At 32.8% G+C, this 144179-nt stretch overlaps 1 protein-coding gene across 3 annotated transcripts; it reads right to left on the bottom strand.

The window, feature by feature from the left end:
- Window positions 1-29800: 29800 nt before the first annotated feature.
- On the bottom strand, window positions 29801-123352 carry LOC100935020 (zinc finger protein 608). Of its 3 annotated transcripts, XM_031968594.1 has the most exons (9): window positions 121766-123351; window positions 118299-118554; window positions 40214-40301; window positions 37386-39834; window positions 35266-35683; window positions 34524-34696; window positions 33149-33302; window positions 30447-30528; window positions 29801-29900 (listed from the first exon to the last, which is right to left on the bottom strand). In XM_031968594.1, exons 4-9 carry the CDS (start codon window positions 39801-39803, stop codon window positions 29894-29896), a joined length of 3252 nt encoding a protein of 1083 aa, XP_031824454.1. In that variant the 5' UTR covers window positions 39804-39834; window positions 40214-40301; window positions 118299-118554; window positions 121766-123351; the 3' UTR covers window positions 29801-29893. The 3 variants fall into 3 exon arrangements, with proteins under 3 accessions (XP_031824454.1, XP_031824457.1, XP_031824459.1); XM_031968597.1 differs by lacking the exon at window positions 29801-29900 and having other exon boundaries at window positions 30443-30528; XM_031968599.1 differs by lacking the exons at window positions 29801-29900; window positions 30447-30528; window positions 34524-34696 and having other exon boundaries at window positions 33155-33302; window positions 121766-123352.
- Window positions 123353-144179: the final 20827 nt, after the last annotated feature.

Raw genomic sequence — 144179 nt, 5'->3', positions numbered from 1 at the left:
CTTTACTGATGGGCATCCACTCAGTTTCCAGTTCTTTACCACTACAAAAGGGCTGCTAGAAATATCATTGTACATGTGGGCAAGAAGAAATAGAATAAGAGAAAAGAAAAACAGAAAAGTAATACAAAACAAAATGAAACAAAACAAGATTGTCACATGCCCAGCAGAATATCAGGGAGGATTCAAAATACATAACAACAAATACCAATTTAAGAAAGCATAAATGAAAATATATATATGTTGAAGAAATTATATTCATGAATGTCCATCTTTTCTTTTCTTCCTTGTGATAGAATCAGAAAGTAAAATAACCATTGAAAGAATTCACTGAACACCTCTTAAAAGAGACCACAAAATTAAAACTCCAAGGAATATCATGGCTAAATTTCAGAACTATCAGACCAAAGAAAAAATATTACAAGCAGCCAGAAAAAAAATACAGTTCAAATACTGAGGAACCACCATAAGGATTATTCAAGACCCAGCAGCTTCCATCTTAAAAGGATCTAAGGGCCTAGAATCTGATATTCCGAAAAGCAAAGAAGCTTAGAATGCAGGCAAGAATAAATTACCCCTGCTAAACTGAGCATTTTCTTTCAGGGAAGAAAATGGACATTCAATGAAACAGGTGAATTCCATATATTTCTGATAAAAAGACCCAAGTTAAACAAAAAATTTGACCTTCAAATGTAAGAACTCAAGAGAAATATAAAAAGGTAAAAATAAAAGAACTCTTGAGAACTGTATTTCTGTTATGGTTATGCATAAAGAGTCCATGAATAATTTGATTTTACAGATATAACATAAAAAAGAAAATAGAGATGGAAAGGGGACTGTACCAGAAATGGGGGAGGCAAAATGAGGGAAATTACATCTCATGGAAAGACAAAACAAACTTATTATAATTGACAGAAAGAAGGGAGGGGAGTGAACATTGTGTGAATCTTACTTTCATAATATTTGGCTCAAAGAAAGAATATTAGAAATAATTGGTTTTACAGAGAAAATTCTCTGACCTTATAGAAAAGTAGAAAAGGAAACGGGGAAAGGGAAGGAATAGGTTAAATAAAAGGGAAAACAGAAATACTAAAGGAAAGTTATAAGAAGGGAAAAGGGACTCTAAAGCAGAAGGGATGCTTGAAGCAAGTGGTGCTCATAAATAAAATACTGGGAAGGAGGGAAAGGCTTAAAAGAAAGATGAAAGTTTAATGTAGAGCAAATAAGATGGCAGGAAATACAGAATTATAGTTTTAACATAAATGTGAATGGGGTGAACTCTCCCATAAAGTAGAGGTGGATAACAGACTGGATTAAAAGCCAGAATCCTACAAAATGTTGTTTACAAGAAACACATTTAAAGCAGAGTGATACATATAGAGTAAAGGTAAAAGGCTGGAGCAGAATCTATTATACTTCAAGTGAATTAAAAACAGCAGAGGTAGCCACCCTGATCTCAGATCAGGCAAAGGCAAAATTTGATTAAATTAAAAGAGATAAAGAAGGAAACTATACCTTGCTAAAGGGTATCATGGATAATAAAGCAATATCAATACTAAACATATATGCACCAAGTTATGTAGCATGGAAATCCCTAAAGGAAAAGTTAAAAGAGCTGTAAGAAGAAATAGACAGCAAAACTATAATAGTGAGAGATCTCAACCTTGCTCCCTCAGAAGTAGATAAATTGAACCACAAAATAAATAAAAAAGAAGTTAAAGAGGTAAGTAGAGTACTAGAAAAGTTAGCTATGATAGATCTTTGGAGAAATTTGAATGGAGACAGAAAGGTGTACAGTTTCTTCTCAGCAATTCATGGACCCTATACAAATATTGAGCACATATTAGGACATAAAGACCTCAAAATCAAATAAAACAAGGCAGAAATAGTAAGTGGATTTTTTTTCAGATCACAATGTAATAAAAATTACATTCAGTAAAAGGCCAGGGGAAAACAGCCCCAAAAGTAATTGGAAACTAAATAATCTCATCCTAAAGAATGAATGAGTGAAATAGCAAATCATAGACACAATTAATGATTTCATCCAAGATAATGACAATAATGTGACAACATACCAAAATTTGTGGGATGTGGCCAAAGAGGTAAGAAGGGGAAATTTTATATCTCTAGATGCTTACTTGCATAAAATAGAGAAAAGGAAGATCAACGAATTAGGCTTGCAACTAAACAAGTTAGAAAAAGAATAAATTAAAAACCCCCAATCAAACATCAAACTTGAAATTCTAAAAATTATAAAGGGCTGAAACTATGAACAGGTGTACCTGAATCACAACCAAGCACTTAAGGCTAATTACCTATTGGATATAAGACACTGACTCTATTAGCATATGTTTGGAAAAATGGCTCTTCTCACCATTGGTGCTTATTCAATGTTTGGTGTATACAGATAATCATAGGCAAGGATTAGAGGGTGGAGTGAGATAAACCAGACTCACTTGGCTGCAGGACAAGGAGAAAGATAGAGATTCTGGACTCCAGAATCAAGAAGAGATCTTTGGCAAAACTCCTGGAAATTTGCCTTCTTCTTTAACTTTTCCCCCTAAAGACCAAGGACCTTTACAAATCCTCACTCTGGCTGATCCTGAGACCTCCAGGGATCTAGTTTGGATCTAACGAAAAATAAAAAATAAAATGATTAATAAAATTGAAAGTAAAAAAACCTATTGAATTAAGAAATGAAACTAAGAGTTGGTTTTATGAAAAAAAACAAATAAAATAGATAAAACTTTAATTAATTTGATTGAAAAAAGTAAAGAGGAAAATCAAATTGTTAGTCTCAAAAATGAAAAGGGAGGAATTTCCAAAAATGAAATTAGAGCAATAATTAGGAGTTATTTTGTCCAATTGTATGACAATAAATTTGATAACCTAAGTGAAATGGAGGAATACCTACAAAAATGTAGATTGCCCAGATTAACAGAAGAGGAAATAAATTACTTAAATAATCCTATTTTAGAAAAATAAATAGAAAAAGCTATTAATCAACTCCCCAAGAAAAAGTCTCCATGGTCAGATGGATTTACATGTGAATTCTGCCAAACGTTTAAAGAATAATTAACTCCAAAATACTATATAAACTATTTGAAAAAATAGGGAAAAAAGACTCTGACCAAATCCTTTTTATCACACAGACATGCTACTGATATTTAAACCAGGTAGGCTGAAAACAGAAAAAGAAAATTATAGACAAATTTCCCTAATGAATATTGATGCAAAAATCTTAAAATATTAGCAAAGAGATTACAGAAACTCATCCCCTGGATAATGAGCCATGACCAAGTAGAATTTAGACCAGGAATGCAAGGCTTCTTCAATATTAGGAAAAGTATTGGCATAACTGACTATCTCTATAACCAAATTAAATACCCAAAAAACATGATTATCTCAATAGATGCAAAAGAAAAAGCATTTGATAAAATCCAACATCCATTCCTATTTAAAATAGTAGAGAGAATAGGAATAAATGGACTTTTTCTTAAAATAGTCAGTAGCATCTATTTAAAACCATCAGTAAGCATCATATGTAATGGGGATAAAATGGAACCATTCACAATAAGATCAGGGGTGAAACAAGGTTGCCCACTATCACCATTACTATTCAGTATCATATTAGAAATGCTAGTTTGGGCAATAAGAGTTGAAAAAGCTATTAAAGGAATTAGAGTAGGCAATGAGGAAACCAAATTGTCACACTTTGCACATGATATGATGGTATACTTAGAGAACCCCAGAGAATCTACCAAAAAGCTATATGAAGTAATCCACAACTTTAGCAAAGTTGCAGAATACAAAATAAATCCATATAAGTCATCAGCATTTTTATACATCACTAACAAATTCCAACAGCAAGAGATACAAAGAGAAATTCCATTAAAAAAACTATATAAAATATTTCGGAATCTATCTATCAAGGGAAAGTCAGGAACTATATGAGCAAAACAACAAAACACTTTCCACACAAATAAAGTCAGATCTAAACAATTGGAAAAATATCATGAACTCTTGCATAGGTCAAGAGATTAAATAAAGATAACAATACTACCTAAACTAATCTATTTAGTGCTATCCCAATCAAACTACCAAGAAACTATTTTACTGACCTAGAAAAAATAATAACAAAATTCATCTGGAAGAACAAAAGGTCAAGAATTTCAAGGGAATTTTAAAAAAAGCAAATGAAAGTGACTAGCTGTACCAGATCTAAAACTATATTATAAAGCAGCGGTCATCAAAACCATTTTGTACTGGCTAAGAAATAGACTAGTTGATCAGTAGAATAGGTTAGGTTCACAGGACAAAATAGTCAATAATTATTGCAATCTAGTGTTTGACAAACCCAAAGACCCCAGCTTTGGGGATAAGAATTCACTATTCAACAAAAACTGCTGATAAAATTGGAAATTAGTATGGCAGAAATTAGGCATTGACCCACACCTATCATTATATACCATGATGAGGTCAAAATGGGTTCATGATCTAGACATAAAGAATTATATTACAAAAGAATTAGAAAAACATAGGATAGTTCAACTCTCAGATTTATGGTCATTATTGATTGCAAAATAGATAATTTTGATTATATTAAATTAAAAAGGTTTTATACAAACAAAACTAATGCAAACAAGATTAGAAGGGAAGCAATAAACTGGGAAAATATTTTTACAGTCAAAGGTTCAGTATGATTGATATAATCCTACAACAAATAATGATTTCCTAGTGATATAATGATTGGTTTATACTCAATGTAGAGCATATAAGCTGGGAGCCTTAGCCAGGATTCATTCGGGGAGATTCAGAAACCAGAGAAGGCAGGTGGGAGCTTAAGCTCTCAGAACCAGGGAGGAAGATAGGCCTCTAAGAAAGCTAACCAGTCCCCAGGAAAGGAGACAAAACTTGGAAAGAGATAATAAAGGATTTGGACTTTAACCCCTGGCTACCTGTGTGGTGATTACTCTCCTGAAAAGAAGGCTGCTCCCTGATTCCCCAAGAAACCTGAACCAGAGAACACTACGGATCTGGAAAGATTTACATGAACTGATGCTGAGAGAAACAAGCAGAAACAGGAATGCATTGTATACAATAACAGGAAGAATGAGCAATGATCAACTATGAGAGGCTTTGTTTTTCTCAGCAGTTCAGTGATCCCAAGAAATCTCAATAGACTTTGCACATCTGCATCCAGAAAGAGGTCTAAGGAGACTGAATGTAAATCAACATATGCTATGTTCATTTATTTTTTCTGTTTTTTTTTTTTAATCTCTCCCATGGTTTTTCCCTTTTGCTCTACTTTATCTCTCTCAACATGATTCATAAAACAATGTGTATTAAAAATAAATAAACTCACTAAAATAAAAAATTATCTTTACAATTTCATTGTACATTATAATTTTATTTTCTGCACTCTTCAATCAAGGCCATTTTGGTCTTCTCTCTGATCCACATGTTCCATTTTCCTGTTTATACTGTCTAGGTGGTGCAGCATTTAGAGCACTCAACTTGGAATCAGCAATTCTCTTCTTTATGAATTCAAACCTGGCCTCAGTTACTAATTATCTGTGTGACCCTAGTCACTTGACCCTATTTTCCTCAGTTTCTCTTCTGTGAAATGAGCTGAAAAAGAAAATGACAAACCCCTCCAGGATCTTTGCCAAGAAAACCCTAAATGAGGTTAAGATGAAACAACTGTATAATAATTGATTGTCCCCCTTAATTCATTTATATTTCTTTTGTATATATATTTATATGCTGTTTATATATGTAGATATATTTGTATACATATACACACAGAAATATTTTTTATATCTGCATTCAGAATGAAAACTTCCTATAAGTAGAGATTATTTGGGGTTTTTTGTATTTTTCTCTAGTATCTACAAAAGTTTCTGGCACATAGTAGATATTTAATAAATATGCTTGTTTATTGATTGGTTGTATTTTCCCTTCATAATATCCTTCTGGAAAACATCAATTTTCCCAAATATTTAAAACCACTCAGTCAGACATGCCAGTATCAGATCTTCCATGAAGCTTTCCCTAATCCTTTGTTTGGATTTTTCTTATAAATTTACCATAAATACTCCATTTGTTTTGTAGTGTTTTATCTATTATCTCTATATACATACATATCTATTTACTATCTATCTATCTATCTATCTAATGATCAATCTTTCTATCAATTGATCTATCTATCTCTTCTCTACTCTAATAGAAAGCTCTATGAGCATAGGATTGTTCTACTTATCATTGCATTTTGTGTTTCTAGAAAACACAATGATTTACACATTCACAACTGTATTGAGGATTTCATTTGGCTATGAAATTCCTGAATTTCATACCACCTTTTTCTGTCCACAGCATCTCAAAAAGACTCTATAAAAATACAGATGAGATAGTTCAATCTAAATCAGTAGTGAGTGTGATCATTCTGATAATCAGGGGTTTTTAAAATGTTTCTAAAAAAAATTCCTCTATCAGAAAATCAGTATCCTGAAAAAAAAACATGAAATGAATTTTGAAAACAACTATCAGAGATTATAAGATTTTTTTTAAATAGGGGGGTGTATGGAATCTTATTGGCTAACCCTGAATATAGGTACGGTTTCTGATGGATATTCACAAATGGTGCTTAGGTTCAACTAGGAAGGATAAAAGGTCCTTCCAGGTAGTATGGTGACCTCATTTGAGCATTAGATTATTCACTTTCTCAACTAATCAATAATTGCTATAATTAAAATTGATAGCTGCAAATAACATGATAGAATACTGCTGCCAGAATACTGATTGTGTCTTTGGCTTGGAAAGATAGGCAGCAGTGTGGAACACTTATTTTCCAATTTGCTTTTAGCTGTGTGAAAATTGCCTTAGCTGTAGCCAGCTGATTTAGACCTTGCCCGGAGGTGTAGGAGATTAATTGGGAGCCACACATTCATTGCTTACAGAATGGATTCTGTAATTGGAGAAATTTGTTAGTGCCAGTTATAAAATAACTATATAGTTCTGGTTTTAGTTGTCCTTTCATTACTCTTTCTACAAGGGGAGGTGGGGTGAGGGAAATACAATTAGAAGCCATTGGGTAATGGAGATTGCTTTTAGTCCTTATGTAAAATCACCAGTGAGACTCCAGTCAATATTTTATACAAGCAAATGGTACTGTGAATAAGGTATCGATTTTTTAAAAAACAGAAGAGTTCTTGAGTACAGATAAGCTTTTTTTTGGTCTTTGCTGTGACTAAGCGTCAGAGAAGAGAAGCCTCGTATAATACAAATGAAGCAATTTTTCAAAATGCTTCGTTTTGGGTTCTGCCATTTTTTGCTGGTTCAGATCTTCTGTCTTTACTGACAGCTGAAAGAATATGGAGAAAAGGAGGAAAAAAGGAAGGAGAGAAGGAAGAAACGAAGGAAGGAAGGAGAGAAAGAAGGCAGGCAGGAAGAGAAGAAGGAAAAAAGAGAGGGAGGGAGGGAGGAAGGCAGGAAGGAAGAAAAGAGGAGAGAAGAGAGGGAGGGAAGAAAAGAAGGAAGAGAGGTAGAAAGGGAAGGAAGAAAGGAAAGAAGTATGGGGAGAGGGAAGGAGGGAAGGCAGGGAGGGAAGGAGTGATGGAGTACAAGGAGGGAAGAGAGGAAGGATGAGAGGAAAGATGGGAGGAGGGAAGGAAGACGGAAGGAAAGGAGGACAGGAGGGTGGGGCAGAGGAAGGAAAGAAGGAAAGGAGGGAAGAAAGGAGGAAGAAAATAAGAAAAAGAAAGAAGAAGGAAGGGAGAGAGGGAGGAAGGGAAAGAGGGAGGGAGGAAGGGAGGGAGGAAGGAAGAGAGGGAGGAAGGGAGGGAGGAAGGAATGGAGAAAGAGAGGAAGGAAGGAAGAGAAGAAAGGAGGGAGGGAGGGAGGGAGGAAGGTAGGAAGGAAGGAAGGAAAGGAGTTTTACCTCTATGTTTAGTTTGCAGTGTTTCTTACACTGGTGTTCAAGAGATATAAGAACATCTGAGTTTTCTAATTAAATATTCAGACTAAAAAATAATTGAATTTTTAAATAACAATATTTTTATTTTACTAAAAACAAATATAAAAACATATAAAATAAAACAAAACAAAAAACTGAAGGAAAGAATAAACTCATGAGAGCGATTAAAATGAGGGTTCAAAGAACACAATCTTTTATTCTGAAAATTTCCTAAGTCCTAATTCAGAGTTGAAAAATATGCCATTCACTTTTTTTTTTAATTAACAGCTTTTTATTTACAAGTTATATGCATGGGTAATTTTACAGCATTGACAATTGCCAAACCTTTTGTTCCAATTTTTCCCTTCCTTCCCTAGATAGCAGGATGACCAATACATGTTAAATATGTCAAAGTATAAATTAAATACAAAATAAGTATACATGTCCAAACCGTTATTTTGCTGTATAAAAAAAGGATCAGGCTCTGAAATAGTGTACAATTAGCCTGTGAAGGAAATCAAAAATGCAGGCAGACAAAAATATAGGGATTGGGGATTCTATGTAATGGTTCTTAATCATCTCCCAGAGTTCTTTCACTGGGTGAAGCTGGTTCAGTTCATTACTGCTCCATTGGAACTGATTTGGTGCATATCATTGCTGAAGATGGCCAGGTCCATCAGAATTGATCATCATATAGTATTGTTTCTGAAGTATATAATGATCTCCTGGTCCTGGCTCATTTCACTCAGCATAAGTTCGTGTAAGTCTCTCCAGGCCTTTCTGAAATCATCCTGTTGGTCATTTCTTACCGAACAATAATATTTCATAATATTCATATACCACAATTTATTCAGCCATTCTCCAGTTGATGGGCATCTACTCAGTTTCTAGTTTCTGGCCACTACAAAGAGGGCTGCCACAAACATTCTTGCACATACGGGTCCCTTTCCCTTCTTTAAGATCTCTTTGGGATATAAGCCCAGTAGTAACACTGCTGGATCAAAGGGTATGCACAGTTTGATAACTTTTTGAGCATAGTTCCAAACTACTCTCCAGAATGGTTGGATTCGTTCCACAACTCCATCACAATGCATCAATGTCCCAGTTTTCCCGCATCCCCTCCAACAATCATCATTATTTTTTCCTGTCATCTTAGCCAATCTGACAGGTGTGTGTACTATCTATTTCTAGAGAAAGAATTGATGGAGTGTGCATGCAGACTGAAACATACTATTTCCACTGATCTTATTTTAGAGTGTTTTTTTGGGGGGTCTGTATCTTTTTGCATGATTACACATATATAATCTATATCAAATTTCTTATCTCAGGGAGGGAGACAGGGAAGAAAGGAAGAAGAGAATTTGGAACTCAGCATTATAAAAAGTGAATGTTAAAATTGTTTTTACATGTAATTGGGGAAATATTATTTAAAAATAAAATACTCGTTGATTGCTTAATCAAAGAAAATTGATCTGTTGGCAAACATTACAATATTTAAAAGACCTATTAGAACCATGATGAAACTAAATAATAACAGGTTCCTTGAAGACCAAAAAAAATCACTATTCTGTAGGCCACAGGAAAATAAAAACTGTCTCATGGAAATGCTAGATGGATTACACAACTGGGCAACAACTCCTTGGTGGCAAGATCATAAAGAACTTTTAGAGGACCTTCAAAAACTGGTCATTGTGACTGGTGAGGCCAAATACTTGCAATTCACTGTAGGTCTTTTAAAAAAAGTAGTGATGATGAATCAGAGCAGCACTAGAAATACCAGAGTCACAGCCAATTTATAACGTCTTTATTACAGTCAACTTTTTTTATGTGTTGAAAATGATGAGTAGGAATAGATCCAGGAACATTAGAGCTACAACACAATCATCAAATCTCCATAATGGAAACATATGATATGTAGTAAGGTAGCAAAGAAGTTACAAGGGACCAGGTAAAATTATGTAACAAATTTATAATAGCCTCAGTAAGCCTGTTTTCTCTAGCTGTGCTCAGCAGTACTATTTGCAGTAGGAGCAAAAGAGGCAGAAATTAAAACTAATCTTTCACAAGGAAACATCTTTTGATAAGATAAGGATTTGAGAAAAGAGGATAGTCAGGTTGGGTAAGGAAAGTACATGTAGTCAGTGCAGGCATAACAAGCATGGAAAAGAACTGAGGAATGAAAGATTTGTAGCAATTGGGCATTATTCTGTTTAACTTTCTTTTGTTCATAATAAATTTTCAGGTGCCATCTACCTTTCTCACAGATTTCACCGTATTATAATAAAGAGGGTTAAGTATTCTAATTTTCTTGATTTCCATAAAGATCAAGAAAAAAATTGCCTCATATTGTTTGTTGAATTAGTTGGATCACTTTACACATTTCCCTTTGTCTCTACCCACAACAATCATCATAAAGACTGAAAATAGGTCACTATAGACATCGACTCTCAATAGCCTATTATGTTTCTTCTCTTCCTGGTTTGTCTTCTATAATCTCTCTGTGGATGATTCAAATGGTATAGTCTTTAAGGAAAATCATATGTTTGAATGGAATGAAGTACACTTACTTCTGCAATGGACTTCAAGATTCAGTTTTACTAACATTGTCCATAAATAGCCAGAATATCAGTTTTTAAAAAGTCAGTTATATGCTGCAGGAGCCATGATCAATGCTCCCTCTGGAAGAAGATGCTGGATCAAAGAGTATGGGAGTTTGATAACTTTTTGTGCATAGTTCCAAATTGTTCTCCAGAATGGTTGGATATATTTACAATTCCACCAACAATGTATTTGTGTCCCTGTTTTCCCACATCCCCTCCAACATTCCGCATTATCTTTCCCTGTCATTCTAGCCAATCTGATAGGTGTGTAGGGGTATCTCAGAGTTGTCTTAATTTACATTTCTCTGATCAATAGTCATTTGGAACACTCTTTCATATGAGTGGAAATAGTTTCAATTTCATCATCTGAAAATTGTCTGTTCATAACCTTTGACCATTTATCACCTGGAGAATGGCTTGATTTCTTATAAATTAGAGTCAATTCTCTATATTTTTTGAAAATTAGGCCGTTATCAGAACTTTTGACTGCAAAAATGTTTTCCCAGTTTATCGCTTCTCTTCTAATTTTGTCTGCATTAGTTTTGTTTGTACAAAAACTTTTCAATTTGATATAATCAAAATTTTTTATTTTGTCATCAGTAATGATCTTTGGTCATAAGTTCTTTGGTCATAAATTCCTTCATCTTCCACAGGTCTGAGAGGTAAACTATCCTGTGTTCCTCTAATTTATTTATAATCTCATTCTTTACGCCTAGGTCATGAACCCATTTTGACCTTATCTTGGTGTATGGTGTTAAGTGTGAGTCAATGCCTAGTTTCTGCCATACTAGTTTCCAATTTTCCCAGCAATTTTTGTCAAACAATGAGTCCTTCTCCCAAAAGCTGGGGTCTATGGGTTTGTCAAACACTAGAGTATTAAAGTTATTGACTGTTTTGTCCTTTGAACCTAACCTATTCCACTGATCAACTAGTCTATTTCTTAGCCAATACCAGATGGTTTTAGTAACCGCTACTTTATAATATAATTTTAGATCTGGTACAGCTAGGCCACCTTCATTTGATTTTTTTTTTCATTAATTCCCTTGAAATTCTTGACCTTCTGTTTTTCCATATGAACTTTGTTGTTATTTTTTCTAGGTCATTAAAATAGTTTTTTGGGAGTCTGATTGGTATAGTGCTAAATAAATAGATTAGTTTAGGTAGTATTGTCATCTTTATTATATTTGCTTGCCCTATCCAAGAGCATTTAATATTTTTCCAATTGGTTAGATGAAACCTTGGCACTTTGTGATTTACTATGTACCTTTTGTGTTTGTGTTAGATGTTTTATAACTTCTCTGCTGATCTACTGGCTTACAACCAGGGCAGAGTAGCCAACACTGTGATAGAGTTGTCCCTGTAGATTCTCTGGAGCATGGAGTCTGTACTGCCTGGCAGAGATCGCACCTCACCCAGGGTCTGCTCAGTGTGGCACTGGCTTCTGTGCTCTGCCTCCCTTCCTGTGCCTGGTCTCCTTTTCCCCTGTCACCAAAACAAGACTTTTCTGGGGATCTTCAAAATTATCTTCTGCTGGTAATTTACTGCTCTCCCAATATTCGTGGGTTCTGCTGGTCTGGTGCTATTTCAGAGAGTGAATTTCATACTTAATGTGAGGGTAGTAGGAGAGCTCAGAAAGAAGCGTGTGTCCTCTCTGCCACCTTGGCTCCATGCCCAGACCTCAATCTTTAAAAAAAAGAATGTTAAAGCATATCTATATATTATATAAATATGTATGTATAAGTATATAAATATAGATAAGCTTATATATATATATATTCATATGTGTAAATATATGTAGAGCTATATATGTGTATATACACACATATATACATACGCACATACTTGCATCTGTATGTATGTATATATGTCTCTGTGTGTGTGTGTGTGTGTGAATACGTAAAATTACTGGAACAAGCATAGATTCCTGTGGGTACTCACCTATAGACCTATTACTGTACTAATTTTGAATTATTAACAACTATTCTTGGGTCCAACTGTCTGATCTGTATTGAATCCATCTGGCTGTATTATTGTTTAATCCATATCTTTCCATCTCTTCCAAAAAATAACATAAGATACTTTATCAGAAGTTTTTCTATATCTAGCTAAACTATATGCACAGAACAAAGCCAAGTTATTCCTTATTTTCCTTTCTAAATGTTTATCAAATGACTTTAATGATTTGTTCTAAAATTTTCCTAGGAACATAATTCAAGCTTAATGAGTTATAATTTGCATAAAGATGTTCTTTTCTTTAACAAAAAAAAAGGATATTTTTCTTATTTCAATCTTTGGATATCTCTCCCATTTTTCATTATTTTTCAAATATCACTAATAATTCAAAAATCACAATGTCAGTGTGACTGAAACTTATTAAGAACAATTATAAGCTCTCTTAAAATCTCCTTAGTTCTCCTGGGCATTTATTCTCTGTTAGGGAATTTTGTTCTGCTATTTCCAGTCTAGAGGTAATGTTCCTTTGTGGAGAAAAAGGAAACAAAATAAAAATTGATTAGTTCTTATTCTTTTTGTTGTTAGTTATCATCGATCAGCTTATCTACCACAAGCTAGGATCCTACCATCTTTTGATTCTACTTTTCCCACCCTCCTAATATAGCTAAAACTACTTCCTGTTCTTTTTTGTAGTCCTAAGTTTCTCTTGGGTTGTGGAAAAAAAGATACTGAATGAATGAGAAAGTCATGAGTTAATATCTCCAACTCCCATAGTACCACTTCTTATTTGTTTCATATACTTCTGGCATTTGTTTATAGATACTTGAAGCAATAGGTTTTTACTATTGGATCTTTTCTTAGATTTACCTCTTATGAATTTCTAGATGTCTCAGCTGCTATGTTTCCTTCAGAGGTGTTAAATATATACTCTTCACTCTGCATGTTGCCGACATGGCTTAAACCACATAAAATGCAAGTGAGAAATATTTAACAAAATAAATAAAAACACAATAAAGCAAAAATATTGTTAATGTATAGATTTTTAAAGTTAATATGGGTGTCTATAGGAATCCTTGACTACAATTAAGGAATAGATTTTATTTTTATTTTATTTTGACACTATTGCTCTATACCCCAACTTCTTAAACTGTGGATTCTCATCCCATATGGGGTAATTGAATGTTGGAATTGCAAATGAAAAAGTTTAAGAAGCTCTTCTCTATACTGTAATTATATAATTTTTTTGTTGATAAAAACTTTACTTTTACTTTTTTTGTTTTGGTAACACAAGAAATAAATAATTCAAGGTTAAATATGTCTATTTTCTAATACTTGAATCTAGAATCCAGAAAATATTTTTATAATGTATTTCATATCTCTTATATATTTTTTCAAAACCATATCTTCTTCCTATGGCATTTCTCTGGCAAGAATTCAGGGATGCCTCTAAGTTTATAGATGTTGAACCAAACACATCAATCTCAAAATTACTGATTGATTGGAAGTTCCCTCTAACAATAAATTAACGTGCATCTATTAAGTATCTTTTCTAGACATTGTGTAGGGATGCAAAGACAAAAACTGAAACAATCCCTTCCCTCAAGGACCTAATAAAAAAGTAGCATGTATTGAAATACATATATGAAGAATATATATATATATATATATATAGTGTATTATGAATGGATGTACACAAACATTCATATGTAATAAATACATATAAGGCAATTTGGAGAAGTGGAGTACTGAGAGGAGGGAGAATCAGGAAAGACTTCATGTAGAAAGTAGTGTCTGAATTCGGGCTTGAAGAAAATAAGAAATTCTAAGAGGTAGAATAGAGGAAAGGGAGTAATTTCCTGGCATAACTTACATCCAATACAAAGACAGAGATGGGAGATGGAGTATTGCATGTGAAAAACAAGACCAGTTTATGGTGTTACAGAGTATGTGAAAAGGAGTTTTCTTTGAAAAAATTTTTTATTAATTTTTTGTTAAAGCTTTTTATTTACAAAGCATATGCATGAGTAGTTTTTCCAACATTGACCCTTGCATAACCTTTTTTTTCCCAAAATTTTCCCCTCCTTCCCCTCACCCCTTCCCCAGCCATGTTAAATATGTTGAAATACATAACAGACCCAACTTATGTATACATATTTATACAGTTATCTTCTTGTACAAGAAAAATCAGATCAAGAAAGAAGAAAAAGAAAAACTAAGAAAGAAAACAAAATGCAAGCAAATAACAACAGAGAGTGAGAATTCTATGTTCCACATAGAACTGTGTGTGCCACACTCTGTTCCCGTAGTTCTCTCCCTGGGTGTAGATGGCTCTCTTCATTACTGAATAACTGGAACTGATTTGGCTCATCTCATTGCTGGAGATGGCCACGTCCATCAGAATTTATCATTGTATTGTCTTGTTGTTGCCATGTATAATGATCTCCTGTTCCTGCTCATTTCACTCAGTATCAGTTCATGTAAGTCTCTCCAGGCCTCTCCAGAAATCATCCTGCTGATCATTTCTTACAGAGCAATAGTGTTCCATTGCATTCCTATGCCATAATTTATTCAGCCATTCTCCAAATGATGGACATCCATTCAGTTTCCAGTTTCTTGCCACTATAAAAGGACTGCCACAAACATTTTTGCACATGTAGGTCCCTGTCCTTCCTTTAACATCTTGTTGGGATATAAGCCCAGTAGTAACACTGCTGGATCAAAGGGTATGCAGTTTGATAGCCCTTTGAGCATAGTTCCAAACTGTTCTACAGAATGGCTGGATCCATTCACAATTCCACCAACAATGTTATCAGTAACTCAGTTTTCCCACATCCCCTCCAACATTCATCATTATCTTTTCCTATCATTTAAGACAATCTTACAAGTGTGTAGTGGTATCTTAGAGTTGTCTAAATTTGCATATTTCTGATCAATAGTGATTTGGAGCACCTTTTCATGTGGCTACAAATAATTTCAATTTTTTCATCTGAAATTTATCTGTTCATATCCTATGACCATCTATCAGTTGGAGAATGGTTTGAACAATTATAAATTTGAGTCATTTCTCTATATATTTTAGAAATGAGGCCTTTATCAGATCAAAAGGGAGTTTTCTATAATAAAGCTGAGAAAGTATCCTTTCTGAGAAACTAGATTGTGAAGAGATTTGGATGACAAACTGAAATCTATATTTCTCTCTAGAAAACATTTTAATGAATTTACTTTGACAGTTGTATGTAAGACAGACAGAAGAAAAAAGATTTTTAGGGCACAAAAACAATTAGAAGAATAGAGCAATAGTTTAGGTAAATACTCCTAACAACTTGATAGCTATATGACTAGAAAATAGAGAACAAATGCAATACATGTTATGTAACAATAAGATTTGGCAACTGGTTTTATATGTGGAGAAGATTGAGACTGAGGAACTGAGAATAAGACTATAGTTATATTCTTGGGTTACTAAAAGGATGTTAGTGCCTTTTACAATAAAAGTTCAAAAGAGAGAATAGTTTAGGAGAAAGACAATGAATTATTTTGGACATGTTGAAACTGAAATGCCTGAGGAATATCCACTTTGATGTGTCAGGATGCTGTTAATGATGTAGGACAGGAGTTTAGGGCTAGCTATATAGGTCTAGATCTTGCAAAGGCATGATTAAACCAATGTAAACATCACCAAATGAGATAATAGAAAGGAAAAAGAAAAACAGGATCAAGATAAAGAGGAGACATTTTCAATTAAGGGTATCTTATAATCTTCTTCAGCAGATTTGCATCCTCAAACATCTCCACAAATATTTTGAAATTTTAACTTTTTATCTATTTTTTTCATTCTCCATGGATTTCAAATATGGTCAAATCTTTCCAATACTTAAGAAAAGCCTAGCAACTTTTATTTAGACTCTAAACCTATCATCAATTTCATTCCTATCTCAGCAAACTTTTTATATATATAATTTTATTTTTTCCCAATTAGACATAGAAATAATTTTAAACATTTTAAAAAAACTTTTGAAATTCAAATTTTTTCTCTCTTCCCTTACTCCTTCCTCCTTAAAGAAGGCTAGCAAGTGTATTACAGATAGTATATGTAAAATCATTCAGCAAATTTCTTGAAAAAGCTATCTCTACACTCTCTCTCCACTTCCTCCCCTATCATTTATTCATTAAAACTGTTGCAATCTGGAATTTGCTTTAATTACTTTTTTGAAACTAATCTCCACAAAAATAACAATGTCAATCCTCATGATCTTTTCTTAGTCTTCATCCTTCTTGACTTATGTGTTGCACTTGACATTGCTGATGACAAATTTACCATCCCAAACCCAAAATACCTCACAATATGAGCAGCTGCAAATTATATTCCTATGTACAGACCACCCAGATATAAGGATATGGCACTCCAACTAGAGAGGACAACAACTGACAAAGGATTGTGATTTGTGTGTGGCTGTAAGGGAGATAGAACAATATCTCTAGCCTTATCCTTTCCCCATCCTTCTCCAAGAGATACTTTCATTCCTTCCAGGTACTTTTTTCCAAGCTAATTCTGGGATCTAAAAACCAACAGTTCTTCCATGGTGACATAAACCAAGAACAGGTATGGTCACTTCTATTTTGGCTTGTGTTCTGGTCTGTAAGTAACCACAAGTACTCTTTTCCATTCTGGAACCATGGACAGGGCCCAGGTAAGCCATCTGTAAAATGAATAGTACCTATTTCCCAAGGTCACAATCAGCAGGAGTAATTAAAGTATCTGTGACTTTTAGATCTCTGCTTGGAAACATTCAAAGCAGAAAAACCCATCACCACTCAAGTATGTTTTTTTAAGTAGTTTATTTTTTTTTTTATTGAACTAAATACAAAATAAGAAAAAAACAAAATAGAGGAAGAAAAACAAAAACAAAAAAAAATACTGCCATGTGCCAAGCAAAACACCAGGAGGTATTCAAAATATATAAAAATTTCCATTTTAAGAAAGCATATATGACAATAGAAAAGATTGTATATCTTTTCTTTGCTTATTTTGTTATTTTTTGTTTTCTGCTGTGCACTTTCTATTTTATTCTTTCTTTTCCCTTTGGTCTTCCCATCTCCTCCAAGCAGGCTACAGTTAAGCATATATATATACATAGATACAAAAATTTATCTATGCCTACGTGCATATATATGCAAATATACTTAATATAATTATAAACATTTGCATTTACCCTTATGTAAATATGAACCTAAAACAAATGTATTTAATATGGCTGATAAAGAATGTAGATTTCTCTTTTGATTGAATCTTTTACATTTGACTTTGTCAAAAATCAGTGATTAATAACCCTACTTTTTTTCTAATAAATTCTATTCCTGATTCTTGTTGTAGTGTTTGTATATATATCTTATTTTCTGTTCCTATTAATTCTTCTTTTTTAATTCTGCTCTTTAACTTGCCTTGCTATTACTTAACTTCTCCTCAGCCTTATCTTCTCCCCCAATCTTTCCTTCTTTCTTTATTCCATTTCCATTAATTTACATAGCTTATCCCATTTCTATTAATTTACAAACCCTTCTGTACCCCACCTTATTCTATGTCATCCTTTCTACTCCTCTTTATCCCTTTCCCATTCATCTACACATCTTATTCTACTACCATAAATCTACAAATCCTTCTATACCCCACCTTATCTTATTTCCTCCTCCCTTATTTCTTTACATATTTTGGAGTGTGCTATACTATTTATGATCTCTCTCACACACAACCCATTCCTGAAGTGAGTTAGTTGGTTTTCAGAACTATGAACTTTTCTCCGCCACTAATGTCTCTGTATCAGTTCTCCCTCTGCACATAATTTGTATAACATACTTATTATTTTTACCTTTTCCTAAATAGTTTTACTTTTTAGATTCAGACCATGTTCAACTCTGCTCCAATCTTTCTTTTGAGTTATCCAATTACTGGTGCCAATCTTAAATATATGGTATAATTTCCATGTAAAAAAATATATATAATTTGTATATGTCTGAGTTCCTTGAAATTAATCTTGGATATTGATTCAATAAGTTTGGATTTAGTTGAGCTAAAGCCCTGAAAATCTGCAAGTTTGCTGAATTTCCATTTTTTTTATGTGGTATTATGGATAATTTTGCTGCTTATGATGTTTTTGGCCACAGCCTTCCTTCCCTTTCTGCCTCTCTTCCTTCTTTTCTCCCCTCCCTCTCTTCTCTCCTTTTTCCTTCCTTCCTTCCTTCTTTCCTTCCTTTCTTTCTTGCTTTCTTTTTTTCTTATATATATTATCCCAGACCTGCAGTCTTTTATTGTAGCTGCTACTAAGTCCTGAATGTTTCTAATTTTATCTGCAGCATATTTGAATTGTTTTTTGTTTGTTTGTTTCTTGCAAAATTTTCTCTTTGATTGGGGTTTTTGAAATTTGGCAATAATCTTCCTATGTATTTTCCGGAAAGGATCTCTTTGAGGTGGTGATCAGTGGATTTTTTTTCTATTTCTACTTTCTCTTCATGTTCTATCATTCCAGGACAATTTCCTTGGATTGTTTCTTGCATTATTTTGTCCAGATTCTTTTTTTGGTCACAACTTTCAAGTAGTCCAATTGTTGTGATGTTTTTTCTTCTTGATCTATTCCCTAGACCCGCTGTTCTTCTTATGTTGTTTTACATTCTTTTCTATTTTTTCATTCTTTATATTTTGTTTTGTTTTGTTATTTCTTAGTCTTTGACAGATTCACTGGCTAACCCAATTCCAATTTTCAAAGAATTAATTTCTTTTTTAAGATTTTATTTCTTCTTTTCTAGGTAGTTAACTTTTTTTCATAATCTCATTTTTCTTGGATAATTTTTATTTATTTTATTTACTTTTTCCTCAATTTCTCTCACTTGATTTTGATATCTTTTTTGAATTCTACAAATTCTTTCTGGCCAGGTAGCCATTTAACATTGCTCTTTGGGGTAGAAGAGATTTTTCTTACTTCACTGTTCTCCTCTGAAGATGAACCTCAGTCTTCCCCATTCCCATTGTAAGTTTCTAATGTTGGGTTCTTTCTTCTTTGCCTATTCTTTTTTATTATTTGAACTATTAGTGCATTAGTCCTGGATGGGGAAGGGGGAATGATACCTTTAGCTTCACTTCAGCTCTCCTCTGATCTGGAACCCCAAACCAAAAGTTAAGTGTCCACTACTAGCAGCATTCCTGCCCTATTGCTTCTGTACTCACTGGATGTGCCTGTTTCTTCTCAGCCAGGGCATCATCTCAGCAGCATAGCTGGGCCTGGCATGCCTAATCAACAGAGGCTCCCTCAGTCTTCCCAGGACTCAGACCCTGATTCCCCATGTTGTTGGGGAGGTTAAAGTTCCAGTGGTTCTGCCTCACCTGAATCTAGCTAGTCTCAGGATTTCCTAATTGTTGTCTCTGTGGAGCTAATCTGCAGGTGCTTGCACTTGTGACTCTGGTTAAAACCCAGTCCTTAGGGACTTTCTTCCTTCAGGTCTTCTTGAGTCGCTCCAGGAGGATCTTTATTCTCCCCCAAGTCTTCTTTACTTTTCATTAGACACAAATTTGTTCTGTTTGTGGGGTAAATCTGAAGAGCTTGAATTTTCTGACCTACTCCATCATCTTCCCAGAATCCTGCTCCATTCCAGTATTTTAAACAAACCTTACCTCAAATGGTTCTCTGATTTTCTTTCAAAGTTCATCTCTTTTCTACTTGAACAGTTGTCTTCCTGGACCAGCAAGTGGCCATATGCCAACTTCTTAAAGACTCTATATGGGAAAGGAATTTTAAATAAGAAAGTAGAAATAGATTGATCCTATTCTGAGAGTTTTAAGAGAGGAAAGATAAAAGAGAATAAATGGAATTCACTATTATAAAAAAATTAGTAAGAAGGGATAGAATTTACTCATTTCTCATAATTGCAATGTTCAAGAACAGTATACAAAAACAAAGGGAGGTAGGGTAAGGACAAGCAGGTTTCACTCATACAAAACATTTTACACACACACACACACACACACACACACACACACACACACACACAGCCAAATGAAGGATAAAGGAGTCTTCATTACTGGAGGGTAAATACCAAAGAAGAGATTAAAAAAGAAAAAAAAAAGTAAATAAGAAACTAAGGGGGTGTCCATCAATTGGAGAGTAACAACATATTATAGAGGAAATATCATGTAGTAAGAAATGATGGAGACAATTTCAGATAATTAACTCTGGGAAGTTTTGTCTGAACTGAAGAACAGTGAAGTAGCAAATACAAACAAACAACTTATATAATAACAAATTGTAAAGAAAAATAGAAAGCTTTAAGAACTCTGAATTCCAAGGGACATATGATGAAACATGCTATACATGATATATTTACTTTGCTTGAGTATTCTTTTTTGTTATAAGCCTTCATTTTATTTATTATTAATGAAAAAAAGGGACTGAGAAAGGATAAAGGAACTAGCAATAGCTTAAAAATGAGAAAAAAAAATGAGGACCATTGCAACATTCTTTAAATGCATGAAAGGGCAGTAAATATATAAGTAAGTAGAGACAAAGAGAATAAATAGCTTTGTAAGTAACATGTTAAATTTATTATGTAATTTAGTAAAAACAAGCTGTATGGAAGGAATTCATGGTTACATAAGCAATCTTTTTTATGTGCTATTTTGAAGAAATTCTCATTTTTAATGCACATTAAATACAGAATAAACATTAAATAAAAGAAATATAAATTCTTCCTATCAGTAAAGAAATAGCACCTAATTTGATATGTCAAAGTTGAATAGTTCCCCCAGATTTTAACATAGAATAAGGAAGCATGATATAATTTAAAAGTCAAAAAACTGAGTTCTAGTCCTGGTTCTGACACTAATTAGTTATGTAACATGGCAATTTTTCTGAATCTTATCTTATTTATTTTTCTAAAATGTAAGAATGTCAAACTATCATTCTGTAAGGTCATGGAATAATTGGAAGGAATTCTCACAATTGGAAGGGATCTGAGAAGTCATGTAGTCTAATGTATAACTGAGATAAATTCCTATAAAATTCCTTAAGAAGTGGTTACCTAATCTCCCCTTCAAGACTTCCAGTGATAGGAATTTCAATTCTTGCCAAGTTAGCTCATTCCATTTTTTGGACAGCTTTAGTTAAAACATGGATCATTATCGAATGAAGACATTTTTAAACAGTAAAGGACTCACCAAAAGATTGTTTTTACTTTTTAATTCTCTCATATTGAATGAAACTTTACCCTCCTACCTCATTGACTATTGACTACTTTGCTCTTTTTTTTAAGTTAAGTATATAAAGATGTCACTATTATTTACAATTTAAATTGCTGCTTCTTCCTATAGCAATCAGATGGAATCATTCTAGTTATTCACAGGCACTTGTATCTTAACACTAAATCTGTATTATTGAATTCATAAGGTCTGCTTAATGATAGATATGTTAATGATCCAGGCAATAAAATCAGTTGCATGTTTAGATGCAAAAGGTTTTTTGAGATTTTAGTATAGGAGTAAATGGAATTATTGGTCTTATTAATGTGTTTTCAGTATTCTGTATTCAAAGGAATCACTGCTATAGACAAGACAATCATTTAGGACTATTTCCTCAGTGAAGTTAATTTGCACTGTGTTGGCACTGCAGGTTTTTTGTATGTGTTTAGGACAAGCAGACATGAGCAAGCCAGGAATAAATAATATGTAGTAAAATCAATAAACCTTATTATTAGTCACAAAGGGGACTGATTTTTATGTCCATAAAAGTAAAACAATTACAGCAATATTAATGGTAGCTTCATCATAACTATATAATGGAGCCAAACATGCTTGTCCTTTGGGAAAGTTTAATTTCCCATTCAGTAGCAGCTATATGTTCTGCCAGAAAAATGACACACCCATTATAAATAATCCCTGACCCTTGGCAATTCATGTTGTCAACAGAGACAACACTATAGTAGTAAAGAAGTGGAGAGCAGACAAAAACATTTGCCAGCTGGTCTCAAATGTAGTCAGAGCCAACCATCTTATCCTTTTGGTTATTCAATAAGCTACCTTTGTATTTACCACTTAATCTTCATTTTATTTTAGTCAGCTACAGAGTATATACACAGCCAGTCATTTTGTATCTGAAAGGTATGACTTATTTAGAAAAATTGAAAACTGACTACTGGGAAACAGCTATAATTTCAAGCTACTAATAGGAGCACTGTTTATTCAATATACACACACATACATGTGTATATATGTATATGTATATATGTGCATATAAACACACACATTCAGTCAGCAAACTTTCCATCATTTTATAGATCCTCAACAATTAAATGGCTGTTCAAATACAAAAACTTAGCAACCATTAAGTAAATACAAATTCATTTTGGCTCCTTTAACAAAGGAAACATTAATACATGATTTTACCAATTAAACGATAACACATATTTTTCAAATATATCAAAATGTATCATTAGGACTGATATAAAGACTTAATTTTTTTTCTTTGACAACTTGTGTTCTTTTTACTATATCATGCAAATTTGTCAGATCATAATAATAAACATAATTTTGTTTATTATTATAAAACACAATTTTATTATCATGATTATATTAAAAAATCACATTATGCTACCCTATCATTTTAAAATACGATGTATAATATAAAAATATAAAATACTAATAATTATTAGTTTGTTTATATAATATAAATTATTTCCACTATATTTTGAATAATATAATTACATAAAATACTAATCACATTAGAATGATATATTGTTATATAATAAATAAGAATATTGTTATATATAATGTAATTACTTCAGTTTTTGGAATTTATTTTTATTCTTGTAATTAGTTAGGGATTAAAAATACATAGACAGTTTTGATTTCTAAATGAATTATAATCTCTGAATTTTTCTCTTTGCCACATAAAGGCTTTTATATATTTTTAAACAAAGATTCCAGTCCAATTAGCATTAGTCTTGGAGTCTGAAGCCATGGCTTCTAATGCTAATTTTAAGATGCTACAAAATTACTCACTATCTGATTCAGGGTAAGGTACTTAATGTTTTATTGGGTTTTTTTTTTAAGATTTTTTATTTTCAAAACATACACATGAATACTGTTTCAACATTGACCCTTGGAAGACCTTGGTTCCCACCTTTCCCCTATTCCCTCCCCTACATGGCAAATAATCCAATATAAGTTAAAATATATCTTAAATCCAATATAAATATACACACACACATATATAGTTATCTTGTTGAACAAGAAAAAATATATCAAAAAGGAAAAAAAAAAAGAGAAAGAAAACAAAATGCAAGCAAACAACAAAAAGACTGAAAATGCTATATTGTGATCCACACTCAGTTCCCACAGTCCTCTCTCTGGGTATGGATGGCTCTCATTATTACAAGACCATTGGAACTGACCTGGATATCCACATCTTTTTCTTGAAGAGAGCCAGGTCCATCAGAATTGATCATCATATAGTCTCAGTGCTGTCGTGTATAATGATCTTCTAGTTCTGCTCATCTCACTTAGTATCAGTTCATGTAAGTCTCTTCAGGCCTCTCTGAAATCATCCTGCTTATTGTTTCTCATAGAACAATAGTATTCTACAACATTCATATACCACAATTTCTTCAGCCATTCTCCAATTGATGGGCATCCACTCAGTTTCCCGTTTCTTGCCACTACAAAAAGGACTGCCACAAACATTCGTGCACATACAGGTCCCTTTCCCTTCTTTAATTTCTCTTTGGGATATAAGCCCAGTAGTAACACTGCTGGGTCAAAGGGTATGCACAGTTTGTTAACTTTTTGAGCATAATTCCAAACTGCTCTCCAGAATGGTTGTATCCATTCACAATTCACAACAATGTATCAATGTCCCAGTTTTCCCACATCCCCTCCAACATTGTCATTATCTTTTCCTGTCATTTTAGCCAATTTGAGAGATGGTTAGTGATATCTCAGAGTTCTCTTAATTTGGATTTCTCTGATCAGTAGTGAGTTGGAACACCTTTTCTTATGAATAGAAATGGTTTTAATTTACTGGAAAATTTTCTGTTCATATCCTTTGACCATTTATCAATTGGAGAATGGCTTAAATTCTTATAAATTTGAGTCAATTCTCTATATATTTTAGAAATAAGGCCTTTATCAGAACCTTTAAATATACAAATGTTTTCCCAATTTCTTGCTTCCCTTCTAATCTTGTCTGCATTAGTTTTGTTTGTACAAAAATTTTTAAACTTAATGTAATCAAAATTATCTATTTGGTGTTCAATAATGAGTCCCAGTTCTCATTTCAGTCACAAATTCCTTCCTTCTCCATAGATCTGAGACGTAAACTATCCTACATTCTTCTAATTTGCTTATAATATCACTCTTTATAGCTAAATCATGAACCTATTTCAACTTTATCTTGGTATATGGTATTAGGTGTGGGTCAATGCCTAGTTTCTGCCATACAAGTTTCCAATTTTTCCAGCAGTTTTTGTCAAATAGTGAGTTCTTATCCCAAAAGGTGGGATTTTTGGATTTGTCAAATACAAGATTGCTATCATTATTGACTATTTTGTGTCTTGTGAACCTAATCTATTCCACTGATTGACTACTCTATTTCTTAGCCAGTACCTGTACCTGATGCTTAATAGTATAGTTTTAGGTCTGGCACAGCTAAGCCATCTTCATTTGCATTTTTTTTATTAATTCTCTAGAAATTCTTGACCTTTTGTTTTTCCAGATGAACTTTGTTATTATTTTTTCTAGGTCCGTAAAATAACTTTTTGGGAGTTTGATTGGTATGGCACTTAATAAGTAGATAAATTTAGAAAGTATGGTCATTTTTATTATATTTGCTCAACCTACCTAGGAGCACTTGATATTTTCCTAAATGATTAAATCTGATTTTATTTGTGTGGAAATTGTTTTTTAGTTGTGTTCATATAGCTCCTGACTTTCTCTTGGCAGATAGATTCCCAAATATTTTATACTATCAACAGTTATTTTGATTAGAATTTCTCTTTGTATCTTTTGCTGCTGGACTTTGTTCATAATATATAAAAATGCTAATGATTTATGTGGATTTATTTTATATCCTGGAACTTTGCTAAAGTTGTGAATTGTTTTTTGTGGTTTTTTTAGTTGATTCTCTAAGGTTCTCTAAGAATACCATCTGCAAAGAGTGATAATTTGGTTTCATTACCTACTTTAATTCTTTTAATCTCTTTTTCTTCTCTTATTGACAAAACTAATGGTGATAATGGGCAACCTTGTTTCACCCCGAGCTTATTGGGAATGGTTCTAGTTTAGGACTGTTAATTTTTAAAGCAATAATGAAGAAGGCATGGCATTTTCCCATAAGTAATAAACAAATATTTATTAAGCACCTATTATGTGCCAGGCACTGTGTTAAGACTGGGGATACAAAGAAAAGTCTCTGCACTCACAGAGCTCACAGTCTAATATATATGAATATAATATGAAAAAGCTAAGTACAAGCATATCTTGGATAAATTTGAGATAATCTTGGAAGGAAGGCATTAGCATTAATAGGAATGAAGAAAGGCTTCTTCAAAGTGAGACTTAAAGGAAGCCAGGGAAGTAAGGAGGAGGAGATGAGTAGAGTGAGCATTTAAGGGATGAGGAACAGTCAGTAAAAATGCGCAAATTTGGTGGATGGATTGCTTTATTGGAGGTCAAGCTCACTGAATTTTAAAATATGTGGAGAGGGCTAAAATGTAAAAATCTAGAAATATAGGAAGGGGACAAATTATGATGGGCTTTAGAAGTCAAGCAGAGGAATTTATATTTGATCTTGGAGGTAATAGAGAGCCACTGAAATATAGTGAATAAGGAAATGATATAATCCATATATCACTTCTATGGAAAGGAAAACAAATTTACTTTATATTAGAAAGCACGTTGAAATTGAAAAAAAGGAAGATCAAAAATTACAGGAGCTAATAAAGAGCAAATATCAAAAGAAATAGCACTAATTTAAGACCTCATCTTTCTCAAGTTGTCTCAGTTTCACTGTTGCTTTTCCATTGCTATTTAAAAAAAAAAAAAAACAAATATAATAGGATTATCTTAGTCTCAATCTCAATTAATGTGACTAATATCCCTTTGAGTTACAGAATAAACTAATAGATAAAATGTGTTAACTAGGTGTGAACAATACCTGGAATTCTCTATCAAATCAATAAAACAAACACACACATAAACTAGGTACAAACAACCTAGTCAATAAAGTTGAAAATGAGTGAAGTGTTTTTGAGTCTTTGGATGAAATCAGATGACCGAAATGTATTGGTATTACTTGTGCTAAAAAGTGTGACTCGGACTACTCAGACAAAGCTGTTAGTTCAGGTTTGAAGATGGGATATTAACAAAAAAGGTTTACTTACCATAACATGGAAAAGGTACTTCAGGTTGGTGAATCTTGTTAGCAGGACAGAGTGTGGTGCCCTGCTCAGATTCATTGCTAATTTTGAAGGGCTCCAACTCCACAGTGGGTGACCTTTTATATGCCCAGTGGTAAACAGCAAGTCATGTCAATATGACCAAAACTACTAGGAAGCTATATAAAGGAGCCACAGTTTGAACTATCCTCCCCCAATCAATCAAGTCCAAGGGAAAGATTTGTCAGTTTTCAGGGGAAAGCTAGCCAAATCCATGTTATACTGGGGAGGAAGAAACCCTGATAGATAATTGTTTCTATCACATGCTAAAAGGATAAGACACACTTATGGGCCTACATATAGAAAAGAAGGAAATTCTAGAGAAGATATTTCTAGACACAGCTTTGTGAACTGAGTTTTTGGAAGGCTATGAAGAGGCAAATCCCTTGCACCTGTATTAGCAGATTACCAAGTCGGGGGAAACACCAGGAATCAAGAAGGAGTGAGCTTTGTGGCCTTCCAAAGATCAGATTATTTGATTTCCCATCAGCAAGTGTAAAAATGTCTCTAGACCTGCAGCATCTGATGGCAAAATTTGCTTCAGGAAGTGAAGACAAACTGGATACCTGAAGAACAACTTCATGAGTCCTTCAAGAAGGGAGAAAAAGACTTTTTTTTTCTAATCAGAAGCTGTGAATTATACTGTTGCTACATATGAAGTCTAAGTTTTATAGGAGAATATGCCACAAACTTTTGCAAGAAATCTTTTCAACAACTTACTGGTATACCACTAGAGTAAATACCACTAAGAGATAAGTGGCTAATTGATTTAGCCTGGATAATAAAAGGAAAACACACCTGTGAGGACTCGTAAATGACAGCACTTGAAAACCATTCCCAAATTTTCGGAGTTACCCCTAGAATCCTGAGAGAAGTAGCACCTACCCTGCAGGGATTCAGCCACCAATTAAAATGGAAGTTGAGAAAGTTGCCCTAGGAGGGGTGCTGTTTTGAGTCAATGTGAAAATACTGCTTTATCATCTCTAACACATGTGACTTACAAACATGGAATGTTAATATGTGAAATAGCAGAAAATGCTAGCACCTTAACCCGCCCCCCCAAAAAAATAGATATCACAACTGTCCAGCAAACTGAGTAGAACAAGTGTCTAAAAGCATTTGTAATCATTTAAACAGAAAAAAATCAAATAATTTTACAATGAGAATGAATTCCAAGGATAACCTCACTCATGTCCTTATTTAACAGATGAGGAAAATGAGGCACAACAACACTTAAATTACTTGTTCAAGAGTCACATAGTTTGTTAATTACAGTTATTATCTAGTCTCTTGAATCCTAGTACTCTTTCCAGTAAATAATATTCCTACTCTAGTATGTTATATTGCAAATGTACTTATAACTTAGTCAAATCAGAATTTCATTTTAACATAATAAAAAATAATATTCTACTATAATTTTTCTAGAATTGTAAGCAATGTTCCCCAGACCCTTTGGATAAATGGAATTTTACTAAGTATACATACTTTTTTTTTCTTATTTTTCAATAAAATCCCATTTACCTTTTATAAATAAATTGTAGAATTGCCTTTTAAAAATTACCTACATATAAAAAACAATAACATTTCCATTTACTAATTTAAAAATATCTGTTAAAACAATAGTTTTGTGATAGATAAAAATAAACAGGTTAGTGACATGACGTTTCAATTGTCATTCAGCTATTTCTGATATATACACATAGACTAAAAAGCATCATGAGAGGGCCACCAAATTGTAAAAAATACCTTATTTTAATATATTTTTGTTAATTGTGTTGTAATATAATAATATATTGTACATTGTATTGGTCATCCTAGTAAGCATTTTTCTAGAGTAAGATACAAAATACAATGTTATGTAATTGGTGTATGCAAGTTTAAGAGATCTCCTTTGAAAAATCTAGTCCACGATGGCCACTAAGAATATAAGACAGACACAAAAACATTTTAAAAAAACAACTTTTTTTTAATTCTGATTGCCAAATTATTTAAGGCATGTATAAAAAAAGCATTCAATATACATTTTACACAAAATAAACTAAATTACAGCATAAAACAGGTAACCAGGCAATGGTATTAAAGTCTCTTTTCTAAAACTGGATAATTGTAAACATTAAAAAAAAAAAAAAGACTGTGGGACTATTCAAGTATTAGAACAATCACAGATGTCTTCTGATATGCAGGCATTAGGGTTATTTGCCATTCAATATTTTTAAATGGATGTATCATTATTCATAGATGCTCATTATTTCCCCATTTAAAATCTATACATTATGTACAACACAGTTTTTGTGGTACTGGCAACCCCATGCCTTCCAAAAGTATATTGTCCACCATACACAATTACAATGAAACAGTGAATACAGTAACATTTCACACTGATGCATCTTAACAGGAGCCACCAAATAGACATCTAAATTGTATGAAAGTGTCATCATCACAGTTAGTCCTTCTGAGAGGCTTGTGGAAATATCTTAAGGGTATGTAAGGTTCAGGCACACTGATACATAACATTATTTATAATTTAAAAGCAAAAGGAAAAGAAAAAAATAGCCTTTTGTGGCTAATACTTTTCAACATGACAAAAATCACTTTTTTTCCTTTATTGTGTGGCTTGCAACTTGGCAGCAGACCCTGTGTATTTGAGCCTGGTTACTGATATAAAAAGTAAAGAATATACATATATAACACATATATATGTATGTATATATTTATATATATATATTTATATATATAAAAGAAGTTTAATTACAGCGACATTTGTTACTCTGTGATAAAATCTGCAATTTACAAAAATGAAATGACTGCTTTTTGCCTGCCATTAAGGCATTTCAAATTAACACCATGGAACTGATGTCTGTAATAAAGCGCTTCTCCATGTGATCCAATCACATGACAGTGTACATTTCCAATGTTTTCACTCTCTGCAAAAGAAAACAAGGAACCTTAAGAAAATCAATTTTTTTCATAATTAACATTGAAAACCATGAAAGTGAAGAGCGTATTTTATTGTATTAATTTTTTGAATTACTCTAAAATAATATTTGAATTTTAAAAATACAATATAAAGTTTTTCATATCTAATGCTAAATTCAATCATTTTACTTTTATTTTTAACCTGTGACTGAATGAAAACAAAAACATATTTAGATTTATCTTTTTCTGTAGCATTATCAATATAAATTTCCTGTTTTTACAACTATTACAACAAGATTAAGCAAGGAGAATAAAAGATTTTAAGGTACAAAGATTGTGTGATTGTATTGTGTTGTGTGTATATTTTATATATATATATATATATATATTATAAGAAAAATTAATGCCATAATTAGCATTACAAAGTAAAAAAAAATTACATTTAAGAAGGAGCCTGACTTTTGAATTAAAAAAAAACCTATCATGAGATTTCTTTTTTCCCTGTTAATATGTCTCTTTCTTTAAAAGTAATTCAAAATTCACAGGATATTTACCTTCTCTGTGCAGGAAACATACCAGATGCAGAAGCTTGAGCAGCCACCTGCTGAGTAGCCACAAGGGCAGCAGAGGTTAACCCTAATTGACAAAAAAAAGAAAAAAAGGGGGGTCCTGTTTCTATGGCTTTTAGAAAAACAATCTAGGTACAGACTTTGATTTTGAATCTCTGTAGAACCCACAGCAGCACTTTATCCTTTCCTAAATAAATGCATAAAACATCTCATATAACAAAGAAGGCAGAAGATGCGTAGTCTGACTAATATCTCTTTACTGGATATACTGAGTTTTCCTTCCTTTCTTGTCAGTTTAACAGAATCTAGCATTCCATCTCATGTTCCCTATTGAGTCCTGACACTGTGGTGTGTGCTAAATGGCTTGCATACATTACAGAATATAAAACCCGATAAAAATAAAAAGTATCAGATAACAAGAGGAAACAAAAGTCACATTGTATTAAAAAAAAAAACCAACAGCAATGAAGTCATCTATTTGGTTAGGATACAACTTTTCCCAATGAATGAATAATACACTCTATAAGTTACATGGAATCAATGAATCATATTTAGAAAGTATAACAAATTTTATTTGAAAAAGCTATATTGCTTATGAGTTCTTGTTCTAGGGAAGTTAAGGAGCTAATCTAAATGAAGTATTTTATTTTGTCAGAATATATTACCAAAAATGTGAGTCAACTAGAGCAGAAAGAAAAAATTAATTTATCTTTTATATACCTTTTATTTTTGTATGCTTTTCTTTTATGAATATGGACTATTTTAGAAATAATAGATGCAACATCATTGATATGAATAAAGATCTGTTTGCGTTATTAAGACTGAGTAGTTATAAAACAGGGGTTCATAACTTTAAGTGTGTGCCATCACCCACTTCTTGGTTTATGAACCCCTTCTCAGAATAAGAGAGTTTTTAAAAGTCATGATTGAAGGCACTGTTAAATATAAATTAAAATTAGTGAAAATAAAGATGTATTTTTCCCCATTCAAGTTCATGAATTACTATTATTCCAGGGTTTGTTGTTTGTTGTTGTCATTGTCATTTTTTTTTAAATCATGTCCAATTCTTTGTAATGTCATTTGAGGTTTTCTTGGCAAAGATACTGGAGTATTTTCTTCTCCAGATCATTTTACAAATAAGCAACTGAAGTAAACAGGATTAAGTGACTTGCTCAGGGTCACACTGCCAGTAAGTTTCCGAGGCTGGATTGTTTCCTCATGAAAATAAGTCTTTCAAGAACACCCCAACCTTTAATAATAGAGTGATTGAGATTCTTAAGCTACTTTTTCTCCCTTTGTAGTTTATCCAACATTAACTTAAAAAATCAATAGGAAGACTTTCCAGGCATGGGAAAGAGACAAGGAGAATATGGAATCAGAGATTAATTATCTTGTCAGAGGATTGGACCTCATTTTAGCAATACCATTTGTTTTTTGCAAGGCAATTGGGGTTAAATGACTTTCCCAGAATCACAAAGCTAGTAAGTGTTAAGTTTCTGAGGTCAGATTTGAAGTCAGGTCCTTCTGACTCCAGGGCTGGTGTTCTAATCACTATGCCATCTAAGAAAAATCACCTTTGCAGCTGAACAGGGAATGGATTGGAGTAAGGAGACCTGACGCAGAAAAACTAATCAGAAGGTTACTGTCCAAGAATGAGGATATGAAGGCCTGTACTAGGGTGGTAGTAGCATCAGATAAAAGAAGGGGGTAAAGATAAATGTGAAAGCATTTATGAATTTACATTGGGTAGGGGAGAGGGAAGAAGAGTAGGAAGATGATACCTAACATTTAAGATGAGGTTTCTGGGAGCATAATGGTTCCCTTCATAATAGAGAATAAGGTTTTGGGGGAAAATAATGAATTCTAATTAGTATTGTCTTTATATTTTTCACTAATTGTATAAGTAATACTTTTGTATAACCTTAGACTTTTCAAAATGCCATTATATATATGGTTTCATTTTATCCCTTGATTAGTCAGAAATGTAAAGTCAAATGGCAAAGTGGAAAAACCCTACATTGTAAGACATAGTGATAGCCATCATGTTATTAACTTTATCTCTTCCCTAGAATAGTAGATTGCACTTAGTAGGGATTTATTTACTGATAAGTTTCATTAAAAGAATGAGTGAGTAACTAGATCCTATCTCCTTAAAATCTATCCCAACATATATTCATGTCAATTTTGTATTAAAATGTTTTTTCCCTTTTGACCCTCATCCTCAATCAATCACATATGGGGTATTGAAGATCTTAAAAAAGTATTTGATTTTAAAAGCAGTAAGAGTTATCTAATTATTTTACTGTTAATATTTTTATAGAAAGCAATTTTGGTGACTTTCTGGGAAAATATATTCATCCAAGTGCTATAATATAATCTCTTTTTCCTTTTGCTTTTTCATGGCAATATTTCACTATAAATTTTTGTGTTTGGGTTTTTTTTTTAACTACATTTAGTATTGTGTAGCTGATCCACTATCCTCACTCACTCTGTGGTGACATTAATCTTCTAATAACATCAACTCTAGTGACAATCAGCTGAAATTCAACTTTATCTGAACAGACTACTTAAATATCAGGTATTTTTCTAACAGAACTATTTTTCCAATGTTATATCAAATCTATGATACAAAAGCTATATCAAAAAGTTATAAAAAACAGCAAAAAAAAAAGAGATTGACTACTGACCTTGGAAGGGGTCATACTGACCCGGTATTAATGGATAGCCCATTCCAACATGTGTGTGATGATGAGTATGTAGATGACGTTGACTAAAGGGGGAGTGACGATCTCGTTCTCTCTCTGCTTCCCGCTCACGTTCAGCTACAGTCTTTTCTATGGGCTATCATAAGAAAATGAAAGGAGAAAAAGATTACAAGGCATTTTCCTAAAAATTAGTCAAATAGTCATGGCACAAAAACTTTTGGTCTTGTTAATATTATATAAATAATAAGCATATATTTAGGATTATTCCTTGATCAAAAAATGACACTAGTTTTGTTTAACATTTATCTTTCCTTAAAATTCTATTGACTACACTTACTGCAATGATAATATGCTCTATCATTCAAGTAAAGTCAAATAGGTAAAACTACTTTGATTTTTAACAGTGGCCCTAAAACCAAATATTAACCTTGTTTTACATATTATAAAAAATGAACATAAGAAGACAAATAATTTCTACAAATTTATACCAATGAAATTTTCAGAAAACACAGACTAATATTTAAAAATACTCTCTCCAATCTCCCATCCACAACTATGGAGAATAAATATTTATTCAAGACATAACTAATGTAACTAACAGAAACTAAGAAATTATAGGAATCTTTTTATTCCCATTCATGCAGGTACTATATGATACAAAGAGCATCTAATTGGATTTTCCCAGAGCTCTCTCCCCTTTACATGTACAAATGAAAGCAGTCAAAAAACTGGTTTGGGGTCAAGTTTTTTTTATATTCGTGGTTTTGCTTTTCACTTGGCATTAACATAAATCATAAGGATACGAGCTTTATCATATTTAATTACCTATGTAACCTTGCAAAAGTCACTTTACTTACCTGAACCTCAGTTTCCTCATCTGTAAATAAGAGGTTGGCTTAGATAGCCTCTTAGGTCACTTTCAGTTCTAAATCTACAGTCCTATATATCTTGGCACTAAAATAAATAAAGGTAGTTTCAGTTTAAGATAATTGCTAAGACAAGAACGTCAAGGAAATGCCTACAAAGCCCAGCAACTTGCCTATCATTTGATTTCTTTGCATGCACTCATGCATAAAAGTATGTTTTTGGAAGTGATACTTCCAAATTGAGCTCTATAAATTTCAGCTTTTACATAAAAACTTTAACCTGGATTTTCTAAAAAATAAAATCATGAAATTCCCCCTTCTAATGTGAAAAAGCATTTCCATTTGGAATATAAAATTCTTCAAGTATCAGTATAAAAAAATACTGAATTTGGAGTTGGGCTCCACAACCATTCATATTTTCAAACTTTTCTACTTTGTCCTCTTTCCCCAAAAAACACAGTATTCTAAAATAACAACAAAAGGCAGCTTACAGCAGGGGACTTGCTGCGGTACTGGTTGGCATGCTGCTGAAGCAAATCCAGTGCTTTAGATTCAGTGGCTGTTTTCGTGCTGATGCTAGGGCTGGTATTGACTTTTTCCGCCTCTTCTCTCCCTGACATCTTCCCATAAACAGGATAATGAAATCCTGGAGAGAGATAGGCCCCTGCAGGTAAACAACAAATGCCACATCAAGTTACTGGCTGCCTTTTTATTCTCCTTTTGAACATCTGAGTTACACTGATTTGGGATGGAATTAGAAATTATTGTATAGGGGTTACATTAAAAATAGGACATATATTCATTTACTTATATTTCAAATTTTCCCCCAGTTAATTCATACTGATGAATGGAGGTTATAAATAGACTTGAGTTTATTGTAATTTCATACATTTATGTGTTCTCTTAAGTGAAAGGAATAGTAACTATAATAGTTCTGACAGTAAGTGCTTAGAAAATTTTTATAGACAATAAAATATCTGTCAGTCCAACAGTAATAGCAGACTGTCAGAGACTATGGAAACTCGAGCTGGGAGCTCTGACAGTTCATAAAAAAGAATATCTTCTATTGAATCAGTTTCATCTATGAAACTACAATATAAAAATCAAGAAAAATAAGCGTCATTTCAAGAAATTCCTAATTAATCCTAAAATTTTAAAAGCTAATAGTGGAACAGAACTTTTACCCATACAGTTAATCATGAAATTTTTTCTCTTATAATACAATTCACTTACCAGGATAGCTGTGCATTAGGACAGGAGAGACAGCTCTGTATGCAGGATGACTGGGATCATACATCTGTGGATAAGGATAAGCATGCAAATACTGTATGTATGACTGATGTTGACTCATTGGAGAGGAGACAGTCACTCTGGCTCCTCGTGAGTCCTTCCAGTTTACAGGAGTCTTTCGATCATCATTTTTTATCTTATTCTCTTCTAGTGACTGAGAATCAGGATGCTTAGCTTCTTTGGGTTCTTCTTTGATACTTGTTAATGACACAGGGAGGCCAGGTATCATACTATCTTTATTAGGTGTTTTCCTTGGGCTATCCTCCTTTAACTTTTTTTCTCTATCAAGCTCTTCTGATTTTTGCTGATCGAGGTATTTAGATTGGTAGACATAATGGTGCCATGTCCTTGAATCTGGATCCTGACAAAGAAACATAGGGGTTTCTAAAGTTAGTTTCAGAAAGATTCATCAAAATGTCATTATTTGTGTTTTAACACAGCATGTGTCTTACTTTTACCATATATATTTCATATAAGTTTTAAAGAAGACTATTTCTTTATTCAAATGCAAGCTAGTAATAGTAAATTTAGCCATCACTATAAATACTAGCATCATTTAAACAAAAAATGGTTATTTTCTTTCATTTCCTTATTATCTTTCTGGAACTAAGATTTAATGTATGAATTAATATAGAGTTTCACAGTTCAGTATATGCTAAAGTGCTAATAACAATAGGATTTCAAATTACTGTATATATATTGTTGATCAAAAAAATTAATATATAAAATAAAGTTGTTTGCCATCTTATGAAGATAAAGTTCTTTGCTTTTGCAACAAAAGTGAAGCAACTTACAAGAAAGATTTCTAAATAGCATTTTTTCAACCAAACACTAGTGATGCCAAATAATTGGTAGATAGTCAAGAAAATCCTTGAGAAAAATGTTAAGAAAGGGCATTAAATTCCAACTAAAGTTTAATCTATACAAAGAGGGGAGGAAATAGATGTTATGAAAAGTTAATTGTTCTCATTCATTGAAAACCATTTTTAAAGCTCTGTGGGATTAAGAAAAAAATCCATAATTCAAAAATGAACCTCAAGATCACCAAATCCAACTCATTGTGCAAATGAATACATTAAGGTCTAGAATTTTGTAAGGCTGCATAGCTAGTCAGTGGAAAAGAGAAAATGAAGAAACCAGGTTCCCCCCACTCTTCTACCCCATTCATTACTCTTTCCACTTTTACTGATGGCAAAGACCTGAAAAGATAAAAGCATCATTAACAGAGTTTCCTTAATAAGCTGTCAAGAATGAAAATGCTTTGGTTATTTATATACAATTCCACAACATATGCTTATCTAATTGAAGTTTCAAGATCATTTTTCAGATTTTACTGAATTTGGTTTTAGGATGCTCAATAATTTGGCCTTGAGAAAATCTGAAAAGGTCAGTCAGAAAGAATTCTCTATCCATTTTAGATTTAGTGAACTTGAGTATAAAATAAAACATGAAACATTTTAAATATCACAAAAGTTAAAAAATTGTGGTCCAACTCCCAATATAAATAAATTACATAGTTTGATCCCTGCATAATCTTAAAAAAAAAGGGGGGGAGGGGAAGGAAAGGCTATATAAGAACAAAGTCTATCTATTCCTAGCAAATTTAAAAGATCAAAGATTTAGCCATCTAATAGAAGTCACTCATTTTACAAATGAGAAAAATGAAGCCCAAGAAGATTAAATAGTGACTTTCTTGAGGTCACAAAGAATAACAGAGTTAGTACAAGAATCCAGGTCTCAAGTTTCACAGCAGTGCCATAGAGGAAAGCTTAATATCATGTAAATCATAAATTTCTTTTAAGTTGAAAGAATCTCAGAGATCCTCTGTTATAAATACATATTAAAAATGTTAATAGACTTTATAGACATGATTCATTTAATAAATGTACATATGTGTGTGTGTATGTGTATATATATATATATAATATGAAAACATTTTAAAATGCTTTTTAAAAAGAAAATGGAGGGGGAATCCTTAATGTTTATAGAACAAAAGGCATAATCAGATCAAGCTAACAAATGTACAATTCTCAAAGTGCTCTCTATATCTAGGGCCATCTTACTTGTTTAAATCTTGTGGTTGGGTCTACACCTGTATGCTTCATGGAATCCATGACAGATTTCATTTCTACTGCCTCCTTAATAAGCTGGTGGTTTTCCATCTGCTTAGCTTTGAAGCTGTCGGACTGAAGCTGCTGCTGATGATTGGACAGAATCTGTGATTTACCTGTCTCCTCAGTTTTACTAGGTAATGATGGCCCAAGTTTAGTATTGTTTTTGTTAGGCTCTGGAGTAGTAGGAGCTTTAGAGATGGTAGCAGATGGGATATTTTTCTGTTTACTGTCCTCCTTGCCCAGTTCTTTCAAAGGGAGTTCATTTTTTCTCTCACAGTCTCTTCCAGTTTGAGCTATTTTCTGTTCTGCCAACCTCTGGTCCTCATAATATTTCTCATACTGCTGTCTGTAAGCAGGGTTAGTGGCTATTAAGGATTTCTGGTCCATATAGAGACCATAGGCATACTGTCCATAATAAAGTGACTGGGCAAGTGCAGGATGTCTTTGAGTTATTACTGACTGATGTTGAGGTGGTAAATTAGAATTGTTTTCCATTTTCTTAGAATCTAATGGCTCTGCCTTGTCTTTTCTTTCCATTTCTTCCTCAGATTCCTTTTTGATCTTCATTCCCTGTGTGTAAATACTGTTCCCAGCTGCAGGGGTGCTGACTTGGCCTGAGTGCATATAACTTGGAGAATAATAGGTATCGTAGCCATGGTAATAGGGAGAATGGGGCTCTTTCACTTGGGATGATTGTGCTGTAGCTGAAGAATGCCCTTTTACAACACTGTCCTTACTAGAAATAATATCAGAAGGTGAACTGGCCTTTGACCTCATGCCCTCTGACCTGCTGTCAGAACCACCATCCTCAGCAGCATCAGATATATCAGAATAAGCAGGGCTATTTGTTTTAGTAGCTGAATTTTCTGTCCCATTTTGTGTCAGCACATGCAATGGTGGCATAGGAGACTGTCCATTCACCAAAGGGTTACATTCCATTCTAGAAGCACTCCCTATAGAAGGGCTGGGTGCATTGTCTGTAAAAGTGTAAACCTTATCAGCTTCAGCTTTAATACTTGCCATCCTGCTCTCTTGAGATTCTGACAGACCATTAGCTAGCACTTCATTCTTGCAGAGATGGTCCTTTAAAAAATGTCCAGATAAATCTTTCCCAGACCCCTTTGTGTCCTCAAGCTTTCCTAGCTTCACATCCATTTTAGGGCTTCCTGATTCTTTGCTTTCTTTATCTTTTACCTTTCTCTTTTCCTTTTTCTTTTTGTCTTTGAGTGATGTGAGAGCTGGGTTTATAGTGCTTGGCTCTCCCATAATTGTGGGCTTTGGTTGAATAGGTTTTAATGGAGGACTCTTTGGTGTAGCCTGAACAACAGTGGTTGTGAGTGAGGGCAATCCTGATATTGACCCTGTAGTGGTAGTTGTAAAGGCTGCAGTAGGAATAGCTATCAATTGGGGAGGAGTGGGAGTTGGAGCAGGAGCAATAGGCCTGGCAGTTTTAAGTTTTGAAAGGTTTTTGTCCATTTTGCAACTGTTAGCTTTTTTGCTCTTATCTTTATCTCCTGCATTTTTCTTGTCTATTAATCCCTCTGCTTCCAATTTGGGCATTTCAGTAGTCAAACTGCCATCTGTTACTGAGCAACTATCCAATGTGGCTGCCATATTAGAAATCACTGGAAGGTGATTGAGTTCATTGTTAAGGCCCTTCTTCTTGCCAGAATTCTTGCCAGCTTTAGAACTGATCATTGAACTTGGGCCATTATTAATCAATTCTTTTTTGCCTTTGGGTGTTCCAGGAGTATTTATAGAGCTAGGGGATGTTGGTGCTTTTAATGGATCAAATGCTGATATATTTGTGCTTGGCTCATTGAATTGAGATGTCATAGTACTCAGTGCTTCCTCACAATCTGAAATTTTGTCCTCACTCTCAGGCTCAAATTCCAGTTTGCTTTCTGGGTCTAAGTGTGCATGAGCCTGGTGATAACGCAGTCCATTAATGTGCTTGTACTTTTTATTACAGTTTGGGTGTGGACAATCAATTAATATTGGAGAAGAGCAACCTTGGTCCAAAAAAGTAGTGTCTGGTTTCCCCTGAGGGGTGGTTGGAGTACTTCTAGAATTAGTACGAACACGCTTTCCAGACTTATTATCCTCAGAACTGGAGTTCAAATCCAGTTCCATGGGAGGTTTATTTTTTCTTTTATTGGTAGAAGAGGGACTGGCTTTGACATCTTCAACAGCACAGTTTGGAGGTGTCCTGCGTCCACTTGAGTTAAGGTTACCCCTCCTCCCTTTTCCATTAGCACCACCTCTGTTCTTATTCTGTAGCCCTCTAGCTTCTGAAAAGCTAGCATCATTTCCTGGTACAGTTGCTGCAGACCTTGCTCGCTTCCCTCTTCCTCGACCTCCTCTCATCTCCAGATCACTTGTTGGTGACTCACAAAACCTAGGCAAGCAAAAGCAACAAAAGTAAAAATTAGATAATATTAAGAAGATATATGTTGTACTCCAAAGAAATTGACAATATTTGAATCATAAAGGCAGTCCATTTCTTGCACTGATAATTTCACACCAAGGACATTTATTTTTTCAGAAAACTAAAGTGACTTCATATTCAATTTTAATTTGCACGGCATAGAAAAGCATTAAATAACATGGGGATAAGGTGCAGAGAAATTTCAACAATAAAGTTTTTAACATGTTGTATGGAGAATTATTAATTTCTTTTCTTCTTGGTTTCAAATTAATATTAATTTGTATAGTTTGCTTTTAGGAAAGAAAGGGGAAAGGAAGAAATAATATCTAAGTAAAAAGTTGCCAGTTACCTTGGAGGTGCCCAATCATGCTTTGTGCAATCCAGCAATGTACCCACGTAGGTCTTATTCCTCCATGTGACATTTACCACTAAGACACCTGTAGTTGGGGGAGGAATGCAGAATTATCACAGTTGGTACAGAACTCCTGTTTTCATTTTTAATTGTTTTTTATGAACATAGTTCTATCTTCATTTGCTTTTAAAATACCATGATTTTAAAAGGTCACTCTTACTCATTTCTGGTTTCAGTGACCTCAACTTAAAACCCACAGGAAAGTGTGTGTGTGTGTGTGTGTGTGTGTAAATGAATAAGAGAAATCGTGTGAGTGTAATCATATCTCTCTGCAGACAGAAAGTAATCATTTTTGCCATGTCCTGCTGTAAAACAGCAACACTCACTTCTTAATTTTTCTATTACATTTAATTGCTTTCTTTTGGCAGTCAGCCAACATAAACTGAGTGCCAGTTACCAGTGCTTAAATCAAGAGACTAAAAGTAATCTGTTTTTTTTCCCCTTGAATTCAATGAAATAAAATATTTTATTCCCCATATACTTAAAAAGTACACAGATATAGAAAAGTGTGGGAAAATAGGCACCCAGACTAGGTCCAAAAGCATTCAATTATCAATGTTCTTTCAACAAAGTGCTCTTTAACTTTTAAAATTAACAGACCTTCTCTGAGAAAGCAATGAATCCAAACTAAAATGAATCCAAACCAGTATTTGGTCCTGTTTTTCATAAAAGTATCCAAAAATAGCACTCTAAATTAAAAACAAACAAGAAAACAAACAAAAAAATCTTCACAACAGCTTTACTTTCAGGATTATTCCTGGTAGAATCCGTCTTGGAGTGCCTGTCACAGAGGATTAAAAATAAATAAATAATATCCCATCCCAGCCTCCCCCCATGCCATTTCCTATGAACTATTGTTTTCACCAACTCTCCCTTACAGATGATTTAATTTAGTGCTGCATCTGTGAATTGCTAAACTTGACTGCTTGCCAAATGTTAACAGGGAAGCATAAAGTACACGATGCACTTTTCATTTCTTTTCAAAATTTACAGAATGGGAAAAAAAATTGCATTTTCAAGCCTACCCTAAAAGCACCCAATTTTTGAGCTAATAGATAAAATTCTTTTTCTTTTCACAGAACAAAAGAAGGAAACATTTAAACGTTCATTGTTTTCTATAGACAGACTTTTCTCTTGGAAATGAACACTGGGACGTTATTAAAACCATATTCTGTTTGGTTTATTTAATGATGTTAAATATGTGATTTTTCATTTGTTCTCCATAGCAGTACCTAGGTAACCTAAGCTTACAAACCAAGTCATCACATGACTAGAGGAGTGATTTCCTTGAAAATTATCAAAGATGAATAGAAAATCGTTTCCCATAACTTAAGGGACAGCTGATTTCTGTTCACTGTAACAAGTCTAGCAGACAAAATGGTAATTAAAAACAAACAAACAAAAAACAACAACCTTTTCTTCCATCATGGTTGAGGCGATTGTGTTTCCCATAGAAAATAAAGGATATGACAATTTTAAAATAATATTAAGATCAGAATCGACAATTCAGAATTTGCACGCGCTGTCTCTCTCTGTATCTTTCTTTCCTCTCCGTGTCTGTCTGTCTCTGTCTGTCTCTGTCTCTCTCCCTCTCCCTCTCCCTCTCCCTCTCCCTCTCCCTCTCCTTCTCCTTCTTCCTCTCTCTTCCTCTCCTTCCCTCTTTCCTCCTTCCCTCCCTCCTTTCTAGGGGAAAAAAAAAGGTTAAGGAAAGAGAAGGGGAAGATTGATTTGTTTTTCACATTGTCTCCTCTAGGGCACTGTATGTGATGTCAAAGACCTTTCCAGCTGCTTAAAATTCTTTAGCATGCCAGCTATATTTACTGCTGAAGAATACATCTGCATTGCCAGAGGGTTACTGCATTTTAGCTTTAGATGCAATAAGCTGAGTCACTGAGTTCCAGAGACCCCGATGTAGTACAAATGTATAATTAAAAATGCTTGAAAGGAAACATGAAAGAAACAATAAATGCTCCATTCTTAAAGTAATAAAATTAAAAACAGGAAAAGTCTGCACAAACACTTAACATTTGCCAACGCCAAAAGGCTTTTGTTGCTGCTTTCCCCCAAGGGTTTCACGTTTCCAGCAAGGAAAAAAAAAGTGGTTTGGGATTGGTTATCGCCTTCTGGGAACACTAGTATCTGATTGGCTGGATTGAGCACTGCAGTAGAAACCTCAAAAAGCAAGTGCCTCAGATAAATGAGCTTCAAAAGGGAGGGGGGAAAGAATGTAATACACCAGAGGACTGAGCTTGCAAAAGAGTGAGACAAGAGAGAGGGAAGAATATATAAGTAGAAACTGTTTCTATCAAGGAGGAATAATCCTAACAATGAGAGAGGGTTGCCTAATGCTTCCTGAGTCAGTAAATCAAACACTGGTTTGTTTTCAGTAACAAAGACTGTCAGTGAGATGAAAGGTTATTGTCTGCTAAACTGTGTTGTGTTTATACACTAAGACCCAGGCCACTGAGCTTTTCAAGATAACATTTAAACCTATTCAGGATTGTAAGAACAGAATGTGTAGTAGCAAAACAGGATAAAGAGGAGTATGGGGGCTGCGAGGGAGGAAATGAATTCCAAAACAAGTAGTAAATCATAGTTTATCAGTGGCGCAGTTTGAAGCTGACAATGGCTAAACTCAAGATGAAATCACCATAGTAAATCACTTAAATCTCTCCAAGCTATTTTTAAGAGCCATATGTAAGCAACTGTCCTCGAAAAGTATAAACAAATAAGCATTTTATTTTAAATTTTTTGATAAAATAAAAAAATAAACTGTGTATGCAAATAAAAACCAATTTCAATTTCAAAAAGACAAAAAAGTCATCTTTTTTCTTCCTAGAAGTCAGATCGATTCTTGGGGAAATTAAAAAAAAAAAACAGTAGCTATTTATAATGGTTAATTAATTGTATTCCTCTGCCTGCTTTTATTTTTCTTTATATGCATGCCAATTCAGAATACTAATAACATTTATGTGTTCTTAAAAAGTCACACAAATACATATACACATGTACACGTTTAACAAAGTTCCTATAGTGGAAGTAAATTACGAACTTTTCTCACATAAATTCTATGGTGTTATATTTGTCGGTAAGAAGACTTATGTTCAAACATTTGTCATAAGAAGTCAAATCAGTGTATTGTAGCATGCTTTGGTACAGAGAGAAAAACTGATTATTGTTTCAATGAAGGTTTGAAGTTTCATAATATTTTGTAATTTACATTCAAAATAACATTTAAAAAGTGAAAATGTTCAAATTATATAAACTGAAAAAAAATCATCTTTTCCAGACATGTAATTTTCCATCAGCTAAGATGTAACCCTAACACTCATCACAGTGATTAGCATCTTAGGTAAGTGCTTAATAAATGTTCTTTCATTCTCTGCATTTAATAATGAAATATTAAACTGTGAAAACTAGAATCATGCAGGGTGAGTGGAGGGAAAAAAATCTTGTGTAAATGGATGCAGCATGGATGTTGATATTATTTGCTTCAATTTTATATATGGCTTTATGGTGTTACTTTACAGCCATAAAGAACATAGGGAATTCTGAAGAGGGAAAAAAAAAATTGCTGCCAAACATTTTTTTAAAAAGAATATAAATAATATAATGGTAAATCACACTTCAGAATATGAAGAAAGATAAGACCCTTGCTGAGAACACCACCTCATAATAAAAAAAAATCATAAAATATAAGAAATTCTTAGTGTCAGTATGTATCAGATGAATAGGTGTTAACATCTGCAAATGAAGGGAACTGCTGTTTTAGCTATTACATTATTATATATAACTGAAATTCTTAAAATAGGGATCAACTAATTTGCTTTTAAAATGTTTGGATAAAAATATTTCAATAATTTCTTTTCTAATTTTATATTTTATTCTAGGCATTCAAAAACTTTATTTTTTAGAAGAGCTCTATTAGCTTAATAACTAAACTGCCAAAGGAGTCCAAGAGTGGGACAGACAGACAGACAGACAGACACACACACACACACACACACACACACACACACACACCCCATTTAAGAATTACTGTTCTGGAGAAATAGCAAAATAATTCACTGTAGATTAGAATAGTACTTTGTTACTGAGTCATTTCAGTCGTGTCTGGCTCTTCATTACCCCATTTAGGGTTTTCTTGGCAAAATTACTGGAGTGGTTTGCCATTTTCTTCTCTAGATCATTTTATAGATGAGTAACAGAGAAGCAAAAAGAGTAAGTGACTTGCTCAGTCACACATCTAAAGAATGTCTGAGGCCCAATGTTCTACTCACTGTATCACCTAGAAAATGACTTACATTTATATTTTTAAATTCCCATATAAAAATGCCACATTACTTCATTTTCTTTCATGCTTCAGCTCTGACAGTTCCTATCAAATTTTTAGAAATCAAAGACCAGCCTTAAGGTAAAGGAAAGCTCATCATCAAGGACTGGGACATTAGATAATGAAAATTTTTGTATACAATAACCCATAATTGTAGACAAATTATAATCAATGTCAGTCAGTGATGATCCACACTGATGATGCTTTAATAATTTTTTTTAAATTTTAAGTCATGTACTTATCAACACAAATATCTAAACATACAAAGAAAAAAGATTATATTTATAGCATTCTGAAAAATATATCACACTAATTTTACTACAAAGAGGCCATTAAAATTGAAATACTTTGACATTTAACATGGAATCAGTTTCATCTGTATTTCTATTTTTAAAAGTAGAAATATACTTTTGAATTTATAGTACCTACCCAGACATTTTAAGGGAGTAGTAAATAGTTTCATGGCAAATATGGGTAATAAAACATAAGATTCAAAAGTTTTAAAACTTAGAAAAAAATTAATGTGCCTTAAAATATCATAAGCCTTAAATTATAACACTACTTCAGACCATAGTGTAAACTGACAAGAATGTTTGAACAAATAAGATAGGGACACTAATAAAGGTTCTTTTTAATTTACATTTTCTGTTTTCAAAAATTATTCAGTATTCAAAGGCATACTTTAAAGAAAACAACTAGATTACTGAAAGCACCTTTGTGGAAAAGAATATATTCAGCATCTCTATATCATTGCAGGGCTGAGTACAAAGAAGCTTTTCAATTAATGTATGCTGAATGATTCTTCTTTTTTTATATGATTACAGTGGATTTGGAAGCAGCAGACCCATGTTTGTATCCTTGTTCCACTGTGTACTTAATTTGTGAGTTTGGGCTAGTCACAAAATCCTCTAAGCCTCAGTTTTTTCTTTGGAAAAGTAGAAATATTCATATGTTGTACTAAATATCTTTGTCAACCTCTGCAAATATTAAGGTGAGAGAAAGATAGGGAGTCAGAGATAAAGAAGGTATAGGAATAAGGAGCAGATGGCTATCAGAGTTCCTTCCTACCTTTTGTAGGTGTCTGAGAAATATCCTAGCCAGATATGTTTAGTTCCCTCTTTAAATCTTTTCAGTGAGTCCTTAAAAATTCCTTCTAGTCAATTGGTCCTGCACCAAAACCATATTCTTTTAGAAGCTGAAAAATGAAACTGTACTACTTATTTTTGGTACTAACTTTTCTACCCAAAAAGCAAGCTTGTGCTGGACTATTCTGAGGTGAAAAGAGTTTTAACCTCTGACTTTCCCAGGATTATACAGCTAGTAAGTAGCTACAATAGGAACTGAATTCAGTTTTTTCCAACCTCAAGTCTCAGATCAATTCCCATCTTTTGCAAGAAGCCTTTCTCAGTACTACTTAATGTTTTCCCTCTGAGACTACCCCCAATTTATCCCAAATATATTCCGTGTGTACATAATTGTTTGCAGGTTGTATCCTCCATTAGATTGTGAGCTCCTAGAGAGCAGGTACTTTTTTTTACACCTTTCTTTGTCTCACATATGCTTACTCATTATCTGTATTAAGTAGGTATAGGTACCAACTACACACTGTGCCTACTCTCAAAACGACTCACAGCCAGAACTCTCAAAACAGCTCACAGCAGAACTATGTTTTCAAAAATAAGAACAAAAACTTTTGAAGTCTCCACTTATGGTTATTATTTTCTCTTTTCAATAATGGCAGTCAATTCTTCTTTAAAAAAAAAAAGATATTCAATATTACCTTGGCCTTATTAAAAATTTACTAACATTGGTTGCACGACAATGAGTGCACTGATTTTCAGTTAAAGATGGTCTTTGTCTTCAAAAACCTCATTAATGATTAGGGTGCTAAAACAAGTACAGATTTAATATTAATAATATTAACAATATTATGGACAATAGTACATGCATAAGTATTTTCTTTGCAGTTCATTTATTCTTCCAATAAGCACTAAGTCAATCTTAAATCACTGTAAATACTTAAAGACAAAAACAGAATGATTTTGGAATCATACTTTTTTGTACCATCTCTCTCTTCCCTTTATTAGCAATAGACAATTAAGAATTTATTTTATTTGTCTAATATATATTATACAATAGTTTTGCTTTTGTATCTCTATCTTCAGTGCTTAGTACAATGCCTGGCATATAGTAACCACTTTATAATGCTTTTTAATGTGTTGTACAATGGGGATAAGCAACCTCTTTTTACATCTAGCAAGCCCTTGGTTTAATTTCATTAAACTTACAGCAAGTGCAGAGAAGTGGTATTGCTCTGGAGATAGTATCTGAAGCCTAGAGAAATCACTAACCCACCTAATTCAGAGGGAAACCTCTGAAGAGCAGTCCAGGGATAATGAACAGTTCTTCCCAAAGGCTTTATTCACTATTTTGTTGTTGTTGTTGTTGATTGTTTCTTTTACATAATGAATTTAAAAAATGAAATTTCAGAACTAGAAAGAGCTTGACTCAAAATACTGGAAAGAACAATGGGTTGAAGAATCAGAAAACATGGATCCCAGTCACAAATTTACCTTTATTTATTGTATAATTTTAGGTGAATTGCTTTTATTTCTTTGAGCCTTCTATAAACTTATGGATTGGACCAGAAATAGGAGTGATTAACTAGGATCCATAAACTTTTAAAAATGTTTTGATAACTCAATTTCAGTAGGCTCCATCAGATTTCCAATGGAGTCCATAATATACAAAAAAGATAGAGCATCCCTGAATTAGCTGATCTCTGAGGTATCTTCCAGTTCTGACATTTTATAACTCTACAATGGTATCCTTAAATACGTAACTTCAGCCTCTCATTTTATAAGTGAGGAAACTTAGACCCAAAGTAGTAAAGTGACTTCCCTAAACTCACACAACTAATTACTTACAGAATAATCACTAGGACTCTACTCCTTCCCTTCCCCCTCCCCCCATCCCTTTCTATAAATACTGCTTTGTGTTAGCAAAATTAGAATCCACTTAAAAACAACCAATTAAAATGGATTTAATCCTTCAAAAAGAGTCTTAATTATGAAATAAATTTCAATCAGTCATTTTTCTGTCTTGTCTAATTCTTGGTGACCCTATTTGGAGTTTTCTTGGCTAAGTTACTGGGAGTGGTTTGTTGTTTACCCTTTATTCTCAAAGAGAACTATGCCATCAGGAAGGTGATACCATGACTTAAAATTGAATTGGATTTAAGTGAGGGAGGGCTGTGCAACGTCCTTATTCTCTCCTCTGGAGCCATCTGGGTACAGAGGCAAGAAATAGGTTAGGACAACTGGACATGACCCTGGATGCAATGGAACACCTTGGCCTTTTTCAGTTAAGGTTTTTTCCAGGTCTCAGTTTGTCTAAGGCAACACCCAATCAAAGATTAAAGTTAGGTAAGAAATGAGGCAAAGAATGCCTTCTTTTACTTAGTCACAAATAATTATTATTATTATCTGGGCCAGGGAGGCAGGGCAGTGCTGGCACATTATACTTTTGACTTACTGAATCTCTAATCCTTTACAAAATTAACTGTCTTTTTACATGGATTGCCTTTTAGTCACGTCTGTCTTATTCTACTTCTATAGTTTATTTTTTTAAACACAATATAAAACTTTTAAATATACAAGGAAGATATGATCTGCAACTGATAAAGAAAATTCTTCATCAGTAGCTCCCTAGACTGATGAAATCACAAATTGGATGAAAAAATTATGTCTTCCTATTTATCAGAATTCAGATCATTGGCTCCAGAGATTAAATGTTGAAAGGGACTTCTGTCCTTTTCATAAGGCAATGGTAGACTACAGATACAAAATATAGTAGATATACTGTCAAATCAGATAGATATGTTTTGCTTAACTATATTTCTTTATTACAAGACAAGATTCAATGGGGCAGTAATGGTATTAGAAATGATATTTAAAAGCAAAAACATCTCTAAAACATTTTTCAAAGAAAAAAGAAAAACTAGCAAGGAAGCAGTAAAATAAAAAAAAATTGAGGTGAAATGAACTTTGATCAAGCAAGAAATCATATTTTTCCCTCTTAACATTATTGTCTTCAAATTTGTTCAATACAGTAATTAAAAACAAATCAAATTTTAAGCTATTTTCAAATATTTTGTAAAATTAAGGAAGAAAGATTATAACTGAACAAATATAGATATTAGTAATATTTGCATTAAGAAAAGGAGAAACATTTTAGAAAGACAAAAATAAGTTTCATAGATATCTAAAAAAGTATAATTTGAATTTTCCTGTATCAAGTTGCTTAGTCTGAATTAAAATTCTAAACATTTTCATCTCTTTTCAATTTTGTCATGTGAGTCCAAAGCAGAAAATACATTATATGGCTACCAAGAAGAAAAGTCACAGATTGATAAAAAATAAGTCAGCATTTATATAGGGTTTACTATGTTCCAAGCACAATATTTTTACTATTATTGTCTCACTTCACACTTACAATAAGCCTAGGAGGTAGGTGTTAGTATGAGCCCATTTAACAGATGAGGAAATAGAGGCCCACAGAAGTTAAATGATTTGCCCCTATTAAGCGTCTAAGACTCCATTTGAACTCAGATCTTCAATACCCCAAATCTGGGACTCAATCAACTATATCACCTACCAGGAAATCCTGGAGTGGTTTATTATTTCCTTCTCCAGTACATTTTTACAGAAACAGCAGGGTTAATGACTTGCTCAGAGTCAAAGAGCTAGGCTAGGACATATCTAAGTCTACATTTGAACTCAAGAAGATGAGTCTCCATGATTCCAGGTCCCTGACTCTGTCCCCTGCATCACCTAGTTGCCCTGATAAAATAAAGGATGATTTCAAATGTAAACCATAGTCACTATAGAATACAGTAGCCTTAATAACAAATAGACAAACAAAAAAAGGCAAATAGCTTTTGAATGGTAAAGGAACTTTCTGACAAAATTTCAAAATGTAATTTACTCTAATTTTTAAAAATGAGATCTAGACTAGATCATTTCTAAAGTTTTTGTTAAAGTAACCCTTCATGGCATATGGTATTTTGAGAATTACATAATACAAATGGTTCTTCATTTCAAAAACAAATCCTTAATTTAACATGGCTCCAAAGAAGGAATATCACTCCTTTACATAAATACGAGGTCCAAAGGATTGGAATATTACACTTTTTGATTTTGTTGATATATTTATTGGTTTTGATGCTGCTTTTCTCTTTTTATATATTTTTCTTAAATTATTGTTTTTGTTTATCCATGATAACTTTCTGAGAGAGGGAAAGAGAAACAGATACTGGGGGAAATTTTGGAGATGTAAAAACAAAAGATTACAATGCAATTTATTTTTTAAAAGAAACTTTAAGTTGGAAAAAAAAGCAAGGAATTTCTTAATTCAGAAAGGACTGTTCAAAACTTATGCATATATAACTAACCATTTTATGTTTAATAACAATATTAATAACATTTTATTAACAACAAAAATTTCTCCTGCCAAAAATATATTCATATAGATGATCTTATTTAGACTTCAAAACTACCTCATGCCAAAGTCAATAGAGTTATGGCTTTGGAGTTAAAACAAACAAACAAACAAACAAAAAAAAAACAAAAAAAAACTTGGAAGTTGAATCCTGTCCTCAGTACATATTAGCTGTAGGACCATGAATAAATTAATTCATTTCTCAGATCTTCATTTTCTTCATCTATAGAATGGAAAAGCTAATTACTATAACCTTTTTACAGAGTTGTTATGAAGCTCAAATGGGTTAATATAAATATATCTGTAAATGTTAAAAGTATTATTTACAGATCAGCTATTATCATTTTTCAGTCAAGACAGATAACTAATCCCCACAATAATTAATGTAGAAATTGAAATCCAGAAAACACGAATTGCTCAAAATTTTATAGTTGAATTAGTGCTAAAAAGCCTGCACTCAAATCAGAATTTCAGAATGGAAAGGGTTCATCTAGCAAGTAATCTCTAGAACCCACTACTGACTTTCAGCCTCACTGCCTCTTATACCACTCTCTTTCACCTCCATCAAGCGAAATTGGATTATTGGTTCTTCCTAGATCTCCTGTAATCCTCAGTCTCAAGACAATTTGTTTAGCTATATCCTATGTCTCAAAATTTCTTCTTCTATATCTACATTTGTTGAAAATCATCTCTTCCTTCAGCCTAGCTCTATTATCAATTCCAGAGAACAATTCTTCATATATTGTTAGAGTAGGGATTTTTAACTTGGAATCCTTCCATTTATTTTTGGTTTTTAATATCTTGATAACTGTAGTTTAATATAATTGGTTTCCTCTGTGATACAATGTATTTTATTTTATATGTTTATATGAGAAAGAGGTCAATAGACTTTACTTAATTACTAAAAGTGTCAATAACAGAAAAAAGTTAAGTTCTATATTTAAACATTTGTTTCTTTTATAATACTTGTTTTTATAAATATCACATCAGTTTTGAATTTTAAGCTCCTTGAAGGCAAGGATACTCTCATTTTTCATTTTTTTATACTTAATATTTGGCACCTAGGAGACATTTAATAAATACTGAATTGTTTGTCTCCCTAAAAATATAAAGTTACACAAACTGAACAATCAACAAAATCTTTCTGTTTGCACTTGACTTAAATTCAATGAAATAGTTTGTTATAGATGGTTTCTGTTCTGAAGATACTATTAAGTCTGGTATGTAAATTATTCGTTTCTGCCGTTTGTGAGAAAAAAGTTTTTTTTGAAGAACTGGGCAAATGTTTAATTTCTCAGTGGGGTAATCTGACTCAATGTGTATACTGTTGGCAGTCTTAAAGCATTTCTTCTTATTCTTGTGAATGATGCCTTTGCAAGAACAGCAATAGTGTGTAAAACAAATAACATTTTTGAATTCTTATTCAGATTGCCATATCTAAATAGCCATGCTTGACATTTGCTTGTGCAAAAAAACAAAAAAACAACAACAAAAAACTTCACACTAAACAATGGTGTCAAATAATCTTTCTCATTGATTTATGAATTTTTTTCAATATTTTTCCACTTGAAATATTTTAGTTACAAATGTCACGATGTCATAGAGCTTTATGAGTGTGAAGTAATGTGCATTTATCTTAGTTTTCAGTATTACAAATTAAATAATAATTCTAGAGGTGGACACTGTTGGGCATGCTCAACGTCACTACCATTCATGTAACAGGCTTATAAAGGTTTGATGTAAAATTTCAAATTGCAATTTTAAATGCAAGTCACATGCCAGTTTTTAATAATGTAAAAAATTTAAAACTTCTATCTAGAGATAGATCTTTTTTCAAACAGGCAGATTTATCACAATCTGGGCGATTTTTTTTTCAATGTGTAATTAAATTACCCACCAAATACTGTTAGTTGAAGAATGAAAATTCCACACTGCTTACACTTAGCACCCACAAATATTTGTTCCCCCTTCCCATTCTTTCTCTCTTCTCCTCTCTTCTTTCTTCCCTCACTCCATCCCATCTCTCCACTCTCCACTCTCCACTGCTGGGCTGACTGTTTGGGGAGTCTCTTTAAATCACTTCCTGTAATCAAAACCATCTGGAACATAGACCTGTGATTAGTCACCCTCCACACTGGGCTTTATCTGAACAAATAATGTGCAGGACTGGAGTTCAGAAGATAGGGTGGCACTAACAATGGGAAAGCGTAATGAAACACTTTATACTTTAGTATCCTGCTATAGGCGCATATAAACTTGAGACACATTGCTCTAGTATATTACTATTCAAAAGTAAAATTTAGCATTAAAAATTAAAGGATTAAAGGACTAAAACTTTCTAGTTAGATCTTCCCACTCAGTAGCAGGAACAGATTGATATTACTCTTCTTTTATTAATTATACTACCTCTAATAGTTCAACACTTCTAACCATTACATATTATTTTGAGTCAATGATTGAGCAGTCTTCTGAATGTTGTTGGTGAGCATAAATACTGGGAAAATGAAAACAATTCAAATGAATGTGCTTCACAAAGAGTAGAAAGTAAACAACATATGTTGAAAAGCTGCTCTTTGTATTTAAAAAAGTGGTGGGGGTTTATTTAATGTCACAGTTTTTTCCAAATGTCATGTGATCATCTAGAGTGCAATTTATTTGACTCTTAAAACACAAAACATAAAACTTAAGGGATTTCTCACAAAATAAACTGGACAAGCACTGAAAAACTAAACTGAAGGAACTGTGTCTCCATGAGTCTACTACACAAAAGAACACACAGGCATTTCCATCACTGTCACCTCTCCTTCCCTCCTTCACCCCCCACCCTCCAGCCTTTGTTCAGAAGCCTGATGAACTGTATTGATTTGGGAAAATCATTGAGCTCTTTCGAAAACTAGACTCTGCCTTATTCACCACCATTTCTTTTTTTCTCATGAAGACAGCTGGTCAATATTCAGTTGACTATACAACAAAAAGAAGCTCTAGCTGCTTTTCTTTTTCTTGCTACCCTAGTAACATTATCCTTTTTCATCTCTGGTAGAAAATATAATGAAGTATTAAAGAAGCCTTGTTAAAAGGGTGATGATTTTGAATAACAACATCACTTTCAAAGAAATACTAAAGCTAACACAAACAAATCATATATATTGGTTACTTGTGTTCATTGTAAATGTATTAAACATTATCAAACAATAAACAAAAGCTGCCTACATACTTCCTCAGCAGGAAGGGGCGAAAGCAAAAATAATTGGATAGGAAAAGAAATGGCTAACAAATATAGTGACAATCTGATATTTAAAATTTTTTTCTTTTTGTCTTTTCAGTTATAGTGATCTAAAATCTTTGTTCCTGGAAGTTTAAGACTATTTTTAGGAAAATGCTTCAGTGATACTTTAAGTAACAAAATGCAACTATCCTACATATATGGAAATACCTATATATATACATGTATGCATACATATATGTGTATATACAAACTCAAACACACAAAATACAATACATTAAACTTTTTTTTAAACTAAAGTCCTTTCTGGTTCTAGTAACTGAATCTAACAGTGTGGTATAATGAATAACAAGGAGCACTAAAGTCAGAAAAACATGGACTATGCCTGTTACTTGGTTGTTGTGGGATCTTGGACAAGCCACTTATGCCCTCTGTACCCAAAATAACCTTATAACTCTTTATTTTTCCCCTATAATTCTTTAAGTTGCAGAGCAGTGGTAGATTAGTCTTGTGTTTAAATAAAATGTGTTTAAAATATTTTACAATTTGACCTTTTCACTCAAATGGTAATCTATTCTTAAAGTGTTCTGCATAAGCAACACCCACACACAATATATAATAAAAAATTAATACATTATCAAAAATTCTTTCAAAAAAAATACCTAGAGTTTATATTCCCTGAAATCTACAAGAGTGATTGAGTATAAAAAGGGAGCAAAGAAATCCATTTAACTACAAATGGAAAATATTTGCTATTCACTCTTCCTTTTAAATTGATAATACCGGAGAGAATTATTTCTGTCTAGAAGTGCATACACTGTTCAAAAAAAAAAAAAAAAAAAAAAAAAAAGGCTAGTGTGATTAGTTAAATCAAACAAATTTCAGACAAACCAATGAAAACTACCAGAAATTCAGCATTGCAACTCTGAACCAATCAATAAGCATTATTAACTGTATTAACTGTCTACTATATCCCAGATACTTGCTAGAACTTTAAAAACCTATTTAGTTTATGGCTAGTTTTATTTCTCTTTGTCTATATATATATGTTTTTTTTTTCTACCAGGCTTCAAACTGCTTTCAGTTTTATTAACACCTGTACTAATTGGGTAAAAACCTTCCCTTGTAAGGCTCTAGGGTGAAGGGCACATGTTCTACCCACTGCACCTACTCCTTTGAGGAAACAAAAGCAAGAATTTTGGAAAACCATTCTTTGGTATCTATCCTAGGAAAGCTGTTTGGATAAGAACCACTTATGATAGCCTCATCTCCTCCCAGTCTTCCTCTGGATGGGGTTCCTGGTTACTATCCCTAGTAACCTCCTTGTTAACTACACTTTTGTTTATTCTTTCTCTTTTGCTCATATTTAGTCCTTATATTTTTAATATACTTGTGAGAGTTGCTTCTTCCAGACTCTGAGCCATGAAATTCCAACTATTTGGTCAACCTGAAATCACCCAAGACCTGATTCTGACACTCAGTACCCAATGCTGCTGCTGCTGCCTAGAGCTCACTCATCTCTCCTCTTAAGTCCGGACCCCACAGGGCAGGGCCAGCTATACGCCCCTTGTCAGCTTGAAGAAGTTCCAGAAGATGAGACCTTCGTCCCTTTGTACCAAATGAAGCTGGGTCTGGACTGCTTGAGGTGGGGATGGTGTAACAATGGACCCGAGGCCCTCAGGCCTCCCCAGTGCTGTAGTTCTATGGCTGTCAGACGCCAATCTGTTCTGGGATGATGGGGTTATCAGATAGTAGGAGTTGGTCGAAGCAGCATCTGATTCCTCCTCATTATTTTAAGCAGCAATATCCTGTCACCTGAATTGCTTATGCATTTAATGATTAGAGTAGTTCAAGATTTAGCCAAGTTCATGAGTAGCTCAAGTAGTTCTTGAAAGTTTCCACTGATGTGCAGGTATTGATTCTAAATGATAGAAGGCAGATTACAGTTAGTATTGAAGAGGGACCAGCCTGAAGGCTCAGGTCACAGAGATGTATATATTGGGGTGAGAAATCTTCAAATGGATAAAAAAGAGGGGGGACTGAATAGGACTGATTGGATGAAGCTTTCTTAAGTTTGTGGAACTGGGCCTAGGTCACATGATCCAAATTCCCAGCCTTGAACCCTGGGATGCATGAAGTTAGCAAAATTACAAGAAGTGACGTGACCCACAGAAAGCAGACAACATTGGTGACCATTGGTCAAAGATGGTTATGTCCTTTTTAGTCTATCCAATGAGAAGGCTCAGGTCTTTTGCTTTTAAGTCCTGGACAAGCTGGAATCTGGCCAGGTTTCAGCAGCACATGGCAGACGTTGGGATGGCTCCCAAATGTGTCTGAACCTCTCCCTGCAAGGATTAAATAAATGCTTTCTCTTTGTACCTGAAGATGTCTCTGATGAGTTAATTTGGGAAAAGGGATCTTGTACCCGTCCCACACACAAGCAAGATAGATATTAGTTTTACCTGAATATGCATATGTGTTGTAAGAATGGTCCTATTCTTTTTAAATTTTCAATTGAAGAAGAATTTAGGGGGGGAAATGGATGTTAATGATAGAGTTGTCAGAAAAAGAAGAAAAGAGGCTGATATAGTTTAAAACTGCAAAGAAGTAAGGGAAAAGGAAACAAAGACAAGCAAGAATAACCTTTGCAAATTACCTGTTACTTAAAAGGAAAAACAGTATTCTAATTTCTATACGAAAACATCCATTTTCTTTAGTATTTGGGTTTAGAATGAATGAGACCAGGTGAAGTTTTCTCAAAAAGTCAACAAACTTAGAACTTAGGCTTAGAATTTAGGCCTAAGTCACATGATCCCCATTTCCAGAGGTCTGCAGGGCCAGAAGGTTGGGCCTTAGGCCCAAATTGCCCAAAGTCACATGGTCTCAAGGCCTACAGTGCTCTAGGGCAAGAAAGGTCAGAACCTAGTTCTAAGCTTCAGGAAGTGACAAGAAGTGAGGTGACCCAATGGAAGTAGACAACAATGGAGACCATTGGTCAATAAAGGTTACTTCCTTTTTAGTCCATCCAATGAAAAGACTTGGGTTTTTTTTGCTATTTAACCAGCTTTACTATTTTTGGCTTGCCAGGTCAAGCATATGTTGAGATTTGAGATGCCTTCAGGGTGTGGTTGGGCATCTCCCTGCAAAGGATTGAATAAATAATTTGTCTTTGTATCTGAAGATCTCTCTGATTAGTTAGTTTTGGTGAGGGTGATTTAGCACCTATCCCACACAAGAATAAAAAATAATTTAAAACAGAAAGAAATGGGGAAGTTGGAGGAGACCATGGAAAGACACTTTCCAACCCAGAATGAATGAATGAATTAAGCCCTTAAGTAACTACTCAGTGTCCCACATAGTATTAAGCATTAGAAATGTAAATATAAAGGAAAGACCAGTGTTATTCCCAAAAAACTTATATGCTCATAGAAGGACAATACATATAAGGGTGTTGTCCTGGGAAATCCAGGTGAGAAGCATCGGAGAAAGAAATAGGAGAAGAAATACTCAATATCTAAAGTAATCTACTGTTTGATGAACCCAAAAACTGGCTTCTAGGTTAAGAATTCACTATATGACAAAAACTGATGGGAAAACTTAAAAATACTATGGTGGAAACTGAGCATAGATCAACATCTCAAACTCTAGATCAAAATAAGGTCAAAATGGGTTCATGATTTAGATATAAAGGGTTATACTACAAGAAAATTAGAAAAGTGAGAAAAATTTTATAACATCTTTGGAGAAGGAAGGAAATCATGACCAAGAAATAGTGAACATTATTGTGAGAAATGGATGGGCATTTGGTCTCCAGACTTAAGAAAATTAAATTGGAGAAATGAAACTTAAATTAGAAAACTGAAACCCATAAGGACATCAAAGAATAATCAGGTGTGGAGGTTTTATAGATTTCTACAGGAGCCCTCTGAACTTTTGCCTCTATAAGAATATAAACTCCTTGGAGACAGGGACTGGCTTTTGTAATTAGGAATGGTAAACTGTGATTTGAAAAGAATTCTTTGTTTTTTGATCCCAGCCCTGCCACAATAATCTTCCCTCTCAGAACATATAATGAGGAGTGGAGATTCACACCTGTAATTTCTAATATACAATTAATGGGAAATCAGGGAAGGGACCTGCCCCTCAGGATAGGAAATTAAACACAAGTATTGGGGTTCCAAAAGTGCTTCCACAAATCTAGGCATCCATTATTGCAAGAATGTAAAATAAATCTTTCCTCATTCACCAGTCAGTACGGAATTCTTGGTAAGATATTTTGTTTCTAAATCACATCAATGTAACCTAGACTAAAAGGGAAGAAGAAGGCTAGGAAACAATTTTTACAGCCAGCATTTCTGAGAAAGGTGCTATTTATAAATATACAGAGAACTCTGTCAAACTTATAAGAATAAATGTCATTCCCCCAACTGATAAACGGTCAAGGGATATGAACAATTTTCAGATGAAAAATTTAAAACCTTTTATAGTCATAGGAAAAAACACTCTAAACCACCATTGATTAGAGAAATGCAAATTAAAACAATTCTGAAGTACCACCTTATATCAATTGCATTGGCTAATATGACAGAAAAAGAAAATGATAAAATGTTGGATGAGATGTGGGAGAACTACGATACTAATGCGTTGTTGGTGGAGTCGTGAACTGATTTAACCATTCTGGAAAACAATTTGAAAATATGTTCAAAAGGATATAAAACTACATGGCCTTTGACTCAGCAATACTACTCCTGGGTTTGTATGTCAAAAAGATCATAAAAAAGGGAAAAGGACCCATATGGGCAAAAATATTTGTAGCAGCTGTCTTTGTGTTGACAAGAAAATGGAAATTAAGGAGATGCCCATCAATTGAGGAATAGATGAACAAGTTGTGGTATATAAATGTAATGGAATAGTATTGTGCAAAAAGAAATGATATGCAGGCAATATCAGAAAAACCTGGAAAGATTTAAATGAACTGATGCTGAGTTACATGAGCAAAATCAGAACCCTGTCCACAGTTATAGCAAGATTGTATGATGATTAGCTATGACTTAGCTCTTTTCAGCAATACAGTAATCCAAGACAATTCCAATGGAATTGTGAGGAAAAGAACTATGGAGACTGAATGCAGACCAAAGGATAATATTTTCACTTTTTTTGTCATTTTTTCTTTCCTATTGTTAAGACTGATTTTTCTTTCACAAATGACTAATAGGTATAATACATCATTGTACATGTATAGCCCATATCAGATTGCTTGCTGTTTTGGGGCAGGAAGAGAAAAGGGAGAGAGGAAGAAAAATTTCGAACTCAAAAATTTTACAAAAATTAATTTGAAATGAGATGATTCAGGCCAATTCCAATAGACTTGTAATTTAGAGAACTTTTTGCATCCAGAAAGAGGGCTGTGGGAAATAAATGTGGATCACAACATAGCATGTTCACCGTTTTTGTTGTTGTTTACTTGCTTTTTTTTTTCTTTCTCATTTATTTTTCCTTTTTGATCTGATTTTTCTGGTGCAGTATGATAAATGTGGAAGTATGTGTAGAAGAAATGCACATGTTTAACATAATATCATATTTCTTACTGTCTAGGGGAGAGGAGGAGGAAGAAAAATTTGAAACAAGGTTTTTCAGGGGTGAATGCTAAAAAACTATCTTTGCATTTATTTTTAAAATAAAAAGCTATTATTTAAAAAAATAAATTAATAAAAATTAGCATTGAAAACTATCTTTATATGTAGTTAGAAAAAATAAAATATCATTAAATGATAAAATGAAGTAGTGGGAATAGGGTGGGAAAGTATTAATGACTGGAATACAGAGGAGTGAAGCATATTCCATTGACTGAACTGAGCTAGAAATGGTGAGATCTCACCAATCCTATAGTTTCTAGGTCTTATGATCCTAAAAATATCTATTCTTAAGAAAAATAATGATATTCCCCAAATGAGATGGAAAGGCCTGGGAAGGATAAAGTGCTAGGAATTTTAAAAGTCATTTAACAAATACCTGACTCTTGGTTTTCCTGACCAAGGTTGTTATGAGGACAAAACAAGATAATATTTATTTGTAAAGCATCTGACACATAATAGTCACCATATAAATGCTAGCTATTCCTTAATGAATTTTCATAAACCATCTATTTAATAATATGATATCAAATTTTACCAAAAATTGAAGTCAAGCTAACCAGCCAGAGTACTAAATAATTTATCAAGCTAAAAGTTCCCAATTCTACAGCAACTCTCCTATTCCCCACAACTCCAAAATGATATTACATTTGGTATCAGAGAAGTTGGCATTGAATCCCAGCTGTGCTACTGAGCTTGGAAAAATCACTCCATATCTCCCTGGACCTCAGTTTCCCCAAACTGTAAAATAAGAGTTTGGGATTGTCTATCTCTAAGGATGATGATAATGTTAATAATAATAGATAACATTTATATAGAGCCTACTGTGGGAAAGGTATGTAGTTTGTTTAAATTTGAAGACTAATTCACTGAAGACAAATAGGTATTATCATTGTCTTCTTGCTTCTATTCCATGTTTTTGGGTTTTTTTTAAATATTTAATTCTTTAATTTTTATCTTTTATAAATAAACAACTTTCAAATGAAAAAATTAAAGTCACTTTTAGTCATATGAAAAAATATCTAAGCCACTATTTATTAGTGATAAGCAAATTAAGACAACTCTGAGATACTACCTCACACTTCTCAGAGTGGCTAAGATGACAAGAAAAGATAATGATTCATGTTGGAGGGTATGTGGGACACTAATGTATTGTTAATGAAGCTATGAATTTATCCAACCATTCTGACAAGCAATCTGAACTATGCCCCAAAAGGGCTACAAAATTGTGCATACCCTTTGATTCTACAGTGTCTCTACTGGATCTGTATCCCAAAGAGATTATAAAAAAGGGAAAAAGATCCACACATGCAAAAATGTTTGAAGCAGCCCTTTTTATGGTAGCAAGGAGCTGGAAATCGAGTAGATGCTCATTAGTTGGGGAATGGTTGAATAAGTTGTGGTATATGAATGTAACAGAATATTATTGTTTTATAAGAAATGATGTCAAAAAAGACTAGAAAGACTTACAAGAATTGATGCTAAGTGAAGTGAGCAGAGCCAAGAGACCATTTTATACAGTAACTACAAGTTACTGTGATGGACTTGGCTCTTTTCAGTAAGGAGGTTATTCAAGGCCATTCCAATAGACTTGTGGTGGAAAGTGACTCCTACAACCAGAAAAAGACTGGATGGAATCTGAATGTGAATCAGAGCACAGTATTTTCACCTTTTTGTTGTCGTTGTTTGCTTTCTTGTTTGTTTGTTTTTACTCTTTCTCACATTTTCCCCCTATTTTGATCTGATTTTTCTTATGCAACATAACAAGTATGGTTAGAATGTGCAAATTAGAATTGCACATGTTTATATTGGATTGCTTGCTGTCGGGATGGAGGAGGGGAAAGAGGTAGAAAAATATGGTTGAAAACTATATTTGCATATTTTTGGAAAAATAAAAGACTATTAATAAAAAGAAAGGAAAAAAAGAAAAAAATTGTCTCTGTATGTCAAGAGTTCTTGGAATAAAAGAAGCTGCTTCCTCCTCAGTTGATCCAACATGATCTGTATAGGAATATCCTCATAGGTCTAAATGTTTAATGATCATCATTCTTTCCTTTTTCTCTATGTCATATTTTTTCATTCTTTAACATCCTACTATGAGTGAAAATTCTCCCAGACTCCTCTTTCCTTCTTTGTTTTTTGTTTAACATACTCCTAACATTTTAAAATTTAATCTGATTTTCTTTTAAAGATGAAAAATCTATTTTCTTTCTCTCCAATTTCCTAAATTAGTGGGAAAAAAAAGAAAAATAAAACCCTTGAATAATGTATATATTTATATGAAAGAGTAGTGGTATGTGTGAACACACATATGTATGTATACATCTTTATACACACATATATTTGCACACAATTGCACATATATAATATGCATACAAATATATATGAAAAAAATTTCTATAGCAATCAATTATAAAATCAAATTATTAAATTAAAGATAAATTATTAAATCAATCAAAATTAAATTATAGTAATCAAAAATTAAATTATTAAATATAGTGATCAAAAATTAAATTTCTATAGTAACCAAATTAGTAAATTAGGATCCAGACTTTCCTCCTCTTTTTATTCACTGAGGCCCATCCTGTGAAAGATCAACTTCCAAGGGACATGGTTGATTGAAATTACTTCTAATCTTCAGGGAACATACCCTTCAGTTTGGGGCTGCACACCCCATCAAGCCACAAGACTGAATTTTTTATCAGAGTGAACAGAATCCAGTCTAAGCTATTCCTTACTCCAAAAGAAAAGAGTCCCTCTTCTTATATACCCCCATTAGAGTTTAGGATAACCCAATTCATGTAAAAAAAAAATAATAACCAAAGTGGTTTGGATGAAGATGGATTCCCCTCTCCAGATTGCTGAAGGAGGTTGAGTCTCATGATTGAACCATGTTTTCAGCATGAAGAGCTAAAGGCTTCTAACCCATCTCCTCACTAAATATCTAACAGTCAAAATTAACTTTCACTTATTAAGGGTATTCTCTTTTACAAAACTATTTAAGGTTTTTAGCTTCTCCATAATTTTGTCTTTGATCATCATAAGAAATAACTGATCACCAACTTATTGATGATCAATTAGCTAATTATTAAACTGATTATTGATTAAACAGAAAATAGATCGCTGAGTTTTTACTTCATCATATATAGAAATTTCCACATTAGCTTTATTCCAAAATTGCATAAAATTTAAAATATATCCTAAATCCATTAATGTTCTGTCAGTAATACTATTTCATCATCAGTACTATGGAATCATGGTAGATCAGCATGTTGATAAGAAGTCTTAAGTCTTTTAAAATAATTTTTAAAAATATGATATTGCCTATATTCTGGTTTTCCTTGCTTCATTTTGTATAAATTTATAATATTCTAAGATTTCTCTGAGATTTGCTACATAAGTTTTTGTCCTGTTACCAGGACAAAACTTTTGTCCTTTCCTTTTTAATTTTAAATGTATTAGTTTCGGTGGTGCAAAAACTTTAACATTTTATATAATTTATGTAATAAAACTATCCATTTTATCTTCTCTCTTAATCCCTAGGTAAATCATTAAGAGTTCCCCAGTCTATAGATATATAAAATGTTTTTTCTTCCTTGATCCTTCAATTTACTTTAGATGTCATCTCTAGTTTTAAGTCACCTGTTAGTTTGGATCTTATCTTATTACATGTTGTAAGATATTGATTTATATACTTAGTTTCTGCCAGACTACTTTCCAAATTAACTAGAAGTTTTTGTCAAATAGTGAATTCTTAGCCTGATGCAGTAATCTTAGGTTTATCAAACATGAAACTATGATGTTAATTTCTTTAGTATAATCTATTCCATTGGGGGGGAGGGGAGAATCCGCTTTATTCTTAACCAATTGTTAATTGTTGTGACGTTTATTGTTTTGTAGCATAGTTTGAGATCTGATACTGCTAGGCAAGAAGTGTGATGAAGGCAGTTCAAACTGCACACAAGAGCTAATTATTAAAACTTTTCCTGTTAGCATTTATACATCAAAAATCAGCAAATGATACATATTAGGACTGAATTTATTGTTCTGTTGATTGTCTAGACTCAAGAAAGTAACAGAGAAACAAGTGATTCAGATTAAGCTTAAAGTGTGTCAGATGGTTTGGAGAGCTGATTGTTAAATATTTACCAATACACTCCTACATTCAGCTCTTTCTTCTTCTGGCTTTTCTCATTTTTCTTAATATTCTTGATTCTTTGTTCCTCCAGATCATTTTTCTTTTCCCACTTTCATAAAGTCATCTTTGTTAGTTTGTTTGATTATGACACTGAGTAATTTAAATTAGGGAGTACTGTTCTAAATGTTGGCTTCAAATCTAGCCTGTTCTCCTATATTCGTAATTGTTTTTGTAGTCTTCTATTTGCACATTCCAATTATATAAAATAATTTCCCTAATACTTCTTCCCTTTTTTCTCTAGTGTATTCTTCTTTTCTTTCTTTTAAAAAATATTATAAAATAGGTAATCAGAACATTCCTAGGCCTTCTACATTGCTTAACTTCCTCTATGACCTCTGATGTTATTAGGTTCCGGGGGGCACTTGTATCATCTCCTTCCAACTACATTTACTAGATATAAACAGTCCATTATTATTTAACATGTTTTTCAAAAACAGCTGAAAATGGTCATATAAACAACAAGCTGATACACTAAATATTTTCTCTGATTCCCATGATTTCTCAAATCTCCCCAAAACAGAAATTATGCACCAGAGATAAAGCAAGTTCATGTCCTTCTATGGTCTAGGATACAAGTATCTAAAAGCAAGGGGAAAAAAAAACCAGCAACTGAGATTCACTGGTTCACTCAGGACTCTTTCCCCACTACCCAAGCTAATGGCAGTAAAGCCACATTAGCAGATCCAAGGATATCAAAACCTGCTCCTACACCCTGGTTGCCCCTTCTTTCTAGTGCTCCTGAGACCTTGGCTCCAGGCTGTGGAAATTTTCTTGGGTCTCCACAGCTTTGTCACAACCCTCGAGGAGCAAAAGCCTATTGGAGGTTGCAACCAGAAATACCAAATTTGAACTGTTAGTTCCGACAGGCTGCCAATGCCAGGCCAAAGAACTAAAGAACAGGAAGTGGGACAAGTTACCAAAACAGAACACCTGGTGTGTGTGTGTGTGTGTGTGTGTATGTGTGTGGAGTGGGGGGTGAGGGAGGAGAAGGATAGATTATGCAGCACTCTATCTAGTCCAAGGGAAGAGTATATAACTGTGACCAATTTTGACCACCCCAAAGTCAGTTGCAGCAGAGATCCAGGCTGGAAAATTGTGAGTTTCTTAGCATGGGAAAACGCTAAGATGCTTTCCATTACAGGCCCCAAGGAAACCACAGTTCAAGAAGAGGGAGCCATAAATAAACAATAAACAAACAAACAAACAAACAAATAAATAAATAAATGGTAGAGAAAGATTGACAGTGCCAAAGATTTGAAGAAAAATAAATTTCAAAGACCTTGAAAATAACCAAGTAAATCAACAGGAAAACATTAACAGAAGGAAATACGGCCTCTGTTCCTACTAAATGAGTTCAGACATCTATGAATAAATACTGCAAAACAAAACAAAACAAAAATAATCCAACACTTGACGAAATAAAGGACTTTGTAGACGTTGAGGATAGCATGGAACTATAACATGCTCTTCCTGAACGGTTTAAAAAAGAACTGAAAATTATGCGAGCAGAATTTACCTCATGAAATTCTATTTTCCTAAAGAACATTTAACCTATGGTAACAAGACAATATAGGAGGACTCAAAATTCAATATGCATTAATCCCTAATTCTATCTCTACTAAAAATGTTTAAGAAATATGACTATTGTAAGAAAACTAAACTTTGTAGTTTATTGATTTTCTGATCCATTTTGAAAGTTTAAACAAATTCACATAAAACATTTGCATATACACTTAAAAGTATTTGACATCTCCACATTAAACTTTCTAGAAAGAATTTTTTAAATGCTGAAAACATTTGGAATCAGCAAGTCCCTCCACTCCCTTTAAATACTGTTTATATATGTTGAGAGTGTTCTCTCCATGTGAATATATGGCACACAATGGAGCACATTAAGTTCCGTGTGCCAAAAAACTTCATTTTCTTCACAAATCACTTAAGAGAAGCAAGTCATGAGGGAAACATAGAGAACTAGCTACAGTACTTACAATATTAAAAGTAATAGCTTGTACCAGAATTATTTCACTTTTATTCTCTAAGGACCTTTTCCTAAGTCTAAGAAGATATAAATACCCTGGTCTTCAACAGAGTACGGTCATACACACATGTGATATGAGTGGTTTTTCATAAAGATACACATTTTTTTCTTGGCAACAAATCCAGGTAATTAACTGTCAGAATGAAATATCTAAAGCTCAATGGGATTAAATCTATTGAAGTTTAGTCAACAATATACCTTAGTAGGAGAAGATGGTCAAATGATGGTTTATAAGCCTTTGGAAGCTCTGGAGTTTATTAGGAGACAGTTTTGCTGTCTTTTGTTATTATTATAGTTTTATATTATAATTATAGTATTTATATTATTATAGTATTATTGTATATTAGTATTATTACAAACAGTGCCTTCTCTAAATTCTTATGACAAAAATTGGCACCTTCTCAGAACTCAGAAAAGAAGCAAGAAGTACATGTTTCTACGTTCCCATTAAATGCTAGTCTCAAATGTTAGTCCTATTTTTACTACAATAAAAATTTTAACTACAATAGAATTACTGCAAATTTTAGAAGAATATCATTCTCAGTATTTCCTCTATTATTTCTACTGATATTGATATCAAGTCAGTACAAAAGGCTACCAAAAGAATCTCAAAATCTATTTGCTTCTTGCCTAGACCAACAAAACTTGAATGTTATGGGACATGCAATTTATACTTCAGACACCTCCCTTTTGGATCATTAGAGTTGATAAAGCTTTATTTCAAGTTCTGGTTCTAGCTTGTAATATCTAACTGAATATCACGTAAAGGCATTGTCTTAAATTTCTCTGCCTCCTAGGGCACAAAAGACAAAATAAATCTTACTCAGGACCATGGAAAAAGAAATGATACTCTCAAGCAGGTTTCCAAGGTAAACATAAAGCAGATTAAATGCTAAATGATCTTTATAATTTCCATCACAATAGATTAGTTCTTCTGGACAATAGTCAAAGGCTGTCTTCCCACCCTCACTAATTCCACATTAAATTCTTATCTTTAAGAAAAGAAAAGGCCCAACATAGTTATAAGTATTTCAATAACTTGCTTAGAAACCAGTTTTTTCTGTGAACACGCTTAATGAAGTATAAATAACAGCATTCTGCTAGAACTGAAGAAAGATTTTTAAGACCTTTGTTGGAGTTTACTGAAGTAAAGTAGTTATTTTGGGAGGACAGAACCAAGTTAGTTATTGAAAGATTTAAAATCTCTAGGTATCAGAATATATTCATATATACACACATAAACAAATGATTTGAATGTCATATGTATATGTGTGTGTGTGTGTGTATATATATATATATATTTAATATACATTTGTATGTGCATCTATACACATTTACACAATGCATATATACACATCCATATTGACAGGTTAGTGTGTATATTTCTTTAACTGATGCAAATAGGAAGACTATTCATCCCCTAGAATTCTAGTCCATGTTTTATGCAATAAGTAATATATAAAGCTTCTAAAGTTAACCTTCTGTTGCAATTCTTATAAAATATTCAAGGAAACTACTAGAAGACTAATTTTTCTTCCACATTTGCTTCTAAACAAGTTTCTTCTAGGTCACAATTGGTGTTACATGTTTATCAAGAAAATACATTTTAGGGTAATTGAGAAAAACAGCTAAACACATTAATTTATTTTTATATGCTGTAGTTTTTTGAAGAACTGTTTTCACTGGATCTTCTATTTTTCTAAAAATGGTTAACTTTTTACCTTGAATTTAAAATGATTCTCTTCCTTCCTCTTTCAAAGATAAGAAAGCATTCATTTCCTTTATTGAGATCTTCAAATTTTCTTTGTGACTATAAAATTACAGTGGCTTAAAATTCTAACCCATTGAATTTTGCATTCTCTGTGGATAAAATCAAGGAATCTTCAAATTTATCACGGTCATGATTTAAGTAAAGAAAATCAACCTTAACTGATTTCTCAATTAGACATAAAGAATGCTATATAACATTCATGAGATTGAGTAAATTGACAATAAAGGAAAATAACAATGTTAGAATGGTTATGGGAAAATAAGTACTTTAATAAACTCTTAATAGATATTGTTTAACCATTCTGTAAGCAATTTGGACCATGCTCAAAAATAAACCACCCATGCTTTTGACCCAGTGATATTGCTATTAGATATTAATATCCCAAAGAGATAAGAGAAACTCAAGCATAAAATACTTATAACAGCTCTTTTTTGTGATGGCAAAGACTTGGAAAATAACTGGATGCTCATCAACTGGTAAATGAGTGAATAAGTTATAACATATGAATGTGATATAACACTCTTAAACTGTGTAACTTTCTTTCTTTTTTATTATAGCTTATTATATACAAGATATATGCATGGGTAATTTTTCAGCATTGACCTTTGCAAAACCTTCTGTTCCAACTTTTCCCGTCCTTTCCCCCACCTCCTCCCCTAGATGACAGGTAAACGAATACATGTTAAATATGTTAAAGTATATGTTAAATACAATATATAGGTATACATGTCCATACAGTTATTTTGCTGCACAAGAAAAATAGGACTTAGAAATAAGGTAAAAGTAACCTGACAAGGAAACCAAAAATGGAAGTGGACAAAAACAGAGGGATTGGAAATGCTATGTTGTGGTTCACACTCATTTCCCATAGTTCTTTTGCTGGGTGTAGCTGGTTCTTTTTCATTATTGAACAAATGGAACTGATTTGGTTCATCTCATTATTGAAGATGGCCACATTCATCAGAATTGGTCATCATATAGTATTGTTGTTGAAGTATATAATGATCTCCTGGTCCTGCTCATTTCACTCAGCATCAGTTCATGTAAGTCTTTCCAGGCCTTTCTGAAATCATCCTGCTGGTCATTTCTTACAGAACTATAATATTCTATAACATTCATATACCACAATTTATTCAGCCATTCTCCAACTGATGGGCATCCACTCAGTTTCCAGTTTCTGGCCACTACAAAAAGGGCTGCCACAAACATTTTGGCACATACAGGTCCCTTTCCCTTCTTTAAGATCTTTTTGGGATATAGGCCTAGTAGTAGTAACACTGCTGGATCAAAGGATATGTACAGTTTAATAACTTTTTGAGCATAGTTCCAAATTGCTCTCCAGAATGGCTGGATGTATTCACAATTCCAATTTATCAGTGTCCCAGTTTTCTCACATCCCCTCTAACATTCAATATTATCTTTTCCTGTCGTCTTAGCCAATCTGACAGGTGTGTAGTGGTATCTCAGAGTTGTCTTAATTTGCATTTCTCTGATTAATAATGATTTGGAGCATCTTTTCATATGGCTAGAAATAGTTTCTATTTCTTCATCTGAAAATTGTCTGTTCATATCCTTTGACCATTTATCAATTGGAGAATGGATTGATTTCTTATAAATTAGAGTCAATTGTCTATATGTTTTATATATAGAGGCTTTTATCAGAACTTTTGAATGTAAAAATGTTTTCCCAAACTGTGTAACTTTTCAAAAAAAAGAAGAATAATTAAGGGGATAATTAAAGAGAAACTTAAATAGACTTGTATGAACTGATGCAAAGTAAAGTAAGCAGAAGTAGAACAATTTATATTATATTAACAATATTATAAAGATAATCAACTTTGAAAGACTTAGCAACTCTGATCAAATCAATGGCCAACCACAATTTCGAAGGACTTAAATGACAACACATGCTATCTACCTCCAGACAGAAAACTGAAGGATTCAAAGAGTCAAAGAGCAGATCAAAAAATATTATTTCTTTTTCATTCATCTCTCTCTCTCTCTCTCTCTCTCTCTCTCTCTCTCTCTCTCCCTCTTTTTTGGACACAACAAATGTGGAAGTTTGTTTTGCATAACTACACACAGTCATGCAAAACAAACACAATATATACATATGTGTAATTTTTTTAACCTGTATTAATGAGGGAGGGCAGGAGGAAAGGAGTTAATTCAGAACTGAAAATAAATTAAAACTGAATTTTAAAAAGACTGCAAAACAGAATTAGCCTTCCCTGGAACTCCAGAAACAGATTTCTATGTAAAATATTAACAGCACTTTGATCTTATAAGAAACATGGGCCCTCCTTAAGTTGATAAGCAATGATCCAATTCTCCTAGAAGAGACAAGCAGATTACTGCTTTGTACTTGGCAGTGTATTATGAAAGTCAATCAATCAAGCTGTTTAACAGTTTTACAATGATCTTACATTGGGTTTAAATCAAACACCAAGATTCTTATTGTTCTTAACATTTTTTTTCTCTGCTCAATGAAATCAGAGGTTAAGTTCAAGGTTTTAATGAGAAAGGTGATTATTGATATCTTGATCTTTATTATCTCTATCATAACAGACCTCTGTGAAAGAAACAGCTAATTATTAAGCATTGTTTGGCTCTTTTCACTAAAGAAAGGTAAGATGGAACATTTCAATATCTTTTCTATTTTCTAATTCAACTTCTCAATATTAAATAGCACTTTATTTTAAAAAAGGCATATATTCGTGGTCTCTGAATTATTAATTCTAATATCAATGCAAATACAATGTTTGGCTATGTAATTCTAATACTTGAAAACTGGACAATGTTAAATATATATATATATATATATATATATGTATGTATGTATTTTAACAATGCAAATATCTGTGAGAATAGTACCAGAATCAGGGGGAAAAAAGATGGCGGAATGAAGTAGTGACAATTATCTACTTCTGAAGTTTTTTGTTGTTGTTTAAATACTAAAAGATACTCTCCTCCCACCCCCACCCTCCTAAATGAAACTATTTAAGGGCTTCTACAAAAAAAAAGAGAAATTAGTAGTTATTTTTGTGAGCAGCCTGCAGATATTTTATATTCCTGATGTAATAAAGCAAGTGTATTTTCATGTGAACTTCATTTTGAGGTGCGGGGGTGGGGGAAAGAGAAATTTCAAGAATTGAACAGAGCTTGCACAATTCTGCCCCATGGATGATTTTGATTTCTTTGAAATTCTTCCCCTTATCAATGTTATGATGGCAATGTAGGGGATATGTGTCTCATCTCTGGCTAAAAATTTTTGACTTTCCTAGGAAAAAATTCCTAGGAAAAATAAAACACTGAAATTCCAAAAATCATTTTTTAAATATATTATAGGAATAGAATAGCAACTTAAAAAAAAAAATTCTGCTTCTGTTCCTGACAGTTTCTGTCATAAAAATTCTTTGATCTTTAAGAAAAATGAATGCCTAATTAGAAATTAATAATTAATATTTGAACTAGTATTTTCTTTTCCAAATATGTGTATTTCCAAATGGATAAACTATTTTTAAAATTACATTCATCTCCATATGTGTGCAATATCGGTCTATCTATGAAACATACAAGGGGATAGACCTGTCCTGTGACCATTTCTGTGATTTACAAGTTTTCATTTGGGTACTTCTCAATACTGAGCCTGCTAAGTGGTCACTTACTTCTCAATACTGAGCCTGCTAAGTGGTCACTCCCATCAAGAGCAGTGATTTATTTGATAAAGAATGTGTACATATCACTGCTATCCAAGTCAAATGGAGAGGAACTGCATCAAAGATTAGCAACAATTGCTTCTTATTTTTAATAACCGTCTAGCACGTCTGGCAAAATTTAAATTAGAATTGGATTAACAGTGAATTCTGTGAGAATATATCTGTATGATTTTCATTAACATGTGAATAGTTGTACAGGAGGCAGACTGTTGGGATTGGAGTAATTCAAGGTGGTGACTTGTTAAGTTTGAGCAATAGTAAGGTAGGGAAGTAAAGGATTTTAGAATAGAAGATAATAAACTGGTTCATCAAAGAGTTCAATGTAAGCTATTGCTGACAAGAGTAAAAGTAAAGTACTAAGGAACAGAGAGACTTTTTTATGTCAGTTTTTTTTTTAACATAAAAGTGGAATACTTATGAGTTGATGGCAAGGAATAATTGTGACAGGATGGAGTTTTAAAATAATTGCCTTGTCAGATAACACAGGATTCATTACATTTGAATAAACTCTTTCATACATTCTTCTTATGAATTGACATTGCTCCTCCACTCCCAGCTTCTGGGGTTAGAGATAATATAGGATGGTAGAAACAGTATAGTCAAATCAAGAAGCAAGAAATATTAAACAGATATTATGTTCCAGAATTGGATTTGAAGTTAAAGGAATTGGGCTAAATTATTTCTGATAACTTATAACTTTTCTATATTTTCATAGGTTTGATCCTATGAAAAATGATTCCAAATCATCAATATTCAGAGAAATGCAGGTAGGTGGCACAGCAGTTAGAGTGCTGGGTTTGAAATCAGGAAGATTATCTGACTTCTTAAGAACTATAATGTAGACCTTGGATAAATCACTTAACCCTATTTGCCTGAGTTTTCTCACCAGTAAAATTGAGCTGGAGAGGGAATTGGCAAACCTACTCCAGTATTTTTACCAATCAAACCCCAAATCGGAGCTTTAGAAGGAATCAACAACTTCTAATGACTTAATGATTCTTTTAGCTCTTCATATATGATTCTGTGGGGAAAAAGTTCCATTACAACTACTCTAAGATACCCCCTATCAAATAAATAAAAGTGGTAGGAGACGGGAAATTTCAATGCTATAGGTTCAAATAATTCACATCTGCTCTGTTCACCTATCTTGGAAAACAATTTTGCAACATGCAAGAGTAGGTACTAAATTTTTCATACTTCCCTCTTCCTTTTTTTTTTTTTTTTGACATTAGGATCAATTATTCCATTCTCCTAATTTTATCTTATTTAATTTAATTCTTAAAATTTATTATTTATTTTTAATATTTTTTTAAAAGTTTGTGTTCTAAACTCTCTTCCTCCCTTTCTCCCCTCACCCATGTATTGAGAAGGCAAACAATATGAAATCAATTATAAATGCTAAATCATGCTATATTCATTTGTAAGTAAAAAGTAAGGTTAGAGAATTCGTGTATTTGTTGATTCTACATGCATTCCATGTGGTGAATATCACATAAATTTTGGCAAATTTTTATTTCATTTTCAACCCTAACCTTTTTTCCCCTTTTGTTAAACAACCAGAAAAGAGGCTAGTGATTTTCATTTCTTCCTATCTGATATACACATGCTAAGTACAATTCACACAACCCACCTAACCAAAGCAATACCAGTTAGCCTCACCCATAATGCCTTACAATTTAATGAATAGTCATATTTGATAAGCCTTTTACCAAATACATGACAGTCGTTATTCTCCCAGAATCTGGACCCTAAAGAGAGATCTGTCATTGCTTAAATAAATTTTATAGATGCAATAGATAAGAGCAATAAAGAAAAAAGAGCTTTTATAAAACAAAGTTGACAGAGCAGAAAGCTATTTCTCCATAATGTGCATGTCTCCATGTACCAGGCTGCTTATGTGTACCAAAGGGAAATAGACAATGAAGGTTAGTAAGCATGAAGTAATAGACTTTGCTGTTCAGGAAACATAAATTTTATTTGAAGAATATAAAGCTTAAAGTCATGGTTTTCCATCAACATGTATGACTGCCAAAAACTGATTTCAAGGAGATTTAAAAATACTTAAATTCTTGCTCAACAATGCAAATCGTATACTATACATTCATCCTTATTACAAAATATAGCTGATTAAAAAAGTCATCTTGCAAATTTTCATGAGATTTGAGTTAAGGTGCTATTGAAAATAAACTGACTTTTTGCCAAGACACAAGCAAGCTTTTTGCCATCCAATTTTGTTGTCAAGAACACTGAAGGTATCAGCTTTGGAGATGAGAACTCACTTTTTGACAAAAACTTGTGGGGAAATGGAAAACAAGAGGACACAAACTAGGTATAGACCAACATCTCACATGATATACCCAAATAAGGTTAAAAGGAATGCATGATTTTAGACATAAAATAATAACACAATAAGCAAATTAAAAGAGCAAGGATCTATGGGAAGGGGAACAATTCATGACCAAACAAAACATAGAAGGCACTGAAAAATGCAAAATAGATAATTTTGATTACATTAAATTAAAAAGCTTTTATACAAACAAAACCAATGTAACCACAATTAGAAGGAAAGAAGAAAGCTAGGAAGCAATCATTATAGCAAGTTTCTGAAAAAGGTCTATTTCTCAAATATATAAAGAACTGAGTCAAATTTATAAGAGCACAAGCCATTCCCCAATTGGTAAATGCTCAAAGGATATGAATAAGCAGTTTTCAGGTGAAAAAAAAAAATCAAAAGTAACTATAGGCATATGAAAAAGTGCTCTAAATCACTATTAATCAAAAAAAAAAAAAAAAAGAAAAGAAAAGAAAATTAAAACAACTCTGAGATATCACCTCACAACTAATGTGATAAAAAAGGAAAATGTAAGTGTTGGAGAGGATGTGGGAAAATTGGAACACTAATGCATTATTGGTGGAGTTGTGAACTGCTCCAGCTATTCTGGAAAGCAATTTGGTACCATGTCCAAAGGGCAACTAAACTGTGCAGATTCTTTAACCCAGGAATACCACAACTAGATCTACATCCCAAAGAGATCATAAAAAAGGGGAAAAGGACCTAAATGTGTAAAAAATATTTATAGTAGCGTAGCCCTTTCATTAGTGGTAAAATATTGGAAATTGAAGGGTTGCTATCAATTGAAGAATGGCTGGACAAGCAGTGGTCTATGAATGCAATGGAACACTATTGAGCAAACATACATGATAAATAATTGATTTCACAAAAAACTTGAAAGACTTGTATGAATTAAGAAGCAGGAAAACATTGTATACACTATCAGTAAAATGATCAACTTTTCCCAGCAACAGGGTGACCCAAGAACAAAGGACCCATAAAGGAAAATGCTTTTCATAACTAGATAAAAGTATTGATAAGATTCTGAATGCAGAATATAACATTTTTTTCATTTACATTGTTCTTTATCATAGTTTTTTTCCCCTTTTGATCTGTTTCTTCTTTCCTTGTGACGAATATGAAAACATTTTACATGATAGCACACGTATAAACAATATCAAACTGCTTATCATTTTTGGGAGAGGGGAAAGGAATGAGGAAGGGAGAAAAATATGGAACTCAAAATCCTGTAAAAGTGAATGTTATAATTCTTGACATATAACTGGAGGGGGGGGGGATAAAATAATATTAAAAAAAAAAAACACTGAAGCTTGTGTGGCAATGGTTCCAATCCTAGAGTCTCTCTTCACTCAAGAAAAAGTTTAAATCAGAACTTGATACTTTAATTACCAATATCAACAGAGGCACAAGTGGTGCCCCTGATGAGGCTCAACTCTACAAAGCTATGACTCTCTAGAACCCTCACAAAAGCTGTCTTCAACTTTTGCTTTTCCTCATTCCCTGTCTCAGAGAGGAGTCCCTGGTGCTGTTGTTCCTGCAGTAAAAAACAAGCCTTAGGTTCTCCACTGTTTATGACTGGACAGTACCTTCCCCAAGTTTTGCCTATTGGGGTCCAGTTTGCAACCATATCTTACCTGAGTTGTTACCTGAAGGAGAAGCTAGAAGATAGTCCATTCCATGGAACTAGGCCACCTTGAGAGAGTAGAAATTGCATAGCATCTGTTCAGGATTGGTACTAGTGGGCCTACCTTTCAGGAAATATCTGCCCAAAGAAGCACTAAGTCCTGCCAGTCAGGACATCTCACAGTGATGAGCCAATAATGAGGAGCCCTATATCCTCTTCTGGACCAGAACCTTTTCTATGAACTAAGACAACCAGATTAAGATCTGACATTCCCTTCCTTTGAAGACCCAGACCTCAATTTGACCAGTTCAGGATGGAATTATTCCATGTCCTAAATTTTATTTACTACAAAGAATCCCCTTGGCATCTTTTTGATGTCAATCATTTCTACCAAGGTTCAAGTCAAAGCTGGTTTACCATGATTAGTCCAACCTGCAACCTGCCTTCCTTATTTAGAACTTTAGAAGTTTAGGCTCCTAGCACTACTCCTGCTGTCAGCATATGAGCTGAGATTCTGCTAAAAAGGAGAGGAGAGCTCCTAATACTTTACATTGATCCTTGTTTCCCCAGGATTTCCAGACTGAGAGAAGTTTCTCCTATGTCAGTGGCTATAATTGTCTTCTCTCTTAATATTGAGGTTACTGATATTATTAGATGTCACTGGTTTCTCTTTATATTTCTTCTTTACCTACAGACTGCATAGGACATATTTATTTCATCAAGACAATGTATCCTTTTGATGACTTTTAGGGGAACTTCTCTGTGATTCTGATAGACTGACAACATAGGTGGATTGTAAATCTAATCAGTTTTCTACTTTTCCTTGTCTCCCTTTGAAAGCTATCAGGAAGCTCTTCACTAAGTTTGTTTACATAGGGTTCCCTATGTGTGCTATCCTATGTATACAGTGCTGACAGAGGACAGAATGGTTGTTTAACAAATACTTGCCAAACTGAATTAAACAGAAGGGGATAGGAAACAACTACAATAAAGAAAATGATAAAAATCAAGCAGTTCTTGCTGGAGATATTTTTTTTTTCTCACCTTCATTCTCTGCTCTTAGGGAAAGGACCTATAGACAGAGAAGGAACTGGAGAGGTCTTTACAGATATTTAATCTGAATATTGAAACTGACATCCCAAACAGATAAATAACCTGCTAAAAGTAATTCAGGCAGTAAGAGAAAGAACTAGAATTTGAAACTAGGTTCCTTGACTCTAAATTCACCGATTTTTCCACTGGATTACCTTGATAGGACTAATATTTAGCTGCATTTTTGTAACAACATGGGTCATTTATGACTCACTTCCTTCCCTCCCTCCACATGGATTGATTTCTTAAAAGGAGATACAGTGGTCTTATGACCTAATTGAAACTTCTTTTTCATACCCACAAGATGGGACAAGTCCATAACCCTCCTTCTTGCTTCCTAAAATAGGGCTTTGCTTTCCCTTAAAGAAAAGGAAGTTGTCCCTAGGACCTTATTGGCCAGAATTCTCGGACATAGCTTCTTTCCAGAAAAGCCAGATATCACCATTGTATGCTTTTTTTTTTTTTTTTTTTTTTTTGCATATTCTTGCTCTGTCAGAGCAAAGCAAACTTCCTTTGCTTAATTGTTCAGACTTTTAATTGCCTCAATTCATCCCAAAACAGAACTCAAACTGAGTGCATAGTTATGTAACATTGGGATAAAATGAGAGGGCATTATGATTGAGTTGAGGAAAGAGCCCTGTAAATAGAAAAAATGAAGAGCAGCTAATAGAACCAGTGGCCATGTAAGTAAAGATAATCTCTTCTAATGGGAGTGAGCCCTGAAAAGTCTTATCAAGGAACCAAACCATGAGTTTTGATTTAGAGGTTTCCATTCCTATTTGGCTTAGAGCTAATGATGTGGGAAAGATTCCTATCTTTGATTCCCAAACCTCTCTAGTGAATGTAATTATCCTTTGACTCACAAATCCTGGTTCCTTTGAATTCCAATTGAAGATCCAGACCTGTCCCAGCCTCACCAGGATCTGAGCCAACTTTGGGGCTACACCCAAAAGCCCCTCAAGCTAAATTTCCCATTATAAAAGGGAGACACTGGGACCCCCTCTTTGCAGAGATTCCAAACATGCTAGCCATATGAGGACCCTCTGTCCATTGGACTCTCTGTCCAGTGCCCTCCTTATCTCTACCTTCACCTATCTCCTTACTTTCAAACCCAATAATAAACCTCTTTTATCAATCTAGCTCTCGGGCCAATAAATGCCTTTATTGGGGACTTGTGCCACTACTAGACCTTATTTACCGCCGTATCCTTGCGCCGAATCCAGGCGGGTTGCAGGGGAGCTCTATTTGACTCCCTGTACCCCAAACCTGCCACCAGACCTCACCTAAACCCTAATCTCATTTAGGTACCCCAAATCTAGACCTCAACACAATGAAGGAAGGAGACACTGAGTAGGGATTTAGAAACTCTCACAAGTGTTTGTAAGAAAGTCTCTTGGCTTTTCCATAAACGAGATATTCATTTATTTAAAGATGAATTCCCCTTGCAATCAACTCCCTGATGGGAATGGACAAGAAAGAGAATGAAGTTCCTAAAAAAATAAAAAAAAATGAGTTTGACAAACTGAACACAATCCCAGTAAGAATATCTAGAAAAGCTAAAGAATGAACAAAAAAATGATTTTAAAAATCAATAAGAGTAGTACAGAAGTTTGAAAAATAAGTAAGAACAACAAAAGAAAATTATGAAAAGAAATTTAATGCCTTGGTAAAAAATATTCTGAAGAAAATAACATCTTAAAAACCAGAATTGACCCAAGTGGAAAAAGAAATACAAAAGTTCAGTGAAGAAAATAATTCCTTAAAAATTAGAATCAGGAGTTGACTCCAATTAAATCAATTAAAGAAATTCAAAGGAATGGAAAAAAAAATTCAAAAGAATGAAAAAAAATAGAAATATGAATTCTTGTCAGAAAACAACTGAACTGGAAAATGAATTGAGGAGAGGTAGTTTAAGAATGAACGAGATGAGGTGAGATCTTTCAAGACAGTTGTGAAAATCGAGTAAGGCTTCACCTAAAATCGAGTAAGGCTTCACCTACTTCAGAGTTTTGAGTAGGCCTGAAGGACTTTAAGCATTGAGTGAAAGGCATACTTAAGTCCCCTTCCTGCTATCCTCCTATGACATCAGTGTCTCCCTATTTCAGTCAAATATGGGCAATTATGTATTTATTGGTCAAGTTCAATTTCTCGGGTAGTTCCTGCCTTTAGAATGTAAGACCCTCTGCCAGTAAGGATGAGGGTCAATGGTGGGAGGGGGTATTTGCATTAGGGATTAAAAGTGGTGACCCTGCCCCCAACGGGGCTTCCTCCCTTCGATTGTCTGCTCAATGGGTGGGACACCCTTCTTGCGAGAATGTATGATAAACTTTGCTTTGCTTCTAGAGATCTCTCCAGCTTTTTTTATTAAATGATGACCCCTTCACCATTTCTGAACCACACAAGACTTACTAGACGACATGAAAGTCAGAATTATTTTTTAAAAGTCTAGACATATTTCAAGAAAGCTTCACTGAAACTCTTGAAAGAGATTTCAAAATGAAAACTTCCAGGATCATGATATCCAAATTTAGTAATTCCCAAATCAAGTAAAGATTACTGAAAGCTGACAAAGAAATCATTTAAATATTTTAGAGCCAGTGTGAGTCTCACACAAAATTTAACATCTGACATGTTAAAGGAGCAGAGAACTCAGATGATGATATCCTGAAGGGCAAAGGAGCTAAGACTACAACTAATAATGGCCTACATAGCAAAAATTAGGACATTCCTTCAGGGGGGAAAATGGACATCTAATAAAATATTGAATTGGAGATGATCCTGGATGAAATAGGAGACCTTGGGTTTTTTTAAGCTAAGGTCTTCAAAGGATGTCAGTTTTACGGAGACTACACCCATTCAGTGATTAAGGCAAGGTAGCAATTAAAGCAGAGACTCCTCTTTTATCTAATCCAAAAAAAAAAAAAAAAAAAAAATCCAAATAAATAAATAAATCTGGAAGGGAAAAAGACTCATGGTTTCTGGCCAAAGCAGAAATGATTGCTATTTACATTCAATTTGAATCAATTAGAACACAAACAATGACCAAATGGAGCTTAGACTAGGACTCTTGGTGGCCAATGAAAATCAGATTGGTTTTGATTTAAGGCATAGTACTTAAGAAAAAAAAATCTAAGGCACTTAATAAAGTCAAACAGTATACATTCTAATACAGGAAGATGATACAAATAACTCTTTAAAACTTAATCATTGTTATGACAGTTAGACATATAGACAATAGAGTGTGCATGTAAGTGGATTATGTTGGGATGATCTTTTAATAAATGGAGGAGAGAGAAAGAAGGATATATTGGGAGAAGAAGGAAGTTAAAGGGAAAGGGAAACATTCTTTTGCATAAAAGAGTTGGATAAGAGAGAGCTTTTAAATTGGAAGAAAAAAGAGAAGTGGGAATACTTGAACCTTACTCTCATTTGAAGAGGTTCCAAGAGAAAAATATACACACCTACACTCAGCTAGATATAAAAGTCTATTTTACCCAGTAGTAAGTAAGAAGTAGTAAGAAGAAAAAAGAATAAGTGTAAAGTGGGAGAGAGTTATAGGGAGGGAAAGTCAGAAGAAAATAAAGAAAAAACAATTGTGAATGTAAATTGGATGAATTCAGGGATTAGGAAATAAGAATCCAACAATATGATATTTGCAGAAACATACTTGAAACAGAAACATATAAGAAGAGTTGAAATAAAAGACTAGAATAGAATTTGTTATATTTTAATTGAAGTAAAAAATGGCAGGGGTAGCAATCATGATCTCAGACAAGCCAATATATACACATACACATACACACACACACACACACACACACACACAAATTTATCTAGCATATCTAATTTCCTCAAATTTCCCCTCTTAGAACTAGATCAACCTAACACTATTTTTAAAGAGAAAAAAAGAACTAAATTATCAGTATCAAAAAATGAAAAAGGTTAACCTACCACTGATGCAAATGAAATTAAAGCAATTGTCGCAGGTTACTTTGTCCAATTAAATGCCAATGAAACTGATAATCTAAGTGAAATAGATGAATGTTTATAAAAAATAAAATTTGTCCAGATTAAGAGAAAATAGAATACTTAAATTACTCTCTTGGGGAAAAAATCTGGACAAGACTCAAATAAGCTATCCAAGGAAAAAAATCTTACAAATGATGGGATTCACAAATGAATTCTACCAAAAACTTAAAGAACAATTAATCCTAATACTATAACAAATATGGGCAAAGACAGGTGAAGAGTTCTACCAAATTGCTAATTTGATACAAAGATGGTTTTGATACTAAACCAGAGAAAGCAAAAACAGAAAGAAAACCACAAATCATTTTCTTAATGAATATAGATGGATACATAAATTTTTTAATTAAAATAGGAAGTTACAGTAATGTAAAAAAAAATATCATACACTATGATCAGGTGGGATTTATACTAGGAATGAGACTATGGTTTGGTATGAAAAAAATCAACTATAAACATAATTAACCATATCAATAACAAAAGCATCAAAAATCCTATGATTATCTCAATAGATGTGGAAAAAACTTGCCACAAAATACAACATCCAGACCTATTAAAAACAGTAGAAAGCAGAGGAATTAATGGGGCCTTTCTAAAAAAAATAAATAATATTAATCTAAAACCAAGAACAAGCATTATCTATAATAGGGATAAATTAGAAGTCTTCCCAATAAGACCAGGGATGAAGCAAGGTTAGTATCACCACTATCATATAATATTGTATTAGAATTGGTAGCTATAGATATGAGACAAGAAAAATCAAGTGAAGAAATAAGAACAAACCATGAGAAAACAAAACTACAACTCTTTAAAGATGACATGATGGTATACTTAAAGAATTCTGGAGAAATAACTAAGAATGTAGTTGAAATAAATAACTTTGGAAAAATTGCAACAGAGAAAAGAAACCCACATACATCATCAGCACTTCTAAATATCACCCCCTCAAAAGAATAAAACCCAAAAACAGCAGAAAGATAAAGAGAAATTCCATTTAAAATGGAGCATAAAATACTTGTGATTTTGTCATAACAAACTCAGAAACCATATGAATAAAATTAGAAAACATTATTCAGGCAAATGATAAAAATATTAATAAAGAAAACATTAATTGCTCATAAGGAGGCCAAGACAGCATAAGAAAATGATAAGTATATCTTAATTTATTATTATGTTCTATTATTATTATCTGTTATTATGTAGATCTAGAAAAAATATTTTAAAAATTAATTTGGAAAAATAAAAGGTAAAGTATGTCAAGGGAATCAATAAAATAAAGAAGTGAAAATATTCTACCAGATTTCAAGCTATATAATCATCAAAACAATCTGGTATTGACTAACAAATACAATGGTAGATTAGTGGAATAGATTAGATACATAATACATAGTAGTAAATGACCATAGCAACCTAGTGTTTGATAACCCCACAGATCTAAGTCTTTGAGAAAAGAACTCAGCATCTGACAAAAATTGTTGAGAAAATTGTTTGGAACAAATTACACACATCAACATCTCACACCTTATAACAAGATGATGGATACATGGTTTAGGCACAAATAGTGATAACAGAAGCAAATTAGGGAAAGATTTAAAATTTAAATGTCAACTCTATAGAGAAGGCAAGAGTTGTGACTAAACATCAGACAGAAAAAAATATATAATTTTGATTGCATAAAAAAGAAAAAGTTTTGTAAAAATAAAACCAATCGAGCCAAACTTGGAAAGAAAGCAGGAAACTGGTGAAAAATTTTCCACCAAGTTTCTCTGAAAAGGGGCACTTTTCATGAATTAAGTCATATTTATAAAAGAACTAAAAAGAGAATTTAAAAAAAAAGAACTAAAAAAAGAGCCATTCCCAATAAATGGTCAAATGATATGAACAAGTAATTTTCCAAGAAGAAATTAAACCATCAACATCAACAATCATATAAAAATATTCCAAATCACTAATGATTTTAAAATGCAAACTAAAAGAACTTTGAGGTTCACACTTATGAGACTGGCTAAGAAGATAGAAAAGTAAAATGATAAATGATGAAGGGGATATGGAAAAAATAGGATTACTTTTGGTGGAATTATGAACTGATTTAATCATCTGGAAAAAAATGTATAATTATGCTCAAGGTCCATAAAACTGTGCATACTTTTTGACTTATCAATACCATCATTAGGTGTATCTCAAAAAGATCAAAAAGAAAGGAAAAGAACTTATATGTACAAAAATATTTATATCACCTCTTTTTATGGTATCAAAGAATGTTAAATTGAGATGGTCATCAACTGGAGAAGACTGAACAAGTTGTGGTATGTGATTGTGATAGAATACTATTGTGCTATAAGAAATGACAGAGGGTGGTTTCAAAAAACCTGAAGGGATTTGTATGAACAGAAGTAAAATGAGCAGAAACAGGAGAACACTATACATAGATACAGTAACATAATAATAACAGTGATCAACTGTGAAAGATTTAGCTACTCTATTAAAAAAAAAAATGATCCAAAGCAATTCCAAAGTATTCACAATGAAAAAAACCTCTAGAAATAATGAACTCCAGAGCAGAATGAAACATACTTTTTAAACTTCCTCTTTTTATCTTGCCTTTTTTTTTCAACATGGCTAACATGGAAACATGTTTTGTATGGTTTCACATGTATAATTGATAGCATATTGCTTCCTTCCTCAATGCTTGAGGGAAAAGACTCAAGACTGTATGGGAATTTGGAACTCAAAAATTTCAAAAAATAATGTTAATCATTAGTAAATTTAAAAAAAGAAACAGCAAACAAGAACATAAATATTTTCAGCAGTACCTCAGATAGGAGCCTTATTAACTTTTATTCTTTAATTTTTTTGTACATGACATGAATTAACACTCTAATAATGAATATGGTAGTAAAAAAACTTATCATCATGGCTACTGTTTTTTGTTTTTTTTTTTTTTTTTTATACTGGCTACTTAAACTTACTATGTTGACTAGAAGAGGGGAATGGGAGGAGTTTAGCAAGAACAGAACAAAAAACAGTTTTAACATAGACAGTAAGGACAACAAAAACAACTGGCCCAGGAAAACCAGTACCAGAAATGGTGGGACATAATAGGTCTTAATTAAAATATAAAACAATAATTTTATTTTTTGATGAGGTTTTGAACATTAACTTCTCAATCAATTTTAAGAGTGGTTACATAATTAAGAAATTCTGTTAATTCAGTTAATTAATTCTGTGAATGTGTACATTCCTTCATATTTAACATTATCAATTACCCCAAAATAAGTCCATATTGACTGGGGGTCTATACGTGGGTCACATACACATAAAAAGGGAATAATTTTCCCTCCTCTCAAATAAGACAGATTGAAAAACTGATCTTTACTTATTTTATTTTAAATAACTTTGGTTTTATATTTTTAAATATAAATGAAATGAAATATTCTATAAATGTGAACTTATTCTAAAATTGCTCAAAGTAACTTGACTGTTCTAAAAAATGCCTGGAACAAAAGCCAATATAGACATACCCTTAATATTTCCTAAGCAGAAGATTGGAGGAGTTATAGCAAATTTTATTGTTGATCATAATTAAGGAGTATTATTAGTAAATGTTTTTGTCAACGAGCAACTTAAATTTCTTATTAATGTCAATATTAAGTTGTATTAATTCCATTAATTCAAGTTAGACTATAAGCTCTTTTTGAATAGGACTGTTTCATTCATAGTATCGGTGTCCCTGGAACACAGTATGATGCATGGTGATATAATAGACGCTAAATAAATATTTGTCAATTGATTATTTAAATAATTAAGAGTAGTTTAAATATTTCAGGATAACTTCCACTCAAAATGTTGCAAAGCATTCATAGCCATATTAATTGCTTAAAATTCATTTTTACAGTATAGGGGGGAAAAGAAATAAACATTTTCTACAAAGTATTTATAAAGATTAAATATAACACACTCCTCTCCAATTTTACTGCCTTTTAAATTCCCTTTGACCACAGCAGAAAAACTACCTTGAACAAACCACAAAACAGAGCTCCAGGGAATAGTTTGTCCTTTGACTATAAATCTCTTGAATCCATTCATTTCCTTCACCTCTTTTAATATGAAACTAGAGCATAGCCACTTTGTGGTCAGCTTTACCAGAAGTACTTGTTTCCCATAGAAGCTAATCCAACACAGCTTTTTTTTTTTTTTTTTTTAATAAATAAATAAAAAGAAAAGAAAAGGAAGGTGATGACATGATCATTATTTTGTGTATTATCTACATATTTTGTCCTGTATCTTTTTCTTTATGACAAAATAAATATGTGTGATTAGTATCTGCAAAACTATGCTGGTTATCTAGTGTGTTCTGAGGAATATTATCTTCTGGATGGAAATGTATAACCTATAGAAAGAAATTATGGAAGTCAACAACATGAAGAAAAAGTTGTAGCACTGAGAGTGGGAACAGGACTATCAAATCGTTTCTGACAGGGTGGGGGGAGGCATGGGACATTCTGAAAAATTGGGATTACAGAATGGGGAGAGGTACCCAACATTCTGATGATGTCTAAAATACAAGGTCTTTCTCCTTATCTGGATCATCATAATTAGGAGGGAGGGGTAGTGTTGCAGGATTGAACAGAACAATTAGGAACTGAGGTAGAACAATTCAGGGAAACTGAGTCAGCACAATAAAAGGGAACTGTGGCACAACAAGAATATCTAGAAGAGAACATTTGGGCACTGGAAAAAGTAAAGCAAGTTTTGTCAGAAGCTGTTTTGGGGCTTTCACATTCTCCATGACAAAATATAGACAGATATATAAGAGATCACTTATAGATTAGAAAATATTAGTGTTAGAAGGACACTAAAAACCCAGCTAACCATTTACTGAGGAAGTGAGGCTCAAAATCTAAGTGACTTATCCAAGTTCCCCAAATTAGTCCATGGCAGTACTGGAATTAAAATCTATGTAAAATCTATTTCCAAGTTTAGTGATTTTTCCACTTTCTCATGACCTTACTAATACTGCATTCAATGTGAATCAGATTAAGAAGAGGACTGTGGTAAAATCTTGGCTGACTGCTCAAGAGAAATGAATTTAAATCTTCTCCAAATGAAGTCTCATAGCCTAAAAGTATTGTTTGAGCCCTACAGCTGACCAAAGAGAGTGAACCATTTATAAAATAAAGATTACCTGATAGAAAAAGAATGTTGTCCCCTTTAAGGACTGTTAAAATGTGATATAATTGTCAGTTGACATTCCCCAGTAGATAAAAGATCAAAGGATATGAATAGCTTTCAAAAGAATTGTAAACTATAAGTCACCACATGAAAATATGATTCAAATCACTGATAGCAAGAGAAAATATAAATTACAACAACTTTAGTTTTATCTCATACCCTGCAAATTGGCAAAGATGATAGTCTGTTTTTCAAATGTTTTCTTTAATGTGTTTTTACAAGAATTGAATGAGGGTAGGAGGATGCCAGAGTGAAAAAATTTGATGTAAAGACAAAACACATCAATAAAAAGTATATTTAACTGTTGATAAAACACAGTCCATTTCACTCCCCATTATTAAATGTGAGAGAAAGTAAGTGAAAAAGTGCCATAGGAAATCTAAATTGCTAAAGGTGAAAATAGTGAAGAAGTTTCTGTCCCAACACCATGCCAAAAGGACAAATGGGTGAAGGACCCTAAAGGAAATAATGAGGTGACCAAAACTTTCTTGTGATTCACCAACTGTGCTTCTAATACAAAGCAGCATCCCCTTAGCCTTCTTACAAAGACCATTTATCTGAGTCTGGTTTATATAGGACACAAAGAGAAGTGTTTCATTGTAACCAAGCAGGACATAAAATGGAGTCACTGATGGCTGAAAGGTCAGGATAAATCAATAACTAGTGTACTATCTGAGTTACCGTACTTCAATATCATAGAGAGCAGCTGTACTTCCTCTATATCACCTATCTCCCCTTCACTTTTATCTTACTAAAAAGAGATAATCAGTCATTTATTTCTGTGCTACTCATAGCAATGAATACAGTGAAGTCCCTGTATTACTGAAATGTGAGATTCTAAAGCCATGCTTTATGTTGTTATTTGAATTTTTTTTTAATTTCAAGAATCCTTTCATTTATATCCCTATTGAAGCAATTATCTTTGATCCAGATAATTTCCACATTACTTAGGGTAATTTTTGGATACAAAGCTAAATATACTAAATAAAAATATATTATATTTTTAGCAATATAATATCAAGAAGCCCTATGATAAAATTATAACTGTTATGGTTTTATGAAAAAGAAATTGAAAATAATAAAATTGATAGCATAATATTCCGACTTCTTTTTACATAAACTGAAAAATGTACAAAATGACAACATTTTTGGTAAAAAGAACTTTTTTTCATCATTTATAATAATCTTTCTTATAAAAAGCCAAAATTCTACTGTTACTAACCAAAAGGATTGGGAAATAACAAACTCTAATAATGCCTTTCTCAAAGCAGGATACTGAACTCTATTTTGAAAATTAAACTGTTGTTTAAATGCAAAACACTTAGTCTCACAGAACTAAACATAAAAGAACAATTCAGATTCCTATCTGGTATTTCAGTTACTGCTTTCTTTTACATTTTAAGGGAGAGATTTGCAAATATATTTGCTATTTTCATATCAAGTAAAGCCTGAGAATGTTAATAAATTGCAGTTAGTCCTTCATATAAAGTTCTTTCACATTCTTAGAGCACAGATACTAAGTGTATGGACAGATCATGATGCAATATCAAATTAATTTAATATAGACAGGATCAGGAATAGAAGATATTTGCTATGTTTTCTACTGCAACCATATGGATCTCTAGTCATTGAGCACATATTGGCTTGTGTGTAACTTCTTTCTCTATTATAATTATCCTACTCTTTTTTATCTAGTTTAGCAAAACAAGTTTTCTTTCAAAAGAATAGAAGGGTAAAAAATAAACAAATGATCTCTTTTCCCCCCACTAAGGCCTTAATCACAGAAACCTCTTGTGAGAGCTTCAAAAATAACTATTAGGCAAAAAAATTAAAGTATTCTAATCCTGCTAAGTCAGCTCTGAGAAATCGTTTTCAAAAAGGAGCTTTCATTGAATCATTTTTCAATGTTATTTCAGTTTTTCTTAGATAGAAAATTTCCTAACCCCTCCTCTTTGAAAATTTGGTAACCATAGTTTCTGAATCCTGCTGGGACTTGATAATGTAGAGATGTTTTCTACCTGTTATTAGGCTGCTGATAGCAGTGTTTCTGTTGCAATTTGTGAGAAATGTCAGCTGAAGGCAGAGTATATTGTACACACTACATTTTCCCAGCTGGAGATCTGAGTAAATGGGAAAGCAAAAACATGAATACACATGTACTGTAGCCTTGAGGGAAGAAAAAAGCATAAAAGTCAGCAGGCTAAATCAAGTGGGTGGTCTTGATTACAAAGTAAGTAGATAACAAATACACTAAGGATGATGTAACTAAATGGTTAGAAAACAAATACTCAGACTATACAGAAAGCATATCCCTGACTGGACAGATATTTTGTATGCTTTCTTTCTACCCCACTAGTATAGAATATTAAAAATAGCACAAGGTAAAGAAATTAGAAGAAACAGTTCTGAATCCCAGTTCTAGTACTAGATGTTAAAACCACAGGAAAGTCCCAGGCCTCAAAGCCTCAGTTTTCTCATCTAAAAATGGGAGTGGAGATAGAGGAAAGTAGAACCAGATTATCTAAGATAATTTCCAAAACCCTGCGATGCTATGTAACTAACTCTTTTTATACTGGCTACTACATAATTTCTTTGTTTTTTTTATTCAATTTGTTATACCTACAAAGTCACTTGAAACTCTAAGAAAAAAATCATTTTCCAAAATTTAAAAGGTTAATAATGAATACTTCAAATCAGTACATAGGACAAGTCTAATAACTATCTCTTTTTAAGGTACAATATTCTCTGTCTCTCTGTCTCTCTCTGATGAGGCAATCAGGATTAAGTAACTTGTCCTGGGTTATACAGATAATAAGTGTTAAGTGTCTAAGGCCAAATTTGATCTGGTCCTCCTGATTCCACAGCCAGTACTTTATACACTGTGCTACCTAGCTGTCCCAGGACCCATATTCTTTACATTAAGATTGAATTTTCTTGCTTTCCCCCTATCAATATCAATTCTACAAAAATAACTTTAAATTTTCCTGGCTAATGAATATATCCTTTGGAGAAGCTCTTGAGTGTCTTTATCACAAAGCAGGTTAATTGGGTACAAATGTCCATCCTTCCAGTCACTCTGGTTCACAAACTTATAGTCATTCTGACTCTTCTCTTTCCTTACCCCAATAATCCAATCATTTTTTTGCCCTGTATCTGTTAAACCATCCTTTTCCTGTCTGTCCATTGGGTCATCCCAGTATAGTACTTCATCACTTCCCACTTGGATCATTATAAAAACCAAATAACTGAATTCTAAGCTTTTAGTCTCTCCCAAAGGCCCTTTCTTTGTATTCACAGTGCCCAGCATACTGCCTCCCATTTAAAAGATATTATACTAACATTTCTGGGGGAGGACAAGATTGAGGATTTTCTAACTCAAAGCTTCAACTAATCAAGACATTTATTAAATTAAATACAACATACTATGCAAAACAGTAGGGATATAGAAACCAAAATTTAACATTCCTTGCTTTTAAGAATCTTAAAACCCAGTGAAATTAAAGAACATGTACAAATGTACATTTGAACAAAAAAGATACAATAAAATTTGAGGGCAAAATGCACAACCGCCTGGGGAGATCAGGAAAGGCTTCATGAAGAAGATAATGCTTGAACGAAGATTTAAAAAGGAAGTTCTGGAAAAAAGGAGTATGGGAAACACCTAGGACAAAGACACATGCACAGGAAGGTATGAAGTGCTATGAGTAAACAGAAGTAAGAAGGCCATTTTAGCTAACATATCATATGTGAAAGGGAATACCATGCAATAAGATTGTAAAAGTGGAAAGAAGAGAGACTGTGAAGGGTTTTAAATGCCAAACAAAAGGTTTATATTTGATTCTATAAGAAAAACACTGGAGTTTACTGAGTAGGCAATTCACATAATTAGAATTGTACTACTAGATCACAATAGTCTTTTTTCCCCCTTTGCTTTAAACTTAATGATTTTATTGGTGTAAATTGAACCAGTTCTGCTATATGAATGTAATGGAATATTAATACACAATAAGAAATAATATATATATATGAGGAATTCAGGGGGACTTAGAAAGATATTTTAGGAAGCCTAATATTAAGCAACAGCACGAACATAATTTAAAACAAGAAAACAATTAAATAAAAGAAAACACTGAAAACTTCAGAAAAATGATCAAAATAGTGACTTCAGAAGACTAATGGTGAAGTATATGGCTTGCAGCAAGGGTAATGAAAAAATCTTTATATGATCCTTCCATTCCTGTTAATTACTATCATATTTCTCTTCTGCTCTTTAAAGTTAAGCTTTTTGAAAAGGTTGTCTTCAATAGATGCCTCCATTTTCTCTCCACTCACACTCATCTGATCTTATTCCATCAAACCCACTCTCTCCAAAATTACTAATAATCTCTGAACTGTCAAATCCAAAGGCCTTTTCTCAATTCTTATTGTCCCTGATGTTCTGTAGACTTTGACACTGTCAATCACTCTCTTCTCTGATACTTTCTTCTTTCTACATTTTCAGGACTCCACTTTCTGCTGTAAAATTTGCTCTTCCCTATCAGATTGTTCTCTCAACGTAAAGATGATACAGTACTAGTTGATGGAATAAGGAATCACATCAGGGAGGTGATGCCGTGACATGCAGGTGAATTGGATTTCAGAGAGGGAGGGAGGAAGGCCTGTGCAAAGTCACCTGCCTCAACCTCCCCTCCAAGGCCATCTGTTTCCAGTGGCAAGATATAGATCAGAACGGCTGGAGAAAAACCTGTATGCAGTGGGAGACTGGGGCCTTTTTAAGCTAAGATCTTCAATAGGTCTCAGTTTGACTAAGACCACAACCATTCAGTGATTTAGCCTAGGTAGCAATTGAGATAAAGAGTCTCTTCTTAGCTGAAGTTTGATACTCTTTAATATCTAGGTTTGCATGATATTACTCTACACCTACTCTCCTCCTACTCATCAGATCACTTTTCTCAAGTCTTCTTTGCTATATCTTTATTTAAGCTATAACTGTGTAAGTTCCACAAGGATCTGCAGTGACCCATTTTTCTTCTTCTTCTATAGTATTTAATTTATTTCTCTTATAAGCTCCCATAATTATCTAATTGTAGTGTATGCTCAGGTACCTTCAGGAGTCCTGAAAACAGTCAAATTCATTCAGGATTGGCAGATGGGTAAAAAACATTTATGAAGTCCTTACCATGTACCAAGCACTTCTGTTAAGTGCTGGGGACATAAATATAAGGAGGAAACAATAGTTCTACATAAAAAGAATGAAAAGGTAGTGGGGGTGGGGAAAACGGAATAAGGTAGGGGAGAATGGTGGTAAAGTTGGATGAGTCAGAATCAGAGGCAAAATGGAAGTTAAAAGACAATCTTTTTAGGTTTGTACTTAAAATAGAAGTCACAGGTAACAAATAGAAGGACGATAGGCAGAAAATGTAAGCAAATGACTGATCACAGAGTCAGAATTGGCAAAAGTCAAAGACTTAGGCAGAGGGTACATCCACCAGGATGTGACTACATTTCACAGCTCAGAGTCATGGAAGACAGCAGGCAGCAGGATAAGGATGAAGCCACCCATCTGGAACTGTGACATGGGAAAAGCTGAATCATCTAAGCTTTGGCTAGAAATGGACCTGAATCAAAAAGCTATATCCAAGCAATCAAGAGAAAAAAAGAGACTGACTTCTTAATCCAGAAACTGAGTCTGGAAACAGAAGTAAACATAAGAAAATTTATAAGCCATTTCACTAAAATATTTACAGATGCTTTTTTGTGATAGCAAAGAATGAAAAACAAAGTGGATATCTATCAATGAGGAAATACCTAAATAAATTGAAGCACATGAACGTAATGAAAATGACTGAATGAACTATTAGAATGATGACGATGACAAATAGAGAGAAGCTTAGAAAACTGTATATGAACTGATACAAAGTAAGCAAAAATAATACAGTATCTATAAAAATGTAAATGAAAAACATTAAAAATCAAGTATTGTAAAATTACAAAGATATTCTTTATATTTCATATTTACAATATTTACAATTTATACACACACAAATACCTAGACCCGCCTTTCTCCATTTTTCTGCATTAGTAAGCTTCTTGCACACTTGTGTGTGTTTTATATTTTTCATATTTGAAAATATTTTTTAAAATATCTATGCAAGGGACAAAAAAAATAGTTGTTGGGAAAAATGTGGGTGACATAAAAAAGCATCAATAAAATGTACTTTTTAAAATACTGTAATAAAGAGACAATGAGATAAAGAGGAGTCTAAGAGGAATAAAATAATTCCAAACTGAGTTTTGGATGATCATCAGAAAAAGAATATATTGGCCAAAAGAACTCCAAAAGTATATGGAAAACATAAAACAAGAAATTTTTAAAAAATGAAATGTTCATGAACCTCTTAAGGGAAAAAAAAACTAAAAAGAGAATAAATAACTAATAATAGATGATAGAATAGTTTACACAAAAAGAAGACATCCTGAAAGAAAAAAAAAAGAATGGTACAAATAGAACTCCATGACTTTATGGGACAACAAGAAATAATAGAACAAAGTTGAGACCCAAAATTAAACTATGTAAAGTATCTATTATCAACAACAATTAACTAGGAAAAGAGGTTAAGGAGAGACAATTTAAGACTTATTGGACTCCAGCAAAAAGATGATCAAACAAAAAGCCTATGTACTAGATTTTAAGATACCGTGAAAGAAAAATGTATAAACTACCAAGTATCATTCTGATTAATATCCAAGTATTGAATTACTAAGTAGAATTTCAAATGCCATTCTCAGTTGACAGAGATTAAACTACAGAATGAATAGATCTAAAATAAAAAATAGCAATATCTAGTTGTTTAGTCTTCTATTTAGTGAGAAACAAGTATCAAATGAACAAAATTTCAATACTTGAATGTTAATTAGAAATATGTCTGACTTAACGATTATGGAGAATAATTTGGAACCATACCCAAAGGACTATAAAACTGTGCATAACCTTTGATTCAACAGTCTCACTACTGAGTCTATATACCAAAGAGATCATAAAAGAGGGCAAAGGACTCACATATACAAAAATATTTGTAGCAGCCCCTTTTGAAGTGGAAAGGAACTGGAAATTGAGTGCATGCCCATCAGTTGGGGAATGGCTGAATAAGTTATGATATATGAATGTAATGGAATATTGTTGTTCTATAAGGAATGATGAGCAGATTGATTTCTGAAAAGCCTGGAAAGATTTACATGAACTGATGCTGAGTGAAATGAGTAGAACCAAGAGAACATTGTACATAGTAACAACAAAATTATGGGATGATCAACTGCAATGGACTGAGCTCTTCAATAATTGCTGATTCAAGACAATTCCAGTAGACTTGGGATGGAAAATGCCATCCACATCCAGAGAGAGAGAATTATGGACATTAAATGTGGATTAAAATATAGTATTTTCACTTTTTGCTATTGTTCTTTGCTTCTTTTTTCTTTCTAGTGTTTTTCCTTTTTGATTTGATTTTTTTAAACAATATGACAAAGAAGAAACTATTTTAAAAGAATTTCACATATTTAACCCATATGAGATTGCTTGCTATAATTGGGGAGGAAGAAAGTAAAGGAGAGAAGGATAAAAATTTGGAATATAATGTTTACAAAACTGAATGTTGAAAATTATCTTTATATGTATTTGAAAAAATAAAATACTGTTGCACAAAAAAAAAAAAAAAAAAAAAAAGAGAGAAATGTGACTGTTTGGATTACAAGACTGTAGTTTTTTGTCCTTAAATAAAGAACATTTGCCTGAAGAGTTTATATATTAATCTGTTAAATTCATACTAAGCAAAAGAGAAACTAGGTATAAAACATATATGTTTTATGTATACACAGGTAAATCGATAAAAGTGACTTGAGAGAAAAATCAGCAACAATTAAGGAAATCAGAGAAGAATATAAAGAAGAAATAGCTCCAGACATGTAAATTTAAGAAAAACAAAGCCTCTGAGAGATAAGAATGATGGTACCTGCTAGGTATGGAATAAGGCACTATTTTAAGGCCTGAGGATGAAGGTGTAAAAGTATCAAATGACATATTTGTATTTTACATATTATTTTACAATTCTTAAAAGTGCTACATAAAGTTAACTATAATTATCATTATGATGATGATGATAATGATGAATTTAGACTCATCCTATGTAAGAAAAATAAAATAAAACAAAAAGAAACATAAAATGAATGGAGTTTTAAAAGTTGAAAATATAGACAGAAGCCAGATTGTTGCAGGCTTTCAATTCCAGGTTAAGGAATTTGTGTATTTCATTTTTAAAAATAGAGAGACCAATGGTGATTTTTTTAACTTGGCAATGACAGTAACATGATCAGGCCTATGTCTTAGATAATTTTGCCAGTTCTGTGTACAATAGATTGGAGAGAGGAAATGCTGCAGTGAGGTTAAACCAATTAGGAGGCTATTACAGAATTTCACACAAGAGATAATAAGGGACTAAGTTATAGTAGTAGCTATGTGAGTGAAGAGAAAAGAATGTATTCTGAGAGATTTGGAGTTAAAATTAATAGAGATAAATGAATAAAAATATTTATTATCATCAAAGCTATTCACTGTAAAATTGAAAAAACTTGGCAACTCCTTGGATGGGGTGAGAGAGTGGAGAAAAATGGGAAAATTTAGAATCAAGGATGACCTCAAGGTTACATACATGAATGACTAGGAGGATACCACTACTAGGGACTTCGTTCATATATTTAGTTATTTCATCAAATTGTGTTCTAACTCTGTGCAAAATTAAGAATTACAAAGCCCTGCTTATCTCATTTGAGATTAATATTCACCATAATTAGTAAAATAACTATCATCCTCATTTTAGCTGAGGATAAAGGATTTTATAATTTACCCAGGATTATATACAGAGTACATATCTGAAGCAACATTTAAACCCAGATTTTCTAAACCCCAGATCTATCACTACCTGGTATACTATGCAGATGTCTCTAAAATTAAGTTGTCTTGATTTTTAGCTCAATTAAATGTTTTTTTCATGTGAACTACTTTTCTCAGGAACTCTGTCTCCTCATCTGTAAAATAATGAGGTTAGACCAGATGATCAAATAGTCATATTCTATTCTATGACCCTATGGTTCTGATAGTGTGTATTTATCTGTACCGCTTCCATGAAGTGAAAATCCTTAGAAGTAACACAAAGTCATGAGCCCCTGAATTTTCAAGGTTCCAGATAATGAATTAAAAGATTTTTTTAAAAAAGTAAAATAAAATTCTGCATTTATTTAAACTTGATTTTAAAATAGTACTTAAAACTATTCAGTCAGTGGAAATAGTTATAAAAATTCATACAAATGTATGTGCTTTGTACATAAAACCTAATATATATTTGAAACCATTTATTTTGGAGGTTGGAAAACTGAATTTAATTCTTACTTTTGCTGAATTTTGGCTCTCAAACTGGATATCTATGGTAATGTGGGGGCCTGAAAGAAAGTCTTAGGCTATATTCCTTTTCTGTAATCCTAGTGTCACTCTTGTGATAATTTTCTATCTAGTCTCAGTGCTTAATAATATAAACAAGACAAACAAATATAAAAAGCATGGTCTACTACAAGCCTAACATAATGCAAAAAACACAGGAAACATGATGCCAATAAATTTTAAGATAAAGGAAATAAATCTGGGGTACTTTAGTTGCATTGAGAATTTTACATAAATTTCAATTAGTTCTTTCAGATCACTGTTTAGAGGAAATTTTGCCATATCAATTTGGTCATGTTTCACAACAAAATCATTGTGTGTGTGTATGTGTGTGTGTGTGTGTGTGTGTGTGTGTATACATATATATATATATATATGTATGTATATATGTATATACATATATATGTATGTATATATGTATATACATATATATACACAAATTAATTTATATCTAACTTAAAAATAAATGTAATAATCCATAGAATGCAACCTTTTTTTAAAGAAAGCTTTAATGGAAATATATCATATAAAAGCCTTTCTCTTTCTTTTTTTTTTTTGGTAGTACAATTGGTGTTAAGTGACTTGCTCAGGGTCACATAGCTAGTAATTTGAACTCAGGTGCTCCTGACTTCAGGGCTGGTGCTCTACTCACTGTGCCTTTTAGCTGCCCCTAAAAAACATTATCATAATCAGAAAGCTCTTTGTTTTTCTGCCACATTTTAATATGTAAGATAAAGTAGACTTTGTATTGGCTATTATTCTATTATGCAGATGAAAAATCTATGCTTCTGTCAAAATGCAAGTAAAATAATTAATTTGAGAGAAAAATTGGCATATCTTTCATACCTTTTTGAATCAATATTGTTTCTTTTAATATGTAAACTAATAGAAGTATGAGCTATTGTCCACTTAATAAGATAATGTCATGTTATGTGATTAATAGATATTTTTGTTTTTTAATAGTTATGGGATAATAATCCTCACAGAATTGTCAAATTTACTTTGATTTAATCAGTAGTTTCAGTTAACATAAAATTCTATTTAAAAGATATAGAGTAATAGACAATTCATTAATTTCTATTCTTTAAGCCTTGATCTTCAAAAACGAGCACTGGATATTAACCAAAGCATTTGGATCCAAAATTCTCTTCTGCTACTTACATGTGTGATAGCAAGTAACTTAATTTCTCTTAGTTTCAGTTTCTTCAAAGAGAAAATGAATAAAATAATCTCCAAGGTCTTTTCCACACTAAATCCCATCACTTTCAAGGATCTAACAAGAAGGCATGCTGTCAGGTACCTATTTCTCTCTCTCTCTCTCCAATTAAAGCTAAGAAGAATTGTTTATTTGTTAAAAAAAAAAAAAAAAGTAGATATGGCTAATGAAAACATTGTATCCAAAATATCTTTAAATTATACAATGATATTCCAAGAAAATATTTTAATCATCTAGAAAAAATAACAACAAAATTCATATGGAATAATAAAAGGTCAAGAATCTCAAAAGAATTAAGGAAAAAAAAAAAATCAAATGAAGGTGGCCTAGCTGTACCTGATCTAAAACTATATTATAAAGCAACAGTCCCCAAAGCCATTTGGTATTGGCTAAGAAATAGATTAGTTGATCAGTGGAACAGATTAGGTTCACAAGACAGAATAGTCAAGTGTTTGACAAACCCAAAGATCCTAACTTTTGGGATAAGAATTCATTATTTGACAAAAACTGCTGGGATAACTGGAAATTAGTATGGCAGAAATTAGGCATGGACACACACTTAACACCATATACCAAGATAAGATCAAAATGGGTCCATGATTTAGACATAAAGAACGAGATTATAAACAAATTGGAGGAACATAGGATAGTTTATTTCTTAGACTTGTGGAGGAGGAAGAAATTTGTGACTAAAGACGAACTAGAGACCATAATTGATCACAAAATAGAAAATTTTGATTACATCAAATTAAAAAGCTTCTGTACAAACAAAATTAATGTAAACAAGATTAGAAGGGAAGCAACAAACTGGGAAAACATCTTCACAGTTAAAGGTTCTGATAAAGGCCTCATTTCCAAAATATATAGAGAACTGACTCTAATTTATAAGAAACCAAGCCATTCTCCAATTGATAAATGGTCAAAGGATATGAACAGACAATTTTCAGATGATGAAATTGAAATTATTACCACTCATATGAAAGAGTGTTCCAAATCATTATTAATCAGAGAAATGCAAATTAAGACAACTCTGAGATACCACTACACACCTGTCAGATTGGCTAAGATGACAGGAAAAAATAATGATGATTGTTGGAGGGGATGCGGGAAAACTGGGACACTGATACATTGTTGGTGGAGCTGTGAACGAATCCAACCATTCTGGAGAGCAATCTGGAATTATGCCCAAAAGTTATCAAACTGTGCATACCCTTTGATCCAGCAGTGTTACTACTGGGCTTATACCCCAAGGAGATACTAAAGAAGGGAAAGGGACCTGTATGTGCCAAAATGTTTGTGGCAGCCCTGTTTGTAGTGGCTAGAAACTGGAAACTGAATGGATGCCCATCAATTGGAGAATGGTTGGGTAAATTGTGGTATATGAATGTTATGGAATATTATTGTTCTGTAAGAAATGACCAGCAGGATGAATACAGAGAGGCTTGGAGAGAATTACATGAACTGATGCTAAGTGAAATGAGCAGAACCAAGAGATCATTATATACGTCAACAACAATACTGTATGAAGATGTAATCTGATGGAAGTGGATTTCTTTGACAAAGAGACCTAATTCAGTTTCAATTGATCAATGATGGACAGAAGCAGCTACACCCAAAGAAAAAAACACTGGGAAATGAATGTAAACTGTTTGCATTTTTGTTTTTCTTCCCGGGTTATTTTTACCTTCTGAATCCAATTCTCCCTGTGCAACAAGAAAACTGTTTGGATCTGCACACATACATTGTATCTAGGATATACTAGGACATATTCAACATATATAGGACTGCTTGCCATCTAGGGGAGGGCATGGAGGGTGGGAGGGAAAAATCGGAACAGAAGTGAGTGCAAGGGATAATAATGTTGTAAAAAAAATTATCCTGGCATGGGTTCTGTCAATAAAAAGTTACTATAATAATATAAAAAAAATTATACAATGATATTTAGAGGTATCACAGCTTCCTTTATATGATTAGTCTTGAAAATGTTCTATTAATAGTATTATCAATCATAATAGGCAACACCTACATAGTACTTTAAGGTTTGTAAAGAAATTTAAATATGATCAACTTGATGATACCATTCATAAGATTAGTTCAAGGAAAATTTTATAATTATTTTCAAAGAAGCTAGTGTGTCAATTTAATTTCAAAGACATTGTGCCAGTATATTCTAACAGAATGTATTTATGAGATTTTATATTATGGCGTATGGTTAATTATTGTAATGGAGAGATGTATAGTATATATCCCTATTCAGTAATTGCTAAAGATCTATTATATAAATTTTTTTCTAAAATTCCTTTTAGATTCTACATTTTTTACATTTGTATTAATCTGAAAGGGCCACCCTTGAAGTTTGTAGCTATTAAGATTTTGCTAACAGTTATGTTAATTTTCCCTTTAAGTTTTTAGATGCTATATCATCAATGTTTATGCATATTATTTATCTTATTCTCTATGATGCCTTTAAGCATAATATAATTTTCTCTGATGTCTCTTTAAACCATGTCCATCTTTACTTTGCCTTTGCTGAGCTCATACTTGCTACCTCTGCTTTTGTGAATTCTCTGGAAACACAATAAATTTCGTTTTGTTCCCTCAGTAGAACTTTGTGAATTTTTAAGTTTCAAGCATGTTCCTTATCAACAACATTGATAAATTTTTTGTAGTGCATTTGGCTAACATGTTTCATAAGTGAATTTATCCCTTCCATATGCATGATTATGAATTTATTGGAAAAGGAGGGGGGTCCTATATAATTTCTTTTATAATGTAAATAAGATCTTGATAACCTAAACCAAAGAGAATCAAAATAGAGAAGGAAAGACATAGGCTAAGTATTCTTGAGCTCTTTATACTATCATAAACCCATTTAATAGTATTGTGAAGTCTTTGGTACCTTGCTCATATGTTTTTAAAGAATTACAAAGGAAATCAATATTAATGAAATAAAGATGGATTCTTTTGCTATCCAAATTCACAGAATACTTTAATATTCAAAATTATTTGATACTGTAAAGTAATAAGGAGATTGGTCAATGGAATGGATTTGGTAGCCAACACTATAATCTAATGTTACTTACTATTATAATAAGAATTTATTATTTGACCAAAACTGCTGGAAAACTGGAAAACAATCCAGTAGAAACTATAAATGGAACATCTTATGCTTTATAACTAGACCAACTCCAAATGACTACATGATTTAGAAATAAAAGGTCAAATCATAAACAAATAAGAACAGTAAGGAAGAAATTACCTTTCAGAATAATAGATAAGGGAAGTCTTCGTGACCAAATATTAGTTATCAAGAGAATCACAGAAGATAAAATAAACCCTCTGACAACAATTTTCCCCCACAATATTAGTTATCAAGAGAATCACAGAAGATAAAATAAACCCTCTGACAATTTTCCCCCACAAACAAAACTAATATAGCTTAAATTAGAAAGGATGCAGTTAAGTGAGGGGAAAAGACTGTGGCAACCTTGTCTGATAATCATTTTGAAGATATATTAGGAATTGATTTCAATTTTAAGAGTAAGAGCCATTCCCCAATAAATATATTGTCAATGATTATGAACAGACAGCTTTTTTTAAAATCCAAGTTATCACTAGCAATTTAAAAAATAATATTCCAAATATCTATTAAGTAGATAAATATATATTAAAGCAATTTGGAAGTTCTACTTTAAAACCATCAGACTCACAAAGCTGAAAACAAGAAGAAAATGTTTTTAAAATGTTAGAAGGGGTTTTGGAAAAATGGCCATTTTTGGTGGATCTATAAATTTATTTATTCATTCTAGAAAGCAACAAATTATGCACCATTGTCCCTATACTATGCAAGCCCTATCACCCAGTGATTATTGTACTAGTCTTATCCCTCCAAAGAAATCAAAGAAGAAAATCACTTATATGTACAAAAATGTTTGTATTAGATCTTTTTGTGATAGCAAAATATTTGGAAACAAAAGGGGTCCCTACCAAATTATGTTATATGAATATAATCTAATACTATTTCATTACATAAGAAAGGAAAAAAAAGAAACAGTTTCAGAGAACTTTGTTAATATTTGTATGAACTGTTACAAAAAGGAATGGGAAAACCAGAACAATTTATATAATGACAAAATACTTTAAGTAGAAACAACTGTGAAAAACATAAGAACTCTGATCAACAAAATGAATAATTACAATTCCAGTAATATTGTGATGAAACTTAGTACCCATCTCCTAAAAAAAAATAGATTCAGAATGAAGAATGAATCATATATTTTTTGGACATGGCCAATACAGAGAAGTGTTTTTTGTTTTTTGTTTTTTAACATGAGCATGTATATTTGCTACAAGGGTTTGTTTTTCTTTTCCCTTTTTTTCAATAAGAGAGGGAGGGAAAAGTGATAAGAAAAAGAGATTTTTCTTTAATTTTTTTTAATGTTATAATGAATTTTAGACTTCTAAACTTATGGATGTCTGACTGGCCCAGATAACAGGAAGCAACATAATTCAAGTTGAAAGTCACCATAAAATTAAATCTTATTTCTTTTCAAGGAGTTCTACAGGGAAGTATTGGGCATTGGGAAGAGTACAGGAAAGGAAGTCAAAAGACCTGGGTTCAAATTTTAGTTCTGGAATAATGGTAGGTGTCTCTAAACCTGAATCTCTGCAAAAAATTTAAGCAACCTCAGTGTTTAGAAAAAAAAAAAAATAAAGAGGGGTTAAATATCCTATCACATTAATCCTGACTGTTTATGAGAAACACTACCTGTATACCAAACTGAAAAGTTTTTGTACAAACAAAACTAATGCAGACAAGATTAGAAGGGAAGCAATAAACTGGGAAAATATTTTTACAGTCAAAGGTTCTGATAAAGGCCTCATTTCCAAAATATATAGAGAATTAACTCTAATTTATAAAAAATCAAGCTATTCTCCAATTGAAAAATGGTCAAAGGATATGAACAGACAATTCTCAGATGAAGAAATTGAAACTATTTCTAGTCATATGAAAAGATGCTCCAAGTCATTATTAATCAGAGAAATGCAAATTAAGACAACTCTGAGATACACAACACACCTGTCAGATTGGCTAAGATGACAGGAAAAAATAATGATGATTGTTGGAGGGATGTGGGAAAACTGGGACATTGATGCATTGTTGGTGGAGTTGTGAACGAATCCAACCATTTTAGAGAGTAGTTTGGAACTATGCTCAAAAAGTTATCAAACTGTGCATACCCTTTGATCCAGCAGTGTTACTACTGGGATTATATCCCAAAGAGATTATAAAGAAGGGAAAGGGACCTGTATGTGCACGAATGTTTGTGGCAGCCCTTTTTGTAGTAGCTAGAAACTGGAAACTGAATGGATGTCCATCAGTTGGAGAATGGCTGAATAAATTGTGGTATATGAAAATTATGGAATATTACTGTTCTGTAAGAAATGACCAACAGGATGATTTCAGAAAGGCCTGGAGAGACTTACACGAACTGATGCTGAGTGAAATGAGCAGGACCAGGAGATCATTATATACTTCAACAACAATACTAGATGATGACCAGTTCTGATGGATCAGGCCATCCTCAGCAACGAGATCAACCAAATCATTTCTAATGGAGCAGTAATGAACTGAACTAGCTATGCCCAGAAAAAGAACTCTGGGAGATGACTAAAAACCATTACATTGAATTCCCAATCCCTATATTTATGCACACCTGCATTTTTGATTTTCCTTCACAAGCTAATTGTACAATATTTCAGAGTCTGATTCTTTTTGTACAGCAAAATAACGTTTTGGTCAGGTATACTTATTGTGTATCTAATTTATATTTTAATGTACTTAACATCTACTGGTCAATCTGCCATCTGTGGGAGGGGGTGGGGGGTAAGAGGTGAAAAATTAGAACAAGAGGTTTGGCAATTGTTAATGCCATAAAGTTACCCATGCATATATCCTGTAAATAAAAGGCTATTAAATTAAAAAAAAAAAAAAAACCACTACCTGACATTTATAGAAACCCTTTAGCTCCCAGAGGAACTGGATTCAGTTTTCCAAGCTTTGCACTGTGTAAGTGTATAACTGACTTTAATTGTGAATATACTGAGAAAATATTAAGAGTTTAGTGATTGATATGAATGAAAAAACCTCTTCCTGAAAATGAGATTATATTTGAGCCAAAGTTGAAAGTAAATAAAGTTCTGAAGTTATTAAGGAATTTTTTTAAATGTCATTTTATAATTTATAAAAAACTATCACCTACTATCCAACCTTTTGATAGTTAGAGGTCTCTCTAACTGATAACAGATGAAGATGATCTTTAAAACCTGCCTCAGCTGATAAAATCTGCCAGGGCATATATATTCAATTAGCACAAGCACAGCCACTTCCTCAGCATGAGAACGATTACAAAATAGACTAGGATTAAGTTTGAACAAGATTAAAAAAGACTATAATAATTGAATCACAAAATTTTTTAAATACTTCTGTTAAAAAATTATTTTTGTAATCTCCATATCTGTAGCTATTTACAATAGACTTACTACCACAATAGTAAAATGTGTTGTCATTTTGTGCCTCCATTCATTAAATAAGCAAATTTAACCATAAAATATCTTAGTGTGAAGCTATAAATAAGATACAATTACTTCAATTTTTGTAATCAGAAAATACTTTAGTTCAAATTATTACAATAAAATAATTCTGTATCTGAACAGAAAAAATTTTTAAAGAAAAAAGTACAACCTAAAAGATAGAGAACATCATTTATTTAAAAAAAAAAAAAAAAACTTAAGCTAGAACTTTTACAACTTTTCTCAATTTAAAGAAAACTTATTTACCAATTGTGATAGAACCAGTGGTTTCCTGAAACAACTTCTTCCATCCATGAAACCTGATTGGCCCCATCTTCCATGATATAGTTTCCAGGCCTAGGAGTATAAAAGGTTCTAGGCACATGTAGTTAGCTCCCCTCAAACTCAGTGGATCACAAGTTATTGAACTCTGAGGACTGACTGAATAGATGCATTTCCAAATGAAGACAGGAGGGGTCAAATCCAGGTACTCATTTTGTCTCAATATAAAACCTGAAATAAGAGTGTTCATGTCTAAGACTCTTGGAAGAGGTAGCCAGATATGATGAGAAATGGCCTCATGGATCAATGGGCAAAGAGCCTATTGTTCCTTTCTTTTCCTCCTTTTTCCCATGAGTCAAATACCTCTGCTCTAGAAAATCATTAGGACCGTCTATCAAGGTACAGTATCTAAAAGGACCAACCATATCCTAATAATGCTTCCTTTACACTGACATCGTACCCTCTTCTCTCACCTCCCCATGCAACCTAATTGGTCCCATTTTCGGTGATGCAACTTCCTGGTCTGAGGGCATGAGGTCCCAGCAGTCAGCACTTCTCAGACTTGTTGGTTTCCTAAAATCCAAAGTCACCATTCTCTACTGACTGACTGAACATTAGCATGTTTATAGATGGAAAGGAGAATGGTGATATAATTTCAGAGAAGGGAAGTGCTATTATATTCCTACTGCATATCTTTGCTGTGTTAGGACTTCTGCTAAATGTTTAGAGACTTAACAATACCTCATTTTGTCCCAACATCAAACCTGAACTAAAAGGGTGTCAGATTTAGAGCTGTAATAATAATATGAATCCTGCCTTGAATTTACTTAAAAATGAAAGCACACATTCAATTTCATTCTATTTGTTTGCATTTTATAATTTCATAGCTATAAAGCTAATAACCCAAAGGGACAATGAAACACCCAATTAAACTTGCTTTTGACTACATTGTTTTATTTTTTATTATTTAATAACATATGCAAATATCACAAAAGACAGAAAGAAGGAAGCCAGTCAATATCAAAAAAAAAAAAAAAAAAGAAAAAAAGGAAGTGCTCAGTTTCATATTAGCTTTTACTTCACTTGATGAGAGTAAGATGAATAATTTAATAATATAATTTTAAAACTGACAGAAAGATACTTTGCATGGGAAAATTTTGGCTATATAATTGTCAGGAAGACATAAAACAGATTCAAGAAGGTAGAAGAACACACTGGGAAAAAATAAAGTGCAAGAAGTTTAGAATGCATACTTTTTTCATTTCCCACATTTTTTTCTATGAATTTTTAAAACAAATTTGATTTCTATATTATTGTTTCTGGTAATAAAAATAAAATTTAATGTTTTGATTCACAAGTTTTATTTAAGAATAAATATTAGAACTAATTTTCCCAGGGGAAAAGGGAAATTGATTTGACATTTTAAATAAAGATTTTTTTTTTCAGCTGAGGCAATTGGGGTTAAGTGACTTACCCAGGGTTACACAATTACAATGTGTTAAGTATCTGGACCATATTTGAACTCAGGTCCTCCTGAATTCAGAGGTGCTCTACACACTTCGCCACCTAGCTGCCCCTAAATAAAGATATTTAAAAGAGCTAAATATCATAACTAACATTACAGTCTAAAATGAGTGGTTAAAATAATAGAGCTAACTTGTATTTAGGCACAAAAGAAAATTCTGTTAATTTAATTTGGTCTTCCTTTTATATATTCAAATCAATAGGAAACATACTTTAAACTGTTTTTCACTAGGGGACAGAGCTTCCTTGTTGCATCTCAATTCATGATCAGTTCCCTTGAAAATCAACCAATAGGATGAATCTACATGCTTTCAGATGATTCTTTGTACAGCAGGTAGCCTTGGAACAGAAAGAAGCTCTGTTCCTGATGAGAATCAAATGTATAACCTTAACCTTATTAACCACAGTATTCTAACTGTGCTAACCAGTCAAACACACATTGCAGGCTCAATTATCTATAGTTAGTACTCTGACAGTAACAAAACAATGTTTATATGTCCAAAAAGCTATAAAACTGTGCATACCCTTTAATCCAGCAGTCTTATCATGGATTTATATCCCAAAAAGATCATAAAAAAGAGAAAAGGCCCCACATGTGCAAAAAAATGCTTGTAGCAGCAATTTTTGAGGTGGTAAGGAAGTGGAAATTGAATGGATGCCTGTTAGTTCAAGAATAGCTAAATAAGTATATGAATTGTGATATTATTGCTCTGTGAGAAAAAAGAGCAGGTTGATTTCAGAAAAGCCTGGAAAGACTTACAAAATGAGGCAGAGTGAAATGAGCAGAAACAGGAGAACATTGTATACAGTAACAACAAAATTAAGTGATTATCAATTGTGATGGCCTTGGCTCTTCTCAACAACGTGCTGATATAAGACAATTCCTTAGACTTGAGATGGAAAATGCCATCTGCATCCAGAGAGAGAACTATGAAGACTAAATGTAGATTGAAGCATAGTATTTTCAATTTTTTATTTGTTTAGTTGTTTGTTTTCTTTCGTATGGATTTTTCCCTTTTTGATATGATTTTTCTTACACAGCATGACAAACATGGAAATATGTTTAAAAGGATTGCACAGTTTACTTGCTGTCTGGGGAAGGGGGGGTGTTAAAGGAAGAAGAAAGAAAAATCTAGAATACAAAGTATTACAAAAATAAATGTTGAAAACTGTCTTTATATGTATTTTGGGAAAATAAAATACAATTGAGAAAAAAGTGTTTAAACACAATGAAATTTACTATTGTTGATAATCACTGAGAATACATCTCACACAAATAAACTGCATTTTATTTATTTTTTCCATCAAGACTGAGCTGAAAACCTCAAGGATTATCCTCAAACAGCTTCATAATCAGTAAAATAAACTTAAATGCACATTTCAGTCCCTGCCTAACTCAATCAAAAGTTAAGAGGGAAAAATTGTTAGAAGTACAATTTATCTCAAGCAAATAAATCCTAGCAAACAAAAACAGTATTATCAAAATAATCTATATTGTGTGAAAAGTTTAAAATGTATTTCATTTAAATTGATTATCTTAAAAATGAGTTTTAGAAATCCAAAACATTATTCTTCTTTATGACTTAGAAAAAAGGGGGGAAAAGCAGAATGTGACAACGTCCTCATGTATTCCACCAGAAAATGACTTACTTTTATAAATTAGTTACTTACAAATCATTAATCCCCATGTTCCTATTTTATTTCCTTGGAAAGCACAAAATATATCAAGTGAAAGATTCCAAATATATAATCACTTTCCTCTTTTTATATGATACCTTTTACTGTCTACTGCTTTTTCATTTCCATTGCCTATAACCATAGAAAGTTAACAAATACATGCAGGCAGTTTTTAGTATTTTGTTCTCACATTCTATTGTGGGCAATTCTTCACAAAAAAATAAAACCTCTAGAAAGATAAAAATGTGGATAAGAATTAGAAAAATCCACTTAAGCATGGCAAAATTGAGCGTTCTCTTCACTCTCTCTCTTATCTTAGCTTTCTTAAGTGTAAAAACATGAAAATGGAGGAAAGGGAACCCATTTCTGTAATTCAACAGTTACAAAAGACAATCATAATACTATATTATGACTAGAAAAAAGACATTCTCTAAGGAGCAAGACAAAAGGTATGATTAAGAAACCTAATATAATTAATTGAAAAGGAATTGCATCTTTGTGAATTAAAAGCCAAGTTCAACAAACATATTTACATACACTTTATCATTTTATTTTTTAAAAAGACAAACTTCAATAACCAAATCACAAAGCAACCCTCTGATCCACCAAACTATCCCAGTTCTGAAATGACGCTACCAACCAGGCATACAGACCAAAGAATACCAAACACCAGACAAACACAGGCACCCACACCTCACCAGAAATCCTACACCGCCAAGTAACTAGGAATTAATATTTCTAAAACACGATCATTTACTACATAATTAAGATTTATTATAAAATGGGTCAAAGAAGAGGTATAACACCAGACCATCAGATTAATAGGACAGATCATGCTGTAAAGTAACCTCTCTTAGGGGAAGAGATAATTTAGTTTGGAATGAAAAATCAAGTGACATAATCACCAAAAAGCATGGGAACATGGAAAGTCTCCAAGCAACATAGTGCCCTCATCACTTTATTACAAAATGTTCATCCTTTACCTACTTTCCCAAACCACTTTGAGACAGACTTTATCTCCTGAAGCAGCAGGAACATGGGTAGTCATAGCTAGATCAAGCAGATGAGATTATGACTTCAAGAAAAGTAGAATAGGTGCAATTAGAAGTAATGTCAAATACCTGGAGATTACAACTATTACAGATTAATATATCAGAGTCCAGTAAATTATAAATAGGATAAGTTTTACTCATCAGAAAGCTATTCTTCATGTATCACTTGACTTTCTTCAATCATTATAAAGAGAGGGCTGAGCCTTGAGTGTCTGATGCCATATAATCACTTCTTAGCATTGGGAGATACAGTAAAATCTAAGATGAATTTAGTAATGTCAAGTTACATATATGACACAGTATCTACAAGAATATTTCACACTTTTCCAGTGAATTTAGAATTTCTTAGTTGGGCTCACGATAAAGCTCTATTTCTTGACACTGATACTTAATTTAAAGAAATTATGTCTATATTTCCATCTTGCCAAGGATACAAACATCACAGCCCAGCTCTTCGCTTAGACTTCAAGCAGGTCACAGAAACCTCTATTAATGTTCTATTTCCCTCAATTAAGACCTCTGTTGAGACAATGGTGGCAACTATCCCAACTGTTGCATTAGAAATCTGCTCAGTGAATAAGATTTACTTCTTCCCTGAAACTGATCTTGTGACAGGTGTGAAAGAGCAATTTTGCAAAATGAGATTAGAAAAGTGGAGCCCCACTGATCTTATGGCATATGGGCAACAGATCAGAAATGTATTTGTTGCACAGTATATTAAGAAATTCATTTACAAACATGGGTCTCGCCCTCCCCACTTAGTGACCTCTTCCCACTTAGTACATTCCAAGTCAAACATGACTTAGCCACATTTGTGGTATGATGAGTGGTATGTGCAATTTATAGATTCCCTAGATACATTAAATCTTAAACAAGATATTAATTATCTGGAATCTGACAAATCTGTTGTAGAGATGTATGAACAATGAACTCAGGAATAACAACACAGCCACATACAGAAAAAAATATAAATCACCCATAAGCCACTCTGCTAAACAGGAAGTTAAATACAATATTAAAACTCTTATAGATGGGCTATTAGACAACAAACCAGAAATCCATTAACTGTTTTGGGGAACTTGACACAAACAATTGTCTTACTATATTAGTTCTGAAAGAAAAGTTACTTAAGCATAAAGGAAGATACTTTAGTGTTCAATCACTTTGTAACAGGATTTACCTGGTTGTTGCAGAAATGAACATCAAAAACAAAGTTATATCTTACATCTTTATATGCCTTACACAGTATGACAATGACCTTTATGACTGAATCATGTCCTTGCAAAACTAGCCCAATTATCAAGTGAGTAAAGTTTGTTATTTACCCTGATTATCCTTCTTGGTATAATTACTTCAGGCCTAAGGTACAACATGCACTGTGTAAGGAATTAGATATGTTTCTTGCTAATGGACAGTTTTATCAAGCAGAAAGTATTATACTTAAATATACAACATTTATTGTTTAAGATAAATTTTATTCTTCACAGTAGTCATAAGATGACCTACCAATAGAAGATAAGAGAACCTGCATTCATGGGACTGGATCATCTAGAAAAGGAATGTGACAAAGGCTATGGACCATTATGTCTTCCTGCTCTGAACTAATAGTACCAGAAGATGATGGAATTATGAATATAGAAAATATCAATATTTCAGAGGAATTGCTGTACTGAAGTTACTTAAAATCATGTATCAAATAGCAGTTAATACAAGTGAAATTTTCTCAAATGTCTGCTCCAAATTTGTATACTTTGTTTCTTCATGTGAGGTTGTAGCACAATCAGATCACATTCCATGGCCAAACAAAAATTCTTGGTTACCTACTTTACCATACTGAGCTAACTATACAGATGCCACAAGACCTGTAACATAACTGATCAAGTGATAGCAACATCTATAGTTGGTCTCTTGGGAGCATCCCACAGTTGCTGTTGCTTTTCAGAGGAGTGGAAGACCCTCTGCCATTTCAATTTGCTGTTATATGAACTGCAATAAAGGAATGAATTCCTTTAAATATAGTGGACCAACTTAGAAAAATCAAGGTTTCTTATTCAAAAAGATTCATAGCACTTAATTCTTATTCTATATGTCTCAAGATGTCAGTCACTGAAAACAGAACAAGTGCTCAGAGATGCTATGTTAATAGATGCTAGGTCTATAAAGTTGCTTCAATTGTTTTCAACATCTTTAATTGAAATGTCTACTATCCTTGCATCAGCTCTAACATTAACACAACTTCTATAAGAGTCATGAGTGTTATTTTTGAGATGAGTAACATTGCTCATGGACTATCACTCTTAGATAAACTTCAAAAATCAAGTACTATTCTTGCAACCAGACAAAAACTTTGTTTTGGAGATCTTGTATCAGAGAGTAAACAATACAAGTTAGATGTGATCAATAGATTGTTGGGCAAAGTTGATATCGATGATTTATCAGTAATTTTTGTCACAGGAAGGTACACTGCAAGAGGGGTCAACTACTTTTGTGAGTTAAGATGGGGCTGAAAGTTAAGAAGGAATAACCACATCTTTCATAACACCTCAACCTTTTCCAAGAAATGAACCCATCTGCTTTAAACAGAAGTGTTATGTTTTTGACTATCAAATCTTTGGACAACTTAATATTAACAGCAGGTGGAAATGAGAGGTCATATTTAGGTGTCAAAGACCCATGTTAAAATTCATTTAGAAGCAATTACAAATTTGCCATAAACCAGAAGAAGTACCATGCCAAAGAACCTTCTAAGCTTATTTGATTGGTTTTGCATAAAAAGAGTACTGTGCCAAAATAACTTAACAATTCTTCTCAAGAGCCTCTTACAAGAAAAATGGATGTCAACTGTTCCATATGGAATTATAATGGGAGAAACATTAACTCACAGACTCCCCAGCAGAACAGAACACAAGTAAGGCCTAGCCTGAACACTATTAGCACATTAGTCAACTTCACGACAGATTTTATGACAGCATATAACAGATCAGACAAGGACTATAGAATTCATATTCAGCAAGCATTTATACATGAACGCAATTTAATTCCTGCTGCTATTATGTTTGGGAAGATGGTGGCAAGAACTCACTTTTTAATGGAGTCTTGCCATATGTGCACTCTCAAGATAGGAGTTGAGCATTCAAATTCAACTCACCTCCAATTTATCACGGCTGCCATACCTAGGCCAGACGTTGCCTCAGTTGAAGGAAAAATCATTCGTGGAGCCAAAGGATCTTTATTCCACTGTTGCTCAACTAATAGCTGACAAAATATAATAAGGGTTCTGGACTGAGTCCAGGACCCTAACTATTGATAGCTCTTCAGAGTCAACTCATACTTTCTTGGGAAAATATTGCTAACATAATGTAAGTTTATACTATGGAAAATCTTTGTCAAAAAAAAAAAAAAAACATAGTTTCTTCTTATTGAAGGGAATGCTTATACATTATTTGTGACATATCTTAAACTAGTCTGCCAAAGGTCTGCTCAACCATTAAGCGGGTTTTAGATGCAATGTCTGATAGTGTTTTTCAGGAGGAAATTGTAGAAATGAGCAAAGATTTATTTAGGAAAGGAATCCTTGGAGAACAAACATCATAATTACACTGATCATGGTTCCTTGTTCTAAGAGATTATATCATGAAGGCACTTTGAGTGGATTTAAGCCAATAAAAAACAAGGGGTAAAAGAAAGCATAACCATGGAAATAGTTATAGCAACAATCAAAGCAGAGCCCCTTCCTGAAGGGCCCCCTCTGATCTTCACCACAAATATGAATACAGTGTAAAGGTCAGATCATATTTTCATTGTCTCAATGTATTAAAGCTTCTCATATAATAAATAGGATGATCCTTTGGCCATATAAACCTACATAGATGCATGTCATGTTCTCAAATCAGTAATTTACCTACAAAAAGTTCGGTGTCACAATTTAAAGAATTGATTCTGATCTTTGTGATGCCACAAGGTACACAATGGATTTCGGATCATCCATACTGGGTTTTGTTTCAAAGATGATCTGTGCAGTCACCTGTTTTTACTCAGAAGCACAGGATCACTTAGATGTCCTAATTTCCCTTAAGACTACTGTTTACATTGAGCAGGAATTGATGCGTCATATTTGGTCTCAAGTTGAAAAAAAATACAAGACTTATCTTATCTCTGTTGTAAATGTCCAGAGACCCAAATGTGTCCAAGAGTTTGTCCTATTCAGGGATATTCAGCAGTAATCTCTTAAATGATCTGGAAGACTACACTGAAATAGTATTTAGAGAGCAGTTATTTACATCAGTCAATCACTTACACTACTGCATGGTTCACCTACAATCAGCACTGGGATTATCAATACAGACCTCATGAATATAGTCTTTGCCTATCATAGCTTCAAAATGTATTAGCTTCCTTGCAAGTGATACATTATTCTGGATTATAGGAAACAAGATTCTTCGGGGAATCTCAGGAATGTTTCCTACTGAGTTTCACATAACAGTTCCTATTTTAGGACGATCAAGATTAAGACATAGAAACTCCTGGTTTAAAATGCTGGTACAATAAACTGACACTGTCTTAAGAAAAAAAATAATAAAAAGAGCAAATTTTCTGACAAATCACCAAACAGCAGCATGTGTGCCCCAAATGTGTAAGTGAAACTAAAGAAATTCTTGCTAACATCTGTGAATAATTTTGTATCATTGCACACTTTTCTTGAAGAGAAAAGATCAGAGTAGAATAGCAAAACATCCATATGTAGTATTAATTTTTCTCTCCCATTAACCATGATCTGAAACATCCTAATTTTTTCCAGAGGGAAACATACTTGTAACACTTTTTATTTTAAGACAATTTGTTACTCAGCAATGAAAGCTATGCACACTAAAAGCAAAACAGAGTTAAATAAGAGACAAAATTAAATAAACCAATCTTTCTCTAATCAGATAGTTTAAATTACAAGAAACTATGAAATACTATGCTGGGATTTCTAAATCTCATGCCTTCAAATTCACAAGTATATGTAATATTACTGAAAATGGCTGAATGAATAATTACATAAAGAATCAGGAAAAGACAAATCATTTCTATATATCACTTTTGCCATTTATACTAAATTGAGTTTGTGAAAAACTACTACCAATGATATATTAGTCAAAGCAAAAGTACCAGGAACAAAATTTTTATTCAACTAAATCTAAAAATTAATGAGTAAAATTTCCTGTTTTATGTTAGAAATGTTACAAATTGCCTACTTAGGTCAGTATAATCTCAAAACTCTAATAAAACTATATTGGTTGTTTTTGTCCTCTTGTTCCTAAATCCCTTTGGTAACACTGACAAATATGTTCTCTTTTTCTCACATAACTGTCCTACAAAAAACACGAAATGATGACCAAGTAGATTTAATTAACTAATTGATTGACTGATTAATCAATTAGCTGATGTTGAGTAGGATCAAGATCTACACTGGAAAAATTTACATGTAATTTTCTTTTTAAAATGTACCTGTTAAACACATAGATCTAGGAATAGATTCTTAAATTCTCTTTATTTTGCAAATTTGGTATATTTAGAGAGAATGACTAATAGCTATTAATAGCTATTGCTTTCAGATCACCTCAGTAGACATCTGTTCATTTCAAATATTGGTAAATAAACATCTCTTCAGTCTAAATATTGGTAAAATAATAATAATAATAAAAAGAACAATGGAGTTGCTAAATATTTTCTTTAGGATATTCTTTAAAAGTATCCTACGCTTTAAAACAAACAAACAAAAAAAAACCCTAAAATAATCTATCTTATAAGTTAAATGAAAAGTACACAAAGAATAATGAACATATACAAGAAAATTTGACTATATATACATTATGAGTAAGTATATATTATATTTTGTTGTTCAGCAGTTTCAGTTATGCTAAACTCTTTATTATCCCATTTGAACATTTCTTAGTAAAAATACCAGAATGGTGCCATTTCTTTCTTCACCTCATTTTATAGATATGAAAACTATAGAGAGAATTAAGTGATTAACCAGGATCATACATATAGCTAATAAGTGTCTGAAACTGTTTTTGATCTTAGATTCTCCTGACTCCAGGTCCAGCACTCGATCCACTACACTACCTAACTGCTCTAAATATGTACACACAAACGTGTACATACTCACACACAAACACGGAGGACAGAAGCCCATTGGTGAAGTCTCATATATCAATGAAAAATACTTCAATTATGCATAATCATAAAAAGTTTCAGAATCCCACATTCAGAATGTGAATTGATGGATTTTAAAAATAATCCTATTTTTATTGGAGAAAAATATTAACAGTTAAAATTAAATAAACTAAATAAATAAAAATAAAAGATCACCTAAATTTTATAAATGCTATCAATAATTTTAAATAAATTTACCATGTGAGAGATCAAACCTGAGAGATCAAATAACCTGCTAACAGGTTATGAAAGACAATAAAATGAGTTCACTAAGCTACAATGAAAAGTTGACCAATTAGTGGATCATTTTCCATTAATCTTTATTTTCAAATTTATAGATTAACAAATTGAAAACTTGTACACTTTAAATGACTTATCCAATATTAAGTAAACCATTTTGTCTCCATCACAACACCTCTATATACAAGTTATTACTTTGATAATACTTGGTGCTCACCAAGTGTTCAACTATCAACAGGTGAACTACTAATAGATATTAGTACTGATAGATACTAATAGATAGATAATTTTGATTATATTAAGTTTAAAAATTTTTGTACAAACAATACCAAGGCAGACAAGATTAGAAGAGAGGCAGAAAACTGGGAAAAATTTTTTACATCCAATGGTACTGATAAAGGCCTCATTTCTAAAATATATAGAGAATTTACTCAAATTTATAATATAAGCCATTCTCCAACTGATAAATAGTCAAAGAATACAAATAGAAAATTTTCAGATGAGAAATTTAAAACCATTTCCAATCATATGAAAAAATTCTCTAAACCACTATTGATCAGAGAAATGCAAATTAAGACAACACTGTACAACTACACACCTCTTAGATTAACTAAGATGACAAGAAAGATAATCATGAATGTATGGGAAAGCTGGGACACTAATCTGTTATTAGTGGAGTTGTGAACTGATTCAACCATTCTGGAGAACAATATGGAACTATGCCCAAAAGGCTATCAAATTGTGCATACCCTTTGATACAGCAGTGTCTCTACTGGACCTGTATTCCAAAAACATAATTAAAAGGGGAAAAGATATGCAAAACATATGTAAGCTCTTTTTGTTTTGTGGGAGCCCTTTTTGAAGTGGCAAGAAACTGGAAACTGAGTGGATGCCCATCAGTTGGAGAATGGCTGAATAAGTTGTGGTATATGAATGTTATGGAATATTATTGTTCTATAAGAAACAATAAGCAGGATGGTTTTAGAGAGGCCTGAAGAGACTTACATGAACTGATGCTAACTGAAATGAGCAGAACTAGGAAATCATTTCACAGCAACATCAATATTATATAATGATCAATTCTGATGGATGTGACTCTTTTCAACAATAAGGTGATTCCAGCCAGTTCCAATGATCTTGTGATGGAGAGAGCCATCTACACCCACAGAAAGGACTGTGAGGACTGAGTGTGGATCACAGCATAGTATTTTCATTTTATTGTTGCTGTTTGCTTGCTTTTTGTTTTCTTCCTCATTTTTTTTCCTTTTTGATAAATTTTTCTTGTGCAGCATGATAATTGTGGAAATATGTATAGAAGAATTGCACATCGTTTAACATATATTGTATTCCCTACTATCTAGGGGAGGGATGAGGGGGAATGAAGGGAGAAAAAAATTGGAAATTAAGGTTTTTTCAAAGGTGAATATTGAAAATTATGTATATAATTTGAAAATAAAAAGTTAAAAAAAAGTCTGGCCACAACACAGACTTTCAGGAGCCAAGCCAAGAAGATATACTACACAGTAGATCACTGTAATTCTCCATATTCACCTCCAGACACCATGGATAGTTCCCCGGATCAAACTGTGGAGCTTGCTACTCCCACAAGATCATTTATGGGGGGGAAAATCACTTGCCCCCAGAAATTTGAAGGGTCAACAGGAAGGGTCCATTTTACCCAGGTAGCAGAGGAACCTAGTCCAGAATGGAAAGTTTTCCAGTGGGCCAACAGCAAACCCTAGCCCAGAAAACCAGCAGGAGAACCTGAGCCTCATATGGTGGAGCAGGCAGGCTCCTGGCCTTCCCAGGAGAAGCAGTGGATTCCAACTTCAGGATCTGCCACATACTTCCCCTGTGATCTAGGCAAATAAGCAAGCTTCAGAGTCCAGATCACTGTGCTATAGCAGCCCAAGAGAAACAGGTAGACGCCAACCCTAACCCTAACCCTAATCCTAAATACACGTGTACCTAACTGGGTGGGTTATACTTTCGGTATACTTTTAGTATAACCCCAGCAAACAGTCACTCAGAGGTCAGACCACCAAGTGCTTCAGCGTAGCCCTGGAAAAGTGCAGAAACACAGGTCTTACCTCACCATGTAGACCATCACTAGGACCTCAGCTCAGCACCAGGTAAGCTGCTGGACCCCAGCAGCAGCAGCCCCCCACACCTCAAGCCCTAAGAGCAGCACCAGACACAAGAATCTTCCCCCATCCCAAGGGTCTCAGAACAACACCAGATAAACAGCCAGAGCCTGAAACCACTGGCAAGAAGCCTAAGACAGCACCCCTTCCAGTCTGGGAGCCGAGCTCAAATTTAAAAGAAAGGAATGTTCATCTCCACCTCCAAAAGAGATGGAAAAAAAAAAAAAAAAAAAAGCAACAACAACAAAAACGAATCTAATTGTAGAAAGTTGTTATGGTGATAGGGAAGACCAAGATATAAACTTATGGGCAAAATCACAGAGAAAAATAGGAAGTGGTCTCAAGCTAGAAGGATCTCATAGAAGATCTCAAAAAGGAGCCTGAAAATCATATAAGAGAGAAAGAACAAAAATGGAAAACTAAATAAGAGTGATTCAAGAGAATTATGAAAAAAGAGTCAACAGCTTGGAAAATTATTCAAAAAAATAAAATTGATCAAATGCAAACGGAGATCCAAATATTCACTGACAAAAACTACTACTTAAAGAGTATAACTGGGGCAGCTGGGTGGTTCAGTGGATAGAGAACCAGCCCTGAAGTCAGGAGGACCTGAGTTCAAATCTGACCTCAGACAATCAAAAGGAGGACAAGGGCAGCATACGAAATTACCAAGGAAAATTATTCCTGATGTCCTAGAACCAGAAGGCAAAACAGGGATTGAAAGAATCTACCAATCACTTCAGGAAAGAGATCCCAAAATAAAAACTCCAATAAACATTATAGCCAAATTTCAGAACTATCAGATCAAGAAAATAAATCCTGTAAATGACCCCCAAAAATGAGTCATACATGGGGAGCCACAATCAGTAATTACACAGGACTTAGCAGCTGCAACATTAAAAAATCAGAGGTCATGGAACATGATATTGAAGAAGGCAAAGGAACTAGAATTACAAACAAGAATCATTAACCCAGAAAAATTATTCATCATACATCAAGGGGGAAATGGTAATTCAAAAAAGTAGAAGAATTTCAGGTTTTCATAAGAAGAGCAGGAATAAATCAAAAATGTGATCTAAAATATTAAGACTCAAGAGAAGCATAAACAAGAATGGTCTACCTGTCAGATCTAAGGAAGAGAGGAAGAAATCAAAAACAAAACAAAAGAGAAAGAACATTATAAAATACAAGACAGATAATTTTGATTATATTAAATTAAAAAGATTTTGTACAAATAAAACCAGTTTGATCAAGATAAGGAGGAAAGTAGAAAGCTGGGAAACAATCTTTATAACAAGTATCTCTGCTAAAGAACTAATTTTTCAAACATATAATAGAGAAACAAATTTATAAGAACATGAGTCATTCAAAGGATTGAACAGTCAATTTTCAATGAAGAAATCAAAGCTACCTATAGGCACATGAAGAAGTATTCAAAATTACTCTTGATTTGTGAAATGCAAGTTAAAACAACTTTGAGATACCACCTCACACTTAACAGATTACCTAATCTGATTCAAAAAGGGGAAATGGTAAATATTAGAGAGAATGTGGGAAAACTGGGACACTACTGGATTCGGTTACATTGTGAACTGGTCCAACCATTTGGGAGAGCAATTTGAAATTATGCCCAAAGAGCAACGAAACTGCTGTATATTCTTTAACCCAGCAATATCTCTAATAGGTCTATATCCCAAAGAGATTATAAAAAAAGAGAAAAGAACCTTGAATTGCAAAAAAACATTTATAGCAACCCTTTCTATGGTGTCAAAATAATGGAAACTGAGGGGATGCCCATCAACTGGGGAATGGTTGAACAAACTGTGGTATATGAATATAATGGAATACTATTGTATAATAAGAAATGATGAACAGGCAGATTTCAGAAAAATCTGGATGCAAAGTAAAACCGATGCAAAGTAAAAAGAGCAGAACCAGGAAAACATTGCACACAGCATCAGCAACATTGTGTGATGATCAACTATAAATAACTCAGTTCTTTTCAGCAACACAATGATCCAACACAATTCCAAAGGATTTATGAAGTTGAAAATGCCATCCAAATCCAGATAAAGAATGGATGGACTCTGAATGCAAATCAAACAATGTTTTTTTTCACTTACTTTATTCTTTCTTATGTTTTTTTAATTTGTTTCTTCTTTCACAACTGTGACTAATAGACTAATAGAAATATGTTTTACATGTGATAGTATATGTAGAAACTATGACAAACTGCCTACCATAGTTGAAAGAGAGAAGAGAAAATTTTGGAACTCAGTACTTTAAGAGTTAATAAGCACTTTATCACAAGGATCTTGTGAAGTAAATAATGGAATCATTATCCCCATATAAAAAATAAACTGAGGCTCTGAGATGTTACATGGGGGCCAATTGTCACATAGCTAGTAAGTAATAGAGGTAGCATTTGAATCCAGGTGTTATTCCAAGCCCAAGACACCAAATGAATTTATTATTATTGGTTCCATTACTTTTGCTCATAAAACAACCATATTTGGATGTTTCCATGGCCCATACTAACTGGTGACTCCTTTCAATATAGATTGTGAATATAGATATTAATTTTTTAAAAATCTGACAAAATGTGTCATGTTAAATTGAATAAATAAGTTTGAAGTCATTTCCCTTATTTAGATAAACAGTTGCAAATTTATTCTATTTCCATTTAGTTCTTCAGAGATAATTTTAACTAGTAAAAATAGTCGCATACAAAAAAAGGGAAAGACTTGCCTATAAAAACAAAAACCAACAAATGATCTGAAAAGTCAATTGTCTTTTCTCTCAGTACAGATGATAAATTCTCTTAAAGATAAATATAAATACAACAAAAATAAAAAAGTAATAGAAATTCAAAAGATATTTACCTTCATCTGTTTCATGCCACACAATCCCTTCCAGGTTCACACTGGTTCCAGGTTCACAGGGTCCCAGACATTCAGGTTCAGTTATTACTCCAACTTCACATGTATTAACACCCACTGAACGAGTTCGTACCAAAAGCTGTTCAACTGGGGCTGCAATATTGGATGAAGATGAGGAAAAGTAGGAAGGCAGAATCTGAGGCGTGATGCTACTGGAAATTGGTGGTGGTGGTGCTGGCACTGTGAACAGGGGGTCAACCTGAAAAACAGACACACAGTTACTGCAATGGAGCTGAGCAGGTAAGTAATTCCTTACAAGCAATAACAACTTTATAACTATATTAACTCTGAAAAAGATCCCTATTCAAAACTCCTACTGGTACTTTAAATGCAATTTGGATATCCTTAATGATGCTAGCACATAACACATAATTAAAGGTATAAATATAATATTCTTTATGCTAAACAAGGTCCAGCAAGTTTTAAATTTTCAGTTATGCCTGAATTATATAGATTAATGTCATCAAATAGCTCTACATAATTTGTAACCACATGAAAATAAGCATTACAATAAGAAAAATACCCCTACCCCTCACCATTTAAAGGAAAAGCTTATTTTTTTAAAAAGTCTACAATATATGTTTCTCTGTATCACCACAAGAAACCCTAATGAACACCAGACATTTATCTAGGTAGATAAAAATATTAATAAAAATTTTCAAAGTACATTTTAATTTCAAAGTGACAAATACATTCATGAATTTATTCATAACGAAATCATTCTAATTGCAGAAATATGTATATTAAAATTCATATTTAGCTTTGAAATTCTTAAACTGGATATTAATATTTTTAAACATCATTTCCTGGTAGATGTTAATTATCAGTAAACTTTGTAGACATGACCAAGAATATTAAAATTATTTTGCAGTGATATCTCACAAGTTTTATTTTGCTCACTTGACCCAAAAATAAAACACAATTAACTGAAGCCATGTAGTAAATGAAACATTCCTGTTCACCTTCCCTACTATTTAGACATTTTGAGCTGAGGGCTTTTCTTTCTTCTTGAGTGTCTTCTAGATTAAACTGTCCGTGAGGAGTTGGGGAAATAATTAGCACAGTGCTTAGCATACAGGAGACACGTAATAAATGGAAAATATTGATACCAGCCATAATATCCTCTTCTTACCTAGCCAGTTGGAAAACTTTATAATCACAACACAGGCATGAATGTTGGTATAGATGTATTTGTACATGCTTGCGCACACACACACACACACACACCATACACATTCCCTATCAGATTTCGGGCAGGAAGCAGAATAACCACCAAAAGCCAGGAAATATCCTTTTTTTCTTTTTTCAATTTGAATCAGACCTGTGATTTTATTGGAATGAGGGACTCTTGGTAAGGAAACTCCTTCTACCAACTCAGTTCATTAATTGTTCTGTAATTTATAACTTTAAGAGAATTTAGTATACTGGGAATTTAAGTAATTTGCCCAAAATTGACACAGGCAGAGCAGATCAGAAGTTAACCTTCAAATCATATTCCTTATTCAAGATAACACTTCTAATATCTATTTGCCACACTGAATCTCTGCAATTTCTACTGTAACAATGCCCACATATAATGGCTCTACATATAAACACTAAGTATTCATCTGTATACTAGCTAAGAATCCATCTTTAATCTCACAGAATGATGCTAATTGCCAGATTATTTAATAATGAAAAAAGCTATCAATTGTTTTTTAAGAAAGTCAAAAGTCAATATATTACATTATCAAACAACCTACACAAAAAGAAACATAGTGCATATTCTTTCAATTGGATGTCTCCGATCCCATATGTAAATAGGGACACTTATTTAGAAATATGGATAAAACCCATACTTGCTTGTGCATTCTTATTTTCCTAACAAGTTTTCTAAAAATTCAGCACTTTTAATGTACAAATCTGTATAAAATTATATGTGCATATATAATAAAATAAACTCTGATTTAAACAGCTGAAGTTGTCAGCTGTTTCAGATTTTTCATATGACTGAAGGAACAATCTCTACAATTTGTATTTCTTTAAAATGATAAGCTGCTATTAAATTAGCTGAGAAGATTCATAATTTAAGAAAGCATTCTTTTGCCAACTGTCCATTAAAAGAACTTAATTTCCTACTTTCAAATTCATCATAAAATTTCCTTAGTTTGAACACACTTAACAAAAGCTAATATTAAATTTAGTGAGTCAAGTTTTCACACAGATGTAGCATAAAGCGGATCAAAGTTCACCATGATGTTTATATTTGATAAACTGACCACAAATAAAGAGGAAAAAGCCAGGCAGAAAATTCACAATAGTACAGACATACTGTTTACCTAATTTAAGGGACTGCGATGTTATCATAATATTTTTAGACTAAAAAAGAGAAATAAAACTAGAAATAATAAAGCAACTTTTTTTTTAACTTTGGATGTTTCCTATTATTTAACAAAAACCTTTTTAATTTTATTTTTAATGGTTTACTGATACCATTTTTATAAGTGTGACTTCCCAATAATTTCCACAGTACCACACCCCTTTATAAATACAAGCATCATGTAAAGAATACATGTTTATGTTTTTTTTCATTCTGCATATATCTTTACTATTTTTACATGTTTTTCATGCTCAACAACTTGCTGGATTTTGTCCTGAATTATTAGGCCATTCCAGTTTAACTGAATTATTTAAACCATATACATTTGTTTGTGATAGTTATGATTCTGTTCATTCATTTATTTCTCTAGTGTTAATTTTTATGCCCTTTCTTAAAGTCAGTACTTCTTCCTGAGAATAATAATTTACATCCACATATGGAGACACATACAGACAGATTATATACTGTGTATATTGTAAACATGTGTGTGTATATATATATATATGTATATACATATATATATATATGTATGTATAAATCTATCTATCTCTATATATATTTTCCCTTACATGTCTTACCCTCTTTCAATACTAGAGACTTAGTTCTTCACTACAAATCTGGTTTACAAATAGAACAGGGCCAAGGCCACAATGAATTGTTTTACTTTCCTCTTTAAAAGGTAACAACTAAGTGATAAGAAACCCCTGGTTGACAAAGTAACCAGCTTTCAACTTTTTGCAATAACACTCCAAAACCCAGGGCATTACCAGCAGTGCTGCTTCTCTACCCACCAGCCTTCTATCCTCTATCACTCAGTCTGCCATTGCATATTTTATTTCCCCAGGCCTTGTCATATGCCCCACAATGAATGTGTGCTGTCTCCTTCTGTAAAAAAAAAAATATGACTTTCTTGAAAGTAGGAACCTTCTCATTAAAAAAAAAAAAAAAAAAATTGTATCCCTGGTGTTTATTGCTTGACACATGTAAGCACTTAAAATGTTTATTCATTCATATTCATTTTAAGTGTATGCAAGTCAAATATTTAGCTCACCTTTCCTGTTGTTATTGTTGTTGCTGCATCTGTTGTTGTATTCCGAGAATGATTCAAAAGCTTCTTTTCTGATAAGATCCAATTTTTTATTTCCTTGATGATTTTGCTTAGCTGTGCAGAACATTTTTGGTAGCAGCTTTAACTTCTTTCTTTTTGGAACATACTATTCCATTCTTTTGTCTTTATTTCCAAGACTACTGGGTAATCATAGGTCATTTGAATTGGCATCCCTTAATAGCTGAAGGTCTTTCTCCTACATACTTGCAAAATTTGTTGTTTATTACTGAAATTTTGACATTTAACCAGTACTTGCCTAGGATTTTTAAGCATGGATTTTTCATTGGCAGTAATAGGAGAAACTAATTGAACAGTACTTTGTTTTCTATATTTAAAAGTTCTGGACATGTTTAAGTATCATTTCCTGCCAAATGAAATTAAGGTTCTTAGGAGTATTTTCTTCTGGGAAATGCTTAAATTATCTCTGTGCCTCGTCTTCGAGGTCAATTGCTTTGTCTTGTGTAAAATTCATGGATTCTTTTAACATTGTTGGCTTTTGCTTCATCTGCATCAGTGGAGGAAGCACTCAATGACTGGCAATAGATGTAATAATTAATATGGTATTTCCTCTCTTCCCTCCCCATTTTCATTCTCACTGCAAAATCAGAAGAGATTTAGTTACTATCCTGTGAGTAGTTCTATACCTACTCTATGTGACCAGTATTTGATGACTATGTGAAATACTGGGTCTGGAATATCTATCTAAGATGAATAGGAACACATTTTTCTTTCCCTTTTTTTTTTTTTGAGGGGGGAGGAAGGTTAAAAATTTAATTGATTTTTCAAACAAGAAAAATGTGACTTCTCTCCCTTAATCATTCCCTCCTTCCTACTAAGAAAAAAGAAAAGAAAAGAAAAGAAAAATCCCTGTTACACACAAATTCCCCCACTGGATATATCCAGAAACAATATGTTTCACTGGTCAGTGTATATCACTTCTCTGTTAGGAGTTGAGGAGTACATTTCATCATGAGTGTTTTAGAATCATGATTGATTTGCATTAATCAAAGCTCTAATGTCTGTCAAAATTGTTTATGTTTTTATTGTATAAATTAGTCTCCTAGTACTGTTCTCCACAGTTTGTATCAATTTGTCTCCAGGTTGCTCAGAAATCTTTTCCCTGAATTATTTCTTATAGTATAGTAATATTCCATTATATTCACATACCATAATTTGTTGTATCCTCTGAAGTTTCTAATTCTTTGTCACATTCTCCACCCAAAAAGCTGCTATAACTATTTTGTATATGAATCCTTTGCTCTTTGTTAAAGCTCTTTGGCATATGTAGCTAATAGGGATATTCCTGGGTGAAAGGATATGCATAGTTTAATACATTTTTGGGCTCAGTTTCAAAATATTTTCCAGAATGGCTGGACAGATTCACAGTTCTATTAATAGCATGTACCTGCTTTGCCACAAGCCTTCCAGTATTTGTCATTGTCACTTTTTAGCAAACTTTACCAATTTAATAAATGTGAAGTAGAATGTCATATTTGCTTTAATTTGCATTTCTCCAACTATCAGTGTTTAGGAAGAATTTTTTTCATGTCTATTGCTGACTAGGGTTTCTTCTTCTGAAAACTGTTTATTGATTGATTATTTCTCAGTTGTTTATAAATCTTAATCAGTTCCATATATGTATATACATATATATACACACACATATGTGTAAATGTGTGCATATATATATCTTTAAAATGAGACCTTTACTAGAAAAACTTTTAAATTCTATCCCTCTTACCTGCTTCTCTTCTAATTTTAAGTGATCTTGTTTGGCCTTTTGCCAAAATGTTTTAAATTTGTGTAATCAAACTCATTCATTTTATCTCCTGTGAGACTTTCTACCTTTTCTTTGATCATGAACACTTCAACTATTCATAGACCAGAAAGGTAGTTTTCTCCTTTTTCCTCTTGATTATTTGTCATCTTTATGTTACTCTTTATCCTTATATATTCATCTCAGCCTTATCTTGATATACTCTTTGATATAGTAGTGTATAACTACTTTCTGTCAAACAGTTTTCTAGTTTTTTCCCTAACAGATTTGTCAAACAGTTAATTCTTACTCCAATAGCTGGAATCTTTGGGTTTATCAAACACAAGGTCATAAAGTTCATTTACTTCTGTTTATTATATACCTGTTCCATTATATAATCTACTTCTTAACATGTATAACATTGTTTTAATAATTAATATTTTATAATTTGAGACATATAACAGCTAGTATTCCTTCTTTTTTGATTATTTACCTTAAGATTCTACATATTTTTGTTCTTCTGGATTAACTGGGTTGTCATTTTTTTTAATTTTTTGGTAAACTGACTGGTATGGAATTGAAAGAATAAATACATTTAGGTAATACTGTTATTTTGTTAATTGCAAATTAATAATTAATTATATTATTTTTCTAATTAATTTGGTTTATCCATGAAAAATTAAGGTTCTCCAACTAATTGAAGATGTCTTAAAATGTGCAGAGAGTTCTGGAGTTCTATTCATATCATTACTTACTGTGTTTTAGCAAGCAGAGTGCCAAGTATTTTGTTTTCTAGTTATTAAGTGAAATTTCTCTATCACTTCCTGATTGATTTTGTTGGTAATATAAATAAATGCTTATGATTTGTGATTTATATCTTGCATCTTTGCTTAAGCTATTGTTGCAATTAATATTTTAGTTGACTAAAGTTCTTGAATCAAACCATTTTGTTTATAAAAAGAAATTATTTTATTTCTTTGCCCTCAATTTTTTTCTTATCTTATTCCTATAGCTAACATTTAATAATAGTGATTTATGTAGATCTTTACTTTTATAATTTATCTTATTAGAAAGACCTCTATTCTTTCCATAAATTAAAAGGAAAAAAAGAAAAGAAAAAGTTTGACTTTTCCTCACTGCAGATAATTCTAGTTCTTGATTTCAGATATTTATCACATAGAGAGAAAAATTCATTTATTCCTCTTTTCTATTTTTAAAAAATAGGAATGGGTTTTTTCTTGTCAAAAGCTTTTTTCTAAATTTTTTATTTCTGTTGCTCTTGTTACAAATATACTTGTTTACATTTATAGTTTTCTTAACGTTGAACCAATCCTACATGTTCAGTTATGTGTTACTGTGTACCCCCTTTACCAAATGGTTTTCTGTTTTTTTTCTCCTTGGTGCACATAATGAGACTTTGTTTTTTTTCATAAAATAAATTTGGTAGAATCTCTTCTTTTCCTATTTTTAAAAACATTTTTAGTAATAGTGACATTAATTATTCATAATATTTATACACTTTTTTTAATCATCCTTATGCTCCTGAGTCTGCCATTTCCTTGAGAGATCATATATGCCTTGCAAGTTGTTACATTTACTGGGATATAATTGGATAAAAATTTCTTATAGTTTATTTCTTCAGTGATTTTGAAAATACCTTTACCTTTTCTGGTACTGATAAATTGATTTTTTTCTTCATTTTCATATTAGCTAATAATTTATCCACTTTATTTTTGTTGATGTATCTTTAGGCATCTAGTTTTATTTATTAATTCAATGTGGGTTTTTCATCTTTGTTTCTGAAGTTTTATACTATACTGTTTAATACAAAATTTCTAAGTTGTTCATTATCTAGGATGTGTTTTTTTTAAGTTTATGTCCAATTCATTATCTGATTTCACTATCGAAATTCACTTATGACAGTTTACAAATATTCCTCTAAGGAATATGCTGATTGCATTCCAAAAATATGGCTATATTATCTCATTGTTGTCATTATCGTTAATTAAATTGTTTGTATAATTTGACCCTTGACTACTTCATTCCTTAGAATTAAGTTAACCTCTAATTTTGAAAGATTTATTCAGCAGCTTTGCCTTAATTAATTATTATTATTATTTTTCATTGAAGATTATAAAAGATGTATTGGTGCTTTCATGCATTTATCCTTCCTGACCACTATAGTCACTGATATCATTCATCCTTTGCTCCTTAATGTTATATTCCAGGTTTTTATGCTGTCTATCCTGATACTTCTCTTCTGTCTCCTATGCATCTTCATCCAAGTCATGCTTTCTAACTGTCAGTGTCCCCCAAGACTTTGTCTTGGGCCCTTTAACACATGATCAAATTTTGTGACAGTTTTATAGACAGAAATATAATTTTCAGATTATTGCAAAAGAATCTATCATATATAACTTTTTTAATATTTCATTTAAGACCTTCACTTCTTTCAGTTTATGTTTTAGTTATATTTATCTAAATCTGTGAAGAGTAAATTGAGGTCATCCACTATGACTGTTGTATTATTTCCTTTAACTTTTCTTTTAAGTAGTTGGATATTATATATCATTTGTTACAGATTATATGCAGAATAGATTCCCATTGCCTATGATACCTATCAGCAAAATATGGTTTCTCTTTCAATAAAATTGGGTTGTTTTTTTTTTTTTTTGCTATAATCTTACCTAAGAATATGATTACTAATCCCTGACTTTCTTTTATACTTTATCTGAAGCATAGTAGATTTTGCTAAGCATTCTTGTTTTTAAATATATGCAAGTAGATGGTACAGTAGATAGAACACTGGGCTTAGAATCAGGATGACTCTTCTTCATGAGTTTAAATCCAGCCTCAGAAACTTACTAACTATGTAACTTTGGGCAAATCACTTAATCCTGTTTGCATCAGTTCCTCAACTATAAAATAAGCGAGAAAAAAGAATATACACCATTTCAGTATCTTGGCCAAGATAACCTCAAAATGGGTTCACAAAGAGTCAGTCACAACAGAAATGACCTAACAACTACCTTTCCATTTAAACTGTGTTTCTTGTTAACAAAATATTAGTGGATTCAGTTTTCTAATATAGTTTTCTATTTGCTTCCATTTTATAAATGAATTCATCTCATTGACATAATTATAATTATCACTAATTGTTTTCCTCTATACCCTTCTCTTATACATTTCCTTCTGTTTCCTACTTTGCTCTTTATAAAGAAGAGAGTGGTAAAAGAGGAATGTGATCAGCAGCAATTTTTTGTTTTAGTACAAGTTGCTTCTGTTTCTTTGTCTCTTCTTTTTCCTTCACTCAATGCCTAATCACAGGTTCTTTTTCTTTCTTTTTTTAATAGGTCTTTTTTCAAAATCCATCCTCCTTAAAGCTTTCTGAATTTGTGTTTAATCTCTCTTAATCTGTCTTTCCTTTTATTACTCTTCATGCTGCTCCCCATTCCATTCAGTTTCCCTGTCACTTTCTTGCCATACCTCTTTCTCCTTATTTGTAGTCTTATGCTTAAAAACCCCAATGATGCAAAATAATTTCCCCCATGCTTTGTCCTCTTCTCCCCTCTCCTATCCAGTCTATTCCTTTTCCCCTCATTTTCTAGTCTTCTTTTAAATTAATCAAAACATAACCAAACCATTGCCAGACTCTCTGTTTTATTACACTTCCTCTATCACTCCAATGGCTTTCAAGTCATCCAGTGATTTTTAAGTCATATTTCTTGGATTAGATTTCCAGGTCAGTTCTTTTTAAAAATGAGAGAGACACTTTATATTTTCTTGCATTTTTTCAGCCATTTCATTTGTTTCAATATTTCTTATTGCTTATGATGTGGAGTCATTAACTATCTACTGTAATTTTCATGGTTAAGCTTTTGTACCTCTTGTGCCAAGCTGTTCATTCTCTTTCAAGTCTTCCTTCCACAGTTCTTGTTTTGTTTTGTTTTGTTTTTTACCATTTTTCTCTAGTACTAGCATTTTACTTTTGAAAATATTTTTATCTTTAACATTTATTGCTTCATCTCTTTTGATAATTCTAGATGAACTTGTATCTCAAATGTTTTTTATTTTGAAGTTTTGCTTGTAGATAGTTTTCAGCCAGTCTTTTCTTCGGGGATTCTGTTTTTTAATATTCCTATATTCAAAATAACTCTCTATGGTGGGATTCTGTTTGTTGTTGTTATTGTTGTTGTTGTTGTTGCTTATTTATTCAGCTTACTTCCTAACTTTGGATTTTATTATGTACAGGTTGGACTCTGAAAACTTCTGGAGGAAATATCTGGGTTAAGCTTATATCCTCTTGAGTTCTGCTACTTTCATAGGGTAGTTTGATTGTTCTTCCAAGATTTCAGGAACAGCTCAGGCTGAAGACCTACATGATTTTAGTGTTCACAATGTGATTTGACAAAGGGCAATACTGCTCTCTGAGTCTGAGATCTGCAGTTTCCTGATCCGGCAGCGGGTCTGAACAAAAACCCTGTGGGCCTATCCCTAATTGGAATTCTAGTAGACTTCTCTTAGATTAAACTATCAACCAACTAGAAAGTTCAGGTTCAAAGTGAAAGAATTTCATTTTCTACTATGATCTGGGATTCCTGCCCTAGTTATTCTGTCGCAGGCTTTCATATTGAGTGGATGCTAGAACTGAAACCTTGTTCCACTCATAAGGTCAGAACCCCAAATCTATTATACTGATCAAGCTATTGTTTGATTCTTATTCTATAAATAATCTAGGAATCTGCTACCATTTCTTGTTCTGGAATGCCATTCCAAGTACAAGTTCCCTCCTCAGTTCACCCTAGTATTATGTCCTAGAACTGAGCAGTGAGAGACAAAACTACCAATTAGTATTTGTTCCTACAGCCTGCATAAAGTTAGATTGATCTGTGTGGGTCTGAGACTTCCTTTCTCTCTGATACACTGCCTTCATTCTATTTCATGAAATAGGATAGCCTGCCCTATTCCTGGTTAAGGCCATTCCCAAGGTCCACAGAACTATTTGTCTCCCCATGACAACCTGGGCTCAAAAATGACTCACTGGGTTTTTACTAATTGGGACTTAATCTAATGTTTTCTCCACCTCTGGAGAAGAATTGTGGGAGTAGATCTCATCTCTATTTCTTCCTTCTCCTTCACTTAACTCTATTTTCACTTTGTTTTTTCCATATACCTACTATGTTTTAATCACTCAGTCTACAAGGATTTGAAATGAGCTTGTGTTTCTCAAGGAATTTATATCTAGTAGAAAGATGATCCAAATTAAAATATTTTAATGCTTAGAACAAAGCCAAATAGTATAGTTGATTCATGAAGACAAAATGAGGATAATGAGAAATGAGATATTTCAGAAAAATACTAACATCTTGTGATAAGCTGGTCTAAACGAATAAGTCTCTCAGGACATGAGATCATCCTCTCCTGCTACCTTACCATTCTGCAGGTCCTCTTTTCTTCTAACCTGAACCAACTCCCTTTGTAACTGTATGGTTAGAATGCTTGGTGCACTCTCTTCCTGTATTGAGGCCACACCCTCTCAAAACTGAGTTTACTACACTATTCCAAAAAATCTTAAATCAAGGACCTTTTTCCATTCTGCAGAGTCCCCAGAAATCAATACACTATAGTTTCAGAAGAAAGTACTCAGAATACAGATCCAGAATGGTCTATTGCTTCAGACATAGGGCACCTTCCCCAGATGAGTACCTTTTGGGGAATGGCAAATAATCCTGTGAAGACCTCTATTATACTCCATTAAGGAGTGGAATGTTTCTCTTCAAACTAAGAATCAATTGTCTAATTCTGTCAGCAACAGGAAGTTATGGATTAATTTAATGAAACAATGTTACTTGGGCTGATTCCGTTGGAAACAAAAAGTCAATATTTTATAAATTCACCCTTCTGGTGTTGCTGTTTTTCCTGACTTTAGATCATCTCCTTCCAAAGCTATCTGAATCTCTTCTTCAGTATTATCCTGAGTATCTACTTAAATTGATCTGGGATCAAAATTTGATCTCCTTTCCCTCCAGCAGCAATATATGACACTCCAAAAATCCCTTGTCCCTCAACTGGACAATGAAGAGATTTAATAGTTGACCTTGAACTTTAACTTCTCACTCCTGAGAAGTTCCAGATGATTGATTATATTTTCATTTCCAGCATGACAATTTGCTTTCAGTGTAGACTTTCATTGTCAACTCCCACTCATGTAAATTTTTCTTTAATGGTCAATAAAAACCAAGAATAATTATGCAAAGCTGTATTTTTTTTAACTTCCTTAATGAAATCCTTTGAGATTTAAACCTAAATCCTTTTAGGCTTTAATAGGATATATTCTTAATCTAACGCGGCATTATTCTCATATATAGTATAAAAGGCTGTAGTGAACCGGAACTTTGGAGATGTAGTAGGAGTAGTCAGTATCTGAAGGTCCAACCCCAGACGGTCTAGACTAATTTTTCCTTAAGATATGTGACATTGTCAACACTTGAAATAAATCAAACAATTAAATAAGTCAGGGGACTAACGGCTAATTATTAATCCAATGATATAGGTAGTATCCTGATGGCCTAAATACAAAAGAACCAAACAGCACACAAGGAGTATGACTTCAGGCTAGTAATCAGAAGATCATCTTGAGCAGCACAATTGGATCCAACTAAATCAATGTTTGATCTTTGTTTAATATCCTTTCCTACTCTGAATATTCTTCCCCTATGTGGGTAAGCAAACTTTAAATGGGATCATGTTGAAGGAGCATATGATATTCCAGTCTCTAAGCTACAACTTTGGCTTGAGTGATGCCTTCCTTAGATCACTGAGTAACAATGACATTCTTGCCTCCATCCCCTGGTCACTTATTTTATTCAATTAGTGATTATTTTCCATACATCTTTTCAGCTATTCCAATTATGTTAGTCTGAGTCTTACAGTTCAAGGTGTATAGGGGAAACAAAATCTTCAATTCACAAGTCACTGAACAGCATAAAGAATATAAAGCCAATTTTAAGGATACAGGTCTTAGAGTGCAAGGAATAAGTCAGACAAGGAGTTCAGGTAGAATCATGACTGCCCAAGTTGATACCTGGAGGTGACCTCAGTCAACTAATCAGCAACCTACATACCAAAAGAATCCTCAATGTAACATGTTCAAATTGGACATACTATAAAAGTTACACATAGTTTACCTCACTTCTCATGAGTCTAGAAATGTGATTAGGACACAAAGAATTAACAGAGCTGTATACCTAAAAGGATTAAGTCTGAAGAGCAATGTATTCTAAGTTTCAAGGGTTTTTTATATCTATAACCCCGCCCCTTTTTTTAAAGGTGAGTGCCACAGTAAAGCCATAACAAGCTAGCCATAACTTCTCAGACTCTTTCTTGTTGCCTTCTAAAACTTAAAGAAACAACTAGGGACTGGATTAGGGTAAACAAAAACTAAGTTAGAGTAAACAAATTTATATAAATCCACAGGTTTTAACTAACTTGAGAGAAAAAATGTATATTATGTATTGCCATATAGAGAAGGTAATGAAAGAAGGGATATAATTTCAAGAGAAAACAGATTTGCTAATGAGGAAAGATGTAAAGGAAAGATGAAATCAGGGAATTAGATATAACTTTTATTAAATCTGAAAGAATTCTCCTACCACCAAGTGGACACTATATATGTGACACTGGCTTTTTTAAAATGCCATATTGGTGCCTGACAACTACAGAATTGTAGATTTGATACTTGATAGTGTCCTCAAATAGTCAATTAAACCAACACATGCACCAAAAGAACCCTCACTATAATACATCTCCCAGGAGAATCTACCAATTTAAATAACCTATTCTATTTTTGAACAGTTCTAATTATTAGGAGACATTCCCTGAAATCAAGCCTAAATTTCTGATTCTGCTTTCTGAGTACAAACAGAACATATCTAATACCTCTGCCATATAACATATCCTTAAATATTTGAGGACACTTATCATGTCACACTGGAGTTTTCTTGTTTCCAGGCCCAATTCTTCCAACTGATACATAAATATCACAGGTTTGAGAGCCCTTACCAAGCTTTTTGCTCTTCTCTGGACATTCTCCATCTTATCAATGACTGTATTAAAACACAGTATTCACTGCCACGTGAATACAGTACTCCAAATGAGGTTGTTAGGAAAGCAAAGTGGGAATATTGGAACATTATATATATAATTATTATAATATATAAACATATATTAATATACACATATACATAATATATACATATAATATGTATAACATTATATAATGTTCCAATATATGAAAGCTAGGTTTCTCTTAATTCAGCTCAAGATTGCATTAGTTTTTTTGCCTACAAGATCAAACTTCTGAGTCACGTTGAGTGCAGTCCATTAATCCTGCCCAGATATTTCTTAGTACTACTAAAAACTATTCACATTTCCCTCATCTTATATTTGTGAAACTTGGTTTTTTTACCTAAGTGCAAGACTTTTTCCATTCACCCCTAATGAATTTCATCTTACTGGATTAAGCCCAATAAACTAGGCTGTCAAAATAATCATCTTTTTAAAAGTAAATAAATATACTTATTGGGTTTGAAGTGTAATCAAATTGAAAGTAAAGTTGGCAGAATAAGAATACAACTTGGCTCACCCATCAAATTTCCTCATAAAGATTTGGAAAATGTATCACATGGAGCATTTCCAGCACAACAGAGTAGAAAGCACCAAAATAAGAAGAGATGCAGGGAATCCCCAGGCTTGTTCAAATTACAAGGAGGAGTCCCATCTGACAACTCTGTTGCCCACTGCCCGATTCTGGGTTACAGATCCAGATGAGAGAGACATGGTCACACACAGAGTAGCAGTCTCTAACAAGTTTCAAGTTGCATATAAAACTAAAAACTTGTTCCAGAAACAAACAGTGCATCTCTAAACATAGGAGCATAATACAGATTTGTTTCTAGACAACAGCCCAATGTAGAGGTTATTGTGAATGTGAACCTACAGCTACCCCATTTTGAGAATTATTCCATTTTGTTCATACATATATGTCTATACTCTACCATTAGTCCTTGCAATGCAAGTTACTCAAAATAGTGTGGACCATGGTATTCTCTTAGGCAACCTAATCTGAGAAACGACCTAGCCTCCACTTCCAATTATGTTCCATTCTAAAAAACCCTAGCCCTAAAACTGGATAAAAGGGTAATTGCACCAGATCAGCCTCAAGGTCCAGCAATAGGGATCTTATCAAATTAGCTTTGCCCTGTCCCCCTACCCTGAAACTTATATAAACCTTGTGTACTATTCATTCAGGGAGTCTTTGACTCTTCAAAGTAAGACTTCCTTGCTAGTAAACTCAATAAACCCTAGTTGCTCCAAATTCCATTTCTTAGTCACTTTGTTGTGCTCTACACCAACTCATAATAACTAAGGAACAAGTACCAAACTAAAGTGGACTATGCAGTTTTAGTGCTTGGAACCTGCAAAGTTTTCCAGTGGTATAATAGTGGCTACAACAAGCAGCAGTCTATTGAAATTCCAGGAACAAGCTGCAAATTCAAACCTGTGTCAGGGCCTTGCAAAACTCAGACTAGGTGAGCAGTGAACAGATATCTCCAAAGACTGCATCATTTTGGAAGCAGTTAAAGTTTTCAAGCCTTTAGTCTGTGCTTTCAAAGTAGGAGAAAGATCTAGAGGAGTTCAGGCCAGAAACCTTTATGACCATTACTACAAGAAGTGTTCACAGTCCAACCTCAAAATAAGAAAATAAAAGTCCAAAAGAACTCTAAAATAACCAGACAAAAAGGAAGCTCACAGTAATGCCCTATTATGAAGAAAATTAACCTCAAGACATAAGCACAGAAGATAATAACTTGAAAATATCTAAAAGAGAAGTATTACTGAAAAAACTTAACTTGTACACAAGTTCTACCAGAAATGATTTTTAAAACTGAATAAAAATCATGGCAGAAAAATATAAAAAAAGAATTAATACCTTGGACAAGAAGTATAAAACCATAGCAAATAAAATAATTTTTTGAAAATTAGAATTAACCCAATAAAAGCTAATTATTCCATGAGACATCCAGAAACATTAAACCAAAGATTAAAGATTAAAAAAAAGAAAAAAGGGGGGGGAAGGGGAGTTGGTGGCAATCATTATATATCTCACAGAAATTAACTGACCTGGGAAAAAAAGGTTAAAGAACAAATAATTTGAGAATCACTGAGTGATCTGAAAGGCAAGATATTATAATTCAAGAAATCATTTTTATTTTAAATATCCAGATCACCTAGAGCTAGAAAAAAGTAGAAAATGAAAATAATTTACCAAATATTTCTTAAAATAAACTGCAAAATAAAAACTGTTTGTGTTTGCAAAAAAAAAAAGTTTGTACCAGGAGCAATACAACTCACACATGATTTAGCAACTATCATTTTAAAGAAGAGAACTGTGAATATATTTCAGAATGCAAAAGAAAAAAAAAAACATAGAGGAAAAAAAATTGACTATAATCCTACGAGGTGAAAATTGAGTTTTAATGAACTAAAGGATACTCAAGCACTTTTAATGAAAAGAAAAACATTGAATAGATAATCTGACAAACAAACACGGAGCTATGAGACATGTTAAAAAAGGCAAAAATTAGCAAAAAAAAAAAACATAAGGGAATAAAGAATATTAATTTTTTTTACATTTAAAGGAACCATGTCAGGGAAAAGGAAGGAAAAAGAATACTGACAAAAATCATCTCACATAATTGGCGTATACAAGTAGAAATATATAGAAGAAAGAGAAGGGAGGATAAGAACAGTGATACTTGAACCTCACTTTTATCTGAAAGTAAAAAAAAAAAAAGAAGAAATATACACACATAAACAAAAAAAGGAATATATATATATATATTATATATGCACACACACACACACACACACACACACACACACACAAATATTTAGGAACAAAAATACATTCTCCAATAGGAAAATAGGACAGAAAAAAGTTAAAATAAACAGAAAGAAGGATGAATGAGAAGATGGGATGCATCAGAAACAACACAATCTTTTAAAAAAAAAGGAAAAAAGAGAAAGAAAAGCATGACACAATAGAATGGACTGAAATACAATTAGTAATCATAATTGGAAATATTAATGGGATGAATAACATATAATTATATATAAAATATAAATATAAAGAAATATATATAAAGAAACATAAAAAGAAATATAGAATACAAGTAAATCACAAGAGGATAACAGTGAAGAACTCAAAATCCAAGAATAAATTATATATCATAACACTCTTAAAACAGAAAGATATACAAGAAATTAAAAAAAAAGATGGAGCAGAATCTAGTATGCTTCCACTAGAGTAAAAAAAAAATATATATATATATAGTAGAAATAATCATCATTGTTTCAGATAATGCCACAGTAAAAGTAGATTCAATTAAAAAGAGATAAATAGGAAAGCTAAATTTTACTAAAAGATAACTGAATGAATACCAATACCAAACATGTGTGCACCAAATGGCATGATATTTAAACACTTAAAAGTGAACTTCAGGGAGAAAAAACATATGGTAAAACTACAATCTTGAGTCTCAATTTTGAACCTCTCTGACCCAAATAAATCTAAGCAAAAAACAAAATAAACAAAAGAGTGAACAGAATTTTAAAAGTTAGAAATGGTAGTCAACTGGAGTTTATTGAATGTGGAAAAAAATGTGAAATGTGAAAAAATGCATAGTATCTTTACAAAATATGGTCATATACTTAAAAAACCTCAGTGCAAGAAAAATTACATTAAAAGATCAGAGAATAAACAATTAAAATTTCATTCAAGATGAGATAATCCAATCACAAGGAGTGGGCTAAAAATAATAGGCCCTAGAAACAATAATTTCATTTAAGTTAATGAGACAACTTGACAAAAATTTGGGGGATGCTGCTAGTCTTTATAAAGAAAATGTATACCTCTAAACACCTTGATTGATTAAAGTGAAAATGAGCAGATCTATGAAGTGGACATACAACTAAAAAAAATCAGAAAACCAAAAACTTCCAAAAAAAAAAAAAAAAAAAAAAAACCAAAATGGAAATACTGAATAGCAAAGAAGATATTAACAAAAATGAAAGCCCCCAAAATGCAAATGAAGTACTTTCGGGGGGGGGGGGGGGGAAGACAAAGCAGTAGATAATAGTAAAAAAAGAAAGACAACCAAATTGATAGTATCAAAAATTATAAATGTGCAAGGTAGCTAGATGGTGCAGTGGATAGAGTGCTGGGGCCCTGAAGTCAGGACTTCAGCCTCAGCCAGATAATATTTTCTAATTGGGCAAGTCACTTAACCTCAATTGCCTCAGCAAAAAAATATATGTGTGTGTGTGTGTGTGTGTGTGTGTGTGAGAATTAATTCATAACCACTAGAGAAGAAAATAAAGATAGAAACTATTTTGCCCAATAGAATGCAATAAAACTAATAATTTGAATTAAATGAATATTTTCAAAAAATTATAAAATGTCCAGATTAACAAAACAAGACAAAGAGGAATTAAATAATTGAACAACCTATAAATGAATTTCCTTTCCCACCATAAAAACAAACAAACAAAACAACAGAAGTAAATGAATTTATATGTAAATTCAAACATATATAGAAAAATTAATTCAAGCATGCAAACTTTTTAAAATATAGGATTGAAGGGATCCTGACAAATTCTTCCAAATATGTTCTGTATACAAACAAGGGTCATTTGAAGTAGGGAAAGAAAACAGTAAACCAATATCCGGAAGATATCCTGAAGAAATTGTTTTAAGTATTAGCCAAAAGACTATAGAAACATATCAGAAAGAATACACATTTGACTAAGGAAGAAAATTGTATCAGAAATGTATGGCTAGTTCAAAATTAGGAAAACGATAAAAATATTGCCTGAATTTAAAATAAGAGTAATAGAAATCATTTGATTATATCATTAGATGAAGAAAAAGCTTTTGAAAATGCAATATCCATTCCTGTTTGTTGATTTTTTTTAAATGACTAAAAAGCACAGGACCTTTTCATAATATGAAAATAGTTATCTATCTGAGAAAAATAATGCAGCATTATCTAAAGATCTTTAAAATAAGAAAATAAGTAAAACAAATATATTATTAACATGATCATTTAAAATAGTGTTAGCTATATCAATAAAACAAGAAAAGAAATTAAGGAAATACACATAAAAAAATAAATGAATAGATCACTTGTTGCATAACATATACACCTAAGGAGTGAATTTTTAAAATAATTAAAATAATAAACTTCATCAAAGTGTAGAATATAAACATAAATCATCACCACACCACATTATCAACAGCATGTCTGTATAATATCAATAAAAAACACAGCAGGAAGACATAGAAAAATTCTATTTAAAATAAGTATAGAATGTTTTAAATATTTGAGGGCCTACTGGCTATGAGATACATAGGAATTACATGAATATAAGTAAAAACATCACTTTATACAAATAAGAATACATCTAAATACTATTTAAAAAGACTACTTAATCGTGAATAGTTTAAGCCAATAATATAAAAATGGCAATATTACTCTAACTAGTTTACTCATTCTGTGTTGTGCCCAACAATCTAGCAAAGGCTATTTTAGAAAGACAGAAACAACTATCAAAGGATACTTTAGAGACAACATTGCCTGAGCTCTTCATAGCTTCTCTCAGAAACAATACTAGACCTGATTTTGAAGTGACAGAAACCACAAATATTCAAAATGTAATCATTTTTGAACTTAAGATAACTGGAAAGGACTTCAAGAAAGGTCTGTCTCAACTGGAACAGCACAGATAAGACACAGGGAGGTACAACATGGAGAGGTTCACCTTGGGGCTGGGAGGCCCAGGCCTAGCAGGAGGTTTTTAGCAAAAATACAGCAGCATTGGTTACTCTGTCCTGGTTCAAAAGGCTGGAGTAACAAAGTAGCTGTAAGATCACCAACACAACCACCATAGAAGGCAACTGTGAGGTCTTAAAAACCAGCATAACAGGCAGGATTTGGTCAGGCCATTCACTGCAGGGGGGAAGTCAGCAGCACCAGCCCTGGCACAGTGAGTGAGAAGACTGTAACCCTGCAGAGAAAGCTTGGGAAAATCTCCCCTGCCCTAAGAGCAAACTTTCACCTTTAAAAATGAGGGGAAAAAAAAAAAAAGAGTTCTGAACATAGAGAGCTACTCTGGAGATAGGAAAGAGCAGAATACAAAACCAGAAGGGAACAGCAAAGACAAAATACCTCCAGATGAAACCTAAAAGGGATAGGAATTGATCTCCAATTCAAAAGGCTCTCTTAGAAGAGTTCAAAAGGGATCAAAAACAAATAGATGAGGAAAAAGGGGAACAAATGACAGCATTGCAGAACAGTAATGAAACATTATGGGGGAAGTCAACATAAGGAAGCATAGAAATTTACTGAAGAAAACAAGAATTAGGGAAAAGGAAAAAAAAAATTTCACATAAAAAAATAATTTATTTAAAAGTACAATTGGACAAATGTATAAGAAAGTAAAAAAGCTAACAAGATAATTCACTAAAAATTAGAATTGGGCAAATGGAAGTGAATGACTCGTGAGAAATCAAGAATCAGTCAACAAAATATTAAAAAAGAAAAAAATACAGAAGAAAATTGAAGATATATCATTGGAAAAACAACTGATCTGGAAAACAGATCCAGGAGAAACAATATAAAAATTATTGGACTACTGAAAATCACAACAAAAAAAAGGAAAAAAAGACTTCTTACAAGAAATTATCAAGGAAAACTACCCTGACATCCTAGAAGGAGAGGACAAAATAATTATTGGAAGAATCCACTAATCATCACCCAAAATAGACTCCAAAATGAAAACTTCAAGGAATATTGTAACTAAAGTCAGAATTATCAGATCAAGGTGAAAATACTACAAGCAATCAAAAAGAAACAAATTCAAATACCAAGGAACCACAATAAAAAACCCAAAACCTGGCAACTTCCACATTAAAGGATCACAGCACCAGGAATATGATATTCCAAAAGGCAAAGGACTTTGGACTCATCTAGCAAGCAAAGTTAAGCATTATCTTTCAGGGAGGAAAATAGAGATTCAATGAAATGGGAAATTTTCAATCATTTCTCATGAAAAGACCAGACCTGAACAGAAAATCTGATCTCCAAGTACAAGACTCAAGAGACGTATAAAAAGGTAGCTAAAAGAAAAAAAAAAAAAAAATTAAGATTAAAATGTTTACATCACTAAATGGGAAGATCTATGTAAACTGTTGAGAACTGTATCTTTCTTAGGGCAGTTAGAAGGGGTATACGTAGAGGATATAGTTATAAGTTGACTTTGTTATAATGATATAAAAAAGAAATTAAGAGTGGAAAAGGAGAAAATGGGAAGTAAAATGAAGTAAATTATTCCACATGAAAAGACACACAAGACCTATTAAAGTTGAGGGAAAGGTGGGTGGGGGGATTGAACCTTAATCTCATCAGATTTGGCTCAAAAAGGGCATAATATACATACCTAGGTTGGTATGAAAATTTGTCTTATCAGGGTAATAGGAGGGAAAAGAGAAAAGAAAAGTGGGAGGCTAATAGAAGGGAGAGCACAAGTAAAAGGGGAAAGAAATAAGAAAGGGGAGAGTTGGAAAAAGGGAGGGAAGACTGAGAGAGGTGGTGATCATAAGCAATATACTGGTGAGGAAGGAAAGGTGAAAGGAGAGAGCAAAGTATAATTTGGGAAAAATAAGATGGCGGGAAAGACAAAATTAGGGATCTTAACTGTGAATGTGAATGGGATAAACTTTCCCATAAAACAGAAGCAGAGAGCAGATTGGATTAAAAAACCAGAATCCTACAATATGTTGTTTACAAGAAACGTATTTCAAGAAGAAAGATACATACAGCATAAAGTGGCTGGAACAGAATCTATTATGTTTCAATTGAAGTAAAAAAATAAATTAAAAAGACAGAGTAGAAATTCTGATCTCAGATCAAGCAAAAGCAAAAATAGATCTACTTAAAAGAGATAAGGACAAAAAAAAATAAGGAATCTTGCTAAATGGTATCATAGATAATAAAGAAATATTAATACTAAACATATATACACCAAGTGGTATTGTATCCAAATTCTTAGAGGAGAAATTAAGTGAGTTGCAAGAAGAAATAAATAGCAAAACTACAGTAGTGGGGGAATCTCAACTTCCTTCTTTCAAAACTAGATAAGTCTAACCACAAAACAAACAAGAAAGTAACTCAGAAGGTTAATAGAATCTTAGAAAACTTAGATATGACAGACCTCTGGTAAAATTGGAATAGGTATTTAAAGAAATATACCTTTTTCTCAATGGTACATGGCAATACACAAAAATTGACTATATATTAGAATATAAAAACCTCACAGTCAAATGCAGAAAGATAGAAATAGTAAATTCATCATTTTCAGATCATGATGCAATAAAAATTATATATAATAAAAGGCCATGGAAAAATAGAACAAAAATGGAAGCTAAATAATTTAATCCTAAAGAACAAGTGGGACAAAAAAACAAATCATAGAAACAATAATTTCATTCAACAGAATGACAGTAATAATACAAAATGCCAAAACTTATGGGATGCAGGCAAAGCACATCACTAGATGCTTTTTAAAATAAAATATAGAAAGAGAAGATCAATGAATTGGCCATGCAACTAAAAAAGGTAGAAAAAGAATAAATTTAAAACTACCAATTAAATACCAAATTAGAAATTCTGCAAATAAAAGATTAATAAAATTGAAAGTAAAAAAAAAAAAAAAAACTATTGAACTAATAAACAAAATTAAGAATTGCTTTTATGAAAAAAAATAGATAAACTTTTGGTTAATCGGAATAGAAAAAGGAAAGAAAAAACCAAATTACCAATATCAAAAAAAAAAAATGAAAAAGGTGAATTTACCACCACTGAAGAGGACATTAAAGCAATAATTCGGAGCTATTTTGCCCAACTATATGCCAATAACTCTGATAATCTCAGTGAAATGGAATACTTACAAAAATATAGATTTTCCAGATTAAGAGATGAGGAAATAAATTACTTAAATAGTACCATTTTAGAAAAAAAAAAATTGAACAAACTACTAATGTACTCCCTAAGAAAAAAATCTCCAGGGACAGATGGATTTATAAGTGAATTCTACCAAAAATTTAAAGAACAATTAATTCCAATGCCATATATATCATTTAGAAAAATAGGGGAAGAAGGAGTCCTACCAAATTTCTTTTTATGAGACAGATATGGTGCTGATACCTAAACCAGGAAGGGACAAACCAGAAAGAAAATTATATAATAATTTTCCTAATTAAAATTGATGCAAAAATTTTAAATAAAACGTTAGCAAAAATAAAATAAAATATTAGATTACAGCAACTTATCTCCAGGATAATACTGTGATCAAGATTTTATACCAGGAATGTAGGGCTGGTTCAGTATTATGAAAACTATCACCATAATTGACCATATCAATAATCAAACTAATAGAAATCATATGATTATTTCAATAAATGCACAAAAGCATTTCAAAAACACAACACCCATTCCTATAAAAAAAATTTAGGGAACATAGGAATAAATGCAGTTTTCCTTAAAATGATAAGTAGCATCTATCAAAAACCATTAGGAACCATTATATGTAATGGGAATAAACTAGAAGCATTCCCAATAAGATCAAGCATGAAACAAGGTTGCCTATTATCACCAGTATTATTCAACATTATACTAGAAATATTATCTTTAGCAACAAGAGAAGAAAAAGAAATTGAAGAAATTAGAGTAGATAATAAGGAAACAAAATTGCCCTCTTTGAAGATGATATGATGGTATATTTAGAGAATCCTAGAGAAACCACTAAAAAACCTACTAGAAACAATTAACAACATTTGCAAAGTTGCAGGATATAAAATGAATCCATATAAATCATCAGTATTTCTATGTTACCAATAAAACACAGCAGCAAAAGATAAAACAATCCCACTTAAAATAACAGTACATAATATAAAATATTTGGGAGTTTATCTGCCAAGACAAAGTCTGAAATCTTATGAACACAATCACAAAACAGTTTTCACAGTGAGATATAAACAATTATAATATCCAGTGCTTATGGGTAGATTGTGCTAACATAAAAAATGACAATTCTACTTAAATTAATATACCTATTCAATGCCATACCAATCAAACTGCCAAGAAATTACTTCATAGAGCTAGAAAAAATAATAAAATTCATCTGGAAGAACATAAGGTCAAGAATTTCAAATGAATTAATGAATAAAAAAAATACAAATAAAGGTGGCCAGTTGTACCAGACCTAAAACTGTATTACAAAGCAGTGGTCATTGAAACCACTTGATACTGGCTAAAAAATATAGTGGATCAGTGGACTACCTTAGGTTCACAAGACACAATAGTCAGTAACTATAAATAATCTAAGCATTTGATAAACCCAAAGATTCCAGCTTCACTATTTAACAAACATTGCTGAAAACTGAAAAATAGTATGGCAGAAACTAGGCACTGACCAACATCTAATACCTCATACTTAAACAGTCTAAATGGGATCATGATTTAGACATAACAGGTGATACTATAAGCAAATTAGGAGAACAAAGGATAGTCTACCTATCAGATCTGTGGAGAAGAAAATAATTTATGGCCAAAGAAAAATTAGAGAACATTTAGAAATGCAAAATGATAATTTCAATCACATTAAATTTAAAAAGTTTTGAATAAACAAAACTAATGCAGCCAAGATTGGAAAAGAAGCAGAAAGCTGGTGGGAAAAAAAAAATGTATGGCCAAGTTTTTAATAAAGGATTCATTTCTAAAATATATAAAGAGCTGAGTCAAATTTACTAAGAATACAAGTATTTCCCAAATGATAAATGGTCAGAGGATAGGAAGAAATAATTTTCAGATGAAGTAATAAAAGCCATTTCTAGTCATTTGAAAAAAATATTCCAAATCACTATTGATTAAATGCAAATTAAGACAAATCTGAAGTATCACTTCATACCTCTTAGATTGGCTAAGATGAAAGGAAAAGATAATGATAAATGTTGAGGGAATGTGGGAAAACTTAAATCACTAATGCATTGATGGTGAAGTTGATCCAACATTATGCCCAAAGGCCTATCAAACTGTGCATATCCTTTGATCCAGCAGTATCTCCATTGGGTCTGCATCCCAAAGAAATCATAAAAAAGGAAAAAGAACATGGGCAAAAATGTTTGTAGCAGCCCTTTTTATAGTGATAAAAAACTGGAAATTCAATGGATGTTCATCAGTTGGAGAATGCCTAAGTTACTCCCCTAACTAATGAACTCCAATGGTTTCATATCACCTCTAGAATCAAACATAAAATCTTCTGGCATTAAAAGCCTTTTATTATCTGACTCCTTTTCTAGTTTTCTCATATCTCCTTTACACTCTACACAATCCTATAAAGAGGTGACATAATTCTCAATTGGTGGCATAATACATCAAGCCTTAGATGTAGAGTTAGAAAGACTTTAATTCAAGTTTAGTCTTAGATATTTACAAGCTAAATAATAATAATATTTAATATTAGCAACTACATAGAAGGGCTGGCAAGATAAAATGAGACATTGGTTAAAAGTGGTTAGCACAGTTCATGGTTCATAGATGCTATATAAATACAGTATCGTCCTTCTTCCCAAACTATTCAATCTATGATCTAGTAACAGAGGGCTCTGCTACTATTCTTTGAACAAAACTCCATCTCCACACTATATGTTTTGTTCCACTGACCGTCTTCTACCTTTTACAAGTCCTTCCCAATCCCTATTAATGCTAGTGCTTTCCATTTGCTTCTCTACAATCTGTCCTGAGTATCTATCATATTTTTACATCCCTTTTTCTTGTTGTCTCCCCTCCCAGACTATGAGCTCTTTGAGATAAAGAACTAATAAATGCAAGGGTACAGACTAAAGTATATTTTTCTTTTTCTTTTTTTTTTTTGTGGGGGGGTGTTTTGTTTTACATGATTTCATATTTGTAATGAGTTTTTGTATCACTTTCTCAATGGGTAGTAAAGGAAGTGAGGGAAGATAAAGGAATTTGGAATTGAAAATAAAATTGAATGAATCTTATCTAACATTATCCAATGAACCTTATCTAACAATTCTTTGACACCAATTCACCACCATTTTCTCTTTTACACCATCAAACTGGTGCAGACAAGGCCATTGTCCTCAATCTAAGAAAAACCCTCAGTACATCCTTAATTCCATTCCCCTACACATTCATTAAGAAGTTACCTCTAGTATCAACCCTCTCTCTTTAATCTTCCATATCTATCTACTGGCTCCTTATCTGCTATATACAAACATGACTAAGTTTCAACCTTCCTAACATTGCTACTTACTACTCCTTTTCTCTTCTTTTCTTCCAAAACTACATTTGGTGCCACCACTCACCCTTTTCTGGTTTTAAATTTCATTGCATTAAAATTCATTGCATGAATTAAAATTCATCTGCATTTAAATTTCATTTAAATTTCGTTTAAGAA

The sequence above is a fragment of the Sarcophilus harrisii genome, chromosome 1 (genome assembly GCF_902635505.1).
Source record: "Sarcophilus harrisii chromosome 1, mSarHar1.11, whole genome shotgun sequence".
NCBI classification, from domain to species: domain Eukaryota; kingdom Metazoa; phylum Chordata; class Mammalia; order Dasyuromorphia; family Dasyuridae; genus Sarcophilus; species Sarcophilus harrisii.
This window is presented reverse-complemented; position numbering and strand designations above follow the sequence as displayed.

Bases quoted from the DNA above. Each gene is read 5' to 3' on its own strand.
- LOC100935020 (XM_031968594.1), bottom strand. From the start codon at position 39,803: ATGAGAGGAGGTCGAGGAAGAGGGAAGCGAGCAAGGTCTGCAGCAACT. The intron at 35,684-37,385 runs GTAAGATGGCCC...TTTCTTTGTCAG, and splicing joins CAACCACAAGATTTAAACAA to GATCCAGATTCAAGGACATG. The intron at 30,529-33,148 runs GTCAGTAGTCAA...TTTGTCAATTAG, and splicing joins TCAGTATGACCCCTTCCAAG to GGTTAACCTCTGCTGCCCTT.